The sequence below is a fragment of the Argentina anserina genome, chromosome 3, assembly GCF_933775445.1.
Source record: "Argentina anserina chromosome 3, drPotAnse1.1, whole genome shotgun sequence".
NCBI lineage: Eukaryota > Viridiplantae > Streptophyta > Magnoliopsida > Rosales > Rosaceae > Argentina > Argentina anserina.
In genome coordinates this window covers 11276837-11416606 of record NC_065874.1, presented here as the reverse complement: position 1 = coordinate 11416606, position 139770 = coordinate 11276837, and the positions used below count along the sequence as shown (strand labels likewise).

The 139770-nt window shown below is 37.8% G+C and overlaps 19 protein-coding genes and 2 pseudogenes across 23 annotated transcripts; 11 read left to right on the top strand and 10 right to left on the bottom strand.

The window, feature by feature from the left end:
• The first annotated feature begins 4311 nt into the window (after positions 1-4311).
• Positions 4312-5148, top strand: LOC126788578 (homeobox-leucine zipper protein ATHB-52-like). Its single transcript, XM_050514579.1, has one exon. It carries the CDS (start codon positions 4357-4359, stop codon positions 4873-4875), a length of 519 nt encoding a protein of 172 aa, XP_050370536.1. The 5' UTR covers positions 4312-4356; the 3' UTR covers positions 4876-5148.
• Positions 5149-6409: 1261 nt separating this feature from the next.
• On the top strand, positions 6410-9910 carry LOC126786731 (E3 SUMO-protein ligase MMS21). Its single transcript, XM_050512650.1, has 7 exons — positions 6410-6665; positions 6759-6830; positions 7287-7397; positions 7522-7641; positions 9061-9200; positions 9393-9478; positions 9570-9910. The coding sequence occupies exons 1-7, from the start codon at positions 6573-6575 to the stop codon at positions 9713-9715; spliced, it is 768 nt and encodes a 255-aa protein (XP_050368607.1). The 5' UTR covers positions 6410-6572; the 3' UTR covers positions 9716-9910.
• A 150-nt stretch (positions 9911-10060) lies between these two features.
• On the top strand, positions 10061-14337 carry LOC126787055 (uncharacterized exonuclease domain-containing protein At3g15140). The gene is given in 8 exon segments (XM_050512991.1): positions 10061-10066; positions 10657-10746; positions 11301-11396; positions 11398-11504; positions 11748-11828; positions 12450-12575; positions 12906-13029; positions 13897-14337. Coding segments are annotated over 8 exon segments (831 nt in total). The 3' UTR covers positions 14098-14337.
• A 1289-nt stretch (positions 14338-15626) lies between these two features.
• LOC126787623 (uncharacterized) lies at positions 15627-25453 on the top strand. The gene is made up of 6 exons (XM_050513493.1): positions 15627-17182; positions 18488-18628; positions 18765-20529; positions 21145-21479; positions 22898-23745; positions 23839-25453. Exons 1-6 carry the CDS (start codon positions 15914-15916, stop codon positions 25229-25231), a joined length of 5751 nt encoding a protein of 1916 aa, XP_050369450.1. The 5' UTR covers positions 15627-15913; the 3' UTR covers positions 25232-25453.
• Positions 25454-25644: 191 nt separating this feature from the next.
• Positions 25645-27018, bottom strand: LOC126787054 (UDP-glycosyltransferase 79B6-like). The gene has a single exon (XM_050512990.1). It carries the CDS (start codon positions 27016-27018, stop codon positions 25645-25647), a length of 1374 nt encoding a protein of 457 aa, XP_050368947.1.
• A 5301-nt stretch (positions 27019-32319) lies between these two features.
• LOC126788659 (uncharacterized) lies at positions 32320-33716 on the top strand. Its single transcript, XM_050514669.1, has 2 exons — positions 32320-32873; positions 33215-33716. Exons 1-2 carry the CDS (start codon positions 32346-32348, stop codon positions 33611-33613), a joined length of 927 nt encoding a protein of 308 aa, XP_050370626.1. The 5' UTR covers positions 32320-32345; the 3' UTR covers positions 33614-33716.
• A 606-nt stretch (positions 33717-34322) lies between these two features.
• On the top strand, positions 34323-36257 carry LOC126787053 (uncharacterized). The gene is made up of 4 exons (XM_050512987.1): positions 34323-34718; positions 35079-35294; positions 35459-35484; positions 35575-36257. Exons 1-4 carry the CDS (start codon positions 34323-34325, stop codon positions 35801-35803), a joined length of 867 nt encoding a protein of 288 aa, XP_050368944.1. The 3' UTR covers positions 35804-36257.
• Positions 36258-45395: 9138 nt separating this feature from the next.
• LOC126787052 (uncharacterized) lies at positions 45396-47018 on the bottom strand. The gene is made up of 3 exons (XM_050512986.1): positions 47002-47018; positions 45617-45986; positions 45396-45575 (listed from the first exon to the last, which is right to left on the bottom strand). Exons 1-3 carry the CDS (start codon positions 47016-47018, stop codon positions 45396-45398), a joined length of 567 nt encoding a protein of 188 aa, XP_050368943.1.
• Positions 47019-48379: 1361 nt separating this feature from the next.
• LOC126787051 (OPA3-like protein) lies at positions 48380-54963 on the bottom strand (annotated as a pseudogene).
• A 649-nt stretch (positions 54964-55612) lies between these two features.
• LOC126787900 (uncharacterized) lies at positions 55613-59837 on the bottom strand. The gene is made up of 7 exons (XM_050513815.1): positions 59488-59837; positions 58640-58867; positions 57898-57971; positions 57131-57290; positions 56882-57001; positions 56663-56771; positions 55613-56027 (listed from the first exon to the last, which is right to left on the bottom strand). The coding sequence occupies exons 1-7, from the start codon at positions 59713-59715 to the stop codon at positions 55846-55848; spliced, it is 1101 nt and encodes a 366-aa protein (XP_050369772.1). The 5' UTR covers positions 59716-59837; the 3' UTR covers positions 55613-55845.
• Positions 59838-60807: 970 nt separating this feature from the next.
• Positions 60808-66173, top strand: LOC126786185 (protein SAWADEE HOMEODOMAIN HOMOLOG 2). Of its 2 annotated transcripts, none has more exons than XM_050511935.1 (9): positions 60808-61168; positions 62387-62472; positions 62560-62605; positions 62740-62902; positions 64332-64395; positions 64535-64586; positions 64798-64941; positions 65045-65164; positions 65587-66173. In XM_050511935.1, exons 1-9 carry the CDS (start codon positions 61115-61117, stop codon positions 65971-65973), a joined length of 1116 nt encoding a protein of 371 aa, XP_050367892.1. In that variant the 5' UTR covers positions 60808-61114; the 3' UTR covers positions 65974-66173. The 2 variants fall into 2 exon arrangements, with proteins under 2 accessions (XP_050367892.1, XP_050367891.1); XM_050511934.1 differs by having other exon boundaries at positions 64320-64395; positions 65587-66170.
• A 130-nt stretch (positions 66174-66303) lies between these two features.
• LOC126787049 (scarecrow-like protein 3) lies at positions 66304-67251 on the bottom strand (annotated as a pseudogene).
• A 205-nt stretch (positions 67252-67456) lies between these two features.
• On the bottom strand, positions 67457-69126 carry LOC126787811 (transcription elongation factor 1 homolog). Its single transcript, XM_050513718.1, has 5 exons — positions 69071-69126; positions 68517-68642; positions 68247-68317; positions 67881-67902; positions 67457-67794 (listed from the first exon to the last, which is right to left on the bottom strand). The coding sequence occupies exons 2-5, from the start codon at positions 68627-68629 to the stop codon at positions 67734-67736; spliced, it is 267 nt and encodes an 88-aa protein (XP_050369675.1). The 5' UTR covers positions 68630-68642; positions 69071-69126; the 3' UTR covers positions 67457-67733.
• A 522-nt stretch (positions 69127-69648) lies between these two features.
• LOC126788262 (uncharacterized) lies at positions 69649-73186 on the bottom strand. Its single transcript, XM_050514233.1, has 8 exons — positions 72982-73186; positions 72773-72845; positions 72285-72366; positions 71974-72082; positions 70880-70968; positions 70743-70807; positions 70577-70658; positions 69649-70080 (listed from the first exon to the last, which is right to left on the bottom strand). The coding sequence occupies exons 1-8, from the start codon at positions 73109-73111 to the stop codon at positions 69916-69918; spliced, it is 795 nt and encodes a 264-aa protein (XP_050370190.1). The 5' UTR covers positions 73112-73186; the 3' UTR covers positions 69649-69915.
• A 2197-nt stretch (positions 73187-75383) lies between these two features.
• LOC126786301 (uncharacterized) lies at positions 75384-78437 on the top strand. Of its 2 annotated transcripts, none has more exons than XM_050512078.1 (8): positions 75384-75592; positions 76289-76326; positions 76427-76492; positions 76603-76689; positions 76805-76839; positions 77318-77403; positions 78035-78100; positions 78232-78437. In XM_050512078.1, exons 1-8 carry the CDS (start codon positions 75526-75528, stop codon positions 78264-78266), a joined length of 480 nt encoding a protein of 159 aa, XP_050368035.1. In that variant the 5' UTR covers positions 75384-75525; the 3' UTR covers positions 78267-78437. The 2 variants fall into 2 exon arrangements, with proteins under 2 accessions (XP_050368035.1, XP_050368036.1); XM_050512079.1 differs by having other exon boundaries at positions 75392-75592; positions 76606-76689.
• Positions 78438-81757: 3320 nt separating this feature from the next.
• Positions 81758-85745, top strand: LOC126785911 (probable E3 ubiquitin-protein ligase ZFP1). Of its 3 annotated transcripts, XM_050511588.1 has the most exons (7): positions 81766-81870; positions 82133-82194; positions 83022-83880; positions 84348-84745; positions 84850-84939; positions 85059-85226; positions 85338-85745. In XM_050511588.1, the coding sequence occupies exons 3-7, from the start codon at positions 83040-83042 to the stop codon at positions 85482-85484; spliced, it is 1644 nt and encodes a 547-aa protein (XP_050367545.1). In that variant the 5' UTR covers positions 81766-81870; positions 82133-82194; positions 83022-83039; the 3' UTR covers positions 85485-85745. The 3 variants fall into 3 exon arrangements, with proteins under 3 accessions (XP_050367547.1, XP_050367545.1, XP_050367546.1); XM_050511590.1 differs by lacking the exon at positions 82133-82194 and having other exon boundaries at positions 81758-81870; XM_050511589.1 differs by lacking the exons at positions 81766-81870; positions 82133-82194 and adding an exon at positions 82203-82839.
• Positions 85746-91680: 5935 nt separating this feature from the next.
• LOC126789496 (ras-related protein RABA1f) lies at positions 91681-93192 on the bottom strand. The gene is made up of 2 exons (XM_050515659.1): positions 92837-93192; positions 91681-92339 (listed from the first exon to the last, which is right to left on the bottom strand). Exons 1-2 carry the CDS (start codon positions 93052-93054, stop codon positions 91907-91909), a joined length of 651 nt encoding a protein of 216 aa, XP_050371616.1. The 5' UTR covers positions 93055-93192; the 3' UTR covers positions 91681-91906.
• Positions 93193-93324: 132 nt separating this feature from the next.
• Positions 93325-98637, bottom strand: LOC126789495 (uncharacterized). The gene is made up of 9 exons (XM_050515657.1): positions 98314-98637; positions 98078-98212; positions 97915-97997; positions 96695-97149; positions 96070-96233; positions 95611-95696; positions 94648-94781; positions 93959-94264; positions 93325-93743 (listed from the first exon to the last, which is right to left on the bottom strand). Exons 1-9 carry the CDS (start codon positions 98635-98637, stop codon positions 93556-93558), a joined length of 1875 nt encoding a protein of 624 aa, XP_050371614.1. The 3' UTR covers positions 93325-93555.
• A 3553-nt stretch (positions 98638-102190) lies between these two features.
• On the top strand, positions 102191-105991 carry LOC126786597 (homogentisate 1,2-dioxygenase). Its single transcript, XM_050512453.1, has 8 exons — positions 102191-102764; positions 102883-102962; positions 103601-103768; positions 103904-104079; positions 104330-104399; positions 104512-104666; positions 105063-105146; positions 105465-105991. The coding sequence occupies exons 1-8, from the start codon at positions 102346-102348 to the stop codon at positions 105669-105671; spliced, it is 1359 nt and encodes a 452-aa protein (XP_050368410.1). The 5' UTR covers positions 102191-102345; the 3' UTR covers positions 105672-105991.
• Positions 105992-108505: 2514 nt separating this feature from the next.
• On the top strand, positions 108506-110660 carry LOC126788168 (basic leucine zipper 61-like). The gene is made up of 4 exons (XM_050514136.1): positions 108506-109279; positions 109406-109496; positions 109614-109740; positions 110217-110660. Exons 1-4 carry the CDS (start codon positions 108594-108596, stop codon positions 110438-110440), a joined length of 1128 nt encoding a protein of 375 aa, XP_050370093.1. The 5' UTR covers positions 108506-108593; the 3' UTR covers positions 110441-110660.
• Positions 110661-128378: 17718 nt separating this feature from the next.
• Positions 128379-131075, bottom strand: LOC126788240 (F-box/kelch-repeat protein At3g06240-like). The gene is made up of 2 exons (XM_050514211.1): positions 129705-131075; positions 128379-128630 (listed from the first exon to the last, which is right to left on the bottom strand). Exon 1 carries the CDS (start codon positions 131003-131005, stop codon positions 129719-129721), a length of 1287 nt encoding a protein of 428 aa, XP_050370168.1. The 5' UTR covers positions 131006-131075; the 3' UTR covers positions 128379-128630; positions 129705-129718.
• Positions 131076-139770: the final 8695 nt, after the last annotated feature.

Below are 139770 nucleotides of genomic sequence, written 5' to 3'. Positions count from 1 at the left end.
TAACCCGATTGTGTTAAATTGAAGTACCCATTCATTATCAGTTAATCATTCAATTAAACCATAGAACAAAAAAATGATTTAAGGTTTCAAACCAAATCTCAAAACAAAAAAGAGACATGTGACACATCACACATGTATAAGTTGAACTTAACGTTAGACATGCTAATTAAACGTATTGGTGATATTGGTAGAAGATATTATTATTATTATTATGGAGAAGAATATTGAGAATGGTAAAAGATGAATGAATCGTGAATACAAGAATTATAACAGCTAAAATGAAATCTAATTTAATTTAATCTCTAAGTTGAAGTACATTTTATGCAAAATAAAAGATAGTATTAAGAAAGAAACTGTAATTTTTAATAATTTATTGTCCTTTAGGGTAATTTTATATCAGAATATTTTAATATTTCAATAATTTAATAATTTATAGAGTAAGCAGAATAAATTATACGGTGATAATAACGGCACCATTTTATAATTTAAGTTGTCATTTGATACTAATTTATAAATTACCCTTAAGAAAATATATCTTGCACGTCATAAGGGCAACATCTATATATCAAATCAATCCATGATGGAATCGAAGTTGTTTGAGGTCGAGAGTGGTGGCCGGCTGAGTTGTGAAGGATCGATGGTGGGTCTAAACATTTAGTGTCGTCGAGTGATGGCTGGCCAAAAGTTGACGGACTTATTAGCTGGGAAGCGACCATCAGAACATTGAATCAGCAACGTAAGTCGCAGGGGCTAAAAATATATAGCTACAATTCAATGTTCCATTCTTATATGCCCTAATATTAGCTTCTTCTTGTATAAGTTGTATCTATTACACAACTCACAACCAACAAATTAATAAAATTAAGGTGGATCTGTCAATCGATATGCTCACAGGGATTAATATCGATCTCATTTAGATTCATACGGTGCGAATAAAAGTTCCACCCACTAAATAAAGCAGAAATAGTATACTAATTACAAATGATACACACACACACACGTCTGATAAGAGCAGGGGAAGAGTGTTACCCATCCAAACGACAAAACCACAATGATTAAACGTAAGCAATAGTATTAGTTGATACTACTTTCCTTTTCCTAATCAGCTAAGTAATAATTTATTTAGTTCAGTTTGAATGGAAGTCTCATGAAATTCTATGCGCATTGTCAACACTCAACTGTTCATAGTTTGTAGGCCGGGTACCTATAACTCCATGCCAGAATTCGTTGAGTTTTCTACTAAAATGTTAGCTGACATTCATTCTAATCTTTTTTTTTTTTGAGAATGTGTATAAGTGTATGTGTCTGTATAGTGTATACACATCTATTAAGTCATCTCCGATAAATTTAATATGAGACTTATGTAGTTTTGACTTTAACTTGTATTTGATGAAATGCATCGATCTAATATACGTATTTCGACGGTCTTTTCATCGACATGTAGATATTGTATCAGATGAAAACATCTAATTCACATATTAATGTTTTGACGGTCTTTTCATCGACATGTGGGTGCAAATATTTTATAGTTTACATATAAAAGACCGGCATTGTATTAGGAATTCGAACAATGTAATTTTACAAATATAAACAAAAAGAGACTTCTTCCTCCCCCATTTTTGGAGATTTCAACTCGACTGGTCTCTTACATGATTAGCTACGTTTGTCTCCCGTTGTATCACTTGTATGCATTCAACTCTTTTGTTGTGCACAAGTAGCTACACACGGGTTACATGGCTGTAACCCACATCAAATTATTAAAAATTTATATTTTTAGTTAAATTTTAGTGTAAAAATTTAAATTTTAAATATTAGTCAAACATAAATTTGTATATATAATTCATAAATAATCGTAATTTTTTTTCTTACCTAATCTATTATGAAATCCTAACTCCGACTCGTACACGTGCAAGTGGAAATATGATGATAGAGTATGTAACTGTTATGAAGTCAAATTGACAGAGAGTGATGAGAGATAGACTTTATTTACAAATTTAAAACACGCGGTAGGATTTTCAATCAAGTTGTTAGTGACACTGCTCGGAAAACGAAATGCTAACCTATAAGAACAAAGAATTGATCATATATGCATCACGTCGGTCAAACGTAACTAAAAACGACGTACTGCATTTTTTCAAGGCTGCGTTTGAGTCACTTCTTTACTATTGACAGTGGCGGCCGCAGAACAATCTGGGGGCAAATAAATATAGTTTAATTTGTGCGAAGCGCAAAAAAAATATTTGGAGAAGAGGAGATTTTTCGGGGAGTGAACGTAAAAAAAATAAAAATAAAAAAGAAATTGAGTAGGAAAAATGGTCGCATTCGAAGATTTAATTGTTGATTAAAGAGGATTGAACGGAAAATTTAATAAATGGAGGTACGAGGAAAATAACAGTTTTAGTTTTAATGAAGAAGATATTAATTTTTTGATGAAGAAAATAAAATACAACAGTAACTAAATCTAAAATCCTAACACAAATCTATACTAGAATTATCAAAACTTTTAAACTAATAATAGAAGTATGAAGAGTATAAGTGAGCAATAAATAACTAGACCGCCAAATTATGAATAATATCAGACAAGTATACATGAATATATATATATATGCTTTGTACATTGATTGAAAAAAAACTGAATGGGTCTGCCCCCACTGGCCCCCATGTGCGTCAGCCCCTGACTATTGATATACTTGTTAAACTTACTTTCTCAGTCCACCGGCCACTAGAACACGTCAATCCCGTAGCCATGAAAACCTATTGGCAAAACCAAATCTCTCAAACCTGGCCGTGGCCCGCCTCCTAATGCCTAGGCGGTTTAGGCGGCGCTTTTTAGAACAGTGCCCGGTGCATAGAAGAGTGATCGACAACTGACAACAAGTAGAGATATCCTTCTAAATCAGTTTGGGGTGTGAGTGATATGCCTTAAAGAAGTTTATCGGTTTTCTTTTCGATCATGACATCACCCGTTTGCAGGGTACTACTTGAGCCAAAACCTAGCTTTCTGACAATGGAGATCGGTATATTGACGGTCAAAACCAACCGCTGCTCATATTCCAAAAACGGCCACTGTCATTCCCTTTACTGTAGAATTAATTAAACGGATGTGTCGGGAAGGTGTTGTATATATACAGTGATAATTGACAAATGCTGATAGCTATAGAATCATCATCCTTTTTTTTTTGTATTGAAACAATGATGATAGCCGATTGAAGAATTATTTGAGATCATTGACCGCAACCGACTAGAACAGTTTTACGAACACAACATACGTGAACGTACTCTATCTAAGTTATATATGGAAACAACGTTTTCAAAAAAAACAAAAATCTGTTTCCAAACAAAGATATGACGACATATTGACATATTTCCTTGCTTAGAACGACTGGTCGAGTTAGAAACTTAGAATGACAGAATGCTTCACTTGTCGAGATTATTTCTTCTCATCTTTTCTGCCCGAGTGATATATTAGCTGTAATATCACACCTCAATTACGACGCTTATTAGCCGTCATTCTGGATGTTGTTCAAAACCACTTGAAATTATCGAGATCTCATAAAATTAAAACTCAAAATTTAACATATAACTTTAACCCTCATTTTAACTCTTAACATTAGGGGCCAAAGATAACAAATTGGCAATAAAAAAAAATATATAGGGGTCCGGCTTCTTTAAAGAAATACATAAAGTTACGTAATGCTAATAAAATCTCAACGTTGTACGTAAATTATCATTGTACTGATAGTGTCACAACATCTTTCTCCAATCTCCTCTTTGATCGATCTGTAGTACTGTTTCTTCTTCTTCTTGTCCAGTTTCATTTGAGATTTACATTACGTCCTCTTTACGTTAACAATAATTATGTTGACTTTCCAACTTTAGCGATTCCTCAAAAGTCTGAGTATTACTCAAATTTCTCAGTCCTAGCAAACAGTTGCCTCCTCTAGTTCTATTCCTCCATCCTTTTCATTGACCAGAAAACTTAGCAGAAACCGATCCATCACTATCCATGCATACCGCCGCGGGGATCAAACTGTAGGCATAGGGCCCTCGGAAAAGATAGAAGGCCGCCGGCGAGAACGGACTCCCTTAATCTTCTTACTTCTCTGGATGTTATGTTATATCTACACACCTAGAAAGTCATAAAAATATTTTAAAATGCAGGTAGATGCAAGTTGAAATGTAGGGTCATTCCCACGTGAACCATCACAGGGGCATGAATTTGAACACCGTCTCTCTCAATCTTTCAACTTCAAATCCTTATAAGAAAGCATAAAGCCCAACTGCTTGTCGAAACTCACCCTCACCCTCATTACTAATCTTCATATCTCAAAGTATTTGAAGCTCCAGAGAACCACAATGGATTTTTTCCAAACATCAAGCAACAATATGAAATTCCACCACAACAAAAAGAGGTTAACCCAAGACCAAGTGAAGCTCCTGGAGAGAAGCTTCAGCTCCAACAACAAGCTCGAGCCAGACCGCAAGCTCCTGCTGGCCAAACAGCTGGGAATCCCAGCCAGACAGGTCGCCATTTGGTACCAAAACAAGCGAGCCCGGTGGAAGACGCAGAGCCTCGAGCTCGGCTACAATGCCATCCAAATGAGGCTGGACACTGCACTAGCGGAGAAGAGGAGACTGGAGAAAGATGTTGAGAGGCTTAAAGAAGAGTTAAACAGGGCTCATGAACTGTTTTTGGCTTTGAACAACCAGAGACAACAAGTAAGTGGTGATAATCATGCTGTGGTTTGCTCAGTGTTTTCATCTTCTTGTGATCAAGAGGGTGCCACTAGCTCTAGTTTGCTCGGGGATCAAGGGGTTAACCATGAGATTAAGGATTATGAGGAGCTCTACGCTTGTTTGATCGGCATGCAGTAGAATTGGGTTTGCTTTTGATCTTACAATCTGCATTTTCACTGTATTTCTGGGTGAGTCCGTACCGTACGTGCTCAGCTGCGAATTACATTGCAAGTGTGCAATTATAATATATACTCATGAAAATATAATAATAATAATAATAATAATAATAAAGACAGTGAAACCAATTTGTACAGCACTACCTAGTTAATTTTCATGAATGGATTAGATGGTTTTGAAGGGATGCCTGATATCAGGAAGGGGGAATGTAACTTGTAATAATTGAAATTTTCTGCCAATATTGTTGGTTCTGGTAAGATCATTTGCCAAATGGAAAGTTGACTTACTTGGTGTTAAAATCAGATGCTTTTGCATGTTTAAATTTAGAGAATGAATTCACACTACCAAATTTGCAATCCAAGCCATTCTTTCTTCTCTTTGGCAAAATTTTAAGAATGTAGCATATGGTCAATACCCGTACTCAATAACTTAGATATGTCGGCAATTTTATAACTAACTATCATCTGTCATTGAGATTTAATGTTTAATAGTTAAGAACTTAAATATTGATGTCAACATGTTTGAGTATTATAAGAATTTTCGTAATATATGTTTTATAGCTATAGCCAAGTTCCAAAGAAGAGCCCAAGGATCTCTAATTTTTATTTCTTTGGTATTGCTTTTAAAATTATTGATTAGTTTTCGGACATTTTTAACATATCTCGATAAGTTCATACTCTCATTTTGATAGGTTTATGATCAAGTTATGTATACTTGTATAGTTTTTTTTGATGGAAATGTATATTTGTATAGTTTGTTCATTGTCAATAACATCCAATTCCCTGTTTGTTTAAAGTCTGTGTTTTAGTCGTGGCTTCAGTTGATGTGGTGAGGAGATCATGGGACAACGTACCCACCATGAATATCAATCTATATCATTTATCGTTGTAGTTAATAGGATGCCTGCACAGTTATTTGGTTTTGACATTCTAGTAAGATCCTTTAACACGCCTCTTTCAAATGAGGCTAAAACCCTAAATATCAGTATATCTTACATTGATCATTCAAAGAAAGATCGGTTTTTCAAGACGGACAGAGGAGTACAAAGTGAAGTCTTCAGAAAAGACTAACAAGCTCGGTTCGTGGAAAATAAGCTTTAGGAAAGGAAAGTACTTTCCTGCGTTATGGAAATGTAAACAGAAAGGCGACAATTTCCTAACTGAGTGGATAATAGTCAATATATTGTAATGGCAGGATTGGTATTTTAAGTTTTCCAAGTTCTTTCACTGCATGTGGAGTATGACTAGAATCAAATGTCCCCTTAATTAATATAATATGTTTTTCCCTTGAAAACTTATTTTCTTCTAATTGGCGGTTGCCTGCCAAAACCAAACTTCTACACTCAATTAATGTGGAAATGATGTAATTAAATTTGGCCACAGCTTTCTCCCACAACTCAAGTAAGGATTGAAAAATTATGATTTTTCACCGAAAATCGCCCTGACACTACTATTCATCATTACGAATTTTGTAGTTTGCCAATATCAATATTTTCAGATTTTTTTTATTTTGTTAGAAAAGATTATCGTCGCAACACGTGTCTAGAACCGACCCCTCTTATTATTTCGACTCGCAAAACTCCCTCCAAAAGCATCCTCACTCCACCCGCCAATAGCCCAACCGGTTCGCCCAAAACCCTAAATCCCCAAATCCCCTCCATGGCCTCCACCTCCGCTCGGACTCATGGCCCCGCGGCTCGGATCCGAACCTCCGCCACCACTTTCTACTCCGACAACCAGTCCCTCCTCGGCGTAAGCTTTTATCTCTCTCTGCAAATAGTCTAGTAAACAAAAGGTGGAATCTTTATGGTTTTTTATGATTCTGGGTTACATCTTTGGTTTCAGGATATCCGAAAATCATTCAATGTTTTGAGAGATGTTGCTGTTGATATGGAGAAAGCTAATCAGTTTGACAAGGTATTTTATTTTTTTTATTTTAATCCTCTAATTTTTAATTTTTGTTAGCAGTTAAACTCTGTTTGGTTGATAACAACACGTTGATTAACCCCCAATTGAATTCGGGTCCTGCCTCTGAGGCACCCCTTTCAATTTCTTAGCTTAACTTGTTTTTATGTCGAATTCCATGGTGTGTGGGAGTATAAGTCATTTTTACCAGAAGAGCTCATCAGTAGCTGTTTTCTAAGATTTTCTTTGCCGAGATGTTCAATGAGGCGGTTATTTACTACTTTCGACTTTGTAAAGGTGTTACTAAATTCGAGTTTACAATTGTTTTGATTTGTGGGATTAGCTTGATAAAAGTTGTTTTGGGATGATGTAATTATTGGGATGGGGAATTTGATACTGAGGTTTAGGTAGAAATGTAATTAGGAACAACGATGTGAATTTTTTCTGACCATATTGAATTTTGAGCAGGTGAAGGAGCTTGAAAATGCTGCTGTCGAATTGTTGGCTACTTGTGATCATTGTATGCATCTTTCCTCAGCAATGCAATCTGTTGGAGATAACTATGAACCTCCCCAAGAGGTTAGGTTCTTGCATCTTTATTCATTGTACTAAGTTTTGGTTCAGTTGCCTTGGTGGCTCTGCTAATTTGTGCTCTAATCTGTAATCCATCAAACTGATATGTTTATCTGATACTCAATATCAGCCCAGTCAACTTACTGATTTTGAGAAGTTGCTCAAGAATGAGGTTGCAAAGCAAAAGGCTAAATCATCTTCAACTACTGTGAACCAGTCTATGCTTCGTCAATTTCGAGAAGCCGTCTGGGTATGACATTTTTTTTTTTGAATCTGCAAATGCAAACTAATATGTGATTCGTTGATATTTTACAGTGCTTTTGGACATTAAAAAACAACCATGATAAATTAGTAACAACTCTTATGTTAACATGTTTCAAAGTACTAACTTCTGGTGACATGTATATTCTGGAACAATCTGAACTAGTCTAGAAGTCTAAATTTGTTAAAAGAACTTTTCCACCTAGAAATAGTTTGTCCTTTTTCCTTCAATTGATGGAAATCTTAATATATTATTACATTGTGATGCATATATAATATGATGACTGTCACAGTGAGAAGTGGATACTTTGAAGTGAGGTAATGGTGAAAACTGCAGAAATTTCATACTGTCAAAATATTATTGCATGCTACCCACTCAAACAAATATAATTTTAGGGAAACACATGAATAGAACCTAGTCTCAGGTTGGTTATGCTTTGAAAGTTTAGGTATTATTTCTTTCCTTGATAAGAAAATGGTTTATAGTTTTCTAGGTTCAGTATGTTCAAATAAAGGCTTTCTTTGGCTTGTGAATACTGAATAATAGTCCTGCTTTAATTTTGGTACTGAGGATATCTAACTGCTAAAATAGGGTCTGCTTGTGGACGGTATGGTGTCCTCGTGTTATGTGTCAAAGTTTATCTGGTCTGTTATTTATCAAATATTATAGCAATCCATAATTGTTAGCTGTTCTTAAGGTTACTACTTATTTCTGGTTTCAGTGATTTCTTCTCAAATCCTTCTGTGTGCTTCATTTCTGTGTTGTTCTCTATCCATAGCTTTACGTTTTTGCTTCCTGTGTTTGTAGATTACAAAAATATTTATCCATCCTTTTCGTTTGTTTGCAAACCTTCATTTCATATGACCATACCTTTGAAATCACTAAATCCATATATTTTCTAAATGTTCTATATAAGCATGCTATAGAGAGCAGAAGTAGAGTTACAGGTGAACTGTTTCTTTGTCTTCCTTGCTCACAAAATTGAAGGAAATTTTGTGATGATTGAGGATATAAAGCGTTATACAATATTACTCGGTATTCTTGTCTCTAACTGTGATATATGTATATTGTTATTTTCTCAAAGAGAATCTATATATTGGATTGCGTATCGTAATAGTATGCTCTCTCCCTCCCTCCTTTACCAAATACTAGCCAACTAGCATTTTTCGTGGTACTTAACAAGGTACGGCAATGCTGTTACTATTTAATGCTGATAGTACCAACTTCCAAAAAAGAACTTCGTCTATATATCCTGTTAAGGCATTTCTCTCCGGGCAAGGTTTTGGTAGGTGTCCCAAGTATTCAATCAAGTACCACAAGGCTGTTTCTGTTTAATGCTGATACCATCCTAAACAGCTACTGGCCTTAAGTTTCCTCCCTTAAAGGTGTTCATGATATTTCCTGCAGAATGTTCATCATGCAGGACAGCCAATGCCAGGTGACGACCAGGAGGACATTGTAATGACAAGTAATGATGGCAATATTCGGAATACCACGTGCCCTCTTAGTGGGAAGCATGTCACTGAGTTGGAAAATCCAGTTCGCAGGTGCTGTACAAATTACTAAAGATGCTTCCTTCTCTGGTTTCACCTTTCATAGAACTTGAAGTTAATTTTTCACAAACAAAACAATTAATTCACTGTCTACTTATCAAACTTTTTTCTATTGCCATGACATGGAGACCTTAGCCTGTTTTCATCTAATTTTCTTTTGTTGGTGTATTGCTGCGCCTAATGCAGTGTTGACTGCAAGCATATATATCAAAGAAAGGAGATTATGCATTACTTGCAGATAAAGAGAGGACACGAACATTGCCCTATTGCTGGTACACTCTTTCAATTCCCTGCATGCAAATAGACTTTTCACACTTGGGTTGATAAATTAGCTTCATCATTGAATGTTTTGCCTCCTGTCAGGTTGTCCTAGGATGTTGCAGGCGGACAAATTGGTTTCTGATCCGTTGCTAGCAATTGAAATTCAAGAATTGCGTGATATGATGAAGAACCAGACCGGAGATACTAATGCGATAGAGGATTTCACCATGCTTGATGAAGACTGCTAACTATTCAAGGATTTGAAACGTTGAAGACTAATTTTCTATGTTGATGTGCCTTCCCTAAACTGATTTTTGTATAGTCTCCGGTTTAGGAGTTGCCGGCAGTTCGGTATATGCACAAACCTACTTAATAAACTTCCTTGGATTCCTCTCTAGTGTTTGGCATGGTACAACTTCCAATTTGTGTATTTCTTGGATGAACTTTTGTGACCCCATGCAAGGAAGTGTTCGGTTCTATAATGAAACAAAAAGGAAATTGATGAGTAATAACTTGTAGGCCGTCTTTGTCGTAAAGTTGTATTCTGAAATGTCTTGTAAAGTTTTTCTGACAGGTACATTGTGAGATTGCAGATGACGGTCTCTCGCTAAAGCATTAGGGATGAAAACTTCGACAAAAACCTGTACCAAGAAAAAACGTTACATGAAATTTTTGTAGAGATTGAATACGGTTGATCGATAGTTCACATTTGCACACACAAAACTTAACTCACGTCTGGAAAGTTTTCATTTAAAAGACGAACAAAATATGGAATAGACCAACATTGAACCCATCGACAAACTGAAAATAGCAAACATATATGAACACACGTCTGCTCAAGTTACACGTCCGCTATTTTTGAGCTATAACATCATGAACAAAGACTAGCAAACAAACCCAAGTAAATTGTGCAAGCAACGTTTTTGTCATCGATTAAATCGAGAAAAGTCTAGATTTTAGAAACTGTATTGACATCTAAGTCGAAAAAAATAGCGCATCACACAGAAACTTATGTCGCTAGACTAAATGATAATTATACGACTATGTCTACGTGTAGACACATTTGAGAGTTTTGAGTAGCATACAAGTAGGTGTATGAGCCAAAACTGGTTTCTCTGATACTTGTTCGGTGAATACCCGCCAATACCCAAAAGAGATATAAAAGCAAAGTGGGAATGGCATTCCCAAGGGCCATAGTGACCTATCGGCCTTTGCTCCCCTTGCTCTTCTCAACCACTCTCATAGTGACATCAAATACACGCAAGGCAAGTGCACCATGGTATGGCTCTTCAAGACTACATCGAATATTTGTAGTGTAGTTTGTTGCATGCAACCTGTTTGATGAAATGCCTGAATGAAAATGTGTCTCGATTTATGACGTTGTTTGGTGTTTGTTGCGTTTTCTTGTTGTGAATTGGAATTGGGAATGATGTAGTTGTTGCTTGAAATTGGACCTTTTCTTTTTTAGCAAATCTTTATCTGGCTGGCTAGTAGCATGTATTTAACTGTTTTGAGTGTCATGGCCTTGCACACTAGCTGCCGAGTAGGGCACGAGTTGTGTTTGGAAGCTAGAACATGGAGAATGTGGTGATGTCTTGACTTGTTTTTACAAATTCATGCAGTTTCGTCTGATGTCTGTTGGTTCTGTTAGAAGGATAGGGGAAAGGGGCGCATGTTTGATGTTCGAATTTTTACTTTATCATGTAAAAGGGAGAAGAGTTGAAACTAGATCTCATGTAACAATGGTCCTGTAGGATTATTAATTTGTTTCATGCCTTCTATTTTTTGTACACAACGCTTGTAATCTTATTATTGGAGTTGCTTTCTTTGAAGATGGGGGATCCTGCCCACATGGAGAAGTTCAATCATGATTGTTCCAGAGATCTTCAGGTGAAAACTTCCATGTTGAATCGCCTCTGCTCTCAGCACTTGGGATTATTTTCTAGTGCTTGACCTGGAGGGGAAAATTGAAATTCTTGAGTTCCCAGTTCTGATGATTGATGCAAAAACCACGAATGTCATGGATTTCTTTCACAGGTTTGATACACTTCCTCAAGATATTTTTCGGAAGCTCAAGTTAAGCAATAATCCCTAATGTGTTTTCCCTTTACAAATACTATTGTGGTGGCATCTCTACATATACTCTGTGTTGGAAGGCCAGTTCTATGTTTGAATATTTTTTCCTTGTTTTGTCAGCACACAAAAGTAAATTTCTTTCATCTGTAAGACATAATTTTTGGACCTGGCTGTTATTCTGAAATTTTAGTCATTATTCTGCAGGTTCGTAAGGCCAACGGAGATGAGCGAGAAAAGGATAAATGAATATATTGAAGGAAAGTATGGTAAATTTGGAGTTGACCGGTATGTTAGACCTTCAGATCGTATTCATTTGACCACAGCTATTCTTGACATGTTGCACTTGTACTGGAAGATCATGAAGAAAAATTTATAGTTAAACCCCCTCATACACATGCAGGATACATAAAGTAAACAAAAGAAAAAAAAAATCACTCGAGTGTGGTCTTTCAAAGTATTGAAACAATATCTAACTTCTAAAAGAATTCTTGAGATGAGTGTTCGGGTAGAAAAGCCAAGAAGGTAATAGTTGAGGGGATAATTCAAACCAGTCAGCTTTAGCTCAAGCAGTATTGGGAGTGATAGGTAAAGAATATTTATAGTTTCAAGTCTGAATGTACTTAAACGGTGGGATAAATCAAATAGAGTGATTTGACTTATAAATGCAGATTGAAACTGGGCCAACAATCAATGAGTGTTGGTGATTGATTGACGAGAGTTGTTTTCTGATAACTAACCAGGGTAACAAACATAATTTTTTCATTAGAATGAGAACTGTTGCATATGATACCACTATTACGGTGATATCATCTTCAGATTGTATTAATGTTGGTAAAATACAAATGTTTTTTTTTCTTATATATGCTGCTACTCAAACATCACTGTACAACGTATTTGGACTTGCAGTGTTTGGCACGACACAGCTATACGATTTGAGGATGTTCTTCAACAATTTGAAGAATGGTTAACTCAGCATCAATTGTGGGAAGAAAAGGTGGGTGGATGTCTTAATCAAGCAGCATTTATAACCTGGTAAATCACCCCATATCTGTATGAATATAGTTGTCTTCCTGAATACTACATTAGTCTTATGATTTCTTGTTCTGATTGAGTTGTAGACTTACAGATGTTGTTAATAATGCTCTGACATTGAATATGCAGGATATAATATTATTTTCCAATAAACCTCAAAACGAGACCATGTTGTGTCATGACATCGTTTTATATAAAAGTTGCTTAATTACTCCATCATTTCTAGCTAAAAAACTGCTAAACAAATCTCCCATTATATACTGATTATACTCAACTGAGATGAAGCATAAACAACATCTGGATTTTACTGATGTATCTTTCTTGTATCAGTGGAAATTGGGACTTGAAAACAAAAGTTCCTGAACAATGCAGAGTGGCAAAGGTGACGCTTCCGTCATATTTTATGGAATGGATCAATCTCAAAGATGTCTATCTAAATTTTTACAAGAGAAGGGTAATGTTTTTGATTTATATTTCTTTATCGATTCACAAAATTGCTTTCCACCTTTTTTATTCTAATTATGGAACATAAGAATGGCTAATTCAACAAAAAAAAAAGAGGAGTTTATCTATATTACTGTTGTAGTTGACTCTATTTTAGTTACTCACTGTTGGTGTGGTGTTTTGGTGATGTTAGATCTATATTTAGACAAGCTTATGGAATCAGCCTAGTGGGGCACTTATTCACTAGTACTTTGCCGACCCAAAGCATATTGAGTTAGTTAAGTATTCCCATGTCTATTGCTTGTGGTGATTATCATGATTATAGCCATGTGGCAGTGTAGGAGAAAGCCTTGATCCGTAGTTTCCTAATACATGTAATTTCAATTGACAATCATAAATCTATGTGATTGAATGATGCACCAAACATATTTACATTTTGTGAAATTAGATCCACAACCTGTTGTCAAGCATCCAAGTTAGGTTCTTCAGTTCTTCTCTAGGCTAGACCAGACCACACCATTTTTCAGGCCCTTCAGTAAGTTCCTCTGAATTTCTTTGTTGAACTCTTTTATGGTTGCATTTAGAAAACTGGAACTAGATGATGGAGTAAAGTTTGATTACTTAGTTTTAATTGCTTACATCAAATATTGGAATAAAAGGAAGGAGAGCATACTTTGGTTCCCATTTTGTCATACCTGTAGATTACTCGACATTTATTTTTTACATATGGATATTGTAAATGAGACTCAGTTGTATCATCAAACAGTTTACACTAAGTACCTCTTTGGCCAAAATTAAGTTTCCAAATCCAAAAAAATTCTTCTAAATTGTAAATACAAACAAAACGTAAGGATGCTTGTTTTGTTATGGATGACAGGCCACAGGAATGATGACAATGATGAAGGAACTTAACTTGCCATTGTTGGGAAGTCACCATCTTGGATTTGATGACTCAAAGAACATAGCAAGGGTCCTGCAACACATGCTTGCTGATGGTGCAGTACTGCAGATTACAGCGAGGAGGGATCATAATTCTCCTGAGAAGGTTGAATTTCTATTCCAGAACAGAATAAGGTAGTTGGTTCTGGATGGACTTCTTCTAAAATTGTTAAATAGAACTTGTAAGATAGGGAAGAGATCTACACTTTCAGTTCAAGGTATCTCTCTGGCTAGTTCTTATTCTACAACCTCTCGAAGATCTGAAAGATTCTTGATGATGCGACATCCTTGCATTTTATCAGGTAACTATTGGCATTAAGGCTTTCAGAGGTTCAGTGAAGCAACTCCGCTGGTGATAAAAGTCTTCTCTTTATTTTCCTTATATATGTATATATATATTTGACTTGTTAGTGGACCGAGGAATTTGTCTCTAGTAAAGGTTTTAAGCCGTGTTAGATTTTTATGACAAATCATTTGTTGTTAGCGGATTAAGGAATATTCCCCTCGATTGGGTTTAAAGCTGTGTTTAGATTTCATTTATTATAACCAATGTTTTACTGGACCGGACGAGTGGGCTTTAGCTTATCACTGATATTCTTTGTGAATAGTATACTTCTCTTTTGATTTACTGAATGATCACAATTTTAGCAAGGCCTATTATTTTCTTTATTCCCTTTCTATTTTTTTTTCTTTTCTTTGTCATCATTGGAATTGCCCAGATGAGTGTTACCAAATTTTGATTTGGTTGATTTGATTTCAAGCATTAAAGAAACTATATATATGATAGATCATTTGCTAGCAGGTAGATTTATACTTCCTTGTATGGTGTAGTAATAACTACCAATTCGCCTAATTGTATCTTACTTCAACCATAATCCAAAATGATACACTTCTCCCAGCAAACTTTTAGGTGGGGAAATATGGAAGTTCTTGATAATAATGAACGGAGGCATGATGTTTCCACATCCCAAATTGCTGCCTAGGAGAAAATCATGGAAAAGGAGAAATCACCCCATTACAGGCACTAGACTCCTTTCCAATTGAAGGTTCAGAGTGAAAAAAAATTCAAGCGATGCATATACATATATCTATATATGTCATTCCCTGCCCCCACTTGGGAAAAAAAAGTGGCATCAGTCTCAGCAGATTTTGGCACTAAAAAAGAGCCGTTGTGCTCTTCAAACTCCCCTCACAGCCTCACTACTACATATTATTCCAAATTCCACCCCATCCCATCCCATCCCATCCCTCTGTGCTCTCTCAATTAGACATTAGAAACCAACATATTTGGCGGCAACGACACCAAGCCACAACAAAAGCCTAAGCAAATATGCAAAAACCCCATCCTCAGCTACCCACCCCTCAACTCCCTCTCCAGGCGCGTGCACCAAATCTCACACTGTCAGCCCCCTCCAACTCTCAATTACCATTATATAGTTTGGAGACATGACATCAAAGAATCACGTTCGTGTAATACACGCGCTGATGATGCGCGTGGAGATGGTGAGGGAAAATAAATAAAAATCAGTAGCGGAAGCTCTCCTCTCTCGCCCTAAGTCGTTCTATATAACACTCTTGAGCTTCCCAAACCAAAATGACAGAGCAAACACAAAAAGATAGAGCCTTTTGAGACGAAGAGACTCCCAAACCCAAAACCCACTACCAGTCTTCACCTAAAACAAGCCCCCAGCTTCCACGTCAATGTTAATTTAGGGTTTAAGTCTTCTTCTATATATCGTCGGGAAATTGCTCTGTTTCTCAATCCAGAATCGATCCTTGCAGCTCTGGCGGGCCTGGTGAGTCACTATACGGTTTGTATTATCCGAATCCGAGCTGAATCAGAGACCTAATTGAACAGAGGGATCCATTCGCACTCTCATTTTGCTCCGAAAAGATTGGATTTTTATATTTCTGTGTGTGGAAATTGAAACTTGTTGGGCTTGGAATTGTCTGTCATGCGATCGTGGCCGAGTGCGAGTGCTTCGAAACAGTCTGGACAGAGGAACCGGAAGAAGCACAAGAGGCTTGATGCCATTAGTGAAGCATTGTACAACAGTAACCATCAGGGCAATGGTGATGGGGCCGGGCCGGGTCCCGGGAGCGGTGAATCGGAGCTTAGGAGGAGCTCCAGGGCGCGGCGGGCCCCGGTTATACTTGATTTGTCGCCGGCGCCGCCGAAGAAGAGGAGGAGAGTTGGGAGGAATGTGAAGGAGGAGGAGGAGGAGGAGGAGGAGGGAGGGTGGAAGTCGAGGCTGAGAGCGAGGAGGGGGAGGGAGGGGTTTAGGAAAGGGAAGAGGAAGCTTTTTGAGGAGGTGAGTGGAGGGAAGGGAGTGGGGAGTGAGGTGGATGGTGAGAATGAGGAGGGGGAGGAAGGTGGGAGGCCGAAGGTTGTGAAATCGAAGCGGCCGGGGAGGGTTAGAGCGACGCATGGCTCGGAGCAGGAAGAGAATGAGGTGGTTGGAGTTCAGGAGGAAGTTGTGGAGGAGGATGGAGATGGTTTAGAGCAGATGGACGGTGGAAATGAGAGGGAAACTGCGGAGGGTGATTCCGTGAAGGTAGATGAGGTGGTGGAGAATATGCTGTTAGAGGAGGAGTGCATTGGCAATGAGGAAGTGGAAGCTGCACAAACTGCAGTTGGTGCGGAGACCATGGAACCAGTTGATCAACAGGTGGAGCAATCAGTTGATGTGATTGAAGAAGAAATTAATGATGTGATTGTGGATGAAAATGATGATGTGATGGGAGAAGAAAATGATAAACAGATGGAGCAAGAACAGGTTACGTGTGTTGTTGAGGGAGAAGATGAAAGTGTGGCCACAGAAGCTGTTGGAGTCCCAACAAATGAAGAGGAAGTTGAAGGGTGTTGTGATGGGAAGGATTCACATTTGACCAAGCATGATGGAACGCTTGCTATAGAAGTGAATAATGTGAAGCTGAATATGCCCAAAGTTAAAAAGTCCTCACGGATTAAGGAGGGCAGACGGTGTGGTTTGTGTGGTGGAGGGACTGACGGTGTGCCTCCAAAAATATTATCTCAGGATATGATTGACATTGCCAATGAAGCATATAGTGGCTCTTCAGCATCTGAGAAGTTTGACTATAACATATGGGATGGTTTTGGTGATGAGCCTGGCTGGCTTGGACGTCTCTTGGGTCCAATAAATGATCGTTATGGAATTGCTGGAACATGGGTTCATCAACACTGTGCTGTTTGGAGTCCAGAGGTGTGTATTCTTGACTGACTGATAAAATTTTACATCATGAAGTCTGTATATATGATTTTAATATGTAAGCATTATAAACATGTTAATTTGCTGTTCATTTGTTATCCATGTTCGTGATGAGCTACAGAATAGAACTTGGTTTTTTGTTTTTTAATTGTTTTTTGGTAATGAACTTGACATGCTCCTTCACACCCTCCCACACCAGCCCAAAGGTAGAAGAAAGGATGAACTTAAAAATTTGCCTGGTACAGATCATTGCCACTTTTACATAATGACTCCTTAGAGCTTTCTCACATCTTTACAATTTCTCTTCATTGATCTATTTTGTTTGGTTATACCATCGTCCCATCTATGCTCGTAATAAGTATAGTGTATACTTTATAGTTTTTTTACTATGTCATAGGCTCACAACTATGGCATAACAAATCTAACATGTAATGTCCGAATAGTTACTCCCAGAACAACAACATCTAGGAAAATATCAATTCAATATTAACATTACAAAGAAGTATTGCCAAGTGAAACATCGTTTAAGTACGACCTAGAAACCATTTATCTGATAAGCTGATCTGGCATAGTCACATCAGTTAATGAAAGTTTTAGATTGGGTGGTCCCTAAGTTCAATTTTTCTGCCACATCAACTCGTTTCTGTACATCTTAGTGTGGTATGTTTTCCTATAGGACTCGTGTTGTGTCATAAGACTCCACATACAGCTTTAGACAATTATACAGTCAGATTACTTTTATTGAAATGTCATCATTCTCTACAAAATGCATAGGCCTTAGTCACATATAACATTGAAGTTGCAAATTCCACTGAGGGAAAGTTCTGTGAACCATGCTTCGTGAATCGTGTGTTCTGGGATTACTTTGATATTTTTTAGTATCGTCCTCATATTACATTTAAAGTTCTTGTAGCTTTACTATATGCAATGTTTATTATTATTTGCTCTTTATATAGTAGTAGTGTGCTATTTATGGAAATTATGGGTGAATAGTCAGCTTTTATTAGCTCTGCTGTTAGTGATCCAGACAATAAATATTTTGCATGAATGTGCTCTGATGATGTCTTTTTATCAGTTTAATAGGGATCTACATATTATCTTCTCTGTCTTCCATGTGCCGCACACGTAATTAGGAAGTAAGCAACAACTTTTTGTTTGCCTGATCATCACCAGATTTAACCTATATGGAATTAGATAGTTGTTGAATTTAACTCTTAATTGTAGTGTTACTCTTTTAGTTAGAATATTTACTTTTAAGTTTTGGCTACGCTACAATAAATTCATCTAATTTGTTTGCAGGTTTACTTTGCTGGTCTAGGATGCTTAAAAAATATAAGGGCTGCACTATACAGAGGAAGAGCGTTAAAATGCACCCGGTGTGGAAGGCCTGGAGCGACTATTGGATGCCGTGTTGATCGGTGTCCAAGAACTTACCACTTGGTTTGTGTTTGCTCATTGTCATCTAGGAAATTTATCAACATATTATGTATATTTGTGCTATAATTTTGTAAGTAGACAGACAATACATTTTCGGTTCGCATATCTTTTATGGCTTATTGGATTTTGTGTCTTGCAGCCTTGTGCACGAGCTATGAATTGCGTATTTGATCATCGTAAATTTCTTATTGCCTGTACCGGTCATAGGAAACTCTTCCAGCCTCTTGGTTATCAGTACTTGGCCCACAAAAAGAAACTGAAGGTTAAGAAAATGAAGTTGGAAATCAAAAAGGTATCAAATGATGCGTGGCGAAAGGATATCGAGGCAGAAGAAAAGTGGTTGGAGAAATGTGGCGATGATGAAGAGTTTTTGAAACGGGAAAGCAAGAGGCTACATCGAGATTTAGTGAGAATTGCACCTGTATACATTGGAGGCTCCAACTCAGAGGGTGGGCAACTGTTTCAGGGTTGGGAATCTGTTGCAGGTCTTCAAAATGTAATTAGATGCATGAAGGAAGTTGTCATATTACCTCTTCTATATCCAGAGTTCTTTGATAGTCTCAGCCTCACACCTCCTAGAGGTGTTCTTTTGCATGGGTATCCTGGAACAGGTAAAACTCTTGTCGTGCGGGCATTAATAGGCGCATGTGCACATGGTGATAAACGAATAGCATATTTTGCGCGTAAAGGTGCTGATTGTTTAGGAAAATATGTTGGTGATGCTGAGCGCCAACTAAGACTCTTGTTTCAGGTTGCTGAGAAATGCCAGCCTTCTATAATATTCTTTGATGAGATTGATGGGTTGGCACCATCTAGAACAAGGCAGCAAGACCAGACACATAGTTCAGTTGTGTCAACACTGCTTGCTTTAATGGATGGTTTGAAATCTCGAGGTTCGGTTGTAGTGATAGGGGCTACAAATCGTCCTGATGCCATTGATCCAGCACTGAGACGGCCTGGAAGATTTGACAGGGAAATATATTTTCCACTACCGTCAGAAGATGACAGAGCATCCATTCTTTCTGTTCATACTCAAAAATGGCCCAAACCCGTCAGCGGATCTGTGCTTAAGTCGATTGCAAAAGGAACTGCTGGATTTGCTGGTGCAGATCTGCAAGCACTTTGCACTCAAGCAGCCATGATCTCTTTGAAAAGGAACTTCCCTTTGCATGAAGTTTTGTCTGCTGCTGGAAAGAAAGATTTTGAGCCCAAACGCCTCCTTCTACCTTCCTTTGTAGTGGAGGACAAGGATTGGTTGGAGGCTCTGACATGTTCTCCACCTCCCTGCTCTCGTAGGGAAGTAGGAATAGCTGCTAATGAAGTAGTGTGCTCTCCTCTTCCAACCCAGCTTATCCCATGTCTTCTACAACCATTATCTACCATGCTCGTATCCCTTTATCTTGATGAACGCCTCTGGTTGCCGAAATCTTTGAGAAGAGCTGCAACAATGATTGAAAGTGTGGTGGTTTCTGCCTTGAATAGAAAAAATATGCTCAGTGATCGTTGGTGGTCCCATATTGATGTTTTACTTCAGGAAGCAGATGTTGCAAAGGATATAGAGAGAAAGCTATTAGACGTGGGAATCTTGAATGGAAATACTGCTGTTGCTGATACTGAAGTTTGCAATTATGATGATGTTGATGACGGAATTTTGAATTCTGAGATTTCTGTTGAGCACAATGGTGGCACCCGCCCTACTTTGTTGCAAAACAGATCAGATGCCTCAACATACAAACCAGGATTTCGGATACTGATTGCTGGAAACTCGAGATCTGGACAAAGGCATCTTGCTTCCTGCCTTCTTCACTGCTTTGTTGGGAATGTAGAAATCCAGAAGGTTGATTTGGCTACAGTTATGCTAGAAGGACATGGAGATATTGCCCAAGGGATAACACAAATTTTAAGTATGTTACTCTCTTTTTATCTTGTTAATTATTTGCATAGAGAATTCAACTTCATGAATTTTAACCTGTAGATGTCTCCTACTTGCTTCTTGTGTTTGATGCTTGAGTTTATTGTGTGCAACTTTTTGGCCTTTCTCTATTTTCAGACAAACTTTTCAGTTTAAGTTGTTGTGTGACTGAAATCTCTCATTGAGCTGGAAGATCTACTGTATTAGTTTCTGGGGCGATTTTCATTAATTACAACCTTCCATAAAAAAGAAAGAACAAAAAAAGCAAGCGTCGTAAGTTACTTGGTCATACAATATTTCAATAATCCTCAGTTGTGCTTCCCAAACTAAGTTAAACTTTTAATATTGATTACTGAAATAACATTGTTCAATTCTTAATGTTTGTTCTTTAGCCATGATTTCTGTTTGTTAGGTTTAGCTCTTGTCAGTTACATGAATACTCACCTGCCACTAAGATCTGGGGACCTTACTGGGCCGGTCTTTATTTTTGTTTATTTCATTTTTTGTATAACATTCTCTTTGCTCCTCTCTTTCTCTCTCTATGCATGCAGAGTTCTCAAGCATTTCAATTTTTATGATTGTGAGCAAATTCCTTTTTCTATTGCAGAGAAATGTTCCAGCATGGGGTCTTGTGTCATTTTCATGCCAAGAATTGATTTGTGGGCAGTGGAGACACCTAGTCAAGTAATAGAAGATAGTGATGCAGATGTATCAAACCATCAATGCCCTGACAATGAAAAGCATCAACTTCCCGAGAATCAGAAGTCCTATTGTCCGCATGGTCAAGTGAGTACAGATGAAAGTGGGTCCTTATCGCAGCAATGCAAATCAGAAGAAATATTGGAGTGCCAAAGTGATGTTTCTCAGACTGCTTCACATGCTTGGAACTTGTTTGTGGAGCAAGTGGAGTCTCTAAGTGTCTCTTCATCTTTTATGATTCTGGTAGGCTGTTATTCTTTCTCTCTTTTTTGGCTGTTTTTTTTTGTTTAAATCTTTGTATCTTTTTATCACAGTTATAGAGCTTCTTTAGCTGTGGTGTTGCATGTAGCTGAATAAGCTGATGACTATGTTTAAATTCCAGCCACTTTTTTGTTGTCTTGGTCTAATTTCAATGTTCATATTCTATTAATTTGCTTTCTTTGTAAAAATTATATTTACTAATTATAATGTCATAACATACTTTCAATTAGTAGAGTGAGATATCTATATTATTTACCTATAGGGAAGGTAACTACAGTGGATTTTAGGCCTTTAAATCTATAGAAATTACTGGGTTCCAAATGCCTATTAAGTCCCCATCGGGCCTTCAAGAGCTAGTCTTTCAAGATGATACATGTGTTTTTCCTGTTTTAGGAGTCAGCTAGTCAGTTTTTGTGTTTTACTTTTATCCCTTTTAGACGTTAGGCCTTTGCCAAATGAAATTTTGTGGCTATATATTACTTGTTGAGTTGGGCATATCTGAGTTTATCTCTGGCAGATATTTTCGATTGATTTAAAAAAAAAAAGAAGAAGAAGAAGAAGAAAAAAAAGAAGCAGCAGCCAGGTCTGCTTTATCTGAGTACTAAATGATATAAGAACATGTTATATGGTGAATAATATGTACAGTTCTTTTACCATAGGGGGATTATCTTTCCTGTTCGATCTGAATTGATCGTAGGCTTCTTGTTTTTTTTTTTTACTGAGTAAATTCTGATACCTACTGATAAATTCCGTGAAACTTTCTGTATACAATGTTTTCAGTTTCTTAAAGGTATCTTATTATAACAAAAGTTAAAGGCAGAATAACTATTTTCCAGGTCCTGTCTGGGTTTTGTGTCTTTTTGTTCTTTTAATTTTTGGCATTAGGGAGAGGTGGAAGATGGTACATGCTCTTGGGTCTGATTCCCAAATATATATAATAACAGGCAGTACGCACACCATTTCGAGTTTATATAGGTTTTCTATAATACCATTTTATATTAAAAGGAAACTTCATCATTGTTCATTTATAATACAAAAATTTGTGTTTAGAACTTCAGATTGACAATTTACAGATAATTTGTATAGTGAAGTTACATTACAATAGTAAACACATGGAATACGGTATGCAGATTGACCTTTGAGCGTGTCTAAAACAAAAAACATACACCCAAATCCATAAGTAATAAGAAATTACTGAACTATACAAAAGCATGCAGTGTTCTTTCATATTGCATAAAGTTCCTTCTTGGCTATTTTGTTTAAAGTTTAAACTAATTCTTTCATGTACATGATGTGAATTCATACTTCATGAGTTTGTTATCTTTGCTTTATGATAAATAGATAGAATAATTATTAACACTAGTAATGTAAATATGTACTTGTTTCTAATTTTCCAACAGGCTACATCAGAAGTTCCATGTCCAGTGCTTCCAGTCAGAATAAGGCAATTCTTTAAGAGTGACCTTTTAAATGGCCATCGGTCAGTTCCTGTGAAACATACTGTTCCCAGATTTTCTGTTCAGGTTGATGGAAATTTCGACCATGATTTGGTGATCAATTCATCTTCAGCACAGTTATCAAGGGATCTAGTTCAACAGATTGTTCTATTAGTTCATCAAACATCTCACATTCATACAACTTCATGTAAGGACAGAGACTTGCATGTTACAAGTGGTCAGTCTGAGATGGCTGATCACAGTGCACATCCTGGATCAGCTGATGCAAACAACGATATAACTTTCTCTCCTGTTGAATCTCATCTTAAAGCTCCTCCACCACCTAGCAATCCTATTGGAAATGGGAAGTCAAGCCTTCTGCTAGCAATATCTTCATTTGGCTATCAGATACTGCGATATCCTCATTTTGCTGAACTTTGTTGGTTCACTTCAAAACTTAAAGAAGGTCCTTCTGCAGACGTAAGTGGACCATGGAAGGGTTGGCCATTCAATTCATGTATAGTTCGTCCTAGCAACTCGCTAGAAATGGTAGCTTTGGCAAAGAAATCTAAAAGCAAAGAAAATTCCAGCCTAGTTAGAGGCCTGATTGCTGTTGGTTTATCGGCATATCGAGGTTTCTACACATCACTCAGAGAAGTGTCTTCTGAGGTGCGGAAGGTTCTTGAGATTCTAGTTGCACAGATCAATGCAAAAGTTCAAGCCGGCAAAGATAGATATCAATATGTTCGCCTTTTGTCACAAGTAGCCTATCTGGAAGATGTGGTTAATAGCTGGGCATACACCTTGCAGAGGTAATTGATGTTCATATGGTGAATTTGTGGTTTTGTTCTTCTTTTATTTTAATTTACTGGGTTGTTACCTGATAGCAATTGCTCACATTTCAGTTTAGAGCAGGACGGTCCAATGAAATTGGCAAATTCTAAGCTAATCACTGTGAGACCTCCAGACGATAACCCTATGAATAATCAAGTTTGGAGTGAGGATTATGAGCCACAAGATTCAAGAAAATGCTCCGATGAGCATGAAGTGCTGGAAGTTTGCCCTGAAGGGTTTGATGCTGAAAAAATTGTCAGCATTGACATGAATGAAGAGGTTGCTGATTTGGGTTCTGAGGGTAGACTTGCAAGTTTTGATTCTTCTGGACAGAAGATTGTCCTACCAGATTCTGCCCTGGATGCATCTCTTCAAGATTCTGCTGAAATTATGAATGACAAAAATGGGACACACCCTAAACCCCATGAGTCAGATCACACAGTTGTTACAGTAGATTCTGAATCTTGGAAACGTCCAAATGGATTTAAATGCACGGAATCTGATGTCATGCTCGAGGATAGCCCAACTACTGATATATTTGGCAGTGTGAAGCTTTCTAGTTCTGTGGCCAGTTGCAACAACCTTAATGGTTTGTCCCCAGTGGAGGCTCATAGCCGTCATGATGATGGTAAGCCTGAGGCTGATGGGGTTCATGCAGATGTCAGCTTCTCAAGCATCACCAGTTTGCCAGAGTGCTTAGATAAGCCTGATGCAAACTTGGCAAGTGAAACCAATCTCTCTGAAGGCCTAGATAAGGCCAATGCCGATGAGCATAAGGTTGATGTCAGCTTCTCAAACATCACTTGTTTGCCCAAGTGCCTAGATAAGCCTGATGAAAACCTTTCAAGTAAGGACAATCTCCCTGAGTGCGTAGCAAAGACCAATGCTGATGAGCATGATGTTGATGTCAACTTCTCTCCCAAAAGCAGTCCCTCTACGAATTCTGGGTTTGTATGCGGATATCATTGTTGCTCTGAATGCCTAGATACCCTTCACAGTTTGACAAAGAAAATTCTCATCGAGAAATGGCGATCAAATGGGAGCCAATGGACAGTAGAGGATGTCCATGATATTGTGGCATCACTGTCTGTGGATCTTCTTTCAGCAGTTGGAAAAATTCAGGTTTCAGGAGGTTTTAGCAATTCATGTGATAAGAAAAGGAGACACAGAAATACTGAGACATCTGAGTTGCCGGAATCAGGAACATGTCATTGCAATATATCAGGAAATAAGATTCTTTCACCAGTGGAATGTATATGTCACCCCAGCAAGGAGAGCTTTACTCGTAAGGCGAATGCTCCTGCGAATAGTCATCTCAGGTTTGGTTCAAAATTTGTTTTTCGTGATGGTGTGCTCGTTCATATGCATCTAGACAAAGACGTTTCTTACCACTGTAAATTCGAGACTCTCTGCCTCTGTTCACTTATACAGTTGATAGTAATGACCAAACCACCTTTTCATTGACCTGATGAGATTTCACAGCTTGGATTTGTCTAACCATGGCAAAATTTTGTGCTGTTGCGGAATTTGGACGTGAACATTTTACCAAGTCATTTAACAGGAAAAAATTCATATTTATTTTTTATTACGTTTTCCTGATCCTTCTTAAGTTGTGACCTCGCACACCTTGTATAGCATCTTGACACTATTCTTTCATTCATTATTCCATAAGCAATGTTACTGTTATTAGTTTCAAATTGCAACACAAATATTATCTATTACCAGCTTTTAGTGTTCGATTTGCTATATCTGGGATTCGATCAGTTTTGGGTTTAGGAAGAACCGTTGCTTATGTAATTAAGTACAAATCATAAGGTAAACCCTACAAGCAAGAAAATACACAAGGGTTACACAGACGGCGAGTGGTAAAAGAAACACTAGTCTCGAGCAACTTTACAAAGATCTCTCAGACTATCGACAAATCTATCAACATAACCACTCATATACCCTGGACTTGATAGTTTCTCAGTCCACTGGGCATGGTTTTTCCTCACCATATTAGCCACCTCGCTCTCTTTATCCATCACGCTTCTAATAGCTTTGCTCAAGCTTTCCTTTGAAAACCACCTATTAGCTTCCCTCTCCACCTCCACGGCAACCTTTAGCTCATTCACAAGTAGCTTGGTGTTTAACATTTGATCACCCAAGTGAGGCACCAACACAATCTGATTGTTGGTCAGCAAGGACTCCCACATTGAACCAAAACCACAATGATTCACAAAGCAGCCAACCGACGCATGCCTTAAGATCAATGGCTGCTGCACCCATCCCCCAGACACAACCCCTCTCCCCTTAACCCTTTCCTCATACCCTTGAGGCAGTGCCTCTTCCACACTATCACACCCCATAGGTGGCTTCAGTGCTATCAAAAATGGCAACCCGGTTAGCTCAAACCCTAACACAAGCTCTTGAAATTGTTCCTTCTCAAGAATGTACTGGCTTCCAAAAGCGCAATACACCACTGATCCTGGCTCGAACCCACCTAGCCATTTAGACCACCTCTCCTCTAATTGGCCTTCTTCATCACGGAGCCCCAACACTGGACCAGTTAAAAGCACAGTCTTGTTAAACTGAGCTTGCATGTAATCACACATGTCACCCTCTAACTCTCTGCATGTCCTAATAGATATGGCATCACATTCTTTTAAAGCCTTCGTTGTCCTGTCGTAAAATGTGATCCCATCCCCAAACGGCATCGTAATGAACATTAAAGACCGGGACTCGGCCCCGCGAAGCACGACGGTCTTGGAAGGGTACCCGGCCGGCGGATTCTCTAGGTCTTCCGCCGTAATGGGAAGTTTCCTAGCCGGGACAAGTGTACAAGCAATAGCTGCCGCGCAAACGACATTGTAACAAACGGTCTTAATCCCCAGCTTTCTAGCAATCTCTGGCATCCAATGTGCAGTGTCGTAGAAGACCATGTCAGGCTTGTGAGCCTCTAAGTACTCCTCGAGCTGCTTCCGGGTTTTGTCCACGGCTGCGGCCAGGAGTCCATTGGCTGATAAAGGGATCTCAGATGCGGTTTCAGTGCCCTCCGGGAGGCCCTCGACGTGAGGGACGAGGACAGGGAAGAAGGTGATGAGGTTGGTGTGGAGGTTGAGGTGTTGGAGCTGGTCTTGAGCTTTCTTAGGAACCAAGATAGTGATGCGGTGGCCGCGAGAGGCGAGCTCGTTGGAGAGGTGGACATAGGGAGTCATGTGACCCATGGCGAACCATGGGAACATGGCTATGTGGGAGCTTGAAGGATCCATAATGGGTGTTGTTTGCAATTGCTGGTGATAGTAGCAGTAATAGTTTTGGTCAAGATCTGTGTTGAATGCAAGATTTATATGCCAAGTTTTAGGTGGTAGTTACTGAAACTGATGACCGAGTAAAATGTGGTAAAGATTTTCTGCATGCATGGGTTTGATGGAATTACATGTATTGATATATAGTAGGTTAAGATCGATCGATTACGATCTATATGCTTTTGCGGGTTAATCTAGTATACATTAATGTATGCTATACATCTCACATCCAACGGTTGACAACCGATATTAATTTTCTGACCCCACTCATAAAACAATATCGACTGTCGGATGTGAGATGTATAACATACATTGATGTATACTAGAATTTTCCTGCTTTTACATCTGAATATACGATGTGATATGAATGCCGTAAAATAGGCATTCAGTTTGCAACACAACTACAAGCATACCTCTTTTTTTGAAGGAACAAAGAAATTTATTACTGCATACGATGAGAATCATACATCTGGATGCCAGTATAAGGTCTGGAGCATTCGCAAACCATTCAACATGAACCTTGAGTCAAAACCTAACCCAGCTAGTCTGTGAGCTACAATATTAGTCTGCCTAGGGGCAAATTAAACCAAAAGTCTGCATGTTCCGCTAGCATACTATAAATATCAGAGATTAAAACACTCATAGGCGAGAGAGATCACGAACCAGCGAAATAATCGCTTGAACAACGGCCATACAATCACTCTCTATAACTGCCTTTGATACTCCCATAGTAGTAAGCAAATTCAGCCCATACCAAATAGCTATAAGCTCCGACTGAAGTGCCGACGAGACAAAATCCAAACGGTGAACAAAACCAGCAATGAACTCACTTTGAGAATCCCACAGAACACCACCAGCCCCTCCATAGCCGCTCGATGGTAAGAAAGAGCCATCAGTATTGAGCTTGACTATACCAGTATCAGGAGCAGTCCAGTGTTGCCGCCGATTGGCCTTGTTCACTTGGTTTTGCTGTGAGAAAGAATTTGCCTTCAAATACTCATCATACCATGCCATAGTTGCATAAAGTAACTGAGGATTAGTCTGTCTCTTATCCCTCAAATAAATATCATTACGATGTTTCCACACATACCATAACAATACCAAAAATCTATTAAATAGATCCGGCGTAAGAGAGTTAGCACGGTCAAAAAACCAATCTTTCCATGAGAGGTTGGAATTCGGGAATGAGAATGGTGGTTGTGAGAACAAGGACTTTGCCACATGACAATCAAAGAACAAATGTTCCATGGTCTCCGTTGCTTGTCCACAAACTACACATTCCAACACTCCATTGTAGCCTTTGTCAACGAGTGAAGCTCGTACCGGAAGTAAAAAATGTGCGGCTCGCCACCCAAAGAGAGCTACCTTGTTTGGAACATTAGCTCTCCATAAAGCTCTTCAGATAGCAATGTACGGATCCCCCGTTGAAGTAGAGGCCGATAAGTGGCGAAAATACAAGTCACGGGCCACTTTATATGCCGACTTAACTGACAAATGCCCTCGTTTATCAAACTTCCAAGAAAGCGGTCAATTGGAGACCTGCTACTAAGAAGAATAGCTAAGACCTTCTCTGCTATATCATCAGGAAAACATGCATAAATAGCAACCCTATCCCATCTTTTGGTATGCTCATCAATCAAATCAGATACAAAGTCAAAAACCGCATCCGGGGGTCTAGAAAGCTCATGAGGAGAGATACTTGGAATCCAGTCATCAGACCAAATGGCTATGGTACAACCAGCCCCAACACGCCATGTAGGGCCTACTTGTAACACCGGCCGAGCCTCCATAATGCTTCTCCAAGAATAAGAAGGCCTTTCACCCATATCGGCTTCAAGAAAGGAGGTGTGGGGATGATACAATGCTTTATATATCCGTGCCACTAAGGAATTAGGGTTCTGCATTATTCTCCAGCCTTGCTTAGCAAGCATGGCCAAATTATGAGCATACATATGTTTGAAGCCCAATCCACCGTTCTCTTTTGGAATACACATACGCGCCCAAGATCGCCAGTGTATTATCTTCTTCTCCTTCGTGGAACCCCAGAAAAAATCGCAACGCAATTGCTGCAATTCTGTACAAAGGGTCTTAGGTAAGGCATAACAAGACATCACATAATTAGGAATTGTCTGAGCCACCACTTTTAGAAGTAATTCACGACCTCCAGCACTAAGAATCTTAGTCTTCCAACTGATCAATTTTTTGCTGAGGCGGTCCTTCAAGTAAGCAAAGATAGCTTTCTTATTATGGCCCACATGAACAGGAAGCCCTAGATAGAGACCACGCTCCCCCACACAATTAACCCCCAAGATACTTGCAAGCGATTGCTTAGACTGCAAAGTCACATTACCACTAAAAACCACACTAGACTTCTGCAAATTAACACACTGTCCAGAAGCTCTAGCATATGTTTGTAAAATACCTTTAATGGCTCTACACTCTCTCACATCTGCCCGACCAAATAGAAAACTGTCATCTGCAAACAAGAGGTGATGAATAACTGGAGCAGTCGGAGACATAGATAATCCTCGAACTACTCCATCTTGTACTGCCATCGAGATTAAAGAGGAGAGGCCCTCTGCTAATAAGATAATAAATAAGGTGAAAGAGGGTCACCTTGTCGAATACCCCGACTGGGCATAATAAACCCCTGCTGAGAACCATTAAGCAGAATTGAGTAGCTTACTGATCTAACTGTAGCTAACACAATATCTACCCACTGTCTACAAAAACCAAATCGAAGTAACACTGCTTCGAAGCCCATTCAAGCCGATCATATGCTTTAGAGATATCTAACTTCAAAGAAAAGAAACCCTCAGCCTGACGCCGCAAATTCATCATAAAATGAGCCACCTCAGTTGCTACCAAAGTATTATCAGAAATCAATCATCCTAGTACAAAAGCACTCTGTAATGGAGCCAGTGTCTTGGACGCAATTCTATATACCACATTACACAGAGCAATTAGTCTATAGTCCGTTGCCACCTTCAGATCTTTAACTTTTGGAATAAGGGTGAGATGAGTGAAATTCGACTCTTGAGCAATACGACCAGTCATAAGGAGCTCTTTGACTACCATGCAAAGATCAGTGCTGGCAACATCCCAAAATTTTTGAAAAAACATGGAGACATACCATCGGGTCCAAGCGCTTTTGAAGGATGCATTTGGAAGAGAGCTTTTTTAATCTCATCATCGGTTTAGCTTGTAAGTTGGGGGTTTGTAATTTGGTTTTGCTCATCTGTTTTGAATATTATTCTTTTTGTTAACTACCTCGTTTATCAAATTAATGAATTAATACGTAGTTACATACAACCTCAAGATATTGGGAGGATTTAACTATTTGTTTTTACTCATCTGATGTCCTGCCTCAAGAACAAGGGAATCCCCATCAATGACATAGATCATCACATTGTTAAAACTAGTTTATGATCTTTCTCTTGAGTGTGTTGGTATCTATGGTAGATAGATACTAGACAGTACCTAAATATTTTTCTTAACTAACTGAGGATTTTAGATTAAGGAACACCATGGCTCGCGCACACATCGTAAGCACCACAAGGGTCGGACATGAACTCTTCCAAACAAGCTACGTGCATTTCACTTATATTCAAAAATTTAATTTTTTGCATATTGATTGAATACCCCATATAGATACATTAATTCTATAACAGAAATGTTGTGTATTATCATAACTACAAATTCTACGTCCACTCCTGGACCGACTTATCTGCACTATCATGTTCTTCCAGGTTAGTATTGGATCGAGCTTACTTCACTGAAACAAATGGCAGACGATCTTAAGTAGTTGGTTGATCATCTTTCAAATGATTGATCCAAATGGCGTCAAACGAGCGACTTTCTAGAGGTCATTACAAGCTTGATTCTTTTTCTTTGTTGTGTCATGAGAGAATAGGAGATAACCAACAAAGCTTATTCTGTCTGTGAGCCCTTCACAAAAATGCTTAGATTCTAGCATCATCATCATAATCATCAAAGAATCGATTCATTTCTTTCACACTTCCTGGTCACACTCAAAATCTCAAATCTAAGCTAGTAGCCCCCTGCTAGTAATTTCTCCAGGCAAAGCAACACCTATTCCAAGTAGTTCCTAGTTAATTTGAAAAAGTCGGTGATATACTCTTTTGAGACACTGCCCTTGTATATATTAGCAAAAAAAAAAAACACAAACTTGTACCTAAAACCAGGGGCCGACCTAGGTGTATGGTAAGGTGGACTAAGTCCACCCACATTTTGGAAAAAAAATCTTCTACTATATATTTTATATATATAGTAGGGCTTCTAGAGTTCTAGTTTATATATACATTAGTAATAAAAAAATGTATTTATGATTTTACATAATTGACAAAAAAGAGCTCTCAATCTCACTGGTCGATCATGATGAAACAATGGCGAATTAACGAACTCGTCGCTCTTTCTCTCTGCCTCAATCTCACTCTCTTTCTCTCTTGTAGTTTGTCTTATTGAGTTTCTTCAATTTGGAGACTAAATTCTAATGTAATTTATTATATTTCAATTTTAAACATTAGAGATAGGGACTTAAAATAAAATAATATCTACGTTAACGTATTCATTGGTTTACTTATATGTATATAGCATAGCGTGTAATATGCTATAGTAGAATATTGAAGATTTACCGAATTGTAGAGTTAACTCTTGTCTTTTATTGTATTTAAGAGATTAACTCTTATATCCCACCCTGATTAATAAAGTCCTCCAGCACCGTCGCGAATTTTTTTGTTACAAAGTTCAAGTCCACCTAATGTTGAATTTCTAGGTCTGCCTATGCCTAAAACAAAAGAAAGAGAGAGGCCGATTTTCCGATAAACAAAAATCTAAAATTTTGGCTGTCATATAAATGATATAATTGGGGAGAGAAAACAACACTGCAGATGATCCCTTCAGTGTATCTATCTATAAACAAAAGCCCCAGCACATGGGAAGTTAGCTGGCTTGGCCCTGTCATGAATATGCATCCCCCAACTTCTTAGTTGTTACACTTTAAATTCTAAAATTCTTATCTCTTAGCACATCATGGAACATCTTCTCCATATTAATTGTCATTTCCACATTATAATATGCTTTGATTCCAAAACCATACCACATGGCTTCCCTAGTCACCCCAGCTGGTTTGTCCATAGTTTTAGACTTTTAGTTTTAATATTCTTGCACCCCCAAATATATATAGCTAAACAACAAACCATATATGTATTTGGTTCTTCCATTTACTTGTTGGAAACTTAGAGGTGTAGATTAGTTAGTTTTGTGGAGCCATGGAGCATGTAGATGATGGCCCTTTTGAGGCATCCTCAAGTAAGAACCAAAAAGTAGAAGCCAATGATCTTTTGGAAGAGTGTTGGTTCTTTGACAACTTGCTCATCAGGAAGCAAAGGATGTTGAGGTGTTATTCTGATCCTTGTTGCCCTTCCCCATCAAGCTTTGGTCAAGAAATGCTGGTGAAGAACTCAGAGGCCAAGAATTCATTGGTTCGAACACCGTCTCTGCCACTTAATGTGGGGAGAGAAGAGAAAGTTGAGGAAGCAGTGAATCACAATACTCCAAAGAAGTGTTCGAGCAAATTGACTCGGCAGACATCACATCAGAAAATTCTGCAGACTCCGACCAAATCACCACCTTGTGTGAGCAGGAGAGAGGACGATCAAGATGGAGAGAAGAGTGACAGCAGAAGAAGCAAATCATATGGGCAACCGGTGCAGCGCAGTTTGCTAAGGACACCATCATTGCCACCCTGTTTTGGGAGGGAGGAGAAAAACCAAGAGAGCATTCCGCAGAGACATAAGGTACTAATCACCTTTTAGTTTGGAGTTTTAAGGCATGTTATGAGTTTAGGACAATGTTAGTGGAGTACCAACAAGAGTTATAGACATTATTCAATCCTCTTTGAAACAAAATAGTTATGAGAATATGAATTTGGACGAAATACCCTAACTAGGATCAAGAAACCTCTAAACAAACCATTCTGGAAATGATGTCTTGTCTAGTAAGTAATTGACTACAGGAATAATTCAAGTAAACTCCACGAGTAATGACAACAGAACATGCCATATATACCATCCAACTATTTTGGTGCCGTTCACAGATTGTTCTTAGTACTTACATTGTTACATTTGTAATCTTGCAGGGGATGACACAATGTTCTAGTATTCCGAGATATCGACCTCCAGTTAGAATCACAGAAGGAGAAAATGATGTTAGCAAGGAATTAAGACGCAACTTACTTTCGAGAAAGAGCCTCAGCGAACTCGAAATTGAAGAAGTGCAAGGATTCAAGGACTTGGGGTTCACATTTGACAAGAAAGACATAGCCCCAAGTGTGGTTAGCATACTTCCCGGTTTGCAAGAAAAGAAGCGCAATGAGGATGTAAACCCGGATATGGTACGTCGGCCTTATCTTTCGGAAGCGTGGCTAGTGCAAAGCTGTGCCCCTCCTCCTCCAAACTTGGGTGCAGGTAGGTCTGCTGAAGACATGAAGGCACAAATCAAGTTTTGGGCTAGATCTGTGGCATCTAATGTGCGCTAGGAGTGCTGAACATTGCATGTCATTGAAATTTTTGTGAATTATTGACTTGAATAATCACATTATAATTCATAGTCTGAGTATATTGTAACATTATGATTCAATCCCCCAATTCAAATACAAGCTCAACTTTTCTTGTCCATTCAAAATGTGGCATGAATGGATCTTATATGAGAGTTGTGTACGTTCCAATTTGCATGCGTATTTTTTCCTGAGTTGTGTACATTTTATGTGTATGCACATATTCTTATCTCTTGACAGTTTATTATAAGCTTTTACAATGTGAATTTCACTTCTTTATTTTAAAAGGAATTAATAATGAACTAGGAACTTCTACAAATATTTTCTGTTGCGGAATGATGTTGAAATTAAACTTCACATTTTCCTATGAGATTTACTTATTTTAGACTGCTGGATTGACCAGTCGAACCACTCCATTATGCTTCTCGAGCTGGCCCGCAAGTAATCACTGAAATAAACTTCTTGTTTTTTTAGAATGAAACAAACTTCCTCTTGAAGGGATGAAAATTAAAAATAGAATTATGTAACAAAAAAAATTAATATAAAGCTGCATTAGCAGATATTTTCAAATATCCAAAGCTACCCAGAAATCCAACATGAGCAAAAAAAAAAAAACATGTTATCCAAGAACAGAGCAAAAACCAACTACCAAACCAAGCAGCTCCTGTCTCTCCCTCTCTTGAGGGTTCAAATGTTGCACACCCAACACCTCCTCCCCCTCCTCCTCCCCAATCCCACTTTCTCTCTCTCTCCTCCCCAATTCCACTTTCTCTCTCCTCCCAATCTCTCATCCCCACCTCTCAATTCTCTCTACAAATCCATCAACCACATCTCCCTCTCAGCCAACTCCACTCCCACACCCGACCAATGGCTCGCCCAAGCTCCAGAACCTCCTGCCGGCACCGGAACCTATACCATTCCCGACGAAGAGGACCCCATTGAGATTTTGGACTCTGACTCTCCCATATTTGCTACTGATGATGACCCTTCTTTTATCCAAACTGCTACCAGTGTTCTTCTCACTGGAGCTATCACTGTCTTTCTGTTTAGGTCGCTACGACGTCGTGCCAAGCGTGCAAAGGAGCTGGTAAAGATCATAGCTTTATCTTCATTATGTGTCGGGATAATTGTGTTAGTGTAAAGTTTGAAGCTTTATGAAATGTGAGTTACCCTTTTTGTTTTGAACTGTTAAGGATTTGTGTTTGTGATGAATGATGAGGAATTTGGTATTACTGCTTTGATCAAAATGCCACACTTATATGCATTGTTAAGATGTAGTTTAAAAGTTTATGCTTTTCAACATTTCAAGTTATGCTCATTGTGGATTTTGGAATGATTTTAGTGAATGCCCTGTATATGATATTGATATGTAAATGTTTATTGGTAAGATTTGGATTTTGAGGCCTAGTTTTTTGTGTGGAACTGATGGAGTAATTTTGGTGACTAGAAATTTAGGTCTAGTGGAGCGAAGAAGTCGTTGAAGGAGGAGGCTTTGGAAAGCTTGAAAGTGATGTCTTCAGGGTCCATTGAATCAAAGACACCTTCACCTGTTCAGGCACTGTTGGGAGGAATATCTGCTGGAGTCATTGCACTTATTCTGTACAAGTTCACTACTACAATTGAGGCATCTCTCAACCGCCAAACAATTTCAGATAATTTTTCAGTATGTTCCTTTGACAACCGATGTTGGTTTTAGCAGTTTTTCTTAATTTGCGTACTATGACTAGCCAATGTACCAAGTACGAGCCTGTTTCTGGGAGTGTTAGTCGTTTTACTTGAATATTCACTCTAGATTCTGAATGCCATACTTGTTTATCTTCCTTTCAGGTTCGTCAGATTACAATCACAATAAGGTAGGTCATAATTCTAGTACTACTGGCTTCGGATGTGCTGTGATTTTTATTCCATCAAGAGAATGATCAGTTCTGATCTTCTAATTGCAGGACCATTATCAATGGGTTATGCTACCTTGCAACATTTGTTTTTAGCATCAACGCTGTCGGTTTAGTTCTTTATGCTGGCCAGATTTTCATTAACGATGAGTTTAAAAGTGGAGAAACTGAGAATCAGAGTAAAAACCAGTCAGGCTCACTGACTTCAGTGGTTGAGAGTCCTACAGATACTGCTCTGGACAGTAGCAAAGGGGAAGAAAGTTCTGATGAGCCACAATAGAAGTGAAGAACCATTATTGAGGAAATTTTCATCAATTTAACTGTGAAAATATGTTTTGAATGGAAAGCATGTGCTTGATGCTGCATTCTTATTCATCAAATCCTCTATCCAAACATTATAATGTGATTATAGAAGGGGCAATGGTTGGTAGAAGCAGTTGTAATTTTTCTGTATCTTGGTCATTCATCTGGTGATAGAGTATCAAGACATGAGGATCCAGGAGTTTGAGGCTATTGTGAAATTTGATACTGCCTTCCATCCATGTCAATCTTAATTTAGGATACACAATTCAACAAACCATGTTTAGTCCATCTATCAGCTTTCCCTAATAGCAGACAATTTCATGCTTAACAGACTGTTACATTGGCCACCATCCAAGGACAGATTTATGCAGAAAATGGTAATGGCTTCTGACCTTCACCTCAAAAAATGCAGAGGATGGCTTCTGCCTTAGAAGAAGCAGCCCATTCTGCAAGCCCCAGAATGGTAAGGTTGTATATATAAGCTATATCTTTGTATATATATAGCTATTATTCTTTAGGAATTAGGAGCTGCAGATCAACTTAAATAATTGAAAAGGACACACAATAGTTGCACATGACTTGGCTGATTAATTGAGTTCGTATTTCCCTCATGACTTCAGATTGATGTTACCAGAGAACTATGTTGAATCTATCAGAGTAGTTTTGCTTAATGAGAATTTACCTACTTGTGTAAATCAGAGGCTTTTTTTTTTGTGAATATGTAAATGAGAGCATAACAACCTGAAAAATGCACAATACCTTGACCAGAGTTGAACAAACTTTAAAACCTTAACAAACTTCTTTTTTTTGTTAAATTCAAAGAGAAATTCATTAAATTGAACGAAGAACAGATCAAGTAGCAAAGAGCTGCTTCCCCCATTATATCATTGCCTGGTAAATTCCTCAACTAGATCAGACCAAGACATCCTCAAAGCTTAAACTACAAGGAAATGTTTTAAGAGTTTAATAATTGTACCCAGTAAAATTGAACTTCAAACACAATTTGAGGCATTAAAAAAAAAAAAACACAAGTGAGGCTTCTAGCGGCCAGGGCCAAACATTATTTGTAGCCAAGCTCAATGTAAGCACGGGGTGAGACAAGGCTCTCTACATAGACATGACTCCAATAATGAGGCCGTGCTGGAATGCCAAGCTCTGTTTTTGATTTTGTCTTTGCATTGTATGAAACCATTTGCCCACCGGCTATCTCTACTACGACTTCATCTTTTCCCAAAAACCAAATCAATTTTGCTAAGCTTATCCGATACCTAGATCCCAACAAGTATGGGAATCCCATCATTTTAGTCCAAGACTCTTTCACGCCATATTCCTTCATCACCCATATATCGTTTTGGCCAGAACTAGCTACACCGAGAACCTATGATGCACTGAGTATGGGTACACGGGACATGAGATACGGGTACGGCATGATACGGGATACGTGTTTTTTAAGATGTATTGTTTTAGATACGTTTTGTAAAATAATTTTAAATATATATATATATGTTCCGGGAGAATTACTATTCTACCTTTGTGTGTGCCTTAGCCTAATAGGTTTCCTGTTAGGAGATAGATTAACATCTCCGTAATACATTAGTACTCCGAATCCTACGAGATTGTGGTTTTGTAATGCCTATATATATATATGCCCCATATCATTCAATAATACACAATTATTTCATCATGCATCACGTTATCACGCACTTTGCCCTAAAATCTTGAACTTTTAAAGCCCTAGAATTTTTTTTTTCTCTCCACCGCCGGCCGCCTTAGCCTCCGGCCTCCGGCATCTTCCCGTCGGCGCAGCCCTGCCCACCGCTCCTGCTCGCCGCCGCTGCAGCCCCCGCAACCTCCTGCCTGCGACCCCCCTGAAGCCCCGCAGGGTCTCCTCCGCAAAAACATCTTTTTGCCCCGCAAGTCCCCGCATCAAAGCATTCAAAATTGCTCCTCCCGCATATTCACGCAAAAAAAAAAACGCGAACTTCACAAGCAAAGTCTTCGCTCAAGAGAAGCTACTCCCGTCTTCTACAAATCTTCAAAGGTAAATTTTTCATAAACGTTCCCGCTTTGGAACGTATAGATATATTATATCGGGCGCTATTAGCCTTCTTCTTATCTTTATTCCGGCCTTTCTTATAACGCCAATGAGACCAAATAGGGATGTGATTCCCCTCTTGGTCGATGTTTTTCGTGTGACGGTCCTGGGGGAGTCACGTAATTATTTAAAGGGAAGAAATCGATTACGTGTGGTTGTCTGAGTACACCGCTGTTTTGGGTGCGATCATGAGAATCGCCGATATGCATCGATTATTTTGTGACCATATACATCACAACCCTTCTAATTCCGGTTACATACTTGAATAGTTCGATTATTCGAAACCTATACAACCCTTGTTTCTTATGGATGCGTCGTCATCGCGACTGTTTTTTTGAATGTTTAAGTTTTCTTAAACTCATGTCTATAAACGATAATCTCAAGATCTACGTACTCATTTATTTGAGTTGAAATTCATTACTCTGAAGCAGCACTATTTGCTGACAAAAGATTCCAAAAATAACGAATTCTATGGGACACACTTAAAGTGATTTAATAATTGTCTATGACGTTGTTTTACCAGAGCTGACCTTGAAGCATGCTCCACATCTGAGAAACTCATGTCATTTTTGACACATGTATCTATTTCTTAAGGGAATTTTGGAGATGCAAACGTAACATTCTTCCATTCTCAAGTAAGCACATTTTTTAGCCTCAGGCTAACTCCGCCCGATCTGATATGCAAGATTTTTTTGCTACGGATTTTTGATTAGTCAATCTATTTTGACTATGTTTTCTGCTTACTATTTTTCAAGTATGACGTTGACATTGCCATGTTTCTTGCTCGACTTTAGCTTAAGTCGTCTATTGGAATCAGAAGCTTGTTTGTGTTGTATTAAATATTGGCATATTCAATAAAATTTCTCGTATTTCTTGTTTACAAGATGATCTCGTGAGAATTTTATTTGCCTTGACTAAGCATGAATGATCAACGTTTGCAACTCACGTGGTTTTTAAATTGGCCACTTTTGGGTTACATGGGACCCAATAGCACTACATTGGACCTTGAAATTTGGAAAACGGACTTTGGAACGTCAAAATTGATATTGGTTTTCCCGGTTACTGTTTCGGCGTTTCCGGAACGTTTTCCGCCGTTTTGGCCGCATTCTGGCCATTTACCGGCGTTTCTAGCGCCACCATCCGGTTCCTGCCGGCGTCCCCTGTCGAATAGCAACCCCGGCCTCCTTGCCGGCCAACTCCGACTGCCGCCGGCCGGTTTTCCGGCAATCGGCGCCGCCGGTTCCAGCGAGTTTTCGATGATTTTTTCGTCGTTTCTCGTCATTTTTCCGGCATATTTCCAGCAGTTTTTACTGCCACGTTTTCCAGTCCAAATTTCACCCGGTTTTGAGTTATTTTGACATGGTTTTCCAGTTAATTTTCTGGTTTTCTCCAAGTCGTTTCATAGCTCAAACGATTTTATTATTATTGGTGACCACCCCACCAATTGGATGGTTTTTCACCCTAATTATTTGGTATTCAACTGCTCCAATACCATGTTTTTCCAACTCTTAAGTTGAAGAATGTAGTTCTATTGACATGTGATACATTCGATGGGATTGCCATTTGTTTCAATCCCCCCTCTTATAATATCCTACGGCGTATTGTCTAGAGAAGTTCACCGCGTTGTTGACTCTCTTAATTTTATTTTGAGAATGTCCCACCGTGAAATCGAGTGTCTTGCTAATTGCGTAACCACCCACACTGCCATACGGCGCAGGTAGTTGTTTTACGGATCTCGTGCGAAGATTGTGTTTTATATCTTCGTGCCTTGCTAAGTTTTAAAAGGCCATATATGCCAATGATACATTTTCATCTTGATATTTGTGTTAAGAATGGAGAGGAATAAATTTATCAGATTTCATTGACAGTAGCTTTTTCAAGCTTAGACATAGCTTTGCTTGTCTACAGCAGTAGCTTTATGTAACTCAAGATTCTTTGAATCATCGGTATTTTTCATGTTCACGAAGCGATTGGACGACCACCTCATCTGTGCTCCACATGGTGAGGCCATGCCTATTCGTGCCAAGCACGGTGAGACCGAGCCTGCCCCTCTCGGCGGCTCCATGGCATTCAGGCCATCAGTGGCAGCATCCCCTCATTCACAGGAGCTTGTGATGCCTCATGTGTTTTTTAATGCCTCCATGATAATCTCTGATGCCCATCGTTCATTTTGCAAAGTTTGTTTTTTTGCTAGATTTCAAGGAAGTCATTATTTGCTAAGGCTCCAACCGAGAACATTCCATTCTTACAAAGTATTTAAGGTGACATTAGTAGACCCCATCCAACTGAATGCGGACATTTTTCGGTATGTTTATAGTATAGGTTAAAAGCATTGCCGCATTGGTCACACGTCGCTTTGCTTTCCACATTAAACGCTGCATTTGCTAAAGTTTTTAGCTATGATCATCATCCTAAGGGCTCACCACCCTTCTCATCCTCTCAAATCTATTTGATTGGATACCGTTGGAGAGTTCACCTTCACGACCTTGATGATTTCGTTTTGCATATCTACTGGAATCGTCGTTGAACATATTATTCCTCATGTTCATTCACTGCACAATCTAGCAGAGCTCGGACTTGGTTATGGGTACTAATCTGCCGATTTTTGCATGGGAATATGTAATGATGTTGCATGCAGCGACACTTATTCGTTTCAGACCCACAACTTGCCAAGTGTTTAGTGCATACCAAATGGTCACTAGATACGGTCCCAACGTTCTTTTCACTAACGCCTATTTGGTTAAGTTGTTTATGTGCCTCTATTGTAGTAATCTCAATCGGTCTACTTGAAACGATTAAGTATTTTGGATGGTTATGATTTATGAATCACCAACACTTGTCTGCCATTTCTAATCTATAACCGTTGATCTCTATCCTGCGATATTAGCAGACGGTCACTTTGATGAGACATACTTCCCATCGTTAGGGGGAGATATGGAATGCTCCCATTCCGGTTTTAACGCCAGGAATTGACGTGGTGTGGCACTATGTCTCATTAAGATCCTGCACTACTCAAAGTGAGCAAAAGTGAAACGCATTATCAACCTCCAGAAAGTCAAAGATTTGATTCTCAATGACTTTACTGATATTGTGAAAGTGACGAGATCGCACATAAATGTTGTGACGTGCCGGTAAAGTTGGAACTCTCAGAATATGGGAGAATTTCATATGACCTGGTCCTAGCACCGTTGGTACCATCCCTGAAAGTGGGAAGGAAGTCGGCGATGGCATCATCGTACGCTGCGGTGTTGTCGGCACCCGTGGTATTGCACCACAAAACAAGGGCGGCAAACGCAAAGATGGACTAGTAAGAGTCATAGCTTCGGTCTTGGCTCCTGCCTAGATGAGGGGGAGACCATTATTCTCTGGAATCAAAACCAGAAAGAAGCGAGGTGCGTAGACACAAGTATTTCGCCCATCATCAAGAGATATTCTCTAAACATGTGTATCAACTAAGTTTCTGTGGGACGCTACAGACTCCTTTTGTTGATGTTAGAGAATAAAATAAATCTCTCAATTGATCGTATAACCGCGCGCATGTGTTTAATGGATTGATCTCCCATGATTTATTATGTATTCTTTTATGCTCTTATTCTGTTGTAAAGCATCAACGATGAGCAACTTGACCGAAGTGGAAAGAATCAATACAGGTTGAACTAGACTTGTTATGTTGGTCGTTGTTCGTAAGTGTAATGAGAAAGATGAAGTAATGCAATATTTGCAGAACTTATGGCGCAAAGATTGTCTCATTATCCTAGTATTGACTACGATGAGTTATATTCTCTCGTTATGGACATAATTGATTTCCGCTACTTGATCAGTAGTAGTGTCCATGAAAACTGATTTGCAGCATATGATAGTGGTCATAGAATATCTGTAAAGGGATCTTAACGCAGATATGAGAGTGCCTGAGGGACTTTAAATACATCCAGACCACATAGAGCTTATGTAATCAGATTGCGACGTTCGAGAGAACGTAGTACAATCGATTGCAAGAACTCATACCCATATGTGTTCATATGAAAGCTAATTCTTGATTCTCTATTCCGGCAAAATAAAGATGATGAAGAGATTCAATGAGCTATAGGTTCATATATGTAAGTGTTGTTGGGACACTATTTCTTTCATTATGACGTGATTAACTCTGCGCCTATGCATCGTCATTGGACTTGCATTGCTCCTTTGACATGGGTTTAGTTCTACACTTAGTGAACCAACATAAATCCTATCCACACCAACGCCGCCAGCAGCTCCAGTAACATCAACGTACGCCTTGGTGTAGCAGTCGACACTGTTAGCGTAAAGGATACATACGGTTCCACTTCAGACCAAAATCAGTCCTTCATTGGTCCATTCCCCCATTCTTTTTGCGAAAGACACATTAAATGTGACAAATCAGAATATGTCCAGTTTCATAGGTCAACTTCAACGAGACCTACAAGACAGCTAGCTCAATGAACTATGGTGACATTAGTACCATTGGAAAGGTCTATGTGTCTACTTTACAGGGACACCAACCATTTGTTCATAGCTATCATATTGAGTGAGTTATGGCTGTTTTAGCAAAGTAGGACAGTTATGTCCGGAAATTTGTAAGTCAGTCAACTTTGACAGAGCACTGCGAACTGCTCCGATCGAATTAGGTTGTGAACCTTATGTCACTGGAAAGCCACGGGTGTCTACTTTCAAGAACATTTTACAATTCATTGATACCTATTTTGACGAAGAAGTTATGGCCGTTTAAGTAAATGAAGGTCATTCTATCCGAGAATCTGATTTTCATTGCAAACTCTTGTTTTGAGTTGTTATGCAATCTTGTTTCCTAAGATCTAAGTTTGGCTAAGTATAGCATGTATGATCTAAGGATATGTGGCTAGATTAATGATTAATCATTGGCCCAAGACTACGTTTGAGAAACATGTAATGAACGTTGTATACGTTGTTCTTTGTACTCCATGATTATGGCACTAATCAGGGGGAGTTGTTTTGTAGACTTCAGGAGGAGTCTACCTCACATGATGCTATCAAATGTAGGCGGTGCGTTGTGCTTTTTTTCCCTTCGATCAAGCTTTTATTTTTACCCAAGAGGTTTTTATTTTGCTTGACAAGGTTTTTACCGAGCCATGCAACCTAGGCATGCGACACAAGGGGGAGTGTTCTTGGAGAATTACTATTCTACCCTTGTGTGTGCCTTAACCTAATAGGTTTCCTATTAGGAGATAGATTAGCATCTCCGTAATAGATTAGGACTCCGTAATAGATTAAGACTCCGAATCCTACGGGATTGTGGTTTTGTAATGCATATATATATAGGCTCCCATATCATTCAATAATACACAATTATTTCATCCTGCATCAATATAATAGTTTTCAGTTTGCGTTTTTTAATCTTTGGGCATAGAAGCTCAAGACCCGAGCCCTTTCCTCTCTCCCTCTTTTCTTCTTTTTCTTCTTCTCCTTCCTTTTTTTTTCTTCTCTTCTGCTTCCTTTTGCTTCTCTTCTCTCTTCCCGATGCAGCAACACAGCTGCAATCTTTGACCAGCTGCGCCGCCGCCTTCCGCCCACGTTAGGGCACGCCACCACTGCCATTCTCTCTCTCCCTCGACGAGCTCTACACAACCCAGTCCTTGCATGTCGGATTCGAGCCACGTTCCGGCGAGATCGAATTCAAGACAGCGACGCTAGCGAGCTTCTTGGTGTGTTCCTGGAGCTCCGGCGATCCAATCTTCTTCCCTTTGGTAATCTCGGTAACCTCTATTCCATTTTCAGTCAAGAATACATGTAAGATACTAGTCTGTACCCGTATCTGATACGGATACGATACGGGCATTCCACTTTTATAACGTATCCGTGTATCATAGCCGAGAACTAGCAGGCACAAGCACCGTTCAAAACTACCCACTAATTTCCGCTAAACATGTGTATTTTCACCATAATCAGGTTCTGGAACTTCCATATATGTCTCACTTGTCAGATCAAGAGATATAATGAGTTAATGACCGTATCATGACCAAACTTTTGTAGAGCTCCATTTACATAAGTAGAACACTGCTCAATATAACGAGTACCAAGAGGATTATCTTCAATCCTTCTCCAACAATTTGTTCTTAGTGAGTAGATCATGCATTTACGAGTTCTGGTGTTGGACTGGTAAATCTCTCTGAATACCTTGTAGTCGTCACTCTCGTAGTCATAACCAAATCCATGGTTGATACAATATCCTTCATCCTCTGCATTGAGTCGTTTTGCTTCAACACACTCACTTGTATATGGATTCCACAAGAAAACCCTATCTTTATCATGGACTTCTACACATAACAAACCATCACAAGAACCTGTTATCTCGAAATCGAGTCCCTGTTGATGGTTATTTTTGCCACTAAGATAAAACTTCTCGGCAAGGATATCAATCGGAATTTCTAGCGGTCTGGATTTGGGAGGGTAGCATAGAATTACTTGAGATTCTCACTTAAGATCAGTCTTTTAAACGTCGTTCTGCTACTGTAATAACTTTGCACGCGCCGAAACTCATTACTTGACAATTGAGATTAAGGACAAGTATGACTTGCACACAATTTTGAATTGTAACAAAGACTTGACGGGAAGTCGTACAAGTATTTCACGGATTAACTCGAAGGGAAGGTAAGGGAGCGCTGATGAATCAGGGTGGTTTGGCTTTTCTGCACGTGCTTCTCCAACAGAATCCATGCTTTCCATCAATCAGAATTTCCGATCCGTAAGAGTAGAGGTTGTAATTTACTTGTTGCTAAGTCACTTGCCGATCGTTGGTTTATAAGAGGTTAGAAGAGACGTCTACTCATAGAATACCTAGCAGGGGGTTGAAATTCTTACCTTAAAGCAGTGAAGGTTGAATATGAAACTTCTTGTAGTAGGACTAGGAAACACAAGACAATCCTGTAGCGATAAGGGATGTGAATTTTACTAGAAGAAGGTAAACTATTAACGGTAGTAGAGTAAACCGAAATTATGTAAATCTGTAAAACTTGTAGTCATCTGACTCTGAAAGAGAAAGAAGCACAGCTCCGGTATGAGTACTCCAGCTGGAGCTCCAGTCCCTATCGAAAGGTTGTAATTCACTGTACCACAAACGCAAAGCTGCATTTTTCTACCACTGCACTGCTCTAAGTAAAAGCCTCATGCATACAAACAAACGTGCGCCCTGTACTACCTATTGATTCCCCAATGAAAATTACCATTCAACTGAACCAATATAACAGAAAGAAAATCAACTGGGACTCGCATAGTACCATTTTTCTACTTTCCTTTACTTCTGATAAAGATGCAAAAGAGACTAATTTCTAAAAAATTACTACATGGAAATGTACAAACGAGATAGGGAGCAAGAGAGAGCAATGTGTTGAAAGTAAAAACCTACAATCATGAGCCATACGACAACATGGCTACAATTTAACTTTTTGGTTATTTCTTACACTCCCAATAAATTTACCTAGGATTAAAACCCGACTCCGAGAGGACCCGGGTGGCGATGCAGGTTCCTGTTCTTCCAAAAGCAAACCTCCGGTGCAAGCTTAGACACCGACCTCATTGGCTCCGACTTGCAGCGCGTTAGCACAAACGGCTCGTAGGCAGTAGAACCTACCAGCTTCTGCCCTATGATCTCGGCCATCGACACTACGGAAAAGAACACGACGACATCGGCAGCTGAATCATCACTTCCTGTTGAGCAGCAGCTGTCGCCGCGAGTCCAAGCTGATCCGCGGCGCGCGGCTTCTTCGCCTCATCCTTACCGTCCTTTTTGTTGATGCAGACGTGTGGCTCCGGGAGGCATCGGATGAAGTCAGTGCTGCAGACCCAAGTCTCCTTGGACACCTCCATGGACAGCTTCGGCTCGCACATCATTAGCAGCAGACAGTCCAACAAGACAGGATTTTGAGTTGACTGTTTCGGTTGGATGTCCGTTTGGGCCTTCCGGCGCTCGGATTCGGGTTCGGGTCTATCTTGGGTCACTGTCACTTGACTCCTGCTGCTTCTTCCCAAGTACTCTCTTCCTCCGCCGTTGACTCTTTTGACTCCTCTGTCACCTCTGCTTCAGTTTCAGTTTCAGCCCAAGACTCTGCTTCTTCTTCCTCTTTCCTTTTCGACAACAGAGGATTCCTTCAAGCCATCTATATCAGCGTGACGCATGCAATCGTCTAAATATCGTTTTCGGCATTGTATCGGTCGAGAGATAAAACAATATATCGGTGGATATATCGGTTTTATCGGGGATATATCGGTTTTATCGGATTTGCTTATTTTTAATAAAATTTATAAAATTATACTTCAATATGTACCAAATAAACTAAAAAAACGGTAATAAGTAAACTAAAGAAAATAAATACTTGATTTAATGACAATTAAAGTACACGAACGACATCTAATAATAAAAATAGGTATTTAAGAATGATTATTTAGACTTGAAATTCATCATATATATTTAAAATTTATATAAATTAAAAATATATATGAAAAAATGAAAAAAATATATAAGTTTTTTTTAAAAAGAGGAAATAAATATTAAAAAATTAAACAAAAATTGAAAAAATAATTAAAAAATCAAATTTTGACCGATATTTGACCGTTGACCATCATTTTTGCGTTGACCGATATGCTCTTATCGTATCGGATTCAAAATATCAGCGATATATCGGGGATATATCGACCATATATATCGCCGATATTTCGAACAGAGGACGCATGAAACCTAATCTCATGAGACGCTCGACAGCTAATTCTCTATTCTTTTTTCTCTATTCCTTTCCCTCTACCCCTCTCAAATAGTTACATGTGGCATGTTTTTCCTATTCAACTAACAAACAAAATTTCACCACGACTGCTCAATATTTATTTGTTATAAAACATAATTATAGTTAGTTCACTTATCTAATATAGTATGATTTATTATGGATGGCTTTTAAACTAAGCCGTAATGTTAGATAATGCATGTCATTGCCAACCTTGCCAAATCCTCAAAAGGTTGGTCTCTAAGGTTTTAAATACTCAGACCAAAAAAAAAGTTTTAAATACATGATGATTCGATCACCACCTTCAATCTCTACAAGATCAGGTGGTCCATGGCGGAGCCACCACAATCGATGGAAGATTAAATCTCTGCTACGTTAGACCCCACCCATGATACATCTACTCTGGTCTAGATTGATTGTCCCTCAAGGTAATCTACGGAGCTGACTGAATATGCAAATGATGTCAAAATATTCAAACGTCAATATGTAAACATCAGTGCAATCAATGTGGTCAAAGTATAGCACATAACCGGATCCTTACAAAGCACTAGTTGTATGACTTGATACAAGTTAAAATTGTAACCAAGAGAATATCAAAATGTTTTCGAGAGAAACTCTATTGTTGTAAGATGAAGAAAATGTCATTATTGGGAGCTTATATTCATATATCTAAAAACGTTATTTAGACCTCTTTACTCAATAGACCTTAATTTTTCTTTTATAGATACATAAAATGTTATTTAGACCTCCATAGCTAGTTTTTCTAAAATGTCAAATATCTAATTTGATATATTAAATTAGACTAGTATTAATTAATTTCTTTCCTACTCTATTTCAAATTCATTTAGTATAAACAACTCGGAAAATGTATAATAATCATACAAACTATCTTCTCAAATTAATTCACTATTCCACTTATTTTCTAAGTTCATAATAAAATTGGTAGACTAATTTTTTCATTCACTAATATATATATATATATATATATATATATATATATATGCAACTCACCAAGAATAAACATCAACGTATATGAAAATATTATAACCTCTAATGAACGAATTTTGTTTTTTTTTGTAATTTCATATGCATAGACTAAATCAAAACTATCTAGAAAAAAAATGGAGGTGTCTAAGTACCATTTTAAGAGGTATGAATATAAGCTCCCGTTATTATTTTGTGCTATCTGAAGAAGTGGTTATAGTAAGGTAGAATAATATTTTTGTTTTTGTTTATAGTGATGATGGATAATTTGGTGGTAAAATAAAAAGATGGATAATTTGGTGGTGGAGGTAGACACGGTTTCGAAGAGCGAAATTAGTAAGTCATGAGGTAAGAGTAGAATATTTATTCATCTTGTGAGTTAGAAGTTAACAAAAATAACAAGACATTGATGTTAAAGCACAAATTGGAATTGCAACATCAAGGATACATGCATTAACCCGATAATATTATGATTGAGAACGAGAAAGCATTGCTGAAACTCATTTCAGTGTGTCAAAAATGTTAATTAATTTCACAGAGGCAATTTTCACAGAGGCAAAAGGGTTCATTACGGTATATATATTCACATAGGCAATTTTTTCAGTGTCAAAAATGTGAATTGATTTCAATGTGTAAGGAAACCTCCAAGAATAAAAACTAATTTTAATGGACTGCAGCAGAATGATTCAAAGCATTGTTATAAAAAGGGCTATGATATCTTTTGTTGTTCAGCAGCTTGTCGAAATAGTGTTGATAGCCTTCAATACTCCAGCCAGCTGTTTCTTTTCTGCAATTGTTTCTCCATCTCTATCAGCTTGAGCCTTAGAGATTTCACTTCTTTTTCTAAATTCTCGTCCCTCTGCTTCAGGGCCTATCAAAATTCAAAATGTCAAAAGGATGGTGTTCGGTATTCTCTAATCTTCAAAGAAGAAACTAGCTACTTTGAACTTTGAAGTGTATTCTTTCCTAGAGTGGGATATATACCTATAATGTTGGAAAAATGGTTAATAAACTATTTAAAATCAAATTTTAATTGATTAATTTAATTAAGTTAAACTTATAATTAATCAAAGATGAACATTGTTAATATATGCCTTGAATCATCCAATCTGTTCTGGCGGCTTATCTATATATCGGGTTATACTAGGTTATGGTTTCCTATTAGGACTAGTATATCGGGTTATACTAGGTTATGGTTTCCTATTAGGACTAGTATATCGGGTTTAGGGTTGTATATAAACAACCTATTATGTGTTGTATACAAGCCGTTCTGTATTTTTCCTCAACATAATAAAACTGTTCTTCTTCTGTCCGTGGACGTAGCTAACACATCGTTAGTGAACCACGTAAATCTGTGTTCTTTCTTGCACTAGTTATAACAAATTGGTATCAGAGCCAGATTTATCTGGCCTGGTTGTGATTTCCGCCAAGAAAGATGTCTGGTTTGAATGTGAAGATTGATAAATTCACAGGGAGGAGCAGCTTCAGTTTATGGCAGATCAAGATGCGAGCCTTGTTAAAACAACAAGGGATGTGGGCGCCGCTGGTTAAGAAGTCAGAGGATCAAGAAATCGCTGAGATGGCCAGTCTGGAGGAGAAGGCACACTCGACAATTCTGTTGTGCCTTGCAGATGATATAATCACCGAAGTCGCAGAGGAGGAATCTGCGGCTGGTCTGTGGTTGAAGCTTGAGAGTCTATACATGACGAAGTCTTTAACCAACAAGTTGCTTCTAAAGCGACGTCTGTTCGGTCTGCGTATGGAAGAAGGTACATCTCTAAGAGATCACTTAGATCAGTTAAACACTGTTCTATTAGAGTTGCGTAATATCGATGTTAAAGTTGATGATGAGGATGCTGCTCTAATTCTGTTGGTATCTCTACCTTCGTCGTATGAGAATTTTGTGGATTCTTTTATTGGTGGGAGAGATACTCTGACTTTGGAGGATGTTAGATCATCTTTACATACTAGAGATATGCGCCATAAGGCGACCGGTACTAGTTCAGACAGTCAGGCTGCAGGGTTGGTAGCCAGTGGAAGTTTGGGACAGAAAGGTTCGGGGAAGAAGAAATATAAGAATCCAGTTTCAAAGGGTTCCAAATCCAATGATGTCTGTAACTACTGTAAAGAGAAGGGACATTGGAAAAACGAATGTCCAAAGAAGAAGAAGCAGTCTGAGAAAGCATCAGGTACTGCTGTTGTAGCAGAAGTTGACACCACTTCGGAAGAAAATCTGGCCTTGGTTGCAGATGCACACATACATCACAGGGATGTGTGGATTTTGGATACCGGGGCGTCTTATCATATATGTCCACGCAGAGAGTGGTTTTCAACCTATGAGCAGATAGATGGAGGCAATATTTCTATGGCAAACAGTTCTGCAAGTAAGGTGGTTGGAATTGGCTCAATAAAAATACGGACACATGATGGTAAATTCTGTACATTGAATGATGTTAGGCATGCTCCACACATGACGAAAAACCTGATTTCTTTGGGTCTTCTAGATAGCAAAGGTTTCAAGTACAAAGGCTCATGTGGAATTTTAAATGTCTACAAAGGTACCAATGTGGTTCTGAAAGGTGTCAAGCGAGGTACTTTATATATTCTGCAAGGTTCAACGCTGTCAGGCTCGGCTGCTGTTGCATCATCAGAGGTTCACAAGGATGATATGACCAAGCTATGGCACATGAGGCTTGGTCATATGAGTGAAAGAGGGATGCAAATTCTGTCAAAGAATGATCTTCTTGGTGGCCACAAGGTCAAGGATTTTAGTTTCTGTGAACATTGTATCTTTGGGAAGCTACATCGCAGAAAATTTCCTAAAGCGATTCATAGAACTAAAGGCACACTTGATTATATCCATTCTGATTGTTGGGGTCCCTCTCGCGTTGACTCTTTGGGAGGTCACAGATATTTTGTGTCTATGATTGATGACTACTCAAGAATGACTTGGGTGTTCATGATGAAGCATAAAAGTGACGCTTTCAAGAATTTCAAGCAGTGGAAGGCATTAGTTGAAAATCAAACAAGGAAGAAGATCAAGAGGCTGCGAACTGATAATGGTCTGGAATTCTGTTCTGCTGAATTTGATGATTTCTGCAAGACTGAAGGTATTGCAAGGCACCATACAGTCCGGAATACACCACAGCAAAATGGTGTAGCAGAACGTATGAATCAGACACTTCTGGAGAGAGCTAGGTGCATGCTCTCTAATGCTGGATTAGAAAGAAGGTTCTGGGCAGAAGCGGTGAATATTGCTTGTTATCTGATAAATCGTGGACCACACACAGGTATACATCTCAAAACACCTTATGAGATGTGGTCTGGTAAGTCTGCTGATTACTCCAATCTGAGGGTTTTTGGGTGCTCTGCTTACTATCATGTAAGTGAGGGTAAGTTAGAACCAAGAGCTAAAAAAGGAGTGTTTGTAGGCTATGGAGATGGGGTTAAAGGTTTCAGAATCTGGTCTCCATCTGAAAGGAGGGTTATACTGAGTAGGAATGTAGTATTTGATGAAAATTCTATGTTTAACCCTACTATGAAGTCTGTGGTTGTATCAGAAAATTGTAGTGTTGAGAAACAGGTGGAGCAACAAGTCACTGAAGATGTGAGTGAACCACAACAAGAAGATCAACACCTACATTCAGAATCAGAACAAATGGTTGCTAATCAGCATAGTTTGACTCATGAGCGATCTAGGAGACCAAACTTTGGGAAACCACCTACAAGGTATGGTTTTGAGGACATGGTGGCTTATGCACTACAGGTTGCTGAAGAGGTGGATCCTCATGAGCCGTCCACCTACAAGGAAGCAGTTACAAGTACAGAGTCAGCTCAATGGCTTGCTGCAATGGGAGATGAAATGGAATCACTTCAGAAAAATCAGACTTGGGAATTGACCAAACGACCTGATCAGGGGAGAAAGGTTATTACTTGCAAATGGATTTTCAAGAAAAAAGAAGGGTTGTCACCTGCTGAGGGCATCAAGTATAAAGCTCGAGTAGTTGCAAGAGGGTTCCATCAGAAAGAGGGAGTTGACTACAATGAGATTTTCTCACCTGTGGTCAGACATACTTCTATCAGGGTGCTACTAGCCATAGTTGCACATCAGAATCTGGAGCTTGAGCAACTAGATGTGAAGACAGCGTTCTTACATGGAGAATTGGAAGAAGAGATTTACATGACTCAGCCAGATGGTTTTCAAGTTCCCAGAAAGGAAGACTATGTTTGCAAGTTGAAGAAGTCCTTATATGGACTAAAGCAGTCCCCTAGACAGTGGTACAAGAGGTTTGATAGCTATATGATAGAGATCGGCTACATCAGGAGTCCGTATGATTGTTGTGTCTACTACAACAAGTTAACAAATGGTTCCCTCATTTATCTGGTCCTGTATGTAGATGATATGCTGATAGCTGCAAAAGACAAGTCTGATATTCAGAAGTTGAAGGGTCTCCTCAGTGCAGAGTTTGAGATGAAGGATTTGGGAGCAGCTCGAAAAATTTTGGGAATGGAGATTTACAGGGATAGAAGTCAGAAGAAGCTTTTCTTATCACAGAAAGGCTACATCCAGAAAATATTATCCAGGTTTGGTATGTCTACATCCAGATCTTTAGATACTCCAAGTGCTGCAAATATTCATCTGTCTACTGCGTTTGCACCTAAATCTGCTGAGGAGAAGGAATACATGTCTCGAGTTCCTTATGCTAGTGCAGTAGGAAGCTTGATGTATGCTATGGTTTGCACTAGGCCTGATCTTGCACATGTTGTTAGTGTTGTCAGCAGATTTATGGGTGATCCTGGAAAGGAGCATTGGCAGGCTGTGAAGAGAATTTTCCGGTATCTCAAAGGTACGTCTGATGTTGGTCTCATTTATGGAGGTGATACAAACTGTTTGGTAACAGGCTATTCAGATAGCGATTATGCTGGAGATGTTGACACTAGGAGATCTATGACTGGTTATGTCTTTACTCTTGGTGGCTCTGTGGTTAGCTGGAAAGCTACTTTGCAGCCTACAGTGACTTTGTCTACTACTGAAGCAGAGTACATGGCTCTGACAGCCGCTGCAAAGGAAGGCATATGGTTGAGGGGACTGGTCAGTAGTCTTGGTTTGCATCATGATCAGGCTATAGTATATTGCGATAGTTTGAGTGCAATATGTTTAGCTAAGGATCAAGTTCATCATGAGAGGACTAAGCACATTGACGTCAGGTATCATTTTCTGAGAGATGAGAGCAGAATTAAGGTGAAGAAGGTGGGCACTGCTGACAATCCCGCTGATATGTCCACCAAGTCGGTTCCACACAGCAAGTTCCAACATTGTTTGGAATTGCTAAATGTTACAAGCTGTTAGTTGCCCTTTGGGGGCGACATCTGAAGAAGAAAGAGTTTTCTGTACATCCGGCATCACTATGGTGCATCTGGTACATCTGTTATTTGTGAGAGGATTCAAGTCAAGGTGGAGATTTGTTAATATATGCCTTGAATCATCCAATCTGTTCTGGCGGCTTATCTATATATCGGGTTATACTAGGTTATGGTTTCCTATTAGGACTAGTATATCGGGTTATACTAGGTTATGGTTTCCTATTAGGACTAGTATATCGGGTTTAGGGTTGTATATAAACAACCTATTATGTGTTGTATACAAGCCGTTCTGTATTTTTCCTCAACATAATAAAACTGTTCTTCTTCTGTCCGTGGACGTAGCTAACACATCGTTAGTGAACCACGTAAATCTGTGTTCTTTCTTGCACTAGTTATAACAAACATAGATTTAAGTTCTCCATAATGAGAGCTAAAAGATTATATGTTTGTTTGTGTAATTTGGTTTGTGGGTGAATAAGAAATTATCACTCAAAGATGGCTACTTAGAATGAGGGAAAAGTGTGTCCCACATTGGAAAAGTGAAGTGTTGAAAAGACTTTATATAAAATTCATTGTGTATAGATTGTAAAGTGTGTAAGCCCCTTTATACCCTCTCGCGCACGAGCAAAGGGGGTGCAAATCTCAGGTCACAAGGGAAACTCGTGTATGCCCGTGCGACATGCGGACACGAATGCAACACCGAATTGAGGGTCGGAACACAGATTCTTTTGACTGTTCAAATTCTTTTTTTGTAACAACTGTGTGTTATGGAGAATTATAACAGAATTGAAATCAATGCTTGTAACATATGTAACTCATATATGTTATGATATTTTGATTTTTATAACAGCCATCTTATTCATTGCTGATTGCAAATCCTCACTGTATAAATAGCCACCATCCTTTCATTGTAAAATCATCCATTCGAAACACAATCCTCTCCCACTCTCAAAGTTCTTAGTTTTTCTCTAGTGATAGAAAGAGGTACATTTCGAGTTCGTTGAAGGTTCTAGTTAGTAGTGCAACTTCCTAGAATTGTTTAGTCGTTATATCCTGAGAGACAAGCGTCAAGCATCCTTGCACCGGTAGAGGAGGCGTAAACGTCTTAAGGACAGTGTGGTATCACACACGTCTCGACTAGTTCTTCCATCACCAATCGTTCGGTATTTTAGTTGAATTTCTTTTTGTGTTCTTCGTTTTAGAGTTATATGTTTAACTTCTGCTTTATAATTATTTATAATTTAGATTATTAAATTATATACGCAATATATAACTGTTTTTCTAACATATAATTCCTCCTTGCGTTTTGCCTCCTTCTTTGCCTCTGATTTGTAGCTCCTGATCACCTCATACATAATAGCCAGTCCAGCAACCTAAGTAAGATAAAGCAGATAGATGACGGATCAAATATATCAATTGCCGATTAAAATGTACTAGGGCACCCTATAACTGCAATGATTAACGTACAGTAAGGGTTCAATGGATTATTCTACAATCAAATCTCCTAAAAGCAGGCGCCATATATTGACATGTCTATGTAGAAGTGTTGACTTACGGTGAAGATGACAAGTTCTCCAAGAAAATCGGTAGCAGCTGCAATAGCTTTTGTTTCATCAAGAGGGCGGATTGCTCCGTTTGTTGCACGTCCATATTGCACACGTCTTTGCAATTGTGTTGCCCAACGATATTTTGATAAATACAGTTGAAAATATGAACTAGAAAACACCAGAAAAACATCTAGCTTCTGCAATGGCTTCTGTAAAGACTAGCAGTCCAGCTGACCAAGAATATCATGATTATAATTTATAATAGAATGATGTTCATATGTTATGAAACCCTAGCTAGTTATGACATCATGCTGCTCTCAATACATTCTTAATATATTTAATTAGAGGAAACAGATGCGTCTCGGCCTAACCTTTCATTCATTTTAGCTACTAAAAGAAAATCAGAAGCGCTTGCATGCGGCTTATTCTATACCTCCTTTGGTGCATGAACATGCCTTAGAATGTCCAACTTGATCAAACATCAAACAATAGCGAAAACTAAATCCCGGTATCGTTTACTAAACCAACACCTCTCTTACCTTATCTGTCCGGAAATTAACAATTCAAAAGCTAAGGAGATGAAGACCATTATGGCTTCCCCTATTCTGCCTTCTTAGCAAGATTTTGACCTAATTACCGTAGGTACTGTAAGTTCTGCATATACATAACTATCATAGTAACTACGAATATAAACTATGTAACTATGCATGTAGCTATGTCAGATAAAAGATCAAATGCATATATCAGATTACTAACTTGACATTTTGTTGTTTGAATCCCTGTTGTTTACTTTTCAAGTTTTCAGCTTTGTGTTTCCTTCTTGTGTTGTAAGTTTGTGTCTTTAAGCTTGTATCTCTGGTTTTCCTTACTGAAAATCATTACCGAAAAACAAAAACAACATCCAGTTGATTCTAACTGAGTACATTATTTTATACGAAAACAAAACTACAAAGGCATTCTGTATTCAACGGCTTGTAGTACTACTGTCTTTATTATTATTATTATTATTAAACGGCTTGGAGTACTATCAGCCATTATAAAGATCTAACATTCTAACTGAATTCACTGAACATTTACAGATTGCAGACCGGATATAAAAGGAGAACTTTTGACCCCTGTACAACTCTTGGTTATTATTGCACTAAGAAGACCTAGAATGTAGTACCTCTATCAAAACAAATGGTGAAGAGCATCAACCAACATAGATGGAAGGCAAATTAGAGTGATCACCCTGCGAGAACTAAGATAAAGAACTGTCATATCTTCAGTCAAGTTCAAGCACTACTTTACCATGAATCTGTTTCTTCTCCTTTGCCGCATGAGCCTCTCTCACTTGGGAAATGGGAAATGTTTTCTCCACAGGTATGTTCAACTTGCCAGCTTCAGATAGCGTTCTTATCTCATGTAACCCTTCCGAGTCGGCTCTCATGAAAGTCCACCAGTACTCTGGACCATCAAAAGAAAGAATGAAAAATAGAACCTGTTGAATAACGCAACAATAAAGCATTCCATGTTCCATATATCTTCTTTCTTGTTAGAGACTCCTACATCAATTCACTTATACACTGTCCGCTAAAAAATCTTCACAATCTGCAGCCTTTACTCTGATATAGGAAGCATTATGTCTCTATCGGTAAAGATAAAGAAACAAAACTTAAAAAAATATTGCAGAGGTAAAATCACAACTCACAAGTGGCACGTTTGTTAACCAAATATAATTAGCCAAAAAGCTCAGACCCAATGCAAACCTTTTAATATTCATCATATCTTAAATTTAACATGCTTATTGTTTAAAATGACACAGCAAAACATAAACTAATGAAAAAAAAATATTTTGTAAATATATGTTTTTCAGTTCTTCCTTAAACTCCTCTATTTAATTGCCTCTATGCTCCTCATGTCTGCAAAGTGAACAAAAAGTTCACTAAGCAAATCTAAAAGAGAAGATTAAAGTTCAAACTCTGCAAACCACCAAGGAATTCACATTTAACAACTTGGGATGAGACGCATTTTGTCATAGCTTTAACAACAACTCATGTAAACTATGCTGAACCATTTACAAAAAAGTAATTGTTGGTTACCTATTCCATGAGAAGACCGGTACTGGATCTGTTTCTTCAGTAAAACAGCAGTTGCTACTGGAAGCCCAATTGCTATTCCATATCTATCAGTCAAAGATGCTGCCTCACCCTGCAACATATTGATTATAACATAGAAATTCCCCGTGAGCAAATGTTGCAGCATTCTGCAAGTAAAAGTATCAAAGGACTTTCGGGAGAATTAATATATCTATGTCCCACCTGAAGTGTCATATAGTGTCCACCTTTCTTTAAAAGACTTATGCCTGTTCTTTCCGTCTCTTGCCCACCAATGGTGTCCAAAACAGCATCAAACTTCCCCTTTATTGTCAATGCCATGTCCTGTAAGACTTTCCACCATAAATTATTCCAAGGTTTTACAACAATAGTACATTTAATTTATTTTCTACTCAACCGTAAGTATCAGCATATCAAATAAATGGAACAAGTAATAGCTGATTACACCATCACCTCACTGGTATAGTCAACAGCCTGCTCAGCACCAGCTGCCAGTACTCTATCTATACTTTGGCTTCCACATGTAGTAGTAACATGGCACCTCGCTGCTACTGCAAGCTGGATTGCAGCAAAACCTACAGCTCCTCCACCACCCACTACTAGCAGCCTTTGCCTGTAGATAAGATGCAATTAATAAAATATATATACCAATAAGGTTTCTAAAATATATAGAAAATAAATAAATAATACTTATCTATCTTGAAAAGAAAGAAGACAGGTTATTGGTGAATAAGATGAACAAGGGAGTCCACCAAGATAGTAATCATTTTCTTTACAATCTTTCTTTATGAAATACATTCAACTATCAATACTATCAAAAGTTAAACCAATTCAGAAAAAAAAAACATATATATATTCAGAAACGGGTAGCAATTAAGAAAAGATGACGTCAGAGATAAAACATCCAGGACTCAGAAATTCCATCAAGGTATATCCAATGAGTCGATAAACCTCTTTAATTTCTGGGTTAAACGACCAGACAAGGACACTCTTTGCTTATACACTTATACTGATAAGTACAAGCAAGTACATACACATTGATATACCATGTGAAAATTCAGTCAATACTTTGTCTTTTTGATAGAAATATATATATATATATATATATATATATATATGAAGAAGAAGAAGCACATAACAAAAACAATGGAATATAATCTTGAAACTTTTTTGACACAAAACTGAAATAATTAACTCCATCTTGATATATAAGAACATACCCCTCGGATATCCTTGCAGTACCTTTCAGAGCACGCCAAGCAGTCAACGCAGCAAATGGAATGGCACTTGCTTCCTGGTACAACATAAAATTAGATAAAAGCAAGTTATGTAGTCAAAACCCATATAAACAGAATGCAGATAGATAAACCCTCATAAATTTCTAATGTAAATTGGAACCTTGAGAGAAAATATTGCACCAGTTTTTTCATGGTGAATAATTCAGTGAATCATATATATCATCACAGTCATGTTTTACATGAGCGTTTCATATCTCAACAATGCCCAAAATTTAAATTTTGGTGCCCAGTACCTAACCCTTCACCAACCATATACATATATTTTCATCAATTTTCTTAATGCTATTTGCCAGTTTTCAAAAAGCAACTTAACATGCTCTATTTAACATTGTGATGAATGCTAGATAAGGGTCTATTTACTAACTAATCTATGAGCAACAAACTTGTTCTTCACTACTTATTGATTCTTTCATGATATTCATCGTTTCTTAGGTTGAGGAAAGTGAACCTTCAAGAACAAGCTAGGCACAAATCACCACAGATCCAAACATATTAGGTTGATTAACCTTCTACCTATTAGAAAAATATACTAACAGAATAGATCTATTGAATGGTTCAACTTTTACAATACCATGGGAGATGGCATCCAACCAAATTAATAGAAAGCAAAACAGAACTTCAAGTCGTTTATGAGCTAGCAGCCTAGAAATACAAGAATATTTACCACATGTGTGATTGACGCTGGTTTCGGTGCAAGTTCATCTTCTGAAAGAATTGCATAATCTGTGTAAGTACCCCTCACAGCAGTCGGATGCAATGCACCAAAAACTTCTTGCCCTAAAGTAAGTCCCTTAACTGAAGCTCCCACAGCTACAACTTCACCACTAATATCACGTCCCAGAATAAGAGGTAGAAGAGGTCTAAATATTGAACGACCATAGCCAGCCCGCATCTGAAAATTATTAAGAGCCATTACATTTACTACACTTAAATGAAAAATATATATTTCACCAAATAATGTTACAATAGCTGGAAGCAACACATCCAAATTTATATAGTTATCTAGCGCCATTATCACAATTGCAAAAGAGCAGCTGTTGAAACGAATTTAAAAAAAAAGACACCCAAACACAGTAATGACTTTAAGGGATTGAGGACCCAAATGTAGAACTATACATCTATAACCAGGAGATATTTTGAGTCTAATCAACTCAAGTGTTCTCAAATTTAATCTCAAATTGCAACTTTACGCAGAAAATAACCGAAATCACACTCTGGAGTCAAAACTAACAGAGAAATGCAACTGAGTTACGAATACTGATGGCTCCAATTAGCTTTCGAGAAACTCTAAATGAAGAGTAAAGCTAAATCATTTAACTTGCAATCAGAGGAACCTAATGAAACAAGAGGATCAATTCCCAAACATCCATCTAATAACTGATTCAAACTAATTCATCTGTAAGCTAATAAATTTCACATGTAAAAAAAAAAAGTAACCAAAAATCACAATGCAAAATGCAGTAACTAGTCATAACCGACGGTAACAATAAGCTTCGTGGAGATGAGACTGACTCTGGTATCAAGCGGATTGATGGAGACGGCGCGAGTGCGAACGAGGACCTGATTGGGCTTGAGATCAGGGACGTCAACGACGGGCCGGAGCTCGAGAACCTCGGGCCCGCCGAAGCGCGGCAGCACCACGGCTCTGCAGGCGGTGACAATGTGGCGGAGCCCAACCTTGGAGTGATTGGACTCCAAGGTTGAGGTGCTGCTGATATGTGACCTCAGCATCCGCATCATCACTCTCCGATCAGAGTCGGATCATCAGAGAGAGAGAGAGAGAGAGAGGGAGTTTAGGGTTTTTATAGAGAAGGAATTGAGGGGAGTGTGAGCGTGAGGAGCGAGACGTGTCTGCGTTTTGGTCCGCAAGAACAGTGAGGCGGTTCGTTAATTAGTTACTAGTGTTCTTATAATTTTGCCCCCATTTCTCTATTTCTTATTTTGTTTAGTCTTGTACCCTTGTAATTTGATTTTTGGATTGTTTATTTAGTTAGTGATATCACTTCAAAAATTTGATTGTCGATTGTGTTTGTTTTCTTTTGTTTACCGATTGTGTTTGTTGTTAAATATAAGTTACGTAGCCTCTTATTTTATGTTGGTGGATGAAATTTGAATGATGAATCATCAAATTACATATGATTATCGAACACACTAATTAAATATATATTTTTGTTAATTAAAAAAAGAGAAATATATTTTAGATTTATGAAAAAATAATATTTAATGACAAATTAAGTATTTTTTTTTACAGATATATATAATTAAATGATTATATATCAGTACTTAATAGTCATTTTGTATTTGAATAATATAGTATTTCAATAATTGAAATCTTTGTAAAGTGAACAAAATAGTAGATGCACCCAAAGCAAATTATACTATCCTAAACAAATAAGGTTGACTTAGAACTAATTATATTAAATAATCTGTCCTCGAAGATGTTAAAGTATTGCACAATCTCGACAAAAATAATGTAACGTCTCAGCCTAAGACTAGAACTAATGTTCTAGCGAACACCTAAGTCCTCTTTCAACCTAGTATAACACAAGAGTGACTATAACTTGTCTGGCATGCCTGCCTATCATGAATTTCAAATTCACCAAATGTACATAAAATTCTACCATAAGATTGTCATCTCAAGTTGTTATTGTATTTATTTAATTGTATTTAAGAAAATAAAACTAAAAAGGGCAAAAAAAACAGAAGAGAAAAACTATTTTTTATTTGGTCAAAATAAAAGGGAAAATTATAGAAACAGATAAATAGGGTGATGGATGACGTGACTAGTCAGTTTTCCGAGGTTAGACGACAAAAGAAGTTACAAAAGAGATATCGCGAGGGTCGCCCCCCCCTCCCAGATTCTTACGTTGTTTTATTTCAAAAACCCTTTTCGGTTCAAAACCTCCCAGATTAGCTCATTCCCAACACCAAAATCTCTAAATCCATCTCCCTCTTCTCTCTCATTTTCTGTCTGATTTTTTCAGCTTCTCTCTGATTCAATTTTGTCCTTTTATGTCTCTCACTGACGTCCCTCTCACTACAAAAACGTTCCCTTTGGAGAAACCCAAACCCATAACCACTCTCCTCCTCTTCTTCTTCTCCTCGTTGTAGTCGCTGAGAGCAGAGAGGGAGAGCTATCATGGGTAGGCCTCCAAGTAACGGAGGCCCTTCATTCCGCTTCAATCAGACTGAGGTTGTTTTTTTGTTTCTGTTTCTGGAATTCATGTTTTGTTTGATGTTTGAGTTGAATTGGAGTTAATGCCTGGAGTTTGCATGCTGGATTTTGAATTGGAGTTGAGTTTGTGGGAACATGGTTGCTGTAAAGGTTTGATCTTTGAGTTGTGAGTCATGGATTTTGGATTTGGGGTTGTGATTTTGAACTGGGGGCAATTGAATTGTGGTTTTTGTTGGGTCTCTTAGTTTGGTTTTGGGTCTTGTGTTTGTTCTTGAGATTGTCTGTGTTTTGGTTATTGGTTTGGAATTGCATCGAGTATTTGTGATCATGTTCTTTTTGGTTTGCTTGATGGAGCTTACTGGTGGTTTAGCTTAGAGTTTGAAACTTTTTCCCTTTAGATCATTAGATGTGTCTTTGAATCTTCATGGTGGCAATCGGTTACGTGTGGTTGATCTGTTAATGGATATATTTCATGTCTGCTCCCGTCTTCTTGTATTTATTTTTCGAAAGTCTTATAATGGAATTGGCAATTTCGGTGACAATGCCTTTTTGCGCGTGTTTATCATTGCTCAAAAGTCAAACCATATAATGGTTGGTTAGCAATCGTGTTCCTGAACCCTAGGGTTTAGGGTTTTAACATGTAATGAACGTCTTTAAATTGAAGCTCAATTTGATTTTTAGTCTCTTCCATTTCTCAAGCATTACAGTTTAGTTGTCTATTTCTGTTTCTTTTCCCTTTTGTGGTTATTTTGACGAAATATATGTGCATGCTTTCTGTTTTTCGTTATTTAACTGTTGGGCGACTTCGTTTATTCTCGTAACCGTGGGACTGTGCTAACGGTATATGCATGGTAGGATCATAAAGTCTTTGGCTTTGTCATTTTTAGTTTGGTTGTAAACCATAATTAGTTGCCATATATTCTCCCATCTCCCTATTAATTCACTCGCATTAAATTGAGATCCTTTGCAATATTTTGCACATGATCTTCCTTGATGAATAATTCCTTAGGTAACATTCTGCAGATTGTAATATTATAAATATCAATAGCATATGGACAGTGCCTGTGTGAAAAACATTTACTTTTCAACTTAGACCTTGGAGGGATACAAAATTATACATTTTGAACACATTTTGTATCAACGCATGAACCATCCTTCAGGGGAGCATAGAATGATGTGAAGTCAATATGCTGTACAAAATTTTTTAACCTGTGTACAACTTGCCACATCTGTTAGGTTGCTGAGATGGAAGCTATTCTGCGTCAGCATAATAATGATATGCCAGCACGTGAACTTCTAGCTGGCCTTGCAGAGAAGTTCAGGTTTTGCCCAAGTTTAGAAAACTGTTGAATTTGAATGAATTCTGTTCTCATGCATTAGATAACTGTGATACTTGTTTTTTGGTCCAGTGAAACAGCAGAGCGAAAAGGAAAATTTCAAGTGCAAATGAAGCAAGTATGATAATTACATTTATTTTTTACCTTGCGGAAATCTTTAGATCTATCTTTGGGTTATCATTGGCATCATATAATAATAGAATTGGTTAGAAAACTCATTTGAGTCTGTTTGTTATGTCTTATCTTTTATAGGTTTGGAATTGGTTCCAAAATAGGCGATATGCTGTTAGAGCAAAATCAAGTAAGGTTCTTGGGAAGCTAAATGTGTCACCTATGCCTCCAGTGGAATCAACTCCAGTGAGAACTGTTCTTCAAGGCCCACAACCTATATCTGCTCCTGTACATGCCCTATCAGGTAGAAAAGAACCTGCTCTATTTTTAAATTTTACACTTCCTTCCTATTTCATTTCATTTGGTTGGGGCTCACTTTTTTTGACATGCATTCTGAACTTGTCTACTTGATTTTGTTTTGTCAATCAACAATTGACTAACTTTACTAGTGCACTGGACTTCTTAAACTGGATAGTAAAATGGAATGATATAGCTACGGTTAATTTGTAGCCAAATACCCGTCTTGTGTGTAATGTCCTGTAGTACTTTAATTTGACTGGTACATACTGCTGACTGGTCTTACATGCATGCTTGAATTGCTAAACAGGACCTTCTGTTGCATTGTATGTAATGACTTCACATCATATTATGCTCCCCTGACAAAAAAACGAAATTTGTCACTGAAGGATGGTTCATGCGTTGATACAAAATGTGTTCAAAATGTTACTTCACATCACGTAAGATTTTGTACTGACAAAAAAAAAGTTCCAAGTAATATAAATTTCGTTTTATGGCTATCACGTAAGAATCTGTATGCATTAATAACAAATCTATATTGTAAGGGAAACCTCTTCCTTACCACTTATTGTTATATATGACATTTGAGATGGCATACGTCATGTATTATTGCAAATTCTGGGCAAAATCAAATGTAAATGAACTTTTGGCTACTATACTTTGTCTTTTCAAATGCACATAGCCACATAGGATACAACGTCGAGCATCTATGGATGCGATCAATTGTCTAATTTTTCCTGGTGCTGCACACAACCTGATTTACTGTTAATTTATTATTCTCTTTGTTTTTTCTGTTGTATATTGGTAACCACGTCGTTAGTCACTGCTGAACAAAAGTCCTCTACTTTGTTCACCCATAAAAGAACATAAGATGAAAACAGTAACAAGTTAAATAACGATTAATAAGCTACTGGAGTTTCTAAGATGTTGTTTGCAGGAGCTTTCAGTTGAAGGCATTATGGCATGTGACTTGTCTAAAGTACTTGACTTAAACGGAGGTTAAAAGTTATTGTACATATGACATCATTGACCAAGATATTTGTACACATTAAACAAAAAAACAATTCTTGCATTGGTCATGCTGAAACTGTTGCACATACTTATTCTAGTTGGTTGCACATATAAAGAAATTGCTTATGACATCTTTGACCAATTTTATATCAGCTGTTTGGTATATGCGTCACCAATAAAGAGACATGCTTGCAATGCCTATTGTACAATATTTGGTTGGTCAGTTGATAAGTAATGCAGAGATTTGACTCTTATTTTTTGAAATTCAGTCATAGTTTGTAACAATCATTAAGAAAGATTGTTAATGAAAAAACTAAATAAACTTGTTGATTGGTGTTATTTTCCAAAATCAATTCTCTCAATTATCTCGTCATTGTGATTGGATTACTGAGAACTTAGTTTTTTATAACCAGTTCCAAGTGCAGCTAGGGGTGTTTCTGACAATCCTATCCTGGAGTTTGAAGCTAAATCTGGAAGGGATGCTGCATGGTTAGTAATCTTTTTATGAAGTCTTGTGCAAAATTGCTCATGTTTCTCTACAGATTTCACTGATATCTAATTTGCCTGTAGAAGTGATTTTCGCTCATGCTATTGATACTCATTGGTGAACTATAATTTTGTTTATCAGGTATGATGTTGCTAACTTTCTATCTCATAGACATTTGGAGAGTGGTGATCCGGTAATATTCTAATTCAGTTTCTGTGCATATATAGCATTAAATTGTTTCTAGGTGTTGTTATTTATAGAATGGTCCCTTGACCAGTTTTTTAATCGGCTCCTAAAAGTTCTGCTTCAATTCAAATGAACTACTATCCCAACTATAATATTTTCTGTACTGAAAGAAAAAGTTGGTGATTAAAATGTTAAATGAATCTTGTTGGATTTTTCAGGAGGTACTGGTTCGCTTTGCTGGATTCGGACCAGAGGAAGATGAGTGGGTTAATGTTCGAAAGCATGTTCGGCAGCGGTCTCTTCCATGTGAATCATCAGAGTGTGTTGCCGTTCTCCCTGGAGACCTTATACTTTGTTTTCAGGTGACATTCATTTTCTGACCCTATGTATTTTGAAAAAATCAGTTTGTACAAGTACTATTGGGAAGCTAATGCCAACCAGTTTTGCGAATTCTTTCTTTTTCAGGAAGGTAAAGAACAGGCTTTGTATTTTGATGCCAATGTCCTTGATGCTCAAAGGCGAAGGCATGATGTAAGGGGTTGTCGTTGTAGGTTTTTAGTGCGCTATGTTCACGATCAGTCCGAGGTATAAAACTTCTTTTGCAGTATCTGATGGCTCCTTTTATCAATATATTACTTAGTGGAACATGATTTTGCATTAATTTTTTTGTTTGGAAATCATTCAAAAAAATATTTAAATCAATTCCTATGTGAACATTAGGCAAGCATGCCAAAGTAATGATCTCCCCATCAGAAAGAAAATGATATGACCTTTTGATGTCGTTATCTGATGGAACATTAGCTGATTTTTATGTTTGTTATGATTTGCGAAGGCGCATTTCCAAAATTACTGTACAATTCTAATATGGAACTGTCTCCACTTCTCTTTTTTCATATTTCACGCGCATCAAGGGACATTTTGACCACTTCTATATTCACTACTCTATAGAGTTATTTAATGATTTTCCAGGCTTTGTATGATGTTATATACAATTATACATGTTGCAGGAAATTGTTCCACTGAGGAAGGTTTGCCGTCGGCCTGAAACGGATTACAGGCTGCATCAACTTCATGCTGAAAACAACACCGCAGCAGCAGAGCAGAGAAGTATGGATTATTTTAAGGTGCCTGCTATTTCTGCTGAAATGATACAAAAGCAGCAGAATGCAGATGCAGCATTTGCGTCCCCAGTTTTTCATGCCAATGCTTCTTTTACTCCCCTAGCTTCAACTCCTGAATTTAGAAGACCAGAAACGAGCATTGTTATAAGTGGAGGAAATACTAGTGCTTCTCCAAGTACTAGTGGTAGTGCTACAGGTTGTGCTGTACTCACAAGCTGCTCTGCTACTGTCGTCCCTGGCGGTGGTGTTAGGAACATTCCGGGAGGGAATTAATGGGTTGCTTTGGCGAATTCGTCATTTCGGTTGTACCATGTTGTTACTTTTAGTGTCCTGTTATGGTGTAGGATGAGTAGTATGCCGGGTTCGACCTTTTCACAGCACTGGAATTTCATCAGTGTGTGAGTTGAGTATGAGCTTATCCCTGTATACTAATTCTGAATATGGCTAGTCAAAGAAAGTGTTTGGACTTCTCAATTTTACCTGTTAATATGAAGTTGTCTGAGTTCTTTGAAATTTAATTTCTTTTTTCTTAGAAGTGAAAAGTAAACAAAGAAATGTAAACAGCCAAACAAAAAGTTGATCTATCTAAAGTAATTAAATTTTTACATCGTGATGGAGACGAGTATAGTTACTCCACTTGAAAATTAAATTTACATCTTTCTTTCCTTTCTCAGTATTTTTCTCGACCTTCTTTCCGATAAAACCGTAGACTCCAATCAAACAGTGCAGCATACGAGTATAGAGCTTCGAATGGCCTCTCCATTAGAGTGGAGCCATTATGGTTGGAGTCTTGTTTAGCAAGTACCATGAGCTTTGGTGTCAGACCCCAGTGTGCATGAAGAAAGTTAATCATCTTGGTTGAACCAACTGGCGATAGTGGCGACGATGAGGTTGAGTCAGGATTGGGGCTATACCCCTTTGCCCATTTCTTTCTCTAGCAACTCATCCAATGTGCCATTGCCCATCTGCAACACTCGAGGAGAGTTGGCTCCATTGGTATTCTTTGATTCTAATAACAAGTTCTTTCTATGGAAATCATTATCAGATGACACGAGGGAGTGGAATTGGAAAACTGAGCTGATAGCTAAAGCACCGGTTTTAACAAGTAGCCTTTTTAAATCCAAGTGTTTCAAAGTTTCTGATTATGGGATTGAACTGAAATGGAACATTCAGTTTTTCTGCTTCCTCAGTCAAGCTAAGAGCCATTTGATCTAAAACCTCTTTTTGATGGTGGACACCGGTAATTCTCAAATGAGGTGCACCCTCAGACCTTAGATGAATTAAGGCCAATTATATGGACCATCTTTTCTCCTTCCATGGCTTCAATTATAGCTTGGTTTGTGTGCACATAAGCTACATTTAACAGAATTTGCACAAGTGAGCAACACGTGGTTCAACCACAGACCCCTCTACTCGGATTTTGGCTGTCTATTCCAAGGATATGGTGATCTTAAACTAGGTGGTGTCATTGTACAGAATTGGATACAACTCACGTTGATTCCAAAGACCCCTCTTCACTTGCGACCAATATGTAGTCTTCAGTTTCTCCATTCATGTACGAGTTGACAGTTAACCAAACCTTCAGATCACATGACATGTTCACCTTGTGGCAAATGCTCAGACTGATACGATTTGAGCAGTATGGGTAGTTCAAATCCTCAGACTGAGCTCAATCGACTTTGGTTGAAGTTGGGAAAATACCAACACCAACCTGACGAGTGACATACCATAAACAACTCATCACATGAACACGATGTCTTAGTCGAGCGTTTATTTTACTATATAAGCAAGATCATAAAATTCAGACTAGGTTACACAAATACAATAATACATACATCACAAACCTAATGATACAACATGGTAAATTGGTGATTATAAATGGCTACAAATGTTGGTTCCAAAACTACTGCGTTTACATTTTACAACCACCACTTGAAGGTCTGGCCAGTTGCTCTTTATTGACTCAAGAACAGAGCTTTCCAGCCTCTCTCCTTCCCCCTACAACAAGCTGAATGAACTTGAACCTCAGCTTCTTAAGCACCATCATCATCAACAGTGTTGACACGCTCGCACTCGTCTATCCATTCACTATATCTGCAATCGTATAATGTACAGTCAGAAAGAGGTAAAGAAGGGAACTAATCAAAACCGTAAAACACTTCACGCAAAAGTCTACTTACATGTCTATGGCTTCAGTCAAAGCTGCAAAAGGAAACAAACAAGATCAGAGGTTATCAACTGACAAGTAACACTGTGAGAAAGAATGCAGAGAATGGATCAAAACAAAAATATCAATCAGAATTAGACGTACTAAATGATGCCACAATAAGGGAGCGGAGCTCATATCAATTCAAAAGGGTAATCTTCCCAAATCTTTAATAAGTTTATCTACAAATTCAGTAAGATCGTACGTGGACTGATTGGGAGCAGGCCTCTGCATATACACGCACCCTTTTCAGTCCACATACCATAACAACTCACGCCTTGTGATTATTTTAAATGTTTCATGTTGCATGTCCAGAATCCAGATAATATATCTAACATACCTGTGATGGTTGTGCTGAAGCTCTCTTGACAAATGTTGCATATAGCTTCACCAATCAAGTTCTTCATGTCACTGCAACCAAATACAAAACAAAATGAGCAACATGTATGTGTGCAAGTAAGCTAAACCCCGCCGAATTCAACTTAGTAGCATCAACCATGTCGATTTATAAAACCAAGAAGTGGAACTGAACATATAACACTGTCATCCACGATCCTTAACAACACAGGCCACAATACCAACCAGGACAATGGATAGAGCAGAAACTCACATGCGGCACTCGACGCTGTCACCATGGTTGCAAAAGGGGCAAGTGAAAACAGTATCCAGCTTATCCATCCGCTTCTTAGGCGCCGGCTTTGCCTTCGCCTTTCGCTTGCCCATTTTCAACAAATTTCTGCACAATCATCATTTGAATTTTTCCCACCAATTAGTTCAAATAATGATCTCGAAACACACTGCTGATTTAAGTTTGCATCACAATCCAACCGAATCAATGCTATTGATATTTGTGTATGCTAATAAAGCATGATTACCAAAACCATCCAGAATTAAAAGATCACTTTTTTCGTTAATTAATTGATCAATTAAACATCTTTCACCTCAAATTCAAAGCTATTAAACTTTCCCAACTTCCCCAAATCAACAACAAACAAAAGCACCTGAAGAACCCTAACGCCTGATACAGCGAAAACCAAAAACCAAAATTGAAGGCGGAAAAAGCGAAATCAAGAAAGCGAAGAAGAAAAAGAAGAAGCAAAGCAACAGAGTCAGGTTGAGAATGAAAGAAACCCTAAAAGGAAGGAGAAGGAGAAAAGGGCGTACCGTAGTGAGACCAACGCGCGCTTCTGATTTTGGCTTTGGGGGAATTATAGTTGTGCTTGAGCTGAAAGAGGGGCTTTGTCTATTTATAGGTGTATGACTGGCCGTTGGACCCCGCTGGAAGACTTTTGGGTTTTCTGGGGCCGAATATAAATATCAATTTCTGTGAGGGCCTTCGGGGAAATATTTTGTCGTGGGATTTCAGGATTTGTGTGCTTATTTTGAGTCTTAAAATAAAATATTATGATATGAATAGAAGTTAGAAATTATCACCGGGACAGTAAACTGCTGACTGCTGACAATGTTGACCACTCGACGACCAAATTTTAGCTTGACATTGACAACAACGAGATACCGAGTCAATGCCGTTGTCTGTAACTTAGGTTTCCAACATTAATAACTAAAGACGACATTCACTTGATTCGGATTCCATCATATGTACTCGCTGCTGTTATGAGTTCCGGGTTCTTTGTGTAGAAGAGAAGCAGGTCTCTTTTAAGGAACACAACTCAACTCGACTGACCAAGTCTTTTGTACTTTCTCAGCTTCTTGTAACTAGATAGCAGATTAGAGGGGCAAAATTGTACTGGCACACACCAGCAGCATTTTACATTTAATAATATCTTGTTTGATACATAGATTTCTCCAAGAGATGACATATGAAGAATGGTTCAGCTTACAACAAACATAATTTTCTACCATGGATGAGGATAAACACTAGAACTAGGATTTTGATTGATTGAAAAAGGAATAATTAAGCCATGAGATTATGTGTAGTTCTGTCTGTTGATTGAATTGAGCGTTCGACTACCTTCCAAATAGTCACAAGAACTGTCAATTGGAAGTAATTACTCTGCGTGATTCCTTTTCAAGTCAGCCCCTTCCTTTCTTTTCTTCTTTCCCTTGCCGCGTTTCTTCTGCTTCTCTTTAAGACTAAGTTGAAGTTTGACGCTCTTTTCCCATGCTCGTCTGTTTTTCTGATAAAGCAGCATCGCAGCACGAGCATCTTCTACCTGTAATAGCATTAGGAGTTAAACAAGGTCTCTACATAACATTTCAAAGTTCCAATGAAATTGTTGACAAAACTAACATGATATGTAACATGCAATAACATGCCATTTCATACATCAGAAGGTAATATGGAGTATCCTTAGCAGTGAAAACATAAACTACCCAATATGACACTAAAACATAAGTTCAGAATGAAAAAATCACTACAGCAAGAAAATTTATTTCCACGATCACGAATTTGATAAATTTTGCTTGGACCACGTAATAGCTGCTCCTGGAACTGATACCAGGCACAGCAATTTGCAGTAAATCGAGTTTCATCAGAGATGAAGATATCTATCAAACTTAATAGATAAATTAATCACACTAGTGGCTCAAATTTTAAATCCTCCTAACATGACATGCTTAGTCGCGGACACTGTAGCTTTGTCCAACTATCATTATAGTAAGTGTTCAACTATTATTTTGTAAGGGTAACCAAAGAATCAGAATACTAACAGGGCAGTGCTCTCCATTTTGGATTTCAACACCAAGAAACTCAGCTGCAAGATGCCGAAGCGCCCTCACAGATCCTTCCTCCCTGCTTCATCAAACAAAAAATCCTGAAGCCATGCAGAGAGACTGTCGGTAAGCTTATAAAAATTACTGAAGACCGAGAGAGTACCTCTTAAAGGGTTGATATACTGATGTATCCCTCAAGTCCTCCTTGGGATGACTCAGGAGTAATGCCTGTTTCAGTCAAATTGTCAAATGAAGTATTCAAATCTATACAATACACAACCATATTAAAATGCAAGATACCTTCAGATCATTCCGCAATGCATGGCCCACGAGAATTCGTCCTTTAATCAGCTCAGCCACTTTTTTCTGAACTACTCGAAAATCCTTCGCTGCAGAGAACAAAGATGCAAGATTGTCGCTGTAAGTATCTACACATGTTCTTGGGAGCTAGCTGTAACTTAATTATATCACTAATAATCTGGACTACTATAACATTTTAGCTAATTTCTGAGTAAGCAAACAAGACATTGCAGTAAATTATTTTGTATTACTAGCTATATTTGCACATTCCACAGCATAGATCAGAAATCATAATACAGTAGATGAATTGGAAGATGGTAAAAAACACATAAAGAGACACATGTCTAATATAAGGCAATATAAGCTATAGTGAGTGGTTTATGCAAAACCAGTTCGAACAGAAATTCAGAGAGTAGGGGAATTAGGGTTTATACAATGTGGGTAGGGGTGTAGGGCCCTACAGGAGAAAACAAAGAAAGAGCGAAAAGATGGACATTATTCACATAAATCAAAGGTGCCTCAAGAAATACAGTGACCATACCATCAAAAAAGTAACCCAAAACCATTACACTGATGACTGAGCATTATAAGGTCAGTATAGGAGCTGGGAGTCTAACAATGGTGAGAAACTGAGAATAACAACTGATAACTGGTATGTGGTAAGAGGAAGACATTGGAGAAATAAATGATTGCGACTAAAGAGAAGATAATTTTAAGACATACGGAATGACAAGTGAGAAATAATATGATTTTCAAATAAAATTGATCATTGAGAAACATAAAACAAAATAGTTTACCCCTAGAAGAAAGAAATGTTAAGTTGTATAAGTACTTAATCTGCACAAACAATAAAGGAGTTTCCACATAAAACAGTATTACAAATTACTTATTACTGATTGCCAGCAGAAGTCAATATGAATGAACAGTCAATAACCAATTAGGAACTAATCACAAGAAGATAGTACAGCTCAGGTCACCATTTGCTTCTTTAAATTCATAAACATGTCAGTAAAGCAGATACCCTACACTCAGAGCAATCAAACAAGCAACAGAAAGGTTTATACAAAAACAAAAAACAAAAAAAAAACCCAAACCTTTTCGCAAGTCCCAGGAACGAATGCCACTTATTTGAGTTCGGAAATCAACAACGCGTTCTACTGGGCGAACATATTCATCATATACAATGTTGCCCCATTTATTTATCTGCCATAAAACAGTACCATCAGCAATCAGTATTTCCAAGTAAATGTACCAAGTGTAAAAATCCAACAAAATGAAAAACATCTTAGCTATTGAAATAACAGATGCAAACTTGTACTCAAAAAATGCCACCTTACAGATTCACCCTCTCAAAGCACAAGATGATATAAGGGTATGAGATGATATATAAGGAATGAAGGAATACCAGTGTAACTCGTCCAAGGGCACTTTTACTTCCTAGACCAACACCGACCATTTCGCAATCCATGCCTATTTCATCTGTCAAACTGTCAAATAATTTATATGTTAACAGATCTCAAAGAAACCAAGAGAAAGCCTAGAGGACCATGATATTTTACAGGATACAATCGATTGAAGAAGATTCTATTCACAGAAGAAATACATAAGTATTAATGCTTCATTTATTTGATGATGAAATATAAAGGCCTACATCTCTTTAAGGTTGAAATGAAATAAAAGTATCACAAACTCCCTCCTAACTCAGGTACAACATGTAACCTTATTCTTCGAGGATAAACAGAACTGATACAACAACTCTCTTTCCACCTCAGCTAGGCTAAGACCACTGCAACCTAACTGCGTACCAAAATCCAAATGACCCAGCAAAAAGAAATCCTACATTTTCTCAGCAACCAAAATTAATGAGAGAGAAAGTATTTGCCAAATACTCACCTGCAGTCATCATTAACAGGCTCCAGAACATTCAACAGAGACGGAGAATCATCCACTCTGTCTTTCCTTTTCCCTGTAAAAAACGTAACCCAAAATAAGGCGTCAGCTTATACCCTTTCAAAACAACAAAATCAAACGGTTACAACTTTCAAGTGATACAAATGCTGAGAAACACAGGCGGTGATTGAAGATAGGAGAGAAGAAGTTACCCAAGATGGTTCTTGGGGTTTTAGAGCCAGAGTTGTTGAAGGGTTTTGAAGGCTTAGGCTGGCTCTTGAGGGCTTCTTGGAACTGAGCCCAGTTGGGGTTCAGTTGAAAATGCGTAGCTTTCTTTTTCATCGTCTTCTTCTTGTCTTTGGTGGGAGCTCGGAACTCAGAAGCGAGAAAAGAGCGTGTTCACGTTGTCGACGGCCAGGTTTACATATAAACGAAGAGGACCTCTGGTTTTTCTTTTTTCCTTTTCTCTATTTGTTTTAGCTAATATACGTGGCAAAAACGGGTGATTTTTAATTTTATGTGCATTGGAGAAATTATTATACATATCCGCCACATATTCCATGTGACGTACCTTTTTAATATTGTTGGTCAATTTTTTACTGTGATTGTTTTTTATTGGTTTTTATATGTAAATAAATTTTTGTCATTTTCACCGCATGTATGTTAATTATACCATGACGTAATATGATTGATTTGATACACCACATGACAGTGTGTCACATGCTGCATACATTAGAGTTGACATGTCACTTATTGTATTTAGTTTTATGGTCAACGTTGTCACCGAATGAAGTAAAATTCATTTTCCTTAAAAAAGGTAATACAATAGTTTGCAAATTGGCCAAATATAGATAATCATAGATAAATAACGAAGAGCAGTCATTGTCAGAGATATAGTTTAAGGAAAGTGAATTCTTTCACCTAATATAATAAATGTATCATTGGGAAATTCATATTAAAAACAAGTATGGGTGAATTTTTAGACATCGAAAAACAAAAAACCGACCAAAACTGCGCTGAACTAACACCGAGAAACTAAAATTGAACAAAATCGATCTATCGGTTCCATAAATGACATCAAAGTGAATAGTTCGGTTTCGGTTTGTGGTTTCGTCTGCGTAGAAAACCAATCAAACTGAACCGAATTCACATATATGTATTTAATTATTAAGATTTAATATAGTAATATGTGTATAATATGTTTTTATTGGTTAAGAGTTACACAATTTTTTTATAGGATTACCATAGTAGTATGGTAATAATTTTGCAATAGATGGAGAAAAAATTTTATTGGATAAAATACTGGTCACTCCTCACAGTTTTACAAACTCGACAGTTTACTCATTCAAATTTTATTTTCAACTGATCACTCCATATACTTTTCAAATTCGAGCAATCTGGTCATTCTATCATCTTTCCATCCAATTTAGGTGTTAAGTCAATCCATTTTATGTTTGCTCAAAAAACAACTTAACGCTCAAATTGGATAGAAAGATGACGGAAAGACCATATTGCTCGAATTTGGAAAATATAAGGAGTGATAAGTCGAAAATTGAAACTTAAAAGAGTAAACTATTGAATTTATAATAGTTTGAGGAATAACTAGTATTTTGTTCTTTTTATTCTATTTCTAAACATGACTAAACTTTGTGATGCAAAACTAATGACTTTTCCTTGCTAAATTCAATCTTCATACCGATAATTTACCGCATGGTATAATCAATGGGGGTGTCATGACACCTTATAGCCCTGTGCTAGCTCCGCCCTTGATCTCAAAATAAGTATGATGATTACGAACATTCGAACTAACCTTACTTGATACTGTAACTTTAGTCACGGTACTAAACTTTAGGTGGTATCTGGTTCTATAAATAACCGAGCAAGAGAGTTTTAAGATCTAAACTCTAAAGAGAGAAGTAGAATGGGATTTTCCATATATTCCTCCATTTTGTTAATATTCTCGACAACGATTTGCAATTTGACTTCCACCACCCAACCTTCTCCATATTGAGTAATGTTATAAGTATTATGCTCATGAGGAACTATATATATATGCAACTTTCCATGAATAGAGAATTTGGAATCATGTACTCCCTTTTCGTTCTAGACCCAAAAGTTGCTATAGTCCATAGTCCATACATAAGGTATTAGCATTTTGATGACATTTACGGCATTTTTGTTCTATTTCTTTTAATGATAGGGACAACAAGAAGAATCAAATTTACAACGTTTAACATTCTCTATTCTAAGTTGAGTATCCAAAAACCAAGCACAACGGGGTAACGAATTTACCAAGTTAGTAACAATAATCAATCCATACGTTTCGAGTTCAACCACATGATAAAAGGACACGTTCTTTCTTCGAAAACTCACTTAAAAAGCGCTTCTGATTTTGTAACAAAAACACTTCTTTCGTAGCAAACTCCAAACAAGTTTGAAAATAGTTAATGTTACAAAGAAAATAACTCTAATTTAGGTAAATCAAAGAGAGCTATTGCCTATTGGTAGGTAAAAATACTAGATACCATACAAGTGATAAAACGGATACAAGGGCACAAAAGGCTCATTCGCAGTAGGAATTCCAAGTGCAAAAGCCAAAGCCAGCACAAGTGTTGGAACCAGCAGTAGCAGCTATAAATTTACAAAAGCCCTTAATAAGGTCCCTTCTCACCTTTCCTCCTCCTTGTTCCTCTTCTCCGACCCAACAACCGATCTCTCTCTCTCTCTCTCTCTCTCTCTCATCTCCTGACTCCAATATGGGAAGAGGAAAGTTCAAGGGCAAGCCCACCGGCCACCGCCATTTCTCCACTCACGAAGAGATGGGTATTCACTCATACTTTCTATCTGTTTCTATGTTCTAGCTTTCATGTATATTCACAGTGTTTCAGCTGCTTTGGTGTTTGTCTAGATCTAGATGAATTTGTAACCATTTTTGCGCATTTCTGATTCTGAATTTTGGGTTCCTAATCTGAAAGTTCACAGCTTTTTTGTTATATTGTATTGCTTTAATGGAATTTTGGACAGATAAAAGAGTTCAAGATTGAAACTTTGAGGTTTCTGTCAGTGTTTTGGCTTGAAATTTGGTCTACCCTTGTTCGATAATTGTCTCAAATGATTGAATTCAGCTCGATTGCAATTTTTTTTTTGTAATTTTGAATCAGGATTAGATGATTGAATTCAGTCTGACCCTTTATCCCTCAGTGCTTGAGCTTTGTTTAAAAGTTTCCTTTTTTAATTATCGATTAGAGTCTATACTTTATAACTGGGATAACTTATTCAGCTCTTATGAATTTAAATTTAGTGAGGAAGGCTATGTATATGGTGCCTGAATTTCTCCACTGTGGGAAATTTCTAAACGTAATAACTTTTGAATTTGATAATTTGGTTGTTGGCTAAACAATATAGTTTTGTCCTGTTGAGTTTGGTTATTGGTAAACTTGTTTTGAGCAACTGCTATTATTTGTTATATGCCATGAGCTGACTATCGTTACTTATTGTCTACCCTTCCAATGGTTGCAGTTGCTGGCACCTCTTCTCGTCCCCGTAGTTTTAAAAGGGTAATATTTTGTTCGTCTCTCCCTTGGATGCATGTGTTATTTAAGCTACATGCTGCAATCTAATGTAAGTGTTATAACTGTTATCTTTCTAATATTGTAGGAAGAAGCTGAAGAGGAGGAAGAAGTAGAATCTGAAGAGGAATCATCGTCAGAAGAAGAATCAGAAGTCAGTACACTTTTTCTTTTTTATTCTTTGTTCTTTGTTCTCTTTGATGTCCCTCTTTGTTTATTTGTGACACTATCCAATATCATACTCAAATTTTGGCCATTTGTTAACAGAAGCGGAAGGGAACTCAGGGACTGATAGAAATTGAGAATCCCAATCTAGTGAAGCCAAAGAATGTGAAGGCTAAAAATGTTGATGTAAGCTAATTAAACATTTTTCATAATTATCCAACTTTACCAGTCAGATTTTGAACATAAGAAATTTAATATGCTTTATCCGATACTAATTGACTTTGTGTTTCTCTTCTTGTAGCTTGAAAAAACAACTGAACTTTCCAGGCGTGAAAGGTATGGTATTTTTTCTTTCAAGTGTGCATTCAATATTTATGTACGTTATTATTAGTTGCAATCAACCTTATACAATTACTCTCCACAATAAGCACAGCTACTATCCAATCTATGGGAATGGCCAATAAATTCTGGTTAATCTCAGTGGATAATGAAGTCCATGATAGTCCAAAAGCTGGCTTTCCCCCCAAGCTAATACTACTGTTCTCCAAAGAGAAAAAGAACCATTCTTGCTCAAACTACCAACCTATGAGTAAAATTAGTACAATCCTTGCTGTTTTACTTTTACTAACTGGAATTTCTTTTTTTGTTGTCATGATTCTTGGGTTGGATCTCCCACAGAACTTGACTTTTGTAGTTGGAGTGTTTAGATTTTTCATGAGATGCATAAGTCTTATGACCAATATATTCACATCGGTGTGGTCCTTGGTACTGTTTTCAAGGGTAATTTGTCAGCTTCATGTCTATCTGTTTGCAGGGAGGAAATTGAAAAACAAAAGGCTCATGAGCGATACATGAGGATGCAGGAGCAGGGAAAAACCGAACAGGCCAAGAAAGATCTAGGTAATATGCAATATTGACCAAGTCTAGCTTCTTTTTTTTGACAAATCATTGAATTTTTTCAAGGCAGGCTATAATATGTATACTGAATTTTTTCAATGAGCTTCTAGAGATTCTTGCTTTAAACTTCATAATAGAAGTTTTTTGATGCTATTAGACTTCCTTTAGTGGTTAGAAAAAAGATGCATCTTTCGCCCAGAAAGGGGAGTTAGTCTAGGTGAAGTGAATATTGTTCCACCATCTTGGTATTTGATATATATATTTTGTAGGAATGCAACACAATATCTGAAATTTAGTTGCATGTATACAATTACAGAGTGCACATCATGAGGACGTAGCTTGTACCATTATATCATGGGCCATTAAAGTACACTTAATTTTAACTTGATACCTTTGGTTGAAGATGATGAAAGTTGTGGTTAACTAACTGAACATGCCATCTGAAGTGTATATAATGTTGATTGTGAATACTCTGGTTAACATTAAGATTCAGGATTTTTTTTTTTGGTTTAACATCAAGATTCAGGATACAAATTGTGAATAGAGTTTGTTAAACTTCTTGCCTCAGTAGAGTTTGTTTTGTGCTTCACTCTCTGAACATCGTCTCCTTTTGTGCTATTCTTTGATCTTGCAGAACGTTTAGCCATGATTCGCCAACAAAGGGCAGAGGCCGCTAAGAAGCGAGAAGAGGAGAAGGCTGGTATGCACTCTAATCTTTGTGCCTTACATAAGCAATCATGTTCCTTCTGTTTTTCTCTGTGCTGATTCTTTCTATTCAACTATGGAATTATGATATCTAGACTACTGATAATGATCTATTTTATTTGTCAGCCAAGGACCAGAAGAAAGGCGAGGGACGCAAGTGAAATAAATTATGGGGAAGCCCAGTAGATGACTCTGGGCACCTTTCTCTTATGTTTCTGTATTATCTGTATTTCAAGCTAGCGTACATTTGAAACAATCTATACTTTCTTATTTACATTAGTGTATGAAAATTGTTATTTGTTTCGATATTTTATGGAAATATGGTGTGGGAACATTACTACCATATTGGTAATCTATCTAGACAATGGGGGATTGTTTGGGGTCCGGATGAGCATGGAAGCATATCATTTGTGCCCCTTACTTGTTCAGCTTCCTTTCAGTTGATCTACAAGACTCCAGCGATCATCTGGCAGCCTCACGGTTCAACGATCCTCTGCTTGTGCGACAAATATTCAAGCCGCGGTACTTTCACTCCAAATCCTTGAGAGACTTCACTGGGGGCAACGCCCTCCTATTCTTGGAGGGGTATCCCAATTCTCAACAGGTCGTGGAATTAGGTTGATGATGGCAACTTGGCAATTACGGGATGGTCCTTGTATTGCAATTTGGGTCGGTGCGCCGGAGTCCTGCTACCGAGTTCAGGCCACCTTTTTCTTAGGAGTCCTACTACCTTGGAGGTTTGTTTCAAAACTGCTTGATCTTGCCACTGTTAAATAGAAACAGAGTCGCAACATAGCCTCACTAATCAATCCCCAGGAGGATGCCTTATCTATTTCGCAGATCCCTTTGAGATAAGCTAGCTTGTGGTCGCATTTTTCTGACTAGAGCTATCGGAGGGATGCAAGTGTAAGTTAGTGGAGAAGCATAGTAGACTGACTTGGGTTGCTGCTTATGGTAAAGGACGGCTATAAAAACATATTGCTGGTTATCTATCTATCTGAACAAATAGGGTTTGTTTGAGCCTAGCTTTGAGGTTCCCATGAGCATGGAACCATATCTGTTGTGCCCATTACTTGTTCGACTCACTCTTTGTATCTGCAGAATTTTCAGTTGAGTGGTCCAGACGCAACTCGGTGTGTTTTAGATACCTAAATGCACCCATATGTCTTCGTCATGGTTAGCTTTACATGCATCTTAATGATCTTATACCAATTAGAAGGTTTTGCATCAATATTGTAACCTCACAAAGGAATTAAACACAAAGCCGCCAGCAACTGACCATTGTTATTGATTCTATTAATTCATGGCATTTCCGATCCATTTCAGAGATTTCACATCCTTATTCGAAACAAAGATGTGAGAAAGGAATCCAATAAAGTCGAAGGAGCTGTGGACGGTGACCGTGATACCAAGGAAGGTGCATCACATTTTGGTTCTTTCACTTCTTTGGGGGTTATGTTAAGTGAAAGAATCTAATCAGAACTGACCGACTGTTCGATCAAATTAAACAATGAGCTGGAGAAGGAAGAAGGAAGATACCGCAATGTCTGATATGGATTTGTTTACGCCAGTTTGGCAGCTTCAAGGCTTCTTATTATATCTTGACAACGAATTCTTCTCAAGCCTATACATGCGTTTGTAATTAGTTTTCTTTACCAATTACCATCGTCAATAACGTACTCCACTGCTCAACCTTTTACTTCTCTAGAATCAATGGTAGTCGAACAAGTCTAAGCATTTAAAATAAGGTAACATATCTATCAGACATTGCGGTATTTTTAACAAAATTCTACTACTATAGCAAGCAATCTGGTTTTTTATTTTATGTGTAATAGGTTAGTTGCATAATACTGAGTTTTTTTTATATAAGAAAAGAAATTACAAACTAAATCGCCTAGGGCATCCAAAATTAACAAGATAAAAATAAAGGCATCAGAAGTCTTAAAATGGCACTTGATCAACCCATGATCTCGCATGCAATGTGTGACCGATATTCGCAATATTGTATATTATTGAGTTGATGTCATGAGTTCATGACCATATCCTTTCTTGACAATCATCACCAGAAGTCCAGTACTTTGTTAGGGACTCCAATCTACTGAAGTACCACCCAAGTTCCCCTCTACTCCAATCCTAGTTTTTTGGGTGATCACAGAATGGACCACATGACAAGTTTCTAAAAGCCCCACTTTTTTTAAAATCCAATGAAGAAGAAAATGTAGTTTATTAGTTTCTAACTGTAATTCTATGAATAGAAAGGGGAATATCCTTTTGGCATTTTGAACCTCCAATTTCCTCTTCATCTAATAATCTCTTTCCCACTATTGGATGATGTGAGAGCACAACCTTCATGGGCATTAGCCATGTCGTCAGCATGTGATGACATAATGACACTCTATATATAGAACATTTCATTTGGACTGTAAAATTAGTATCCAAACATGTTTTTATTTTTTTCAAGACTCATTATTGACCCAACACCCAAGACAGAGAAGCACAACAAAAACGTTGTGAACCCTTTTAATGTTTAGGTCAACAAGACTTCTTTGATTATCAATAATAGATAAATAGCTTTCTTGGAAGTGGTTTTTATTGGTCACCAAAGAGTTGATAATTTTCTGTTTGAAAATTATTATAAAGAGAAGTTGATACTGATCCTGTGCCATATACCTAATCCACCTCCCAAGGGTCTACATTAATCCAATACAAGTTGATATAATGACATTGTTCTTAATTTAGAAAATAAAAATGTCATAGTTTTTGTTATCACATGTGCTATAATGGGCCATAATTCAATGCCATGGAGGTGGCGGTGGTGGTAGTAGTCACTTGTCAACTGCGCATGACATATTTTGCTTCTTTATTTTTATTTTTTATGGGTATAGTTACCACAAAAATGTTGATATTTGAAATAATTGAAGAAGCCCTTGATATGTGATTTCTCGCGAAAAACATTATAAAAGGTAGCCTAATGCTTTAATGCATTGGCATTAAAATAATTTTTATATGATTCCATTATGTCATGTTCAATGTTGCGACTATAAATAACCGTTGTTTACATTTGCAAATCTACATGTATGGTATTGAATTGATCATAATGATTACAAACAAGTTGATCATTTTATGATTGATCAAGAACAAGACCAATCATTTTTCATTCTACTCACCTCGATTTTATTCCATAAACATAAAAGGGTAGGAAGTTGAATCCATAAGCTCACTCACAATGCAAGAAGAAAAGAAAAGGGAGTAGCTCCTTAACAGGTGTGCAAACTTGCCTAGTTGCCTACTAGAAAGAGAAAACTGATTAGGCAAGGTGTTGTTGGTTTTGAATATCTAATCCTAACTTGTAAAGAAATCAAAATCCAATCGGGAAATTGCTGGGTATATTTGTTTATTTCAAAGACAACTCACAAAAATCTTGCAAAAACATCTAGTTTTCACAACACATTAGGATAAGCAATGTTAACATTTAGCCAAGTAGCCAACCTGAACAGGCTCAATATCAGACATTGATTAACTGGAAAGAAAAGGAAAAAAAAATAGGAGAAAAATTAAATAACCAAAAAAACAACAAACTTAAACGGTCAGAATTAGAGCCATAAATCCGTATATAAAATAAATATTCTCTCTGTGTGTATTCTATATACAAAAGAACACATGATTGCTCTCTCTCTCTCTCTCAATTATATTTCAAGGCCCAGTTTTTCTCTCTCTCTCTCTTTCTGCCTTGGCGATCCTTCTGATCTCTCTTGCGTTTCATCGGTGAGTTCCTATCCTCTAATATGTCAAAGTATCAAACTTTTTTCATCATCCATTATTGTTTTGCTTAAAGTTTCAACCTTTTTTTTGTGGCCGTTTGAGTTTCTGTGATTTTGGTTTTTGTGGTTTTTATTTCCGATTACAATTTTGATGATTGCCAATAAGAAAACCAAGGTGTCTGAACAGACCCTTTTGGTAGTTTTGGGTGTTGCTTGGAATTAAACCCTGTTTCTGTTTTTTTTGTTTGGTGAATTGTTTTTTGCAGGTTCTGTAGATTTTTTGTTAGAAAGTTTACCCCTTTGCTGAAACTTGTTATGCTATTATAAGGTACATCATTGCATGCTATATTTTTCTCATGGTTGGTTCAATTGGAATGTTTTCTGTAAAACAATTTTGGGATTCTCATGGATATATTGAAAAGTCAAAAGAAACCATAGCAATCCAAAATTTCAATGTGATGATATAGTAATTGAATCTAGAGCAGCGGAGATGTGGGAAAATTTCTCTGAGATGGAACCAAGTTTGTGGAAGTTATCTTGTTAGTGTTACATTGTACGGTCTAAATTTTTCGTTGTTTATCTCCATGATTAAGTTACTTCAGGAGTCATGCAATTACAGACGTTTTGGTTTCTTTTGATACCAGTGACTCCACATTAATTGGCAGTTCATTGAATCGCTTAATTGTTCACCGTGTGTAGCGGCCATTGTTCCCCATTCTATTCTTGTATTAAATTGTAAAGTCCCCGATCGTGAGATCAATAGTTCCATGTACTATGGTGGAATGGTTATATTAGGCATGGGGTAGTCATTTTATGGGCAATGTGACCAGAGCTGAGAGATGACTGGAGGTTGTGCGCATGGCTAGTTTGGGCAAAATCATGGGCATGGTAAATTGGTATTGAAGTGGTTCTGACGGTTCTGTTGAGGTGGTTTGGTCCTTGGAACCAAGTTCTTTTTGTCTTTGGAAAGTTTGTAAGCTCATCTTTTATCTTGTTTTGGTGGTGTTTCATGGCTTTCATTACTTTTTTTTTTTACCAAAACAGAAATTAAAATGGTCAGTTAGTTTTTAATGATTTATTGAGTATATGAAATTATGGCTATAAACCCATCTTGCTCACTTGAATGAATGTAATTAATGTTTTATTTGCGAACAGTTATAATCATTGGTGTCAATGGGGCAAAGAAATATGCTATGCCCTAATCAGATGATGGATTTGGAAATGTATCAACAAGGTGAAGCTTATCTCTGTCCGCCACCCTCCATCCACTTTGGCGGCTCAACCAGTATCCAACAGCCTAATATTCACACACTGGTAACAGCTTCAGGGAGCAGTACTAGTTATGATGCCCAACACATGCCTGAGCGTTATGATAATGCCCCATTCTACGGAATGTCCCGGTACAATGGTCAACATCATCATAATCTTGATTTGGGTGTTGCAACTCCAGCCAACTTTTATTATTCTTACATGACCCCTTCATCTAGCTCTGGGGTGTTACCTGTTCCTATGAATCATGGGGCTGCTGATTCAGTGACTTCTTCTAGCAATTATGGAGTCGTCGGAATTCCTGCAGATGAGCATGGAAGGAATAGTCGGATTATGGATGATCTCAGAGGTCCATGCAAGAGAAAGAATCCCGAATGCCTGCCGGGTAATTTCCAATATTTCAATGGCTCCCCAGGCCCTAGTAGTTCTGTGCCTCCTTTGAATATTAGGCATCCTGAAGGGGTAGCTATAATGGATGCTGTTAACTTTACCGTACCTCCTCCGTTCGTGGGAACTGGTAATCCACCAATTGTGGAAGCTGGACCCCAGATTAGCATGAGGAATCGTTCAGCTACAACTTTGGATTCTGTACCAACATATGACCACAACCATCTGAGTCAAGGAAACTATGTCAGCCAGCACTTTCAGCCGGCTGGAACACTGTGGTTAGACCAACATCTAAGCAGTAATAGTGGAGATGGAAGTGCTTCAGCCTGGAATCAAGTTCCTATTCCTTTTATGCATGGTAAGTGTTGTCTTTTATTTTCATCCGTTATAATTGGATTTCTGTTTGGATTACTGTACATGCTTCGACTTTTGGCTTTTGCTGCTAATTAAAACCAGAAACTTGACTTTTCTATTATAATCTACAAAATCCTATTTAGATAGGCATCCAAGTGAAGTTTATGTACAACATTACCTATGGAAGAACTGGCACTTTGAGCCTGTAAAAGGACCATGTGGCCCATATGTTAGGAAATAACAACCAATCATTTGCGGTGTTATGTAAGTGTGTGAAAGAAATTCATGTTAGATATTTACCACAAACTAAAACAGCCACAGGAAATTAGAAGACAACTACAATTTTGTGCCTGTACTTTCTTGGGTGCTGTTCTTGGCATAATATACAGAAAGCTATTAATATGTTTTGAAATCTAGTAAGAAATGTATGGTACTGTGGTATAATTGGATCTTTTTGTCACTTTCTTACAGGTGGCAATGTCGGTGCAGGTTCCATGGACAGTGTCAACATGGGTATGCAAAGATATCATGATTCATCTAGCAGCAGAAGTTCCTCTATTTTCCGACATCCTCCTCCGCTCAGCCACCGGAATCAAAATCATCACGTAGCTCCACCTCCCATGCAAGGATTGAGAGGCCACAATCTGAATCTTCCCCATGTAACAACAGAACCTTCATATAGATTGCCCTTAAGCTCCTCACGCAGTTCCACCAGGAATCCATCTCAGAATGGTCTGGAGATTGGTCGTAGGCTACCAGGACCCAATCCGCCAACTGGCTTCAGGTTATACAGGCCTCACCAAGGTGTAGTTTCCGAGACAGCTCTAAGGCACCACAACCTTGCGCACTGGAGAGTTCTTGGGGTTGATGTAATTCCTCTCTCTATTTATGCTCTATCTATGCATATGCACATTAGATTATTATAATCACCTTTCCTTTTATGCTTTCTGACTGTTTTGGTGTGTTTATGTAGGAGGGTGTCATATTAGACGTTCCAGAATTCGGCAACTTTGGTGACCAGCACAGGGATATGCGGTTGGACATAGAGGACATGTCCTATGAGGTAAATGCAGTAACTTCTTTATCATAACATGATCAAATGTGTTTAGTTGTACCATTATATAAGTGTTTGTCTATGTAGGTGGTAATTATAATTTTGGTATCCCTCATTTTCAACTGCAGGAGCTTCTTGCATTGGGGGAACAAATTGGCCATGTAAACACTGGGTTGTCGGAGGACAGCATTAGCAAGCAACTAAAGACAAGGAGTTATTTACCATCTGGTTCAGTAATAAATCTGGAAGAAGCTGGATCTCCCGAGACGGAAGTTGATTTTTGCATAATATGTCAGGTAGTTAGGAACTCTCTTATTTTTTTTTCCTTTTCGATCTTTTGTCCATTCTGTGCCCTTTAGGAAGTATATCATGTTGCTATGTTAATCCTTGCCTTTGGGATTTCACAGGATTATTATAAGAACCAAGAGAAGATAGGGATTCTTCATTGTGGACACGAGTATCATGCAGATTGCCTAACGAAGTGGTTGCTTGTGAAAAATGTCTGCCCCATCTGCAAATCCGAAGCACTGATCACAGGGAAGAAGGATGTATAGTAGTGTGGTGGACAAATCGTTGATGATCAAAAGGGATTCTCCCTTTGTTCTTTGACCATTTTGCCTTATGTATTTTGTATATGCTCTCGGATACAGAATATAGCGTCCAGCTCAATCCTTTGTTGGCTTTTCTAAACATTGGTCCTGTCTCTAAGAAACTTGTACAGACTTCTTTTTGTTCATATTTTATTTTATTCTCTCATGATGCTGTAATAACTTACGGTAATTATGTTCATTTGTGACAATTCTTTGATGACCCTATCCAGAATGAAAATTCGATGTCATTTGTTTATTGCTTTTATCTTATTAGTTTTATGTTGCATGACTTATGGAAGGTATCTCATATCATGCCTATCTGTTCCCCAGCCAGAAGCAAAGAACCTACTTTTGGTGATTCATTAGTTTACAATTGTACATGAGATCAACACTTGGTATCAGTTGATAAGTTGTATACATAATTCCTGAGAGATTTTATGTAGCATGGAATATCAACGCACCGGGTAAATAAGCATTCAAATAAGTTGGTGCTTGGGTACTTGGTTCATACAAATAAGCATTTGCCTGGTAAATGGTAATCATATCCATTTAATTTTAACAAGTTTTGGATCGTCATATTCAGGATGAAGTTTTGATATCAGTTACCATCATTACACTTTCTCATTAATCCCATTAATATTATGTTCCATCACAGAAGAGATCGATATGATCTTGCCAGTTAGATTAAGAACTACGCTGGAGTGACTGGACAACTTTGCATAATAAACCATGGATATTTCACTTTCAAAAACATTTCGTGTTACATCAATCAATTATTCAAGAAAAAAAAAAGTTACATAAATCCTTTGATCAACATAATCTTGCAGAATATAACTACATTTCCAACACTTCCTCAAACACACGCCTGAACCATCAACCATCTCGCAAACTTTTGAACACCTGCGTAACTCCAATCGAATTCATATTCTTGGAGGAAAGAGTGTAATTTATTATTTATATATACAATGTCACACCTTTTTCCAAATAATACTCCGGGACGAAAGGATCGTTATCGCCAGACAAGTCGATGAATGCTTCAGAACGAGGTGGGATTTCCATAATGTGAGCGCATCATCGGAGTCAGAATCGGGGAAAGGTAGCAAATCATATTCAGGAGCCTCATGGATTGTAGATTTGTAGGGGTACTCGTTTGTGCTCCCTTGACACGCTCACGCTCTTCCAACATACGCTTTACCTCGTATATGTGTTGTAATTCTGGCCAATATTTGCCATTTATGGTTTAGAGATCCTTCTCCTCCATGATAGGAAGACTGGAGGTTCTTCTTGGGAGAGGAGAAGTGGCACTACTGTTTGGTTCTTCCGCCTTGGTGACATCCCTATTGCCGATGCTCTTGAACTTAAGTAGAAGTTTCTTCAAACCTTTAAACGCTTCTTCAGGCAACTCCCATGTTTTTGCTAGAGGAGAAGTGGCTATCTTCTGTTCCTCCACCTTGGTGCCATCTTTCTTAGCTTGCTTTTAATTCAATTGTTGCACAGATCTCTCCACACTCGACATGATTCGATTAACAAATTGATGGTCCTCAGATATGAACTCAAAATTATTGGATCTTTTTGAAATAGATATACGCTCAAGACTTCTCAAGAACAACAATTTTGGGGAAATATCTTGTAACTTATGTTCTTATTGTCAAGCACAGCTAGATCCTCATTTCCTCAGATAAAGCAACGTGGAGGACTAAACTGAATCAACTCTTATCTAAATACTCTATTATTAGGGCCTTAATCATAGCATAAACATAAGAACAAACAAACTGACCTTAATTAACAATAGATTGGGGATGATGTAGCTTTTATAAGAAGCTTTTACGTACGCTTCCAACTTGGTTTAGGAATTCATTTCCTTTTCGACTTGAGATTAAACCCAAGATAAACCTTTCCATTTCCAACAGGGAGAGATTCAGTCTCAAATATATATACTCACACAACCTTGAGGAAATGTATAAAATACATTCTTCCAACTTGTCTATCTGAAACTTCAAATCATTTTTCTAAATTAAAGAAAACAAGAAAACTTGAATGTAGCAATTACAAACGAGTCTGGAGCTGAAGCTGATCTCTGGGAAAAACCTGTACGACGTGAACTTCTCCACAAAGTCAAGCAGATGGCAACAACCTCAGTCGTTCGAAAGTGCGGCGCCAACCCCACCTTCAACTTCCCCTTTGGCTTTACGCTAGACTACGCTCTACTCACTCACAACTTCATCACTCTTAAACTCGAGCTCTTCTGCAAGGGCTTCGAGTTCGACAAAGATGAGGTCATCGGCACCGTAAACGTCCAGCTCAAGGAGCTCTTCGACTCTTCCGACCCCAAGGACATGAAACTCATCTCACGTCCGGTCACTCCGGAGTGGCGACCCTACGAAAGTAGTTTCAAGGGTGAACTCACCTTCTCTTATAAGTTCGGGGAGGTTAAGACGGTTTACGGTTCTCAGCTGGTGCAACAAAAACAGGAAGAGAAGAAGAACTAGTCAGTAATGGTTTTTGCCGCTGGGTTAATAGCAGGTCTGATGATTGTCCGACTTGGCAATTGTGGTAGTTTTTGGCGCTGGTTCAGCAAAACACACAGATACTTGAGTTGCCGAAAGAAATATTAGGGCAAGGCGAAAAGAAAATAAAGCTTTTTACAATTAATCTTTTTGTATAAATCATGAGAATGATAATTTTGAAACAAGAAATATATATATATATATATATAATCTCTATCCACAATGAAGTTTTACTATGGAATTACATAGTGAAGTTCTAATTTTGGCACACTTTTAAATTTTTTCACCATAAGCGATTCAATATTTAGGTATGCTATTCAAGATCATCTCTACAAAATTTCACCTAATTCGGACATCGTTAAGGTATTGAAATTAGATTAAATCAATGAATGAATTAAAACTGTTAACGTGAACCGTTCGTGTAAAGATAGACTCTATCTCTGCCCATCCATTCTATCTCAATTTTGAAAGCTCAAACCATTGTCAAATTGGGTGAAACTTTGTAGATATGATCTTGAATAACATACATAAATATTGAATCGCTTATAGTGAAAATAATTGACCGAAAAATGTGCCAAAATTAGAGATTCACTCTGGATAGGGACTATATATATATATATATATATCAATTTTTTTCACCATAAGCGATCCAATATTTAGGTATGCTATTCAAGATCATCTCCACAACATTTCAGCCGATTTCATGATCGTTAAGGTATCGCACTAATCAAAACCAATAAACGTATTGAATTTGCCGAACCTAAATCGTTCATATTTTGAGTAGAAAATTGAAATTATGAGTACTTTAATGGTTATGAAATCAGTTGAAATTTTGTGGAAATGATCTATACGTTATTAACTAGATATTTGACGGTGGAGATGTGAAAATTCGATCGACAAGTTAGTTAAAAATGAAAATCCGTACCTTAAGCTAAGATAAAAATCTCCTTATGTGAAAAGCCTTATATATATATAGACACCGGCAGATCTATGTAATGGGCTATCTAGGCTCAGGCCTAGACAAGATTTGAGAAAATATAAAGCTTACATGTACCCATTGTTTAGTTGAGCAGTTTTGGTCCGGTGGCTACTTGTTCATTTAGTTTTCCTCCTTGTTAAGGACCTAAGGTCCAAACATGTTAGATCCTTTGGAAAATAGGTAGACCTGTAACCAGATAGTTTGTCCTTCCTTTCTTGAGTTCTTCTTTATCTTACATTGATGTGTTTTCGCCTTTCTCATTTTCGCATATGTATCCAAAAATTGTGAAAAAAATAAAACACTTATAATTAGCCTAGAGAGGTTTCGGATCTTAGATCCGTATATATATATATACACAATTTCTCAACTGCGGACGTATGCACTGTCCGTACGGTGCAGATTCGGCGATTCCGGCCACTGGCGACACACAACGACGACACCGACCAACACATCCGCACTCTCCTCCTCAAGGTGCTCCTATCTGTATTGGCCGGAGTTACAACGCCAACCTACGGCGGCTGGAGTCTTGAAATCTCCGTGCGGTGCATAGAAATTTAAAATTTCGAGATTCCGGTCAACTCACGCCGGCGCTGCAGGCATAGACATGAGCGCCGGGAGGAGGGGAGTGCGACTGTGCTGGTCGGCGCCGTCATTGCGCGTCGCCAGTGGCTGAAATCGTTGAATCCGCACCGTGCGGACGGTACGGACGTCTGCAGGCGAGAAGCTATATATATATATATACATATAGTCCATATCCAGAGTGAAGCTTCACTTTGAAATTACAGAGTGAAACTTCACTATGAAATTACAGAGTGAAGTTCCAATTTTGGCACACTTTTCGGTCAAATTTTTTCACCATAAGTGATTCAATATTTAAGTATGTTATTCAAGATCATCTCTACAAAGTTTCATTCAATTTGACAATGGTTTGAGCTTTTAAAATTGAGATTTACACGAACGATTCACGTTAACAGTTTTAATTCATTCATTGATTTAATCCAATTTCAATACATTAACGATGTCCGAATTAGGTGAAATTTTGTAGAGATGATCTTGAATAGCATACCTAAATATTAAATCGCTTATGGTGAAAAAATTTGGCCGAAAAGTGTGCCAAAATTGAAACTTCAATCTGTAATTCTACAATGAAGCTTCAAACTGGATAGAGACTATATATATATATATATATATATATATATATATATATATATATAACACAAAAGAATACCACTGTTTGAGTTATAAAATATACTTGAATAATCTTTTTTGAATACTCAAGAATACCATTTTACGACCATAAAATTTTACCAAAGTTGAATTCTCCCAACTTCTTCTCTCTATCTAAAACCTTCAAATCATTCTTAGAAAGAAACAACAATACTTGAAGAATGGAGCAAAGCAGAAATCTGGAGCTGAAGCTGATCTCCTGCAAGGACCTGCAGAACATGTGCACCTTCTCCAAGATGCACGTGTAGGCCGCCATCTGCATCTCTACCGACGTCGACAAAGGCAAGCAAAACCTCAATCGTCCCAAAGTGCGGCACCAACCACATCTTCAACTTCCCCGTCGGCTTTACACTCGACCACCGTGAGTACAATACTCTACTCAGCCAAAACCGCATCGCCCTTGACATCCACCTCTTCTGCACAACTCATCAGCAACAGTGCACATCGTCACCTTGAAAATCCACCTCAAAGAGCTCTTCGACTCTTCCGGCCCCAAGGACATGAAGCTCATCACTCGTCCGGTGTGGCGATCCTACCAACGAAGGTACAAGAGCGAACTCACCTTCTCTTATAAGTTCGAGGAGGTTAAGTCGGTTTACGGTTACCCGCTGGTGCAAGAAAAACCGGAAGAGAAGAAGAACAAGTCTGAGATGGATTTTGCCGCCGGGTTACTAGCAGGTCTGATGATTACCCGTGCTGGCAGTTGTGGTGGTCTTTGATATGGAAATTCGAAGTGTTCGTGTTTTTTATTTTTAAAGAATGAATGTGTCCGTTTTGTGTACTTTGTTTCTTATTGTTTTATATTAAGGGTAAAACAGATTAAGATTCTTGGACTTTTGTAATGAAAAGAATATATTAAGGTCATCCTAATGATTTGTTATTTTTGTTTTGTATAGTCTTGAGAGTACTATCATCGCAAGAATACCACTGTTCTGAGTGTTCTGGGCCAAAACAACCACTTGCAACAAATGCTAAGAGCCTAAGACAGTTTTTCTTAAGTTATCATGAAATTAAATTACGCGCATTCTATGAAAGTTTTGTGTTGCTTTTTGTTCTATCGAACGAAAAAGAGCTGGCCTCCTAAATGAAGTAATTCGATTATGGAGTTGAGATTCTGAATGAGAATTAAGTAAACACCACTATCACCTCATTATTTGATCATTTGGAACTTGAAATTTCAGTAAAGAAATTTGTTAGAAGAATGAAAGAACTCGTTCAACCGTACAGATCACAATAAATAATCGTCATTTTGCGTAGCTGAAACTTAGAAATTAAACCTGTACAATATCATGACTGGTACATGCCTTCTTTGATAGAGAATTCACTTTTTACCGAGATTTTCCAGAAGTTAATCACCATTAAATTTTCCAAAAGTAGAGCAACCAAGCAGAACATAAGAATTGAAAGAATGCAGAAAATGAGAGCACAAATAATCAAGAAATTGACATAAGATAGAAGCTGTGAGATTTCTTTAAGACTCCAAACTTACAAGCCGACCCCAAAACTCAAGCACCGGAAAACACGATCATTACATCAAAAAGTTCAAGAGAAAATCCTCCAGTTGTGAGGTAGAAAACCTCAAACTAAAGGGGCAGCAAAGTGAAAGGACAGCGCATTTGATCTTGACCTATCATCCTTTTTCCTTTTTGGTCATGTTCCCATCACCCTTCTGATTAGGCAGAACAACACCCATCTTTCTTGATGGCTGAAACATCATCCTTGCCTCCAACGTTTATGGTTTGTCCTTTAGGCACGGCTGCAGGATCCTCTCCAACCTCAAGTGCTTTCCGGCTCACAACTTGGTAAATCTGGGTCAAGACTTCACTGAATGCATTCTCAACGTTCATAGACTCAAGTGCCGAAGTCTCCATAAAGAAGGTGTTTTCTCTCTCCGCAAAGGCTTTGGCATCCTCAACAGAAACCGCACGCAGGTGACGCAGGTCGGCCTTGTTGCCCACAAGCATTATCACTATATTGGAGTCTGTGTGATCCCGCAGCTCCTTTAGCCATCTCTCAACATTCTCAAACGTAACATGTCGGGTGACATCATATACAAGTAAAGCACCTACAGCTCCTCTGTAGTATGCGCTCGTTATTGCACGGTACCTTTTGGCAGAACAATACCACTCATTAGTCAAACTCAAACTCCAACAAATCAACATACATAATCGAAAACAAAAATAAATCCATACATCTCTCGACTACTGCTAGTCTGCTACCATATAAGGTTGTACAAACAGAGATACAATACATACACATCAAGTAAAATAACTATGATCCCTCTAAACCTAATTGTATCTAAAATGTTGCAAATCTACTAATTTAAAGAGTTCAAACATAAGGTTTAAGAACGAGCTAGCGTACATTGCGGAATGATATCATTTCCTCCTACATTATAAAAACGACTATTAGAATCCGTCGAAACCTAATCATCTCTCAAATGCTGCTAATCTGCTAGGCTAGTTGCGAACCAATATCATTTCCAAATGCATTAAAAAATGTTTAGGTGATAAACCATTAGAATGAGATTAAATGATATTGATATTATACATGAAAATCACAGCATGAGGATGAGACTAGGTCATAGATCTCGATTGAGTTACCTTTCTTGGCCGGCGGTGTCCCAAATCTGGGCCTTGACGATCTTATCGTCGACGTGGATGCTCCGGGTGGCAAACTCGACGCCGATGGTGGACTTGGACTCGAGGCTGAACTCGTTGCGCGTGAACCTGGACAAGAGGTTGGATTTGCCGACGCCGGAGTCGCCGATCAAGACGACCTTGAAGAGGTAGTCGTAGTCGTCGTCCGACCTGTACGCCATGTCTCCCGCTGATCCCAAATCCGACGGTCTAGATTAGCTCGCCGGGTTCGGATCGCAAAATCCGTGGGCCGTCTGATGATTTATGAGCTGCGAAACCTGGGGCTCCGAGACATGGACGACAAACACAGCGAGATTCGTATGAGAGCGAGAAAGAGAGAGAATGGCGCCGCTCTACAATCTTGTGATGCCAATTATTTATATCATTATATAATAACCACGCCTCTCTGGGCTGGGCCCGCCAAATTTATACATGTCCAGGTCATGTTTTCACGTATTTGAACTATTGATCATAATACAGATCAACATTTTGATAAATCTAGAAATTTTTCTGGTTAAAAGGTAATAATTACTAAACACTGATATTTACAACTCAATTGCTGCTGTTACAAAAATGGCTATCTATATTTGTATAAATGCTTTCAGGGCTGACTCAATGTTTATGGGTTGAAATGTGGGAAACAAAACTTGGAACAATTTGTATCAAGTTTTGTTTTCACAGAATCAGATAGTTCTGTGTTGAAAGTTTGGAGAGATTCTAATGGACTTACTAATGTGCATTTGCAGACACATTAGCAAGTCCTTCTCGTTTTCTTTCTCTAAGCAGCAACGGGCGCTTACGAAGTAGTGGAAGTCTGAATCATACATATGCACTGCACTCGCTGCTTTGTAAGTTAGGAGCTCCATATCACCTGTTGCAAAATACAATTTCAAAGACATTTTTTTTTTTGAAAATATTTCAAAGACATTTTTTTCAGCTATTCCAATTCTAAGAATGTTAGTTGCTAATTTTCTTTTCCTCTAAAAGACATTGTTAATTGGACATGCTTGCTAAATGAATCTTGAGACAGAATTGAGCATTCATAGTATAAAATGGGACAACGTGGGGATAAGTTGTGATACATACCTGCTGCAATCTCTGATGCAAGTATATGAGGGCTGAAGTGACGAGTAGACCACCATCTACAACGCAATTTCCAATCCTTTCTGGATCGTCCTTTTAAAAATATTTCTGGGGTCTTATTGAAAGAAACCGAGTAACGTGGTTTATGTTCACCTTCCTCTCCATTCAGACACACCGACATTCTGTCCTCTTCATACTGGGAAAGCTTCAGGAAACACATTGCATACTCTCTCCATAGGTTGTGGTCAGCAGTGGTGGCATCTAAATGCAGAGCTATCATTTCAAGTAGGGACTCTGAATTATAATCATCTGCAAAACATGATATGACTTATTTTCATCATAAGCACATCATTATGTTATACAATACAGTGCTATTTCTTGTTACATAGAAAGATAAGACTTCTAATTGCCTTGCATCCATTATAAGAATTATGATAATGGAGAGAACAATCATGGATATAAGTTTTATATACAGTTTGGGAGAATCAGATATCAGTTAATAAGAAAGATGGAAGACCGTAAAAGGACAAGATACTTCAATTATAATCTACCTAAAACATAGACCCCCCAAAAGTTAAAATAGCTGAATTGTGAGACATTGTGTGGACCATTTTTCCATGTAATAATGATATTCTAGGTGATGGAAATTGGAACATATATGGAGTTGACAACTGTTTCTCAAGAATATGTACCATTTTGATGCAACAGAACAAGCTTTCCCAATGAATCGCGACATGTAGGATCCTTCTTTAATGTTTCCTCCAGACACGTGGAAAGTACAGGTTTGTTATTACAATCAAATTGCTGCAGAAGACTAGCCCTTAATCTGTCCAACATGTAGATGTTAGAGCTCAATTACCCTTCATTAATCATAAGCAACATGAGCTTGAATGTGAACCACCAATTAGTAGAAACATTTAACAGATCTCATGGCTCATGTATATTTGAGGCAATAAAAAATAGGAAACATGTGGAACTAAGGTAGTATCTGCTCTATAGAATAAGCATCGTATAAGTATTCGATAGGATATTTAAGTGTTCTATTGATGAGACAAAGGCAAAATAATAATCAGTAAAAATACTTGCCGGATTTCAATAGTTCCTGGTTAACCATATAAATTCTAGTTCAGACCTGCTTCCATGACATTTCAATTTCCATTTAACAAACAATATTCACCTAATTTATGCCATATAACATATATATTATCAAAATTGTACAAACTACAAATACCATATTTCACTTGAAAAATCATCTTTGAACAGAGGCTAATACAGAGTTAAGGCTAGGGCTTAGTATTAAGACAAGGAAACTAATCAAAAAGCTAAAAGAGGATGTACTGCAATAGGGTGAGACAATCTGGATTAAAAAAAAAAGGAAATCTAAGTGTTTATATAAGCCAATTTCTGTGAAAGAAGCATCATCTCAATTTTGTTTTGGTCATCATAAAAGTTATCAGACTAGCATCATCACAAATCATTCATCTGTACATGCACACATACACATACAATTTCACCTATTGTCCCTTATATTTCTTAAACAATCTATCAAAATTCATTTCACCTTATTGTGTTTTCTTTATTTGCAATTAACTCATATATTTGCAATTAGCTCTGAAAAGCAAAGATAGAAACAAAGTTGGGAGATAAAGAAGTACCGAGTAGGCAGCGGTGCATCTGAAAGAGCACAACAATATTCAATCTCATCTAGGGCCTCTTTAACTTGACCTCCAATCAACAACAGCTGCAACACAAAAATATGAAAAAAAAAGAAAAAAAAAAGGTAAGAGCCAGCAAGTATATAGTACATACTATAAGAAGTATAAATTTGTAAGTTAAGCCAACTAAATTGCACTTTCCCTATCCAATGAATGCTCATACTCCTTATATTAGACAAATTTTACAGGGATGGTCTATTTTCTTAATAAAATATTGGAGTAATGGTTGCAATTACATAAACTAAAATTCTAACAATCCCAATGTTGCATTTACATTTTCACAAAACTCAAATAAAAAGCACGTTATAAATACTAAACTTTTTTATAAAAATAACATTTGCATTTAGACTTTCACAAAAAAACAAATAAAAATACTTCTTTACAAAAACAAATGCTCACCTGTATCAAAGGATGAATGGCTACCAATACTGGGGGTGAGGAGTGAAGAGCATGGTGCAAGTACTTCACCGCATCCTTGTAATAATCATTAAAAATATTCTTATCTTGACTATTATCGAGAGAGTCTGGCAATCGTATGGGCAATAACAGTGACTCCAACCCTTCTGTCATTATGAATGATAGATCCAGTATACATATAAGTCCATGAACAAGTAACAAATAAAACACACACACACACACACATATGAAGTCAATAAAATCCTAAGAATATCCAGACTACTTACACACTAAGCGCCACGAAGGCGCACACACAGAGATGTTACCCTGCACTCTTATTTATTCTTTACAACTAACTGCTTCTATCCCTTATTAGTTGTTATCAATAGATAATATTTGAAATAGAAGGAGCTGAAGATGACACTTATGGGTAACAGCTCCTTTTAAATATATTAGAGAAAAGTTACATTATGAGCAGCATAAACAACCAATCAACTAATCCAAGACTACATTAGAGCAGCTGTTCATTTCCCCTGATGAACGTGGACGAGTAGAGGGACAAGCCATAACTGTCCTTAATTGAACACAAGTATTACTTCTTTGACAATGAATAAAATTTAGTACTCACCAAGTTCAGAAAAAATGGAAGCATACTGCATTTGACCACCATGATTAGCAAAAGCAGCTTCATCTTCTGAGTTTTCAGCAGAGTCCGCATAGAAATTATGGGTCTCATATTTCACTGGAGAAATTTCTACTTCCATGTCATCAACCTCCACAGAGGTCTGTCCACGTAAGCCACTGTCAGCACCAGCAGGAACAATTGGTAGTATATTGTCTACTGCATCATTTACCACAGAGGTGTCTGAATCACAATGAGTGGCCCTACCAGCCTCGTTAGTATTAACAGAGCTATGCCCTTCTGAGCCTGCAACCAGTTCATTTGATTCCCTACTGTAAAACTGGTCACACTCCCTCCATTGCATCTCCTTTGGGAGCTTGGAATACCACAATTTCTGGAATGTCAATCCAACAATCATATTTCGAAGAGGGTCATTTCGGAAATCATTTAACTGCATAAGACTGAAAAAACATAATGAAAAGCACAAGTCATTTAGAATTCCAGATGATTTATATCACAAGGTATTGCCTTAAATATACATTTGCAGCTTAATTAAAAGTAAGTAACTTGACAAACTCCTTTTGGTTTACACCAACCCTTCAGAATTACATTAGAAAATATGAAAAGAACTTTAAATAGAAAACCAAGATGATCAATCTACCATATATGTGTGTGTGTCTATATATAAATATATATCAAGCTATAACACGATAAATATACATATACATTCTCACAATATGATCAAGACACCAGAAACCTCGTTCTCAAAATTTAATACAGCACTAAAGCTGGCTCACAGAACCAAAAAGAAACAAGCTTTAGAAGATCTAGCTACTCTTATCAAGATTTCTAACACGTTCCAGCTATGTTGTGAAAGCATAGTATTCTGATTCAACTCCTCACTCAAGCATAGTAAGACCTTAAAGCAGCAAAATTGCAACTCACTCAACAACCTAAAGGACACCAGAAACCTCATTCTCAAACAAATCTATTTAAAAGAGCACTAAAGCTGGCTCACATAACCAGAAAGAAACAACCTTTTTAAAATTTAAGAATCAGAACAAGACACCAAACTACTCTTATCAGTCATGTGACGGAAACAAAATGGACTTATAAACCATTCCAGCTACATTACAAAGGCAAAGTATTCCCATTCAACTGCTCACTCAAGCACAGCAAGGCATTAAAGTAGCAAAATTGCAGCATACTCTAGGTCATAACCTTACCCGAAAGCACCGATTTCGGCCTCCTTAAGATTCCCTTGTGCAAGCGAGAGCGAAATGCGCTCAAGTTCCATCGCATGCTCGTACTGCACACAAAAAAGTATAAACCTTAATTGATGAAAAATAATGTGCATGAGTGAAAACACAATGCAAATACACTCCATACCTCAACTAATTTTGCTTTCATCTTATCATTCTTCTTCCCCCAAACTTCAAACACATTCTTAATCCACAACTCCTTCGAAAAATTCCCCTCCAAGAACTCATCCATTTCCAACCGCTCCGAAATTTCCATCAAAACCTAAAACCCACCAATTCCAACAGCAATATTATCACATCATCAATTTCACCTCCAATTACTCAACTCAAAACAAAACCAGACTCAAGATCAAAACTCGTTACCGAATACATGAAGCGGTTGTTCGCCGGCGACCAGTCGCAGGCCCCGCCGCCGAGCAATACGCTGAGGACGCCGGCGGCGTCGACCCAGCTGTGGTGTCTGACGAGCTTCCGGAGGAGCTTCTCGAGCTTGGCGCGGTGTAAGGTCCTCGGTCTTGTGGCGCCGATGCCGAGCAGAGTCGAGGGCTTGCTTAGTGATTTAACGATGCGTTTTAGACGCCGCGACGGCGCTTCTGCCTGAGCCTCGTCGCCGGCGAACTTCCGTTTTCGAGTTTCGGGAGTAATCGGAATGATTTGGTGCGATTCTAGCGGAGGAGATTCGTCCATGGCAGCTAGGCCGCCGAGGTTTTGGGTTTTGGGATTTCAGACTACATATAATATATAACCCCCGGGTAACAATAAATTACACGTCGTTATTAGAAGGGGTAATAATTTAATTACCGTAGTAAATCTCCCGTCTAATTACGTCTATTTAAATCTCTAAATCAGCATTCAAATACCACCAAATTACGACCGGAAATGTCTTTTTATCGTTACAAACAATCATAAAGACTGTTCAAGTACCACCAAATTACGACCGAAAATGTCTTTTTATCGTTACAAACAATCATAAAGACTGTAATGTAAAAAGTAAAATAAATAAAATTAAGCATAGAAAAAAAACTTGGTAGCGGATAATAGCCAGTAAATATATAAAAGTCAGAGTAACCCTAATCAAAACGATTGGGGCTCAAACTCAAAGAAGATGAGCTAGACGGCAAAGCGGGAGAGGTATGCCTCGTCTTCCATCTACTCTTGTTGCTATGGTGAACGATTGCTTGGCTTTGTTTCATTCACCACTAGTCTCAAAGCCCAGATCGATTAATCTTAAGGATGCCCAGAAGCTGATTTGTAGTTTGTCTTTGGTTGTGCGTTTCTATCAAATCTTGATTATTGAAGTATTATTCAGCAGTCATCTCTTTGTTTAAACAAATTAGTTTTGTCGGAATTGATTCCGATTTTCAAGGGCTATTGCACAAGGGGTGTCAACAATGCTATTGTTGTGTACTTAGGAAAATGGAAGAAACATGTTGTCCTCCCGACTTTAGTTATGTTTGGGAGAACGATCGACAGCCTGTGCAAGGAAACATCGGCTGTGGAAGCATTATTCGGACCTACAATGTCTTCAGTGCACCCTCAGTATCGTGGTTGATGCCCTTTGTACGGAGAGGCCATAGATGCTGAAGCTAAGGAGTGTGGTTCAAATGATGATTAAAAAGAGATATTGAGCCTGATATGGTGTACAGTCACTTTTATGCTTTGTTGCTGTTTGCGAGATGAATTGACTCGTTTGATATGAGAAATGGAGGGGGCAAAGGAAGTTTTTGATCTAATGGTTAGCAAGGGTCAAGTTTGCTTTCAGATACATATGGAAGTTGGCCACAACCTTGCATCTCAAAGTTGTTCTTTGGGATGCAAGGTTGTGATCAACTTCCAGATGTTTGAACTGCAAGTGTGTGCTATTTTACTGGATGGCTTAGTTTAATCCAACAAGTTTTTGTGGCATTGAAACTGTTTTGAGGAGGAAGCAGAGAAGGGGATTTCATTGCTTATTTTTGACTTTGTATTTGATTTCTTTTCACTTCATATGTAATCTGAATGTCAATGAAAATCCAAAAGATTGGTTTATGTGAGCAAAGCATAGAATGTTTCTTTATATGAGTATTTAAGTTCTTATTTTGTTCCTGTTTCTCCTACACAGGATGATATGATAGTTTCATATATCTTCTTTATATCTGAATGTACTGTGACTGATCGTATCATGAATATTGTGTTCTCAGAGAGCTTGTTGAGGTTTTTTTTTAAATGTGTTACTTAATTTGGCTCATGAACTGTTAGTTAAAGCAACTATACTTATTAGTTTCTATGTTTCAGAAAACTAAGAAAAAGTGCTTTCTATCTCAGTGATGGAATATGCTGGTGGCATTTTCTTGCTCTAGGGACTAGGGTGCTGGTTATATATGTTTGAGAAGCCAAGCGCTGGGTTAAAATCCTGACTGGTTTAATTTCCTACTGTGGTTATTGATGTAGAACCTTAACTCTTACTCATTTTTATACTGTGTCGGGTGAGAGTGAGACCTTACTGTAAATCTCACTTGGAGTTGGTGTTAGACTGTTAGCAGTTGATACAAGTATTTGCTCAGATTGGGTAGGAAGAAACACTTATTCAGGAGTTATGGGTGCCTGCTGTGATATCTGAATACATTATGTTACTCTACTCGTTTCTTCATTTGTCTCTTAATAGTCATTGCTGCCTGATGTATAAAAAAGACTGGTATCAACTGGCTGGATGCCTGCTTCTGATACTTTTTTGCAAAAGTTCATGTTGATAGTTCAGTTACACTTGAAAGCAGTCAGGAACTGATAGCCTGCACTCTGGGGGTTCTTTGCAGGTATCCCCTTTCTCTTCAGCAAAATTTCCATTTTATAGGATGAAGATTGCCGTGTGGTGGCTTCATGTCTTGGTTTTGTTTTGAACACCATCCCTTTTACCTGTTCACTGTTGCTTGTAGTTCCTTGTTCTTGGTTTTTTTTTTTTGGTTTCTCTTATATAAAATGATTAAAATCTTTCCTCTGTAATCTGCCTGTAGGAATCGTAGTTACAACGAACTAGCGTAATTCTTGGCTACCTGTTTATATTTCTAGATTGAAAATCCAAAATGTGTATTTGCAGACTAGCTTAGCTTTATGTCTCATACCAGTTTTGCTGCAAACATTTGCTCCACTGCAAGTTTTGTGATTCTTACCTGTTGCATAGAGCAGGTATCCTTACCTGTTACATAGAGCAGGTGTCTTTCTGAGTGGTAAATAATGATATCACATGTTGTCAGCGATTAACAGTGGCATCACCATCACCTCTTGGAAGTGAACTAGAAATTTGAATAAAGCACTTGAATTGCTTGTTGTATTGAATGGCCTGCTGATTAAGTTGTCTGGATGAACACGCCACAACCCAACAGAGGTTAATGGTGTTGTTGAAGGGCAAACAAGAAGGTTGAGATATACAATCTTACAAGGAGGAAATGAAGCTTCCATGACTGGAAATTTGGGATTCTATAAACTTGCTGGAGTTGTGGACAACCATAGTAGGGTGAGTGCATGAGACTGTTTTTGCAGAAATTCATATATCTAGATGATTCGTGCATTTCGCATTGACGTGCATAGAGCTTAATCAAGTAGCCATATATTACTTGTCTAACTATTCAAGATTTTTTTTTTTAAAGTCTTGGACGGTTGGACCTCGTCTGCATGGAATTCAGTTGCTGCAGTATATCTGTATATGCTAAACCTTAATTAAGGTTACAGAGCAATTGACCAATGGAGATTATATCTGATTTAGTTCATTATTAATCAAGTTCCAAATCGACCGTGCATCACCGCCATGTAGGACGTGACACAATTACAGAAACTAAAGTCAATGCATATTGTTCAGATATACATGCAAAAAAAAATTATTTTAGAAGTTAACCTCGCAAGGATGAAGTGTACTCTATATGGTTATTGACAAACATGCAGATTAAATATTTTCCTAGAGACTTATCCTACTACTAAAACAAACACATCCCCTTAGTGGTCATCATCAAGCAAACTTATCCTACCAAATCAAACACAATGTACGGTATACATTTTTCGTCATCATCAGGCACCCGAGTGCTTATCACCTGTTCTGCTGTTGAACACAACACCCATCCAATCTGGTCAAACAGTGCTCAAACGGCCAGATCGGATGGATCTGTGCTCAACAGCTGACCAGGTGAGCAGCCTCAAACACCCTTAAAAAAACAAATAGAAATATATTTTCCATCATCACGTATGGTTATTTCCTGAAAAACTCCCAAGTATCAGTAGTTCATTTGAGTCATGGAGAGTAGCGAGGACTTGCCCACACGACTCTCCAACCGACGAGAGTGATGACCACGTGACGCCATCAATCCGGTTTCCTCGCACATACTTGTAAGAAACCACACCTCCAATCCTAAAACACCTCCAGAAAAAATGGATCAGCCACCGACCTCCGCCGACCTCCGCTACCAGTCCGGCTTCCACAACCACTTCTCCTCCGAAGCCCTCCCCGGCGCCCTCCCCTCCGCCCAGAGCAGCCCCCTCGTCTGCCCCTACGGCCTCTACGCCGAGCAAATCTCCGGCACCTCCTTCACCTCGCCGCGCAAGCTCAACCTCCGCTCCTGGCTCTACCGCGTCAAGCCCTCCGTCACTCATGAGCCTTTCCAGCCTCTCCGCCCCACCCACGGCTGCCTCGTCAGCGAGTTCAACGACTCCAACAGCTCCACCACGCCGACTCAGCTGCGGTGGAAGCCGGTGGAGGTCCCGGAGGAGGCGACGGACTTCGTGCAGGGGCTGTTTACTGTGTGCGGCGCCGGGAGCTCGTTTTTACGGCATGGATTTGCTATTCACATGTAATTGGTATTCTTATGCTTTGCTAGCTAGCTTGCTCAACAAGATCAGATCAAATTCGTATGTGTTTTTTATTGATGATTGATTGGAGTTTGGATTTGAACTTTGATTTATGTGTAGGTACACTGCGAACAAGTCGATGGATGATCGTGCGTTTTGCAATGCTGATGGAGATTTCCTGATTGTTCCCCAATTAGGGAGTAAGTAATTAAAGATTTGTTTGATGAATTGGAGTTTCTTTTGTTGTTTTTGGTGCTTAGAGTTTGTTGTGTGATTGTGATTGATCATTTGGGAGTCTTTTTCATAGACAGTCTCGAGTTTGTAGATTCGAAGTTTGTTACTTTGGACATAATTGAAACCTGCAACTGTTGATAGTCAGCAAAATTAAATTTGACTTGTGTGTGCCGGTGTAGTGGTGATCACTTTTGTATTGTTAGATACTGATTAGCTATAGATTTCTTGTCTTAAAAGACTTCTTTTCAGCATTGAGTACTATTGTTTGGATTGAGAATCCTAGACCTGTATTTGTATTCATAATCTGGAAGACTTAATTGGTGGCTGTTGAAAATTACTCTGGTATACTTAAAATCACATAACGAATTTGTGTGGTATATTCATAAATTAACAGATGAACAGTAAGAATCGTCTTCAATTTTCTTCACAACTAGATCATAACGAAGATTTAAAATGGATCCAAAAAAAGACAGCGCTTCTGTGCTGCAAAAATTGATTTTTGACTGGAGCAGATATGGAAGTTGATATATTATTAACTGGTTGTTTACTAGATAGAAATACGCAACTGTTTTTTTTTACGCTGCCCTCTGTTCTGGTTGTGTAGGGCTTCAGATCACTACAGAATGTGGAAGATTGATGGTATCTCCTGGTGAAATTGCTGTGTTACCTCAAGGATTTCGATTTGCAGTAGACCTTCCTGATGGTCCTTCACGTGGTTATGTAGCTGAGGTTTTCGGCACCCATTTTCAACTCCCTGATCTTGGCCCCATAGGTAGGTTCCTCATGTTTCTTTTCATTCCTCTGAAAAAAGAAATATAATAATGGTCTCCAGTAATGTAATATTCGTACTACAGTAAGTCTTTTCATGACTTGTAGGCAGTGAAAATGTAATTTTGATTACATGTAGGAGCTAATGGCCTAGCTGCTCCAAGGGATTTTCTTGTTCCCACCGCATGGTTTGAAGAAAGTACCCGTCCTGGCTACATTATTATACAAAAATATGGAGGAGAACTTTTTACTGCAAAGCAGGATTTCTCTCCATTCAATGTAGTTGCTTGGCATGGTAATTATGCTCCATATAAGGTGTGTGAGATTTCTGTTTTCCATATGACCAAGTTTGTTGGGGTGCTGTAGTATTTATAATATTCTGACCGAGTGTAACTCACTTGTTTTCTCATTCAATTAATTAGGAAAAATGTGTTCAATTTGTTCTTTTTTACTTTGTTCATGAGCATGAACCGCTAAAGCAATTTTATGTATAAATAAGATGGTTTATCTACTCTCATGCTATCTGAATTTATTTTAAAAAGAAAAAAACATTGTTTGCTTGCAGTATGATCTGACCAAGTTCTGCCCATTCAACACAGTCTTGTTTGATCATGGTGATCCTTCAGTTAATACAGGTATTTAGGCTTCAATACTTATTTCCTTTTCCCCAATTATTCATTTCTTTAATAACATTGTAAATTTGTCTACAAATATCAATGGCCTGATCTTGGTACAATTCTGGTGCAGTATTGACAGCACCAACTGATAGACCTGGTGTTGCATTGCTCGATTTCGCCATTTTCCCACCTCGATGGTTGGTTGCTGAGAATACGTTTCGACCTCCATACTACCATCGTAATTGTATGAGTGAATTTATGGGCCTCATTTATGGTGGATATGAGGTAATAACCTGAACCTGTTCACCAATAGGTATTCTTTTTTGGTTTCCATTCATTTATATATTACTGTTTTGGGCATGAATGAACTACTCAACTTTATGTAATTAGCTTTAGATAAGGAAAAGAGGAAAAAATCCACTTAAATGAAAAAATCCAATATTAGTTTAAGTGCATTTCAAATTGACAATATAGCCCATTTTTTAATTAATGAGCACAACTAGAGACCCTTCTTATATGTTAATATAGACACTAGATGGATAATATTTATGTGTTAAAGAATCATCTCAACTGCATATATAGGTCTGGTAAGGTATTATTTAATTAAACTCATAAAAATGCAATTAATAATTCATCACAAGAAACAGAACAAAGAAACTGATATGTTATTCTTTTCCACAGGCAAAAGCAGATGGATTTCTTCCAGGTGGTGCAAGCCTCCATAGCTGCATGACTCCCCATGGTCCTGATACGAAAACATATGAGGTATACCTGTCCAGAACAAAAGAATGATGATTTATCTTCTCAGTTTTCAAGTTTATTTTATTTTTTTCCTTGTCAATGCTCAGTTTGTTTATTCTTTTGGTAAAACACACAAATTTAACTATCTCATAACGTGATTCCAGAGAAATTTTTTTTATGCTTGATAGTGTATTCCTGTGATTAATATGGGGGACTCTTTTTTCATTATTCTCCTCGTTAATAGTTAACCTGACACATTCAGCTGTTTAGTTAGAGACTTGGAGAACACCCTCGATTGCTTATTGATCAATACTTATCAAATCAACTCGGTTGCTATTGCAGGCTACAATTGCACGCGGAAAGGATGTAGGACCACAAAAAATCAGTGATACTATGGCTTTTATGTTTGAATCGTGTTTAGTCCCCCGAATTTGCACATGGGCGCTCGAGTCTCCATTCATAGATCATGACTATTACCAGTGCTGGATTGGACTAAGATCACACTTCACAGGCACGAGTGTAGATGGAGATCTCCCGAATGGTCAGTAGACGAATTGAAGTTCCACTGTCATTGCTTGTATGAGCTGAATGCCTGGATGAAACTCTAGTCCATACAAAGTGTAGTAAAAACAGAAACCAACTTGCTACAACGTACATAATAGAATAAGCTAGGAAGATCCTGCAAATTCTTCTGTATAAAGAAAGTCTGTTAAATCAATATGTCAATACAAAGATTATATCTAGTTTAGGATCAGCTCAATCATGTTCGTACTTCCCAGATTTTCGATGTCGTACGACTTTGGGTTGTTATCGTTTCTTATTTCTACAGTTTCATTTTTGACTGCTACAAGTGAACTCTGTTACTTGCATTTCCGCGAAGTTCTCATGCATTATCTACTCTTCAACAAACTTTTGGCTCCTTGCTTCAACGATAGAACTGTCATCTTCAATCATTTAGCTCACCAACGTTTACCAAGAATCATTTTACCTCAGACGAGAACAGATCTACAATGATCAAAGTGGCATATGGCATCCCCTCCAAGAAGATCAATCAAATCATTGAAATGCTTACCCCAAAGTGGTATCGCCCTCATTCTTCTTTTCATCATTTTCATCTATGTGTTTACGCGTTCGCTTTCTGATCCATTTCAATATATAAAATATTTCCAACCCTATTATTTCTCTTTTAATTCTGCAAATAGGAAAACACAGAGAAGTGAGAGGACCCTCTATGCTCCTTCCACGTGCAATAATGCTTCACATTCATAATCTTCAAGGGAGTCCTTCCCCTCCCTCCTTTTCTTGTACGACTGTACATCATCAACATTTTTTGGGATTCAAAGACTAAAATTAAAACTGACAGAGAGATATTATTGTTAAATTAAGGAATTTTATTTAAGTTCTTGAACCCTAAAGAAATGCACATGCAAACCACTAATAAACATTTATTCGTCATAACTTATAATCATATACAATTAACCAATGGAATAAGAGCATCCTTCCTTCTCTTCTCAAGCAAGACATCTTCAATGTCATTGAGTTGGGTCGATAATCTAGCCCTACAAGCCATTGATACATTTGACTTTTATGAAATTGACCGACGACGAAGGGCTTAGATTATGTGCATTTTATGTTTTTTTAAGTGGTGGGGAGTATTCAATTAATTAGTGCATGTAGATTGGGTTCACATCAATGTGACAAAAACCTTTTAGATGATGAGGGAAGTACATAACATGCCTTCCAACTTTCTCACTAATCATTATTAGTGCCTGCCTTAAGTAGCTTGATTAAACAAAACAAACATAACTGCCAACATAAGATAGTGGAAGATACCAAGAAATGTGTGTGTAGGTGTGTATATATATTGGAGGAGGAGCAAAAGGGCAACACTCAAACCCTCTTCCCATGTGAGATTGATTTGGGGACAAAGCAAACAAAGGTGGGCTCTTACAAGCAAATTCACATGGGAGGAGGAGGACATGATTCTTACAAGCTCCTCTTAGCTTCGCTTTCACAGCTCATCATCCTCTCTCTACAAATCCTTATATCCTTCCACTATCCACTACTATATTTATATACCCAATTGGAATTTCTCATATGTATGCAGGCCACACCAAGATACTTGTACATCTATGTTTCTTTTTTTTCTGGACGCGAAAAAAGATTAAACATAGAAGCACCATCAAGGCGCTATTAGTTAAAGAATAGAACTAAAAATACTGGAAAAAAAACTAAGACGAACATTCGGCTAAACTTTAGGACTGACATGTACATTCATAGTTAAAAGGCATGAATGCATGATTGTACAAGATATTCATGTAAATACGATAATGTAAGTTGTGCGGAAGGCAATTGATAAGACATACCGCATGATGTTTACCAGCTACACCATTTTACATTATGAATCCAAACATTTGATGTAGATGTCGATGAATGACCTTATGCAACAAATTTATAAATGTAAAAGGGGGGTTGAGTGACAAAATGCAAATTACGCGACTATGAATTTTCAATTTTAAATAGGACAGATTTCGTGCTACTTTAAATCTTTTGTAGTTCTTTAGAGTAAGATTTACAACGAACTCTTACAAAATTGATCCACCAATTATAAATGTTTCTTACTCTTCTTTTACGACTAACCACATTGAAGTTACTTAGAGAGTTAGAGGTTGAGGTATATCCGCTATCACAGCTTGATTTTCCACCTCGATTATTGAACACGCGTTAAAAAATAAAGTCATATTCCGAAATATGATCACACAAAGTATTCCAAGAATTAGAACAAATACATGTGCCTAAAAGGCTGATCTATGAATATATCCAAAAGAAATCCAATATTAATTGAGCCATTTACAGGATATAATGGGGTGAGGGAACTGCCAGAAGAGGGGTCACTCCGGCACGTGGAGACTCTGATTCCCTCTCCCAGTTAATCAAACACACACACACACTCTCGTAGACTTTCCAGCTTCTCTTGAATGCCTTCTTCAGTCATCCTCCCCCTCACCACCCCCAGCTGTTGCTAGCTGTCTCTCCTCCCCCTCACCCCCCATGTGACCCATGCCACCCCTCCAAAACCTCTGGGTCTTAATCTTAATTCTTAAACAACTCCCACCCCAAAAAATCCAAATCACAAAATAAGGAAAAAGAGTGTCTGCAACTAAACTAAAACTAGCCCTGATTGCCATGATTGTGTCCTCTGCAAAACCCCATCTAGTACTACTATTCCCTTTTTATTAATATCTCACATATCTCCATCCCCACATTTCTCTCTCCACTTCTCCAGTCATTTTATTAGCAGAGTCCTAAACATCACTACTTGCGGTTGTTTGTTGGGTTCTCTTCCTTCTTCCGATCCTCTGGTTTGTTTTTTTTAGTGGTGTCATTTTTCTCTCTCTAATAATATTCTCCACAACTCCGCAAACACCCATCATCTATATTTGGGTCGACATTGTTGGGTTATCTCTTGCAATGGCGCAATTACCTCCTAAAATACCCAGCATGACTCAGAATTGGGCACCCTTCCCCCACCATAGAATAATGCCCTCCATGGCCAACTTCCTCCCCTCCTCCGCCGGCGTCAACCACCCCCCTTCTTCTCCCCCTCAGCAGCATCAGTCTTCTTTGTGCTGGATGGATGAGTTCCTTGACTTCTCCTCCGCCCGGCGCGGGGCTCACCGCCGCTCGGCCAGCGACTCCATCGCGTTCCTCGAGTCGCCGTTGAATGTACTCGACGTCGACGTCGACCACTGCGAGAGGAACCCCACCGTCCACGGCTCCAACAACATTGCGGGCTCGTTCGACCGCCTCGACGACGAGCAGCTCATGTCCATGTTCTCCGACGATATCGCCGTCCCTCCCGCCGTCACCTCCTCTTCGAACCCGTCGTCACCGTCCGACCAGAATAGCAACAACGACGACAACATGAACACGAACAATAATAACGGCAACATGAACAACGAGAATGCGAACAACAACAACGTTAACGGCAGCAATGGCAATCACCGGCCGATGATGAACCTCAGGATCGACGGCCACCAGCAGCCGAAGAGCGAGCCCGGCGAGGTCGAGAGCTCATTCGATCCCAACGATCCGCATTCTCAGTCCCCCCGTGCGCCACTGCCGACCTCCCCCGCCGACCCCAAGAGGGTAAAAAGGTAACTTCCTTATGCATGAAAAAATTAAGCCATGCAAACTATCAAACAAATTAATGAACCAGATCTGACGCTTCATTATTAATTACTAATTAGTCAGATTGTTCTTCTTTGTTTGTGACTAATTAGAATCTTGGCGAATCGGCAATCGGCGCAGAGGTCCAGAGTGAGAAAGCTGCAGTACATATCGGAGCTCGAACGCAGCGTCACATCATTACAGGTGGGGGGGGGGGATCAATAATATTTTGTTTGTTTCTTATTCAATAAGCTAGGAAGGTTTATTTGGGTTGGTGAATAATTGATTTGGATTATTGCCTGGTCATTATGAAAATTGAAGTCGGAGGTGTCGGCGCTTTCACCGAGAGTTGCATTTCTAGATCACCAGAGGTTGATTCTCAATGTGGACAACAGTGCTCTGAAGCAAAGGATTGCTGCTTTGGCTCAAGATAAGCTCTTCAAAGATGGTAAGACGTTCGATGCTAGCTTAAGCTTATGCAATGCCATAATAAAGTCATGGAGTTCCTATATTCCTATCTAATGTAGTAATGTTTAGAAGTGTGGACAAAAATTAGGTAACTTGGTGTCACATACATGGTCCACTATATTAATTTTAGTGTCATTATCGATATTAGAAAAGAATGTTGATCAAGTGACTACTGATAAAACTCTTCACTTTATTCTTTATTGGGTGTTTTTCTCCCTAACTATCACCGTCTTTAACAAGGAGAAGCATTGATTTAGACCTTCTAAACCCCGACTATAGGCAGCAACTTACAGAATTGTGTTTCATACTATATGTACGCTGATGTGTGCTATTATTATCATTAGTTTTCCTAGATAATTATATGTTTTGTTAGATCAAGAAGATGGATAAGACTTAATGATTAGTATTGAACTCCCAAGAAATGATATTGATTATTTTTTACTCTGGTTGTTGCAGCTCATCAAGAGGCATTAAAGAAGGAAATCGAGAGATTAAGGCAGGTTTATCACCACCAAACCCTAAAGAAGATGGGGAGCAACGGCAATGGTAATGGCAATAACAACAACCAAAACGCCGCCGCGGCTCCACCGCAACAGCCGCAGCAAGCCCTCCATCACAGCCCGGCGGACATGATGCTCTGTACGGATCACAATAAGGCGCAGCAGCAGATTATGAATTGAAGAAAACAAGACGAAGAAGAATTATCATACCAGGCAAAGCAGATTTAATCTTTTTATTTTCTTTTAGGGGGGTGGGGTGGGGGGGCTAACTCGGTCCTTTTCATTCATTCACGTGATATGTTCCCACAAGGGTTGTGGGACCCTTGACAAGGTTTGTAAGATCGGATTGGTGGGTGAGGATGGCTGCGACATCAACTGGAGCTCATGGATAGGGTGCTGAAATCACTTATATTAATTTCAGTAATATCATCGATCCTTTTGTTTTCGTTGGGGTCTTTTTTTCAGATTAATTTTTTGGAGGGTGGGGATATTATAGTCCTTTCTGTTCGTTCTTTGGGGGGGGGGGGGGGGGGATGCATTGAAGAAGAATGTGTCTCTCTAGTTTCAAGTCAGGTCCTTGATTTGTTTTCTCTCTAGTTTCTTCCTTTCCCCCCCTTGGGACCAATAATGTGCTACACAAAAACAAGTTTGATTCTTTGGAAAGAAATGTAAAAATTTATAACGTTTTAACATGCATATCCTTCGAATTACTAATCTTATTGATCAATTTTGTTGTACATGAGCAGTGATATCTCAAGTTCAATTAGGAGTAATTATTCAGTGTACCCAAAACACCATGTGACACTGTCATGTAGTGTATCTAACCAATTGTATTACTCCATGGTGTAGTAAATATATACGCGGTGAAAAAAGAAAAATATTGTCTATATAAATAACTAATCAGAAATAAACATAATAAAAAATAGACTAATAACATTAAGGGTTACACCACGTGAATTATATACCGAATATATATAATAATTTCTCTTCAACTAGTTACTTGACACATCAGTTTCAAGCGATAGAGCATTTCATTTGAACTCTGAAATTTATTTTAACTACTTACATTTGCAAAATTATAAGCAACGTGCAGTCTAATTTGTTAACTGATCGAAGCACTACACCAAAGTGAGTTATTTAGCTATTTAGCTAAGCACACCAGCTAGCCCGTGACAAGTACCACCCACAAGTTTAACCACACCAAAATGCATGGAACCAGGAATCCCTGTGCTAGTTCAAACCATAAGTCCAAACAGGAAGTTAGTACACAAGCTCTTAGATGATTTATATATCTTGCATGTGACATATAGTTAAGTTTTGAACCGACCTCCCGGTGGCTAGGGTGGTCACAACATGCCTTTGCAAGATTTTTGTGGTTGAAGATGATTGTAGCTGTAGTTGCTTTGTTAGTATTCTCGGCGTTGGATATCCTTACCTCGTAGGATGTGTTCTGCCTAGCTTGGTGCTTAAGAAAATTGTGCTGGCTAGTTCTTACAGTTGAGAGCTTATGGCGTTGGTTAATTAGTTCATGTCAACAAATTGTCAATTCAATTAGTGTTGAAGATAATTATCTTTGAATTATTGAATCTGGTAAGTTATAACCAGACGATTTTCATATTACCATATATTTATAACTACACTATAAACTCATATGTACATTGAGATATATGCTATATTATTTAAGATCAAAACAAAGAAAGACAAATAGTATATAATAGTACTAAATCAACATCGTGTATATATCGAAAATTAAACTTAAACTATAATAGTACAAGGAGTAAACGGCTTTTTTCACTACTACAATTTGGGGCAATAGCAACACTATGGCCACATATCATGTGTTGTCATTATAGGTGTTGCAATCCAAAAAAAAAATGCCACATATCTAAAAAAGATGTGGCTTTTTATACTATTGTATAGTAAAGGGCATAAGCCACATTTGGCATATTTTTTGGGAGTGATGAGTGATCTATGATGAACAAAGACAGTGTGAGAGAGTTTATGGGAGTGATGAGTGAGTGAGTGGAGTGACTGAAGAAGAGATGAGATCAGAGTTTAGGGATCCATCGTTCTTTCTCCTTCTTGTACCATTATTTAAGTTGTCGTCGAAACTTGCTTTGTAGTTCTCTTGATTCTCTAAACAAGAAAGCAAATTAGGATGTCATTTTAATTCTGTATCTTTTCTTCTAGGGTATATTACCGATCAGTCGATGACTTGGAATGGTATTTCTTGTCAAGATTGTGTTTCTTGATGTTCATCCTTTACCTATATAATACTACTCAGTTGCTCTGCCTCAGCAAGTTGAATATTGGTTTTCATGTTAGTATATCTGCATATTTACTTAAGTTAACAAAACATGGTTTTACATATTGTATCTGTGATATATTGATAGTTCCGGATTCTGCATTCTTTGGATTATACTCAGTAAGGGATACTAGTTAATACTTGATATCTATCGTAATCTCCCTAATTTACATGAAAAATACGATATCTGAGTGAGGTTTGATGATAAACTACAACGTGAAATTTAAAAACCTAAGAGTGAACAACCATGGATTCGTTACTTGAGGAACTCATGTGCAGTATAGAATAGAATACAATGATAATATCAATGTACAGTTTCCCATTAATCGAAAGCCAAAAATCCAAAAAATCGATTGTTATCGGTATTGTACAAATTGCAAATGTCCAAAACATCTTTCAACAGAAATAGGAAGAGCTAAGATACAAGAATGGAAGATTATTGATACTCGATCATCAGAAGACAATTCTGGCCAATTTTTCTGCGCTCGTGTACACTAAACCATATGGAGGCAGCTGAGTAACCACACAACAGAGCATGTAACTGATATCTGCTTGAATTATCAAGTGTGCTAAAACAGTAATTCACTCCCTAATGTCTCCCTGAATTACACAGAAAATATTACTGATAAGGCCTGATAGACAATTTATATCAAAATCTGATACGAGTCATGTAGAGGCAAGCAAGATAACATGGAGGCACACTCTATAGTCAAAATATTAACAATAATAAAATATATGTAAGACTTAAAGAGTTCTGAGATACAGCCATTCGTCATAATTTTGGTTTCGATGCTTCATCAGCTTACATTCTGATGATGCCTATAAAGATGCAAAGTAAGATTTCAAGCTTTTGTGGTCATGTTAATTATTCAAAAGTACCAACTATATCCCTCATACGCTGCAGATATTGTGAATATGCAGCACTCTTGAGTCTCGACAATGAAAAATAATGAGTCATGAACTGAAAACAAAGGATGAAATTAATCAAACAAAAATAAGATATAACAACTGACAACAGCAGTTATGATTTCTTATTACTTCCTTGGGAAAGCAAATGACAATTTCATTACTTGTTTTGCACCAACAAGGCTTAGCTGGATAACTCCCTGTTCTATGGGTCAATGCTATCTGTGAAAGAGTATCTATCTACAGCAAATACAAGCCAATTCTGACTAAGCTATAGATATTTCCCTGGAGGCTTTCCATATTTGGCTTTCAACAGATTCATTGAGGACTTTTTGCTTCATAGTCCAACAACCATACCACCTCCTATTCTTAATGATAGTTTCTATTTCGCTATATCAATTGGAAGTTCTCTGGCAATGGCCAAGGTTCGTTTAAAAAGGAAGAAAGAAAGTTAATCACCTGAGCAGGAAAGCTTCAAATAAAAAAAGGGAATAGCTAGTACCTACTTGCCAGCAGAAAACCTAGTTAGCAAAAAACAACCCAATTACTAGATCAATCAGTATAAAGTGTCTCTGCTCAAATGCGATGGTAATATGTCACATAAAATAGCTGCATATGCATTAAGAAGATCCTTGCATTACTTGTTATATCTTTCCTTAAACCTAAGATGCATCTTTTCTGTGAAGCAAGAGTGCAAGACAATTCCTACTGTAAAATACTCAATAAAGCATACCTGAGCACAAAGAATCCCAAGACTCTTAGATAGTTTGATCAAATGGTTAAGTGAAACAAGTTCCTGGAAATTTGCTCAAGAGTTCCAAGGCATGACACATAAAGATCATTTGACGACAATAAATAGGATGGAGATGCACTCTAAACACTACTAAGCAAAACATGTATTTATGACGCAACACAGTAGCTGCTTAGGAACGTGGATCACAAGCTCTAAGAACTGTAAGTTAAGCACACACTGATTTTAGGATTCACTCTTAGGTTTCACACCCTATTCTAGGCTTCACACCTAAAACACTATAATTTGGGAATCTCTCTCAGGTTTCTCACTTTAATCCTATCACAGAGAAATTCAGTAAACACTGCTATTCTTATTCAACATAGCATATCTCAGCCTATGGGCACTTACATTATTTATACTAATGTTTATAACTGACACCAGCTAGCCTTAAGTACTCATTAGAACTCTTAAATTTCAGAAACTGAAACATAAAAGGCCTAATAAAGTAATAGTTAAAAGACACAAGAAGACTCTTGAAATTAAGCCTGGAGACTTCTAGATCAGACCCTTCTTACGCTGGAAATTAATAACCTGAGCAATCAATCAAACCATAAAGAGATATAATTATTAGCTGCTCTCTTCTTCCATCTCTTCCGTTTATAAAACTTAAAAGGCTTGGGTGTGATGTCCTCATCAGTTCTCCCCTACTGAAAAGGGCTTGCCTCCGGCGAGATAAAGCTGTAATATCTTTCAAGGATATCTGGATCAATGCGATGCAGCTCCTCCTTAGTTACCCAAGTGTTGTCAGAGTCGAGTTTGTCTTTCCATTTAATTAGATACTTCTGGTAGCCACCGTGTCTTGTGGACACCACTTTTTCATCAACTATGTATTCTACCACTTCTCTCTTGGAGGTTTTAGAACGTCGTAGAGGTGGGGTGACAGTTGTAAACTCAGAAAAGAATGGTAGTAGAGGTATTGCGGGCTCTTTATATGGAAGCAAGTCCTCCACATTAAAAGTTGAACTGATTCTCATCTCGGGTGGAAGGTCTAACACATATGCATTGTTTCCAGTCCTCTGCAATATTTTGAATGGTCCCATGTTGCGGGCATGCAACTTCCTCTTTGCCTTCCCTTTAGAGAAGCGCTCAGGTCTAACTCGGGTCATGACAAAATCTCCCACTGAAAACTCCTTGAACACCCAATGTAGATCAGCAGCCTTCTTATAATGATCATTACTAGCATTATTCCGACGATTAATCTCAGCATGCAACTCATGGATGTGTTGCAAACTCAGTGGCCAACTGTGATGGTCTCTGTGACATGATCATAGGAATGAGGTCTATCGGCGCTCTAGGCTTGTGACCATAGACAGCTTCAAAAGGACTCATACCTATAGTCCGGTTGACTAAATTATTATAAGCAAACTCAGCAACTGGTAAAACTAAACTCCAGGATCTGATATGCTCACCAACCAAACACCTCAACAAGTTTCCCAAGCTTCTATTCACTACTTCAGTTTGCCCATCTGTTTGCGTATGGTAAGCAGATGAAAATTGGAGTTTGGTACCCATCATGTGCCACAAGGTCTTCCAAAAATAACTCATGAACCGAACATCACGATCAGACACTATACTTTTAGGCAACCCATACAACCGAACAACTTCTTCCATGAAAAGCTTGGCTACTTCAGAGGCATCAAATGTCTTAGAACAAGGAATAAAGTGAGCCATTTTTGAAAACCGATCCACAATCATAAATATTGAATCATGGTGATGTGTTGTCTTAGGTAATCCTAGCACAAAATCCATGCTAATATCTTGCCAAAGAGTATGTGGAACCGGCAATGGAGTGTATAACCCGGTGTTTCGCCTCTTGTGTTTTGCCAGTTGACAAATACGACATCGTTCAACAACTTTAGCAACATCACATTTGAGACTAGGCCAATAGAAACGATCCTCTACAAGAGCAATGGTTTTGTCTCTACCAAAATGCCCAGCAATTCCACCAGCATGTAGCTCTAAGATCAGAAAATCCCTCACTCACGTGCAGGGAATACAAAGTTTGGTTCCTTTGAATAGGAACCCATCTTGTAGAACAAACTCAGCACTTTTGGACTGCTTTTCCAAGAAAGTTGAATATATGCCTCCAAAATCTTGACAACTCAAATACTCTTCTTTCAAATTATCAAATCCAGCCACCTCCACACTCATAGTGTAAAAGTAGATTTCTGCAACTAAGAGCATCAACCACTTTATTCTCCACTCAAGACTTATGCTTCAACACAAAAGTGTACTCTTGGATAAATTCAGCCCACTTTCCATGTCGTGGATTTAACTTCTTCTAAGAATTGAGGTGACGCAAGGCCTCATGATCAGAGAACAAAACAAATTCTTGTGGCAGCAAGTAATGTCTCCAATAACGCAGAGATTGAACCACTGCGAAAAATTCTTTGTCATATGTAGAATACTTTTGCTTGGCTTCATTCAATTTCTCACTGAAATATGCAATAGGGTGCCCTTGTTGACTTAGAACTCCACTAATTCCCACGCCTGAAGCATCACAGGTGACCTCAAAAACTTTTGTAAAATCAAGAAGACGCATAATAGGGGAATTGATCATTCTTGTTTTGATCTCCTGAAATGCCTTTGCTACTGCACTTGTCCACCGAAACTCTCCTTTCTTCAAACAATTCGTGATCGGGGCCATGATAGAACTGAACTCAGCAATGAATCACCTATAAAACGTAGCCAATCCATGAAAACTACGCACCTCATGAATATTTTTTGTTCAACCCATTCAGCAATAGCTCTGACTTTCTCCGGATCATCTTTAACACCTTTTGACGACACAAGAAATCCTAAAAAGACAACCTTACTGGACATGAATGAACACTTTTTAAGGTTTGCAAACAACTTCTCTTTTCGAAGAGTTATGCAGACTTGCCTCAAGTGAGTAAGGTGCTCTTCCTGGGATGTGCTATATATTAGAATGTCATCAAAATAAAAAACTAAGAACTTACCCATGAATGACCTTAAAACTTGTGTCATAACTCTCATGAATGTGCTGGGAGTGTTGGTTAACCCAAATGGCATGACTAGCCATTCATACAAGCCATCCTTTGTCTTGAAAGCAGTTTTCCATTCATCTCCAGGTCTGATGCGGATCTGGTGATAACCACTCCTCAAATCAATCTTAGAAAAGATCATTGCTCCTGCCATCATGTCCAGCATATCATCAAGTCTCGGTATTGGAAATCGATACTTGATTGTAATTTTGTTTATGGCTCTACTATCGACACACATCCTCCACGAACCATCCTTCTTTGGTGTGAGGAGGGCAGGCACAACACATGGACTAAGGCTCTCTCGAATGAATCCTTTTACGAGAAGTTCATCAATTTGCCTCTTCAATTCTGTATGCTCGGTTGGGTTCATCCGATAATGTGGTAAATTAGGTAATGTTGCTCCTGGAACCAGATCAATTGCATATTGAATATCTCGGAGAGGAGAAAGTTCATTGGGAAGATCCTCAGGGAACACATCGCTGAACTATTCTAGGACTGACTTAACACCCTGCGGCAGCTCCAAACTACTCAAAGGGTGAGATTCCTTTGCAAACAATACAAAAATTACAGAATCTCTTGTTGTCTCCTTCACGAAATCTCTGGCACTGATGATGTTAATAGATTTTGACTGCTCCCTGCTTGGTATCAGTTGAGACATAAGTCTGGGGTGAACTGGATTCAGTTTGGTATGTTTTCCTTCATGAATAAAAGAGCATGTATTGGCACGGCTTGCCAGAGTAACATCAAGGTCATACAACCATGGTTTGCCTAAAAGAATATGTCCCACATCCATTGGCACCACATCGCACCAAATAGTATCCTTGTAGGATGAAAATTGAATGGGTACCTGACATCGTTGCTTTACCGAAATGGAAGACTTATCAATCCATGCTACACGGTAAGGTTGAGGATGATCAGCAGGGGTCAAACCCAATTTAGAAACGGTATGAGGATAAACCACATTGATGCAGCTCTCATTCTCAATGATGACCTTATAACTTATGTCTCCCCTTTTAACATAAGTGTGAAAAATGGTCGTTCTCCGCCAATCTTCAGCTTCCTTAGGTTGAGTCAAGGTGCATCTCACCACAGCCGTTTTCGGTTGAACATCTTCATCTAGATCATCATCAGCTGGGATTTCAGGGTCATAAACTTCCTCTAGGTCTACTTGAACATCAGCCTCTCCTTCTGTGCTAGCAGTAAATAGACTTCGTAATTGCTCTTTAGTTGGGCATTGACCAGCATAATGGCCATAACCTTGACACTTATAGCACCGTGCGAGTCCTTCTCCCCGATTGCAAGATTGTACCCCCTTTCCCCTCTCAGTTTTCACTAGGGAATAGGCAGCATTAGAACCACTAGAATATGGAGATGATTTAGTGCCGGAAGCACTAGGATGAAATTCAAGATTCCGTTGGTCAAACCGCCTTTGCACAGGGGCTGTGGGACTTTTTAAATAACGCTCCAATTCCAGCACAATCTGATAGGCTCGCTCCAACGAATATACCTCATAAGGAATCAACTCCCTTTGAAGTTCTGGACGAAGGCCGGTTCTAAAACGGGCAAGGGTTACAGATGGATCTTCAGTTATGTTACATCTCACCATAAATTTTTCGAACTTATCGATATACTCCACAGCTGGCATGCCTCCTTGACGAAGAGATTGTCACTGCTCTAGCAAACGTTGTTGGTAAGCCAACGAAACATACTTCTCCTTCAGCCTTTCTTTCATCTCATCCCATTCTGTAACAGGTTCTTCACCTGCCCCTGCAAGTCGCCTTTCCAAACCAGTTCACCATTCCCTCGCTTTGCCCACCAACTTCATCTTTGCAAAGCGCACATTTCGAGCTTCTGACAATTCATACCAATCAAAATAATGGTCCATGTCTGAAATCCAATCCAAACATACCTTTGCATTCAGTTGGCCATCAAAGTTTAGAGCTTCAACTTTAATAGACCTCAAAGCTTTCTCTTCAAGATCATATCCATCTTGCCCATTAATATTCTGGAGGGGCTGTTGCCTGCGAGCAATCCTTCTAGGCTGCAGTCTCCGTCCTTCGCCTACACTCTCTTCTTCATTGAGAATGGAGGTTTCATGTTCTGCCAAACGCCGGTCAGAGGCTGCTGCATGGTCTTGCATTCTTGTCTCAATCTGTCCAAGTTGAGCGAGTACGGCTTCCAAGGTTTTTGCCACAGTTTCAGCATCCATGGATGAATGGGATTTCTATGGGCTGGAGCTAGCAATACTAGAGCTTGTCCAGCTCTGATACCAAAGCTGACGCAGCACATTAGCTGCTTAGGAACCTGGATCACAAGCTCTAAGAAATGTAAGTTAAGCACACACTGATTTTAGGATTCACTCCCAGGTTTCACACCCTATTCTAGGCTTCACACCCAAAATACTATAATTTGGAAATCTCTCACAGGTTTCTCACCTTAATCCTATCACAGGAAAATTCAGTAAACACTGATATTCTTATTCAACATAACATATCTCAGCCTATGGACACTTACATTATTTATACTAATGTTTATAATTGACACCAGCTAGCCTTAAGTACTCATTATGACTCTTAAATTTCAGAAACTGAAACATAAAAGGCCTAATAAAGTAATAGTTAAAAGACACAAGAAGACTCTTGAAATTAAGCCTGCAGACTTCTAGATCAGACCCTTCTTAAGCTGGAAATTAATAACCTGAGCAATCAATCAAACCATAAAGAGATATAATTATTAGCTGCTCTCTTCTTCCATCTCTTCCGTTCATAAAACTTAAAAGGCTTGGGTGTGATGTCCTCATCAATTTACTGTTTTTAATATAGCATAAACTATCATTACAACCATAATTTATCCTCTTCCAGTTCCCGTGTTATGATCCTTAAATCTACAAAAGATAATAATCGATAGTTCCCGTGTTATGATCCCTATTATACAAACAATAATATGCAACCGAGCTCCCAAGGGGATAATAAGTTATGTATGTCAGAGTTACCACACAAAATGTAATATGTAGATTAAATCCTTCCCCATTGGAGACAGGCGACACCATTTCAGCGCCAATTCTCAAAATACACAGTAACACAGTTGGCTAAATGATCACATCTCATATACGATTTGTTCAAGTTTCAAAGATCTACCAGTCATTTGTCTCAAAGCCTTAAAAAACCCAACTGTATTGAAACTCTGCAACAGAAGAAAAGGTTAAACGAAGAATAATGGAAACCCCAATATCAGTCAGTCGAATATATTAAAGTTTATGCATGTCGCTTCCTCTTCCTTCTTAGTAAAAAAATTTATTGAAAAAATGAACTAATGTATATAGTAAGTCTAAATAGGAAAGTATCATCAAGGAATGAAGTAGCAAACAGGCCTATGCTTCTATTACAACAGTTGATAACAATGTATACTAATGTGTCTACCGCACTATTAGAGTAGCTGAAACAATTCCGCAGTCCCCTATTTATGGACACACCATATTGATGACACAAACACTTGTACAAGGAGCAATAGAATCGTGTTTCTTACTGATTTATTACAGAAGCCTTGTGCATGTTCTCTGCGTGAAATTCATACCAAACCTGAGTTCAGTTAATCAAATTTTGCCATATGAATAACAACCAAGTAGGAAAGGCAATCAATTCTTAAAAAAAAAAAAGAGAAAATTAAAAATATACACAATATTGGAGTCCCTCTTTTAAATCAAACCCGCACCCAATCTAAACCCAAATTATTTTTCTACAACCCTATTTTGCCATTTTGATCATTTTAGTTTCCTTAATCGTAGCATCTATTTATTGTACATGTTTAATTCAATCCTACCATTGATTTTTCACTACTTTAAATTGCTGAAAGATTTGTTTTCAATTTTTTTTTTGAGAAACAATTCTTTATATAGCTCATATGAGAATTTCAGAATACAAACACTACTCCAGCTTTTATAGATCGTACGAGAGAACACAAAAGTTGTTGTGTACTTGTATCATTCGTCATTTTTTTCAATCTTTTGAATCTATCAATAAGGTACGTATGTTATCCATTATATATATGTGTTTTCTCAAATCTTTTCTTTTCGTATCATTGTACCATGAATATTTTTCGTGTGGTAAATCTTTTGTTCTAAGTTTCAACCTTCATATTTTTTCACTCTATGTTGTTGCCTAATAGATATAAACATGCATATTAATATAAATATTCAACATATCGAAAAAATCTTTAAAATTAGAGAATCTCTAACAAACAGGTTGATGTAAAAATTACCTAATAGATAGATACACGCATATTAGTATAAATTTCAAATTCAACCTACGAAAGAGATCTTTGGAATGATAAAATACCTAACAAACATGTTGATGTAAAAATTCCTATAAGAGATGTTAGCTTTAAAGATAAATACCTAATTTTTAGGTTGTAATTAAAAATAAAAAGCTACTAAATAGGAATTAAAAAACTTATCTCTACCTCAAAATAAGGTTGTAAATAAATAGTTGAAATGACTTAAATTACCTATGAAATTTTAAATTTTAAATTATTTAAAAAAAAAAAGTTCAAATCACCATAAAGTGATTTCGATTTTGAATTGATTTAAATTAAAAAAAAATTATGAATTCTAGATATGTCAAAAAAGAAATGCTTCATTATTTCTAAATTTGTTATGAGTAAAAGAAAATCTATAATTAAGACAATTAATGAGAACACAATTTATTGATTGACTAATCACTAATTTTTATCAGATTTAATAGTGGTATTTTGTAATTTAAATTTAAACGAATAGTTATAATTCAGTGCATAATGAAGAAAAAATATGTGGGTTTCTTTTAAAAGAACTTCTAAAAATTGGGTATACATTAAAATACCCAAAAAAAAAAGAGAGAATAAGAAAGAGAGAAACATTACCGACATCAACTTCCCAAAATCCTGAATCTGTGTATAAAACAAGCCGCAAAACTGCAGTGCAAAGAAAAGTTATAAAGATTGGTCATTCATCCGAATATATATTGGGGAAAATGTGCTGAAACCAAAGGAATTCACAATCCGCCGGACAGTTTCTTTTCCCCAGTAAGGAACTCAACAGTGACAACACTTCCTGTCATGTAATGCAAAGCTCTCTTCATAAGATAAAACAGAGCAATACTGATCATTATAATCCATGGTTATCATATTACAAAAAGTAAAGTTCTTCCTTTTCCCCTCTAATAAAATCTCTGCGGAACCAAACTATTACTACAAAGAACTGATTCTGTGGCTAAGGAGTAAAGATAGGGTTTTGGATTAAGAAGTTGAATGATTTGCAGGCCAAGGTGCATTTGATCAAAGAATTAATAGGCAATCTAAAGAGGGAATTCGATATGAAATCCTGAGGGAAATACTGGTCCAGTCTTGGCTCAGATTTCAATTCAATTGCTGAAATATATGAGGTTATTCATGGCAGTACGAAATCTAAAGACGGAGGCAGAAATTGAGAGAGATGTACCTTACAAAGATTCCGGCGACATCGACCAAGAGTGAAGTGATGGATCACACTGTTCAAAAGGGAAAGCTTCCCACCAATTCGTTATGTTTTACTGTCGTTAGTAATTTTTATTTTTATTTACCCTCTTGTAGAACTGAATTACATTTATATCCTTAGAACTTTGGGGATTAAAGAACAACCCAACCACGGTCTCTGAGCTACGGTTCAGCTCGGAAGTAAATTTCTTTCCCCTTTTCATCTACAGCTTATCAGCAGGGTAATGTCTTTGGATATTTCCCCTAAAAAGAAAATGTCTTTGGATATTCGTGTGTTTTGTTCTAGTGTATCACCGTGTTTTAGTTTAACTTTTACAGGGCTGTGGCGACTGCCATGTCCAAGTAGCCGATTTCAATATACTACCTGAAGATCAGACTGGGGGAAAAAGTACGAATGGGATAGGAGACTGGTCATGGGATGCAATCCCATTTTAAGGTTTACGAATTGAGATAAGCTTTGAACTGTATCTTATAAGGTGTAAAACTCTATACCCAGATTAGATGTTCACTGAAATTATATCTAATTGGTCGCCTGATGTGTCTGCATGTTGGAGAAACGGCACAAGGCGAACGGGAGCACCCTTTTTTCGATTTTAAGAGAGATCACCTTTTTCCTTCTGAAGTTTTCATTTTCTTCTGACCAATTCATGAAATTATGGAGTTTCCCTATTACCTATGGCTTCTGTAATTTTGGAGTTGTGTGATTCAGAACAATTTCTTTTGGATAGTTACTTTAGTGTCTATGACTTGATTAGTAATAAACACACTTTATTTAGCAAATTTGAGCTTCTGGTCTTCCTGCTTTCTCACTACTGTGTTCATCTATGTGTGTGTAGTTTGTTTGTTTTTTTTGCTCATATGTCATTGACTTTTGTGTCTCTATTGACTGTTGTTGTGGTTAGTATATCTGTATCTGTCTTTAGGCATTGAAAATCTAATCTTTTGTTTTCTATGTAGTTGGTGCTCGAAGATCTCATTGCTACAGGAAGGTGGGAATGTCAGATTTTTGTTACTCTTAGAGGCAGAGGTACGGACTGCAATCAAAGAAAGAGGCTTTGGTTATGAATTATATCCAATTTTCGTCACCTTCTTTGTCATGGTCTTCTTTATGGAATTGGAATTCAATTTAATTATAGATCATTTTGTTTGCTTCTTCTTCTTTGATTGATTTCTCTGATATCACATTAAAGGGACATTTGAGAAGTTTCTTAGTTTTGAGGATTTAATGTACAACACAAATATCGCTTTAGTTCTTCCCATTGAATTAACAGTACCAATAATCATTCCATGCCTATTTAATCGCATGTTGAAGTGAAAGGGGTTTGGACCGGAGACAAGAAAGAGGTAACAAAAACTAACAAACTGTTGGCCAGTTGGTGACCCTCCCTAGAGTTGATTTCAAACAGGCAAAAATTTGGAAGGAATTTCAGAATGACGATGGTTTTTTATATTTCTTTTTGGTGGTCATCTTTTCTAAATCAACCAAATATGTGCATCAGAGGAATGAATATCAGCACAATTACTAAATTCATCCTTTGTTATTCTTCTTCTCATACTAATTGCCTCTCTTTTGAAGTTTGGAAGTTCAAGCCTCCTTTGATGCGGTGAAATTTCAGATTTAAGTGCATATATATATATCTGATCTACAACATACCTTAGAAGGGCAAAGTTTGCTGAAGATGAAGAACATCAATAAGTAAACTTCATGCACTGATAGGCAATAGGTAAGAGTCAGATCATGAACATACATTTATATATACATTAATATTTGCTAGCTTCACATTGTAAATAATTGAGTATGGAACATCATTAGGATAAACTAAGCAAACAGAAGTTAGAAATATACTAGCAGAAAGAGTTGCAAAGTGCCCTGCTTAAGGTCATACCCACTTGATGTTACACAGAGCAATTAAGCATGCACAGATGCACTTAGGGATCAATTTATTACTATTTTGTTTCTAGATCCTTTTATTCCAGTTTATGAAAATTCCTATTAGATGTTAACTACTTGTTTTCCAAATAGATGTTAACCAAGACAGCTAGACTGCACAACAAAGGAAATGTATCACGAATTCACGATTGATGATTGATCAGCATACAGAATATCAAACTTCATTGTTGACATGGAATTCTATGTTCATAGATCAAATAGTTTAGGCATATAAATTTTGACAAGAAACTAAAATAGTATGAAACCAACAGTAAATACAATTGCAAAACTGCTCATTTCCATCATACTTCCTGTCAACTTGCCAAGTAATACAAGGATCTCTTCATCAGTACCACTCAATCCCCAATAAACAAAATCAGACAATATCGTCATATGAAAATCAAACTTTGTATAAGTTTCAAAGATCTACCGGTCATTTGTCTCAAAATATCTAACAAATCTACTTTATTAAAATTTGCAACCAAAGAAAATATTAACCAAGCAAACACGAAACCCAATGTGACAATCAATCCAAAGTATTATATTGATATTGATGAGCGAATGTAATTTCCTCTCTGTTATTCGCATATTGGAAATGAAATTGTAGGGCTGGGCACGGGCCCGGTCCGGTCAAATTTTTTTAGGGCCCGGGCCCGGCCCGGTTGTAGTGTGATGGGCCGGGTTTTTTTTCTAAAAAAATCAGGGCCCGGGTAAAACCCGGCCCGGGTCAATTAATTGCAGGGCCCGGGTAAAACCCGGACCGGTAACATCCGGGCCGAGCCCGCCCGGTTTTCCGAGCCTAACTCTGTTTTTGGCTAGTTGGTGGCGAATCGGCAGTGCGAGGCGACGACAATGGGAATCATGGGATTGAAATTAGTTAAGTTTAAGGTTATTTGATTATGTTCCAGTGTCATTGTATCTATTCTATAAGTTTATGATCACTTACGAAAGCCAATTACATAATAACACTTAATGTCCCGGGTTTCCGGGTTTTTTTTGTTTAAGAATTTGAAGGCCCGGGACCGGCCCGGACATAACAAAGCCCGGCCCGTTTATCACATGACAACATATGAGCCCGGCAAAAAACCCGGCCCGCCCGGACGGGCCCAGCGGTCCGCTCCGGGTTTTTTTTCTTCTTCGAGCTTTTTGCCCAGCCCTATGAAATTGTAGACACATGAAATTTAATGAAGTAAATCATATTCATTAAATTATTAAATCGACTAAGAGCCTGACAAAATTACACACGTGGCCTAAAAGTCAACAAAGTTGGTGCGGATCCGAATAAAACTCGTGTCAGCACATAAATAGATTATCGTAATCGAAGCTACGTGATTCTGACTTAAATCGGAAAATTGAATGTCATTGACGATTCGAAATGGTAATCGGACATTTGATTAAATTAATAAATTCTTTAACGGTTATAATTAAGTCAATTATTTCTGTTTAATTTAGTTATGAGAATAACTATTTTAAATTAATCGGAAAATACATATTGATTTAATTATATAATTAAAGAAATTTATTATTTTTAGTGTCATTAAAATATTATACAAAATAGAAGTCTTGACACTATAAATACCCTCTTCAACATGAAGAGAAAGAGACTTGAGAAGAAGAGAGAAAATCACTTGAGCAAGATCACTCTCGACAAATCCCGAAGTCTCCCAAGTACACGAAGAATCATCAAGCTGCCAAATCGATCGTTCTTCATCAAATTCAAATCCAAACTCAAGTCCACAAAGAATCATCAAGCTACCGAATCGATCGTTCTTTATCAAGTCCAAATCCGAACTTAAGTCCACGAAGAATCATCAAGCTACCAAATCATTCGTTCTTCATCAAATCTAAATCCAAATCAAACTCAAATTCTCAAGATCAAGTGCACGTCACCCTTGAGCCAAGTCACATACGGAGATAAAATCAGAGGAGTTCACAAAGATTGTAACCCCGAGCTTGAAATAAATAAATCATATTTTTATTTGTACACGTGTCTGCATTCTCTTATTGGTTTTTAGATTTTCGTTCAACAGAAATAGTGTAAAATGAAGTATTTGTATAAAGAAAGTCTAAACAAGAAAGTAGCATCAATTGAATGTATTAGTGAACAGGTTTATGCATCTATTATCACAATTAGAAATTACAATTACATCAACGCACTGTAATAGGAGCAGACACAGTTGCACAGTCCCCTGTTTAAGCACAAATCAACAAGCACCTGTAGAAGGACTCAAGGAGCAATGCCACATTGTTTTTTTCCTAATCTAGCAATGAAGCCTTGTTTTCCAAACATCTAATATCAGTAAACTGAATATCTTGTTTTACAGTTCTTGTTCTCCAAGTTAGACTTACATGTAAGCCGAGTATAATTTGGTTAGAGATCTGCCTTATGACACAACAGAAGAGGATATATAATCAATTGAGACAAGAAAATCAGAAGAAGAGATAGAGAAAGAGAGAGAAACATTACCAACATCAACTTGACAACAGAACACCCATAAGCAAGCACGGAACCAAGTACTAAACTGCAGTAGAAAGAAAATTACTTTAGTTGGTCTTTCATCTGAATATATAACGTAGTAAAGGAACTGATGCCACATACAAAAATTAAAACTTTATTGCTGTCCATGTTCATAGATCATATAGAATTACCGGCATATGCGTTCAGACAAGAAATTGATAACAACATAAAACCAAAGGTATGCAGAATCACCAAACAAATTATTTTCCCTCAGTAATAAACACCATACTTCCTGTCAAGTAATACAAGGCTCTCTCCATAATCATTAACAAAGCGATACTGATCTCCACAAGGATCCATATGATCAAGTTATCAGAGCCATATTGATATCACAATACAAATCCGATACCCTATTCAGTATACACTAGGCAATTCAATCTTGCTGAACTTATCAAACTTATGGTTATCATAATACAAATAGAAAATGTCCACTACAAGCTGCCCAATCTTTAACTACACACATTGTGGACAACTCACAAAACTGATTATTTCAACCACTTCTGTGGCTAAAGTCTGTACCAATAAAGCTAGAGTTTTTGATCAAAAATTTCAAAAAATTTGCAGGCCGAGGTGCATTTGATCGCAAAGTTTATTGGTAGTCCAAATCTAAACAGGGTGATATACCCATAGGGATCATGGCTATTTCAATTCGACTGCTGAAATTTTAAGGTCATTCATGGCGGAATGAAATCAAGAGTTTTTCGGCAGGGATTGAGAGAGGTGTACCTTCAGTTCCGGCGACGTCACGAGAGTTTCCGGCATATCGACAGGCGACCGCGCCGATAATTTCATGAACTGAGAACAGGGTATGAACGCTAGAAGGAAGAGATGACTTGCATTTGTGATTTGGTGTGAAATCTGCGTGTTCAGACTTTGGAGTGAACTTCAAAAGGGGAGCGCCTACAGTGAGCTTCCCACCATCTCTTTAGTAAGTTTTGTTTTTTCTATTTACCCTCTTGTTATTTGCCTATGTTATCTCATTTTAAAGAGAACGGAACAACATTTTCTATTCTCAGAAGTTGGGATTATTCTTTATGGAAATTTTTTTCTATTGACCGAGGAATCATGAAGATCGATTCTCAGAATCTCCTGATAAACTAAGGCTATGTATAAAACATGAAACATAAACATCGAGTCACCAGAGTTGTTCTTTCGAACAAATAGCAATATAACAACGATATATTTAACACTCACCATAAATCCAGGATAGAAATTCACATTACAAGCGAATATGTAATTCCATTAGCATAAACTGCGCAACTGATATTAGAAAGACACTAAGAGAGTAAATACGTTCGTAGATTCTGATGTTAGATAGAAAGCATCCATGCAGCACTCCATCTTTGCAGTTTTTGTCGCATTTTAGAGACAATATACAGATTGAAACTCATTAGCTGACATGTCCCACCTGCAGATAGTTCAGCTAGATGATGTTAGTATCTATTTGGTATAGCAACATACTCTATATATGGACATATACAAATGGTCATGGGTGTCGGTGTCTACTATCAAACAATCATGTGGCTTTCAGGCATTCAAGTTCTAGTAAACCAATTTGCAATGGTTCTGCACACTTCCTTGAGCCATGTTACACAGCATGAGAGTCTGGAGTGTGATAACTCCGCAAAATAAAAATGAAACATTTGTTGCAGTATCAAAAGCAAAAGATGTAGTTCAACACATGATTCAAGGAACAAAAAATAGCCACAAAGTTTACGCAACGATTGCAGTTTAGTAGACTTTTGCTGTTACTTCTGCAGGGTGCAAGTGTGACTTCCACTTCATGCTTCAAATAAAAAAAGGCATTTAAAAAATATGAAACACATACAAAAAGTAGTCAAACACATGAATCAAGGTACACAAATATAACCACCAAGTAAATTCAATGATTGTAGTTCAGTAAACTTTTGCTATTACTTCTGCAGAGAGAAAGTGAAATTTCCACAAGGTTTTAAAAGATGAAAGATCCTAGAAGAACTGCAAATAAGAACGTGTTATATCATGTACACTAAATTGGCATCATGAATTTTGCAGACACCAGCAGCCACTGCATAAGCCATAAGGTAATACCAAGCTGACACTACCTAAAACACGAAAGGCAAAACTGGAAGCACTGACTATAGCAGTATCCTAAACAAGTTTATTACTATCTACACATCAATAACAGTGTTTCACACTACCTAGAATCATTCCTGTGAAGCTATTTACAAAGCTGTGTTTTGAGAAAAAAAGAAGAAGCAAGAAACACGAGCAACAATACCAAACACAAGTTTACAACAACAAAAATCCAGAAAGCATATTAAGGACAGAACAACTGTACATTAAACACTTGGAAAGGGTCCTAACTCGATACAAACATAGACTATGAAACTTTGGTGAGATAAAATTATGTGGTCATAGGTGATATAAAAATAGCAGCACATGCATTCAAACTAGAAAACAATAAAGTCATAGGAAGCCAATTCTAAACATATCTGTTAACCTATTCTTTCCCCCTCAGTAAGAAACCGCATCTTTCCTCTCAAGCAAGACAAGGCTCTCTTCATAGAAGTCCACAGAACAAACCTGCCCTCCAGAAATCCCAAGATTTTTAAACAGCTTGCTACCAATGTCAAGTGATACCAGCTCACGGCTATCTTCAAGCACCAAAACCACCTCACCTATCCTCCTAAAACATAATGCCTCCGGCAAACTTCTTTTCGGACCTTGTGGGGTAAGAATCATCAGTTTGGTCCACGACTTCTCAATGCAATACTCCTTCATAACCCATATATCAAGAAAACCGTCAAACTCACTCTTCGACCTCACAAACAAAGCAATGGACTTCCTATCACCCGAAGCACACAGCCTCAGCTCCAATGTCTTCTCTGTCCTGAAGCTCTTGGGCAGCATTATCTCCCTATAAGACTCACTTCCCACATCAAATGCCACAACAAAATAGTTAAAATGATCATCATCCAACCAACGAAGAGCAAGCCAATGCAGCGCCCCTCCAACACAAGCCTGGACCCAAGAGCAAGGCACTAGGCAGGGAGGAAGAACACGAAGCATGCCCCAAGAACGATTGGCCAGGGAATACACCTGAGCTAAAGTCATCGGGCTTTCACCAGGGTAATCCAACAGAGATGTCAATCTCACAACCTTATAATCATTCCCAACATCATCATAACCAAGTCCAAGTGAGGCATCATACCCACCGTGTGTCGAAAACCTAACACTAGGCTTGGGAAGGGTCACATACTTTCTGACACAAGGGTTCCATAGAACAAAGGTGTAGCCATAACGCCCGTGATCATCAGCAAGTAAAACCAGCCCATTACAAGTACCCACAACACGAAAACAGGGGTTGATTAATTCTTCCTTAAGAGCAACTGGGAATTCAACTTTACAACACTCGGTGACACCATTGTTGTCATAATGCAGAGAGTAAGGGTCTTGTTTAAACCCTGAAAAGTGAAACCTCCCAAAAGGGCTGGAGGTGTCTTCACTGTGAACAGTGTGGAGGAGAAGGAGTTGGGTGGAGTTTTGGTCATTGGAACTGAGCTTGTAATTGAGGTGGGTGCGGATGAAGGATGGGTGTTTGATGGTGGAGTTCCAAGACCTAGAGACAGAGGTGAATTTGATGATGGATTTAATGGGGAGTCTGATAAGGATGTTGGGTATGATTTCTTCAGGGAAAGATTTGAGCCAATTGGTAATGACATGAGAAATGGACAGACAAAGCTTAGAGGTGGATGCAGGGGTCAGCAGAGGCTTACCTTGATAGCAATACTCGTCCCACATCGTTGAAAGAGTATCTCAGAGTCTTGATTCTGTAGACGATGATGTGAGTGTGAGAGCGCCGTTGGCTTAAACCAAGGAAATGTTTTTTGTCCGATAAACCCTAGACATGAGGAGGGCTTATATTTATATGCCGGATTAAAATAGGAAGCAAATAATTCAAATTTCAAAATATTAGACATAGATTAAAATATAATAGGAACCCAAATACGACTTGCTATTTAATTTTTTTTTTTACCAAAAAAATCTTTAATAGATTAGAAAACTTTGAGAACAAATAAAATCATAGAGACAATTGCAAAATATTTGTAAATTATGAAAATGAAATAACTTCATCTCCTAAACTCATGTTTTCTCTCACACTACACTCTTTATAACCAACTTTTTTTTTTACAAAATCAACTATATTATTTTTCTTTAATTTTCTAAAAATAAATAGTTTGCACATGCAGAACATGTGTGAGTGGTCACACTAAAGCCTGAATTACATTTCCTTTTTCTTTTTATGAAATTAAAGGTTACAGCATTAGTTGGGTAATCTAGTTGAAACTAACAACATTATTGACACGTATACTTACTTGAAATGAAATTTATGAAAAAATTACATCATTTACTAATACATTAAAATATTAGAATAGATGTGGGTCATACCCCCTCATCAAAAATGGATTCTTAGCGAACCCGCTAACTTGATACCAAAATCAAAACGCATGTATCAGTTTTTATTACTAAAACTACCATTTCATAATTTCAATATCTTCAAATTGTTTAACTCTAGAAATATATATACTATTATTAAAACACATAAAACAAACAACGATATATAGAACTAGCGGGACTCAAGGTCAGTAACTAATCTTATCTAGTTATATTCTCACACCCTTGTTTTTTTTGGTATACGTATTATTTAATATCAATCTTTTTTTATTCTTGTCATTTACTGAAATGTTTTGAATGAAGAAGAAAAAAATTGTCAAAACATTTCTTATTCTGGTAAGTACAAGAAATGTGTGACTTCATTTATTTAAAGATACTTTATTCAATTAGATATATTAACTTTAAGCTTAATTCCAGATGTTAAGTAAGCAATATCAATCGTAATTAGTTCAGTTTCTATCTCGATTACATGTTGTATTGGAAGTAAACAAATCAATGGAATTGAAATCTCCCTGTACAATTACACTTCATCTCTCATTCCTCCCAAATTCCATTCCTCTTAAATTTCATTCCAAGTACATAAATGTGTCATATGTAAAATGGGATTGAAAAATAACAGTCATTCTCTTATACGAGCATTGTAGTCTATCACAACTCATTCTGCTCGCATTTAAGCAAGCATAGCAGAAATTATGGAAATCACTTCCTAAGGCACATTATATCTACATCCTCACATGTCGAAAACATGTAATTGTGGTACAATCAACAATCAAAAATATAGAAGCAACTCAAAAGTCTAATGCAATCTGGTCTTGAAAATTAAAGTCCGACCCTTTTCAAGGTGGAGGTAGTAACTAGTAACTAGCTCTACTTCTTCTTCCGAATAAAACTTAACAATGTATCTGGTGTGTTTTTTTTTCATATTTGTCGCACTCACTTGTTTAAATGTTGTTGAGCATATATAGGTTATTCAACCAACATTTATTCGAATATAAAATCATACTTTTGTAACGTTTTTAGATTATATATATTATTTTAATGGAATTTTTAATCCGCATATTTCTGGACTGAATAACATGCATGATGGAAAATTTATGTCCTGGTTCTTTGTCTGTTTTTTTACTGCTCAAACGTTGGAGGAAACTGTATTGTAAGGAACATAAAAATGAAATATAGACACTAGAATTGAAAAACAGTAACCAATACTCTCGATCGTATGCTAGTCTTCCTTCGCCACTCTATAGCCTCTTTTGTCTGCAAGATAGGGCACCCTATAGGGTAATCTGTAAGGTGATCTTCATCACGGCCACATTGCGTGCACATCATAGGCCATTTTACACCATCATCATCGTCCACTTGTTTAGAATCCCGGTTAAAAATCCCTGTTGCGTGCAATTGCTCATTCTCTTCTTGTAAAAATTCAGCATGTGACTTGGGCTACTTGCCTGGGTCCTGGTCCGTTGATGCTGATGACGAAGATGCTGAATCATTTCAGGGGTCGGGCTTCGTCCTATCCTGCGGGTTAGGGTTAGGCTTCGTCTCATCTTGTGGGTCAGGCTTAATTATGCTTCGTCTCATCTTACCTGATCCGCTTAGGCTCCATCTCGTCCCCTGAATTGCGGCTTAGCTTCATGGCTGGTTACATAAGCATGAAGGCAAACAAATAGAGCAAATAGGAAAAAGAATTAGGGCATAGTTATAAAATAATCGAAGTATTAGAGAGTCTTGTCCTGGTTCTTTGTCTGTTGTTTGGACTAGGATTGGTTGGCTCTTATCATCTCCTAAAATAAAAATCAAGCCATAACAATTGTCACTTGTAAAAACTTTTGCTTCTCCTTCTCCCTTAAGTGTTCATCATTCTTTACTTTCCCTTTATTCTTCTTCTCCTCCTCATCATCCAATCTACTTGAATATATAAACAACTATTCCATCATAATACAATTCCAACCATCATTCATCTGATCCTCACTGCTAAAAAATATTGTATCTATAAGTTGCAAATTGTGATTCTGCTACCGAAACTATCTTCTGAAACCACTTCAAACTGCTTTATCTTATCTCATCCTCTAAGAAATATGAAGTGATGTTTTTGTAATAAACCATATTTTCGAGTTTAAATTATTTTAATTTCTCACAAATTATTATGCTTAGTAATTCGAGTAAAATCACATTCTACACCCTCTCGTCGATGTCTTTATGAAATGAAAGTGATTTTGGAAATTTAAGGTTCAAAAACGTTATGTTTTCAGTGGCTTAAGAGTTGACTTTTATTCGGTCGCTCATCTCTAAAAACTTCCTTCACGAAAGTCGTAGAGTTCGTCGATACGAGTTCGTAGACACGTGACACGCCTTAATGAGATGTCATGTGTGAAAATTGTTAGCAACAGAAGTTTGGTTTCCGATTTTGAAAGGGTATAAAAGGGCATTTTTGGAAACATAATTTTTTTTAAAAAAAATCAGAAATTGGAAACGAACCGGAGTCGCACGACCCCGATCCTCCTCGACCCCGACTTCTCCTTCGCCGATCTCTCGCTTCCGGTCACCGTGGCCTTCACCGCCGGACTCGCAAGAACCGCATGGTCGGTTACTCCAGCCTGTCGTGGTGGCACACCACCCATCGTCACCGTGAAGCCATACCGACCATCGGAAGTTTCTGTAATTTCTGTCGCCGATCCAAGTTCCGTTGCCGGTGAGTTCCAACCTCTTAGCCTCTTGATTTCAACCTTCTAGGTTAGTTTATCACTGATTTGGAATTCAAATTGAAGGTTTAAACGACGGAGATGAAGTTGGATCTGCCAAAACTTTCCGGCAACATTCCAACCACTTCCTGGTGATCGGAGCCCTAACGCAAGTACGGTTATGTTCTCCTCCTTACTATCTATGTCTTTGATGTTGGATGTTGTATGATTTGTTGAAGTTTGGGGTGGAGATGTTCGTGGTGCGCATGCCGCCGCCTAGGGCGGCGCGTGGGTGGAAGTGGGATGGCAGAGAGATGGTGTTAAGCAGTAGATTGATGCATGTGGAAGGAAGGGTGGATTGGTGGCTGGAAACGAAGTCACTTGCGGCTGTTTGGGCAGCGCGTGAGCACCTCACTTGGCTACATGTGGTGGCGCGTGAACACCACGCACGGCTGTCGGAGGGCGGCTCGTGAACAATATTATCATGAACAATGTTTAGTGTAATTAATATTCACATGTGATTTTGTATGTCATTTTCTAAGCATGTTATGCTATTAGGTGACCAATAAAATGAGTAAGGGAATCGCTCTTAGTGTCGTAGAAGTTGCATGCAGGAAATAAGGTGACTAAATCCCACGGTGACAAGTCTACTCTTGGCGGTGACTTATATTTATGATTTTGTTAAATGAGTGAACTATGATGTCGATATAATATAGTGAGTGTATGTATGTGTATAAAAATGGTAAATACAATACATATATATGGTTTTCTATATTATATAACGTTACAGTTTTTATTTAAAGTATGAAATTTTATTGTGGCGGATGAGACCGGCAAAGGAGGTAATGTACCTTCCGGTATAATGGATTATTGGAGTGACTTTATATATATTGTTGTGCAAGAGTCGCTTGATGGTAGTACATAAGCATGCGTGGATTGTTATATTATACGTGGTTTTAACATTGAGTCTTGTTAGAACGTTTTATGGTCTTCGGACAATGATGACATATAAATCAGAATCATGCCTTGGCCAGGTCTTGGTTACGATAAGTTAGAGTTCTAGTTTGTCTGCCTTGTATTTCATGAGGAGTAACCAGGTGGGCTGCCCATCTCATGAGTACACATGTTTTAAAAATGATATTCGGGTAACCAGGTGGGCTGCCCGAGTCTCATGTGCACACATATTTTAAATTGATATTCGGGTAACCAGATGGCTGCCCGAGTCTCATGTGAACATATATTTTAAAATGTTATTCGTTATGACCAGGTGGGCTGCCCGAGTCTCATGAGTACATATGTTTTAATATGTTATTTGTTACATGTAACCAGGTGGGCTGCTTGAGTCTCATGAGTACACATGCTTTAAAAATGTTAATTGTATATTCATTTGTATGTGATGTATGTTTAAATGTTGGTTTACTCATACGGGCTGAAAAGCTTATTGGGTTTGTGTTTACAATCCCAGTGCCCTAAATCGATGTTGTAGGGGATAGTTATGCAGATGAGAATTAGTAGGCTCGGAGAGCTTACTCGAAAGATTACTGAGGGTTTTCTTCTTTTGTTTGTGGTGAGGATTGAGTGAACATTACATTTCTAATTGTTATAATACTTGAGTGTATAAACTGGTTATGTATTATTCAAGCCGACTGAGTCGTACTGTGAACTCAGTTTCTATACACTGTTCCTATAAGATGATTTCAATATATTTGGAATTATTTTAGAGTTTTCATAGCTTCGAATCCGAATCTTTATCATTCGAAATTTCGGGGTCGTGACAGTTTTAAGAGATTTATAGTAAATATTTTAAATGAGACTATTTAAACTAATTCAAAGTAATATCAAAATGAGTTTTACTCCAACCAATTCTCATCTCTAGCAATCAAAATATTATCTCTCAATAAATTTCTTAGTCATATAAAGTATATCTATTATTTTTGTTATCCTAAGATTCATATTGAGGTTATCCTAAGCGGCTGCTATTTGGGCCCCCTTATGTTTATTATCTTAATTTGGTTTGAAAAAACCATATAATTAGATGATCTCGTAGCAAAGAATGATATATGTATTTGTTATACTTCCACAACTTATTTGCACTCTCATCTAAATTGACTTGAAAAACTTATGTTGCACTTTTGTTCTATTGTAAAGGAAAAAATAATATAAATAGTACATGAACTTTGGATGACTACTAACATATATACATCACATTTGAAAAATATATTTAGGTACATTAAATACCATACCCGACCTCAAATAGGCACATGACATTATTGAGCCCGTTGAGCTTGTCAAATCATATGCCGTTATGAATTTAATAGAGGACAAAATTGGTTTTTTTACTGAAAATCCTTACCCTTGCACTTACTTACCTCTATATATAATGATAAAGACTGAGTCATCCAACTCATTTTCTCAGCCTTATCCTCTCAGCAGCCACTAAGTAGTAGATCTCATATCTGATGAGCAGATACGGCAGAGGACATACGAAAATGCCAACCAAAATGTGAATATGAGGTCTAATGTCAATGTTAATCTTAATATTGACTTTAATATTGATGAAGTGAATGCAAATCTTCCTAAAAACAATTCCAATGTGGTGCGTAATGCTTGTGAGGTAAGTTTTACTAGTTCTAGTGCATGTGATTAATAATTAAGATGAGTTTTTTGCATCATGTTTTTTATACATGCCACTTCTAGGACACTATCTATTTAATTAATTCCTAGTCAGAACCAATGCATGAGACAACAACTGAAAGTGAAAAAGATTCAAGGAAGAGATCAAAGAATCCTACATTGAATGTCATCATGAATTCACCCAGACTTGCCGAAACATCTGGAACTTCATCTGCATCTCTTCAGGGTCCCAAATCTAAGCTTCAAAGGGCTTTGTAAAAATCTTGAATTCAGCTTATTAGGAACCAAAATATGGTAGAAGGGGCATGAAACACCACATGTTAATGTGGCATTTGTTTTTTTTTTGTTTCTAAGACAAATGTCATGTTATTATGGCTTTTGTGTAACATGTAGTTTTTATTAGACTTTTGATTATGTAATAGCCCTTGAAACAATTTATCTACCATTATTTGGTCATGTATTTTGTGTTATTGAACCATTAATTATGTACTTAATTATTATTTCTATGATTGTGTTACCTAATCTTTTTTCTCTCATTTTTATACTTGTGATTATGCCCTGATTATATGGTTTCTTATCCCCCATCATTAACAATCATTATATTTCTATATTCTCTTAGAATAGTCTATTTTTTCACTAGGATGCGAAAGTTGTCGAGAATTATCGGGGGTTAAAAAAATAATTTGGAAGGAAATTATGTACAGTCCATTTTACCACCCCTAAAAATATGTCACCTATTCCATCAACTAACGACGTTAGTAACGTCGTGTCCTTAATATCAGTTGGGCCTCAAGTGTAAATATGTAATGTATTGAAGTTTATGAAAACAAATATGGTGTATGAATGTTGGTAGTAGCACAAAGTTCATGTACATGTACCAGATTTCTTCTAATTGTAAATGTGATAATTACAATAATATGATCTATTACCACTTGTTGGAACCTTGAACTCATATTGCATTATCTCTAGAATTCTTAACCTTTAGTATATTGTTAACTCCCTCCTCACCTATCCAATTGAATAGCAGACCACCAAACACCACATTAAGATTCAATTTTCTCTCTTAGAATCAAACTCACCATCATCCAATGTACGTAACTCCCTCTTTCTTTCTTTTATCTTCCTTCCTACTTTTCTTCCTCTTCCTTGCTCTCATATTTTTTCTTTTTTTCTCTTTATTCCCTTTTTTCCCCTTATCTTCCCCAAGGATGATAGATCTATTGATATGATACATTACAATGATTACATTGCATTGTGAAGAAAAACCAATTCTATTACTAATTTTCAGATTTAGACTCGCTTTTCTCAATTGGTTTCACAAAGTTTTAGAAAATATTGGTTTTTCCATATGGAGTTATGATACTTTCACGATATAACTGAACTCTATCAAGCTGCTTATACTTCTTATGAGGAGCACCCATTATCAACTCATCATCACCCCACGCGATAACAATTAAGTTGTTCATTAGGATAATTTTTCTTCTCTATTACGCGACTATATATGATATCGACTAGCGATGAAAATGTATGATAGTCCAACAAACCGTTGAAGAACTTAAATTCTACTGATGAATGCTAGCTGAGATAAAAAATCGTATATGTTATTCGTGAGGTTCCGAATATTGTGTATCAAAATTGGATATTGGAGCGAGGTTAGGCAGGATAATTCATATGACTTTATTTAGTTAGGGCTGTTATCATTGGGTACAGCTGTGTCTTATGAAGTGTATGAACTAGATTTAGATTAAGCTGAAGATGTTGCTTCACAAATTGAAATGAGGCGGGCAACAGTTGATGCAGGCCGACGTAGCTGGATTGAGCTAACCAGCAGAGATGAGAGACAAGTACCATTGGGCCTCTGTATGGATTGGTACTGTAGAGACGCTGAATGCCAAGGTGAATCAGACAACCTCTATTCCTTAATTTGGCGTATGGTGTACCTAACGATATCTACTGTGTTTATATCCTCTAAATTTATTGCGAGATGTTTTGGAAATAATCTGATTGACTTTTCGATTAAAATACTTAATTTTCCTATCTAAATTAAAGATCATGGTGGCTTGAACGCCGGCATGAGAAAGAGACATTTTGTTGATGGTTAAAGAAAAAGAGGAAGAGAAAGTCCAAGGGAGTTTGTGATCATCGTAGACAAATTATTGTTGAGGAAATGAGTGCATGATTTAGCAAATGTCTGATTGATTTTTCGATTAAAAACTTAATTTTCCTATCTAAATTAAAGATCAGCATTCACTCGTGGCCTATGGAGGCTAGAATTGATGATATCCCTTTGTATATGCTAACTTTGTGGTGGCAGGTCCATGGCTTACCTAGAGGTCACTTGACTCTAGCAAATGTCAATCTAATTGGGGCTCTTGTTGGAGAGATTAAGGAAGCTGAGAACCATGTGGAAATTGCTCGCAGTTTTCTACGGACCCGTGTGACAATCAACTCCAATGAACCTTTGGTGCTAGTCATTTGGATCCGCAACGGCACTCACCAGCCTTTTTGGGTGGAGTTTAAGTATGAAAGGGTGTCTCTTCTGTGTTTTCGTTGTGGTCGTCTGGGCCATAGTGAGCGCCTATGCTCCCATATTAACACCCTAAGGAGGAGAGGTTTGGTGTCTGGATGTTGGCTCCTACAGTTAAGAGACAACAGCTACGAGAGACAGATCGAAGCTGGGACTGGTTTCAGAACACTACTTATCAACAAACACAACATCAATGGTCATTCCCTGGCCCTCCACCTTCACAGTCCCATCTTTTTGCAAAGAGGCCCTCTGCCTCACCCTTCCCCAACTTC

Coding starts and splice junctions, on each gene's coding strand:
- LOC126788578 (XM_050514579.1), top strand. CDS start 4,357: ATGGATTTTTTCCAAACATCAAGCAACAATATGAAATTCCACCACAAC.
- LOC126786731 (XM_050512650.1), top strand. CDS start 6,573: ATGGCCTCCACCTCCGCTCGGACTCATGGCCCCGCGGCTCGGATCCGA. Junction 6,666..6,758: donor ACAACCAGTCCCTCCTCGGC/GTAAGCTTTTAT, acceptor CTTTGGTTTCAG/GATATCCGAAAATCATTCAA. Junction 9,479..9,569: donor CGAACATTGCCCTATTGCTG/GTACACTCTTTC, acceptor GCCTCCTGTCAG/GTTGTCCTAGGATGTTGCAG.
- LOC126787623 (XM_050513493.1), top strand. CDS start 15,914: ATGCGATCGTGGCCGAGTGCGAGTGCTTCGAAACAGTCTGGACAGAGG. Junction 20,530..21,144: donor AGGGATAACACAAATTTTAA/GTATGTTACTCT, acceptor TTTCTATTGCAG/AGAAATGTTCCAGCATGGGG. Junction 21,480..22,897: donor CTTCATCTTTTATGATTCTG/GTAGGCTGTTAT, acceptor ATTTTCCAACAG/GCTACATCAGAAGTTCCATG.
- LOC126787054 (XM_050512990.1), bottom strand. CDS start 27,018: ATGGATCCTTCAAGCTCCCACATAGCCATGTTCCCATGGTTCGCCATG.
- LOC126788659 (XM_050514669.1), top strand. CDS start 32,346: ATGGAGCATGTAGATGATGGCCCTTTTGAGGCATCCTCAAGTAAGAAC. Junction 32,874..33,214: donor GCATTCCGCAGAGACATAAG/GTACTAATCACC, acceptor GTAATCTTGCAG/GGGATGACACAATGTTCTAG.
- LOC126787053 (XM_050512987.1), top strand. CDS start 34,323: ATGTTGCACACCCAACACCTCCTCCCCCTCCTCCTCCCCAATCCCACT. Junction 34,719..35,078: donor CCAAGCGTGCAAAGGAGCTG/GTAAAGATCATA, acceptor TTTGGTGACTAG/AAATTTAGGTCTAGTGGAGC. Junction 35,485..35,574: donor CAGATTACAATCACAATAAG/GTAGGTCATAAT, acceptor TTCTAATTGCAG/GACCATTATCAATGGGTTAT.
- LOC126787052 (XM_050512986.1), bottom strand. Junction 45,576..45,616: donor CAGCTGCTGCTCAACAGGAA/GTGATGATTCAG, acceptor TTCTTTTCCGTA/GTGTCGATGGCCGAGATCAT.
- LOC126787900 (XM_050513815.1), bottom strand. CDS start 59,715: ATGATGCGGATGCTGAGGTCACATATCAGCAGCACCTCAACCTTGGAG. Junction 57,972..58,639: donor CAGCGTCAATCACACATGTG/GTAAATATTCTT, acceptor ATGTTGTACCAG/GAAGCAAGTGCCATTCCATT. Junction 56,772..56,881: donor GACACTATATGACACTTCAG/GTGGGACATAGA, acceptor AATATGTTGCAG/GGTGAGGCAGCATCTTTGAC.
- LOC126786185 (XM_050511934.1), top strand. CDS start 61,115: ATGGGTAGGCCTCCAAGTAACGGAGGCCCTTCATTCCGCTTCAATCAG. Junction 61,169..62,386: donor TCCGCTTCAATCAGACTGAG/GTTGTTTTTTTG, acceptor CACATCTGTTAG/GTTGCTGAGATGGAAGCTAT. Junction 62,903..64,319: donor TCCTGTACATGCCCTATCAG/GTAGAAAAGAAC, acceptor TTTTATAACCAG/TTCCAAGTGCAGCTAGGGGT.
- LOC126787811 (XM_050513718.1), bottom strand. CDS start 68,629: ATGGGCAAGCGAAAGGCGAAGGCAAAGCCGGCGCCTAAGAAGCGGATG. Junction 68,318..68,516: donor GACAGCGTCGAGTGCCGCAT/GTGAGTTTCTGC, acceptor ATTTGGTTGCAG/TGACATGAAGAACTTGATTG. Junction 67,795..67,880: donor TTGACTGAAGCCATAGACAT/GTAAGTAGACTT, acceptor ATACGATTGCAG/ATATAGTGAATGGATAGACG.
- LOC126788262 (XM_050514233.1), bottom strand. CDS start 73,111: ATGAAAAAGAAAGCTACGCATTTTCAACTGAACCCCAACTGGGCTCAG. Junction 72,846..72,981: donor AACCCCAAGAACCATCTTGG/GTAACTTCTTCT, acceptor CGTTTTTTACAG/GGAAAAGGAAAGACAGAGTG. Junction 70,081..70,576: donor AAAATGGAGAGCACTGCCCT/GTTAGTATTCTG, acceptor ATGCTATTACAG/GTAGAAGATGCTCGTGCTGC.
- LOC126786301 (XM_050512078.1), top strand. CDS start 75,526: ATGGGAAGAGGAAAGTTCAAGGGCAAGCCCACCGGCCACCGCCATTTC. Junction 75,593..76,288: donor CTCCACTCACGAAGAGATGG/GTATTCACTCAT, acceptor CAATGGTTGCAG/TTGCTGGCACCTCTTCTCGT. Junction 76,840..77,317: donor GAACTTTCCAGGCGTGAAAG/GTATGGTATTTT, acceptor ATCTGTTTGCAG/GGAGGAAATTGAAAAACAAA.
- LOC126785911 (XM_050511590.1), top strand. CDS start 83,040: ATGGGGCAAAGAAATATGCTATGCCCTAATCAGATGATGGATTTGGAA. Junction 84,940..85,058: donor TAGAGGACATGTCCTATGAG/GTAAATGCAGTA, acceptor TTTCAACTGCAG/GAGCTTCTTGCATTGGGGGA. Junction 85,227..85,337: donor ATTTTTGCATAATATGTCAG/GTAGTTAGGAAC, acceptor GGGATTTCACAG/GATTATTATAAGAACCAAGA.
- LOC126789496 (XM_050515659.1), bottom strand. CDS start 93,054: ATGGCGTACAGGTCGGACGACGACTACGACTACCTCTTCAAGGTCGTC. Junction 92,340..92,836: donor GACACCGCCGGCCAAGAAAG/GTAACTCAATCG, acceptor TTCTGCCAAAAG/GTACCGTGCAATAACGAGCG.
- LOC126789495 (XM_050515657.1), bottom strand. CDS start 98,637: ATGGACGAATCTCCTCCGCTAGAATCGCACCAAATCATTCCGATTACT. Junction 97,150..97,914: donor GCCGAAATCGGTGCTTTCGG/GTAAGGTTATGA, acceptor ATGTTTTTTCAG/TCTTATGCAGTTAAATGATT. Junction 93,744..93,958: donor TGCATCAGAGATTGCAGCAG/GTATGTATCACA, acceptor ATTTTGCAACAG/GTGATATGGAGCTCCTAACT.
- LOC126786597 (XM_050512453.1), top strand. CDS start 102,346: ATGGATCAGCCACCGACCTCCGCCGACCTCCGCTACCAGTCCGGCTTC. Junction 102,963..103,600: donor GATTGTTCCCCAATTAGGGA/GTAAGTAATTAA, acceptor CTGGTTGTGTAG/GGCTTCAGATCACTACAGAA. Junction 104,667..105,062: donor TCATTTATGGTGGATATGAG/GTAATAACCTGA, acceptor TCTTTTCCACAG/GCAAAAGCAGATGGATTTCT.
- LOC126788168 (XM_050514136.1), top strand. CDS start 108,594: ATGGCGCAATTACCTCCTAAAATACCCAGCATGACTCAGAATTGGGCA. Junction 109,280..109,405: donor GACCCCAAGAGGGTAAAAAG/GTAACTTCCTTA, acceptor GTGACTAATTAG/AATCTTGGCGAATCGGCAAT. Junction 109,497..109,613: donor GCAGCGTCACATCATTACAG/GTGGGGGGGGGG, acceptor TGAAAATTGAAG/TCGGAGGTGTCGGCGCTTTC.
- LOC126788240 (XM_050514211.1), bottom strand. CDS start 131,005: ATGTGGGACGAGTATTGCTATCAAGGTAAGCCTCTGCTGACCCCTGCA.